At 44.2% G+C, this 144,179-nt stretch overlaps 1 protein-coding gene across 1 annotated transcript; it reads right to left on the bottom strand.

Annotated features, from left to right (window-relative positions):
• Nucleotides 1–20,635: 20,635 nt before the first annotated feature.
• On the bottom strand, nucleotides 20,636–21,908 carry LOC145821290 (uncharacterized). The gene is made up of 3 exons (XM_082917791.1): nucleotides 21,590–21,908; nucleotides 21,409–21,507; nucleotides 20,636–21,200 (listed from the first exon to the last, which is right to left on the bottom strand). The coding sequence occupies exons 1-3, from the start codon at nucleotides 21,878–21,880 to the stop codon at nucleotides 20,796–20,798; spliced, it is 795 nt and encodes a 264-aa protein (XP_082773917.1). The 5' UTR covers nucleotides 21,881–21,908; the 3' UTR covers nucleotides 20,636–20,795.
• Between the last annotated feature and the right edge of the window lie 122,271 nt (nucleotides 21,909–144,179).

The following is a 144,179-nucleotide window of genomic DNA, read 5'->3' as shown; positions in this document are numbered from 1 at the left end:
GGTTCGAATATATCTCCGAGTGTTCGAACCCTAATGCATGAGAAATGGCAAGTAATGACCATATTTTCCTATTTGCCATCGTGCATGAGGGTTCGAATAAGTGTCAGAGTGTTCGAACCCTAAGGCATGAGAAATGGTAAGTAAACACCAAAATTACATATTTGCCATCATGCAAGAGGGTTCGAATAAGTGCCCGCGTGTTCGAACCCTAATACTTCAGAAATGGTAAGTAAACACCATAATTACATATTTGCCATCATCCAAGAGGGTCCGAATAAGTGTTCGAGAGTTCAAACCCTAATGCCTGAGAAATAGTTAGTTGAGAAATAGTTAGTAAACACCATAATTACGTATTTCACATCTTGCAAGAGGGTCTAAATATATCTCCAAGTGTTTGAAGCCTAATGCATGAGAAATGGTAAGTAAACACAATAATTACTTATTTGCCATCATGTAAGATGGTTCGAATAAATATCCGAGTGTTCGAACCCTAATGTGCGAGAAATGGTAAGTAAACACCATAATTACATATTTGCCATCATGCAAGAGGGTCCGAATAAGTGTCCGTGCGTTCGAACCGTAATGCATAAGAAATGGTATGTAAACACCATAATTACATATTTGACATCATGCAAGAGGGTCCAACTAAGTGTCCGAGTGTTCGAACGCTAATACATGAGAAATGGTAGGAAAACACCGTAATTACATATTTGCCATCATGCAAGAGGGTCCGAATAAGTGTTCGAGGGTTTGAACCCTAATGCCTGAGAAGTGGTTAGTGAACGCCATAATTACGTATTTGACATCTTGCAAGTGGGTCCGAATATACCACCAAGTCTTTAAACCCTAATGAATGCGAAATGGTAAGTAAACACCATAATTACTTATTTGCCATCATGCAAGAGGGTTCGAATAAGTGTCAGAGTGTTCAAACCCTAAGGCATGAGAAATGGTAAGTAAACACTATAATTACCTATTTACCATCTTGCAAGAGGGTTTGAATATATCTCCGAGTGTTCGAACCCTAATGCATGAGAAATGGCAAGTAATGACCATATTTTCCTATTTGCCATCGTGCATGAGGGTTCGAATAAGTGTCAGAGTGTTCGAACCCTAAGGCATGAGAAATGGTAAGTAAACACCAAAATTACATATTTGCCATCATGCAAGAGGGTTCGAATAAGTGCCCGCGTGTTCGAACCCTAATACTTCAGAAATGGTAAGTAAACACCATAATTACATATTTGCCATCATCCAAGAGGGTCCGAATAAGTGTTCGAGTGTTCAAACCCTAATGGCTGAGAAATAGTTAGTTGAGAAATAGTTAGTAAACACCATAATTACGTATTTCACATCTTGCAAGAGGGTCTAAATATATCTCCAAGTGTTTGAAGCCTAATGCATGAGAAATGGTAAGTAAACACAATAATTACTTATTTGCCATCATGTAAGATGGTTCGAATAAATATCCGAGTGTTCGAACCCTAATGTGCGAGAAATGGTAAGTAAACACCATAATTACATATTTGCCATCATGCAAGAGGGTCCGAATAAGTGTCCGTGCGTTCGAACCGTAATGCATAAGAAATGGTATGTAAACACCATAATTACATATTTGACATCATGCAAGAGGGTCCAACTAAGTGTCCGAGTGTTCGAACGCTAATACATGAGAAATGGTAGGAAAACACCATAATTACATATTTGCCATCATGCAAGAGGGTCCGAATAAGTGTTCGAGGGTTTGAACCCTAATGCCTGAGAAGTGGTTAGTGAACGCCATAATTACGTATTTGACATCTTGCAAGTGGGTCCGAATATACCACCAAATCTTCAAACCCTAATGAATGCGAAATGGTAAGTAAACACCATAATTACTTATTTGCCATCATGCAAGAGGGTTCGAATAAGTGTCAGAGTGTTCAAACCCTAAGGCATGAGAAATGGTAAGTAAACACCATAATTACATATTTGCCATCATGCAAGAGGGTTCGAATGAGTGCCCGCGTGTTCGAACCCTAATACTTCAGAAATGGTAAGTAAACACCACGATTACTATATTTCCCATCATGCAAGAGGGTTCAAATAATTGTCCGAGTGTTAAAATCATAATGCATGAGAAATGGTAAGTAAACACCATATACGCATATTTGTCATCACGCAAGAGGGTTTGAATAAGTGTCCGAGTGTTTGAACCCTAATGCATGAGAAATGGTAAGTAAACACTATAATTACATATTTGCTATCATGCAAGAGGGTCCAAATAAGTATCCGAGTGTTCGAACACTTTTCCATGTGGAATGGTAAGTAAACACCATAATTACATATTTGTCATCATGCAAGAGGGTCCGAATAAGTGTTCGAGTGTTCGAACCCTAATGCCTGAGAAATGGTTAGTAAACACCATATTTACGTATTTGCCATCTTACAAGAGGGTCCCAACATACCTCCAAGTGTTCGAACCCTAATGCATGGCAAATGTTAAGTAAACACCATAATTACCTATTTGCCATCATCCAAGATGGTCTGAATAATTGTTCAAGTGTTCGAACCGTAATGCCAGAGAAATAGATAGTAAACACCATAATTACGTATTTTTCATCTTGCAAGAGGGATGAAATATATCTCCAAGTGTTCGAACCCTAATGCATGAGAAATGGTAAGTAAAGACCATAATTACCTATTTGCCATTGTGTATGCCATTGTGTATGCCTCTAGGATTGGGTCATTTAGATGCCATCTAAGTGGTTCTTGAGGCTTACTTTTGCATGATTTGGGACTGTTTTGATTCAATTTGGTCATTTGCTTTATGAGTCATATGGTCATGTTTTGGGTCCTTGGGTTTGGTTGCATGCATAGCTTGCATTGGTAGGTTAATTTGGCATCATTTCCTACATGTTTTCAAGGCTTATAATACATGTCATATGTCCTTGATTACCCCCTTTTAAGTGTGCTTAAAAGTAGTCCTTTGATGCTTTAGCGTTTAGGCCTTAACATGTGCATGTGTGTATGTGTGTTTGGTTCCATTTTCTTAAACTTTTGGCCACTGTTTTGGGCCTAATTAGAGCTGTCCAAATCATGTTTAAGTCCATCTCTTTGCTTGTTGCATGTACTCCTTGTATGTTGTAGCATATTGGTGAGTTGTCGCATAATTGAACTTGCATGATTGAATGAAGTCACATGTTGGTTTATATGCTTAAACACCCACATTGTGCCTTGCATACTTGTTGGTTGCATTATCTCATGCCTTGCGTGTTTGTTTGCTTGTTTGCATAGTTTGTATACCTAGTGTACATCACTTGCTTGTATGCTTATGTTGCACACTAGCTCACATGAGTAGGATTGCATTGCATTGGCATGCATGCTCTACCTCTTGACCAAGTCATGATGGAGGTAGAAGCCTCTTGGTTTGATGGTTTGCATTGCACTTAACATCAAAATGTGCATACTTGGTCACTTGGGCCATCACGAATGGAAATGCGCGATTGATGGTCCGAGAACCAAGGAGCATGTCCCTTTGAGTCACTAACAGGATAAGGGACATGATTGGTGCATATATGGCTTGAATTGCATTGCCATGCTCTGCCTTGCCCTCTGTTGCCGTCAATTGCAGATTCTGCAGGAACTTTCTACCGACCGGTAGTGCTAGATGCTGACCGGCAATCTTTCCATGGCCGATGGATGCATTCACAGCCGGTGATCACATGCCACTACCGGTGGCCATTCTATTCAGCCAGTGGTGTCTGCCAATGTCCAGGGAAGCAATCCTGAGACTTTGGCAGTCTTCAGAGGAGTATAGCAGGGAAAACAGAGGCAACCAATGCATGGCAGTGCACTTCCGAGCGAGACCTGAGTACGCGTGCATTGAGCTCCTTTCCCAAGGCGGTTTACTATTTTTCCTAGCTTAGTTGGTTTGTTAACTAATTAGGTAATTTGTAATAATTAATTAGCTAGGTTAGTTAATTCGTTATTCAAATTTTATTATTTATTTGGTCCCTCCGAGTGAGGGTGAACCTGTAATAAGTGTGGGTGCGTGTGTGTGCATGTCTTCCAATCCCCACTTCTTTCTTCCCTTTTACTTACCTGCTTTGATGGTTAGTAATAGGTCATGTTTAATTTAGCATACCTCATGCTATACATGCGTGCATTCATACATTTGTCTTGCATGCACCGGGCTCGGTACATCATGCTAACTGCATTTGTACTTCAATTCCAAATTGAATACGTGCATCAATTGATTGCATTTCACATGCCATGTTTAGGTTAGCCGAGCCTACTCTAATTGCATCCTGTATGTGTTGCATTAGACACTTAAAAATGAACTAGGATCACGCATGTTTGCTAACTAGTTTATTGTTTTGGCTTGGAGTACGATGTAAGTATTTCATGCTTTAGCATACCGCATGCGTGTGAGTGTTGCCATAACAGCATGATTACTATGTGGCTAGATGCTTATGTGATAAACTGTTCGAATGTCTGTGGGTGAAGGTTGGATTGTCTGAGTTGGAAACACTCGTTGAAATCCGTGTTTTAGCCTACTTGCGAGTAGCAAATTCCAAAACATTTTTCCAAGACAAACGGATATGCAATGCTTATTTCCAAATTAGGCAATCTAGTCTATACTTGTTTGTTGTGCGCATAACATAGTAATTCTAGGCTAACAATTGGTTTAAGAACACATAATGTTTTCAAAAACAGATATCACGGTTAGTAGAGGCCAATCTTCGGATCGGGCGAGAGGGGGTGCGCATAGCTGACCTTCCCCAATCGTACCCAAGCTCCCGAGCCAAGGCAACTTTGGTGATGACGGACACGTGGCCTTTGGCACCGAGTCAGGGTTTTCTAAATTTCCCATTTTAAAATATTTAGGTGGCGACTCTGTATCTGGCAAAACAGTCCATGTTTGGCACTTCTTTTCAGAAAATCTGTTTCTCAAAACAATTTGCCAGATTTGGACTCTATGGTTCAGACTTAGAACCGTGACACAAATCGAGTCCGAACTGTAGCAACGAGGGTGTAGACACCTCATTTTTGACCGACCTTAAGACTCAGACGTCACCGATTGAGCACTTGGTGATATTGCATAATGTGCTCATTCAGAAGTTTCAGAGTCGCGGCCGTGAGCCCTGCCTCCGGACTTCCGAACCCTCTTCTGTGCCTTGTCTCGGTTTGCGAACCAGACTCGGTTTTCTCTGTTTCTTTTCCTGAGGGGAGGGAGAGGTCCCGTAGACCATCTCTCAATGTCCGTAGGCTACATTTGGTGGCCGTAGGCCATTTTGCCCATTTCGGAGTCCGGTTCCCGGTTTTCGGGACCGTTGGCCGTGTGCCTCGGTTCGGGACCGCTTAACCATCTCCTTTTGCTCCGGTTTTTGGCATACATCTTATTTAATCCCTTTTGAGGGACACTGGGGTCTGAGAAACCCACTTCGTGGCCGAACACCACTTTCGGTGTTTAACAGCCCATTTTCGGGACCCCGAACTGCGTGTTTTGGTCCCCGAGCATTCGTTTTGCAACGGTTTTCGTTCATATTTGGCAGGTACCTCTGTTTTATCACCGGGGAGGTCACTGAAGGGTGGGAGGCCAGCAATTGTTGCAGCAGCCAGTTATACATCCTCCGACGCCCTCCGGCGCCCATTTTTTCGCACTTCCAGGCTAATGTTGAACACCTTGGGCCCATTTTCTTGAACTTTGAACCACATATTTGTGATGTACACACATGAGAGGACCCTAAAAGTTCATGGCCGGCCATTAATTCAACTTGACCCTTCTGACCCCCTCCTTCCGGGCTATTGTTGAACCCCTTGGACCCTTTTTCTTGAACTTTGAACCACATATTTGTGATGTACACACATGAGAGGACCCTAAAAGTTCATGGCCGGCCAGTAATTCAAATTGACCCTTTTGAACCCCTCTTTCCGAGCTAATGTTGAACCCCTTGGACCCACTTTCTTGGACTTTTAACCACATGGTTGTGTTGTACACACGTAAGAGTACCTCACCTGTTGTTGGCCGGCCAGAAAATATGATTGAACCTTTTGACCCCTAGCCGGCTGACTATGGGGTGTGGCCGGCCGGCCACCTGGAGCAAAAGCAATAGGCCGGCTGTGTTCCTTACACTGTGCACTTTACAGCTGTGGGGCAATATCCCCCAGAAAAGATCTTTACCCGGGGGATATTTTGTGGGGGAATTTTGCTCTCCTTTTCCCCCACCTTTACACCGCCTTTTGAACCCTTATAACCAGCTGGTGGCTTCACTTACAAGGGTTAGAAAAATTGTTCTTCAAGCCTATATACACAACTCCATCTCCATCCTTCTCAATTCTTTGAAAAACCCTAAGTCCCTAAGCACCATTCCTTCTACACCACCAAGCTCTACCACCACTACCTCATTTCCAGCAACAAGGAAGGTTTCTCAAAGGCCAAAGAAGCTGCAAATTGGTCGAAGAAGCAACAAAAGTTTGAGTCTTCAAGGGTAAGTAATGCTTTTACTCTTTTGACCCTTTTTCTTGATCTATTTGTAAGCCCCACTTGCTTTTTGTTTCAAGCTCCGGCCCTAACTGAAAAGGGCCCTCTTTTGAGCTTATCTTCACTTTTCATTAAGGGCTCAACCCTGTTTGAGCCCTCCATAATACACTTGCTTCATTGATCCTCTTATATGTCACAATCTTGCATGCTATTTTTGTCCCATGAGAAATTTGTTTTCGAGCATGTTGTAAACTGATATTAGGCTTATTTTGAGTCCCTCTTCAACATTGCAGAAGGGCTCAACATTGTTTGGTGTCTCCATGTGTCACTTGTAGTTATATCCCTTATTTGGCCCCATTTTTGCATAAATTGGAAGCCCCCTTTGCTTCTGTTTTTGGACCTTTGTCCGAACTGAAAGTGGCCTTATTTTGGCCTATACTTCATGTTTCATTAACACTTTTTTTCTGTTTGATGATTATTTTGTATACTTCATGTTATAGCCATTTTTGAGCCTTATTTTGCATCACATTTCTATCATATTTTTATACTGATTTTGAGGCTGCCATATACTGTAAATATTCATTTTTTTGGTCCCTCTTCAATGTTGTAGAAGGAAATGTTTCAGTTTGGGTTTTGCTTGTATCACTTGCTTCATTACCCCTCTTTTGGCCCCTATTCTTGCATGCTATTTTTGCCATACCTATGCTTGCTGTTTGGCCATGTTTATAACTGTGAAAGTGCATTTTTTGGGACTGTCTAGCTTCTGTATTTGCATTGCATGTCCATATTGTGCATGTTTGGCATAGCTATAGGCCATTTCGGGTGCCTAAATTCACATTTCGGGATAATTCCGTGCATTTCATGTCATTTCGCCTCATTTCGGGACTGTTTTCCCCCATATTTTACTGCTGAAATTCCATTAGAATGATTGCATGCGTTTCCATGTCATTTCATCATATTTTATCATCGCCTTGGTTTGCGTGCCCGCGTGCACGTATTTCGAGACACATATCATCGCCTCGGTTTGCGTGCCCGCGTGCACGCATTTCGAGACACATATCATTGCCTCGGTTCGCGTACCCGCGTGCACGCATTTCGAGACATGTCATTTTCTCGGTTTGCGTGCCCGTGTGCACGCATTTCGAGGCATCTCATTTTCATTGCATTTACCATTGCCTCGGTTTGCGTGCCCATGTGCACGCATTTCGAGGCATCTCATTTTCATAGCATTTTATTTCCATAGCATTGTATATGTTAGGATTGTATCTTAGTTGCATTTCATGCATATCATGCATATTGCGTCATGTCCGGAATAAGAGTTAGCCCGGGCATGGGAAACGAGGTACATTTCGTACTCCGAGTGACGGAATGTGTCTCAATTCCCCAGTCACCGACACTCCGGATTATCCATGATGGGGTTAGGTTTTAGCTGTAATTTCATGTGCATTCATTCTATATTGAGTTGTGCATTTCGATTCCTCGGCCATCATGCCTCGGTATGCGTGATTGGTGGCACGAGGATCGAGACATGCATATATCTGTGCAAATACATTGCTATGCCCCTTTCCTGCTCTCTGTTGCAGCAAAACGAAGAATCAGCAACTTTTCGAGATTTGGCACGCATTTCAAGAACAGGTGTAAACAGAGGCTAATTGGGGCATTCCGGTGGATTTCCGCGCAAGACAATCCGGACATGCATCATCCATCAGAAGCAAGGCAGTCCCTGGCTTGCACGCCAGTTTTATTTGCTTTCTTAGTTAATTCTTTAATTCATTAGGATTTTGTAATATTTCGGACTGTAATATTCTTTTATTCGGGACTGTAATATTTGGACTGTATATTTATTCGGACCCTCTCTGCGAGGGCACAACTGTAATAAGTGTGGGTGAGTGTGATGTATGTCTTCCAACCCCACGTCTTTCTCCCTTTTATTTATCCGCTTTTGATGGTTAGATTAGGACATGTTTAAATTAGCATACAGTATGACAGCATGTTTGCATCATTCATCTGTTTTGCATGCACCGGGCTCGGCGCACCATACTAACTGCATCGTACTTTCAATTCCAAATTGAATACATGATAGTTGTAACATTCCATATGCCATCTTAGGATAGCCGAGCCTGCTATAGTTGCATTTTGCATGTGTTGCATTAGGCATTTCTGTATACTTAGGATTCATGCATGACTTCTAATAAGTGTCTATTTTGGCTTGGAGTACTCGGTAAGTTTTTATGCTTTAGCATCCTTGCATGCGTGTGAGTGACTGTCATGAATAGCATGCTTACCATGAGGCTATGTGCTTATCTGATATAACTGCCTGAATGCCTGTGGGTGAAGGTTGGGTTACTTAAATTGGAATAAATCATCAAATGTTTTAAAACCTACCTGCGGGTAGCAAACCATTTTCAAAAACAAACATGAAATGTTTCGTTCCAATTCAAGCGACCCGGTCTATACTTGTATGCTGTGAGCATCACATAGTAACCTAGGCTAATAACCGGAATAAGAACTCACAATGTTTTCAAAAATTGATATCATGGTTAGTAGAGGCCGGTCTATGACCGGGCGAGCGGGGGTGCTCACGAAGTGACCTTCCCCAATCGTACCCAAGTTCCCGAGCCGAGGCAACTTTGGTGATGACGGACACGTGGCCTTTTAGCACCGAGTCAGGGTTTCCTAAATTTCCCAAAATAAAATATTTAGGTGGCGACTCTGTATCTGGCAAAGCAGTCCATGTTTGGCACTTTTTCAAAAATCAGTTTCTCAAAACAATTTTCCGGATTTGGACTCTTTGGTTCAGATTAGGAACCATGACATTTCAAGAGTCCGAGCTGTAGTGACCCCAAATGAACAGAACGGGAGCTAACCCTCCCGGGGCGTTCGGGGGACGTCTACAGTTTCTGGCGACTCTGCTGGGGAGTTAGAGAACTTGACTCGAACTCATGATATCTGTTTTTGACTACACTTGTGTGTTTCTTTGCATTGCATTTGCATTGGTGCGCCTAGGACACCGTGTTTGCCATCTGCTATTCCTGAACGGTTTGCCGGAGGCTTGTCTTGTCAAGGCATGACCATAAGGCTGACCGGTTGTGGGCTCTGCCAGTATGGGAACACAAACCCCAGTTTTACCGGGGCACCCTCTTTGACCATTCGACCTAGTGCATATTCGGATCCATAGTGACCATTCCAAATTAGGACAGGTTGCTTACCCGTTTATAGGTTGTTTGAAACCGCTGCATGCGTAATAAAACCCTAGCTCCTGACACAATAGGACAGGGAAACCCTACCCCAACATAGGGGTGTTTTGGCTCTCATTTATCTGCTATGTGCTTTAGAGTGCGTCTCTACAGGAATGCATGTATCAGTATATGAGTTTGAATATCAAGCCTGCGGGCATCAGTTCAGGATCGTCAGTATTAAGCCTGCGGGCATCAGTTCGGTATTGTCAGCATCAGGCCTGCGGGCATCCGTTCAGTATTATGGGTATCAGGCCTGCGGGCATCAGCCAGTATTTGAGAATCAGCTATCTGCGGGTATCAGATTCTATTTTAGGGGACAGTGATACAGGGATAATAATCAGTGTTTGAGGACAGTGTGTATTCAGCTTATTGACTGTGTGTTGATTATGCCCGACTGTGTGTCTTGCATTTTATTTTAAGCCGTTATGCTGTCCGTTTATCTGTTTATTTATTTCCTTTTCGCTTTATTTATCTTTTGCTAGGTCAGTTTTAGCACGATTGCTTCCAACCCAGCAGGCATTCCCCAAGCACTTTGGACACGAGGTCGTCGACTCCATCGATCTGAGGATCTAATCGACGGACAGCCAGTGTTCCATTCTCTACCCCCTGTTACAAGAAGGAAGCAGAAAAAGCGCAGTGTATCTGAACAAAGAGCACCAGAACAGTGGTATCCCCCATCAGTGGACAGTTGGATTGAGATCCCCATTGAGACAGATCTGCCAGTAGTTCAGACAAATCAAAACAGTATGACGACACCAACAGGAGTTGAGGAAATGATGCGCCAAATGCAGGAAACCATGCGGGCCATGCAACAGGATGCCGTTCGTCGGGATGAACTCGCTAAGCAACAAGCTGAGATTATGACCCAGCAAGCTGAGCTGATTACTAGACTGCAACAACAGAGTACAGCATCTGGTTCACACCAAATTCCTCCTCCGGCAGGAGCCCCATTACCTGAGCAGGCACCTGCTGTTCAGAACGCTCCTCCAAACACCCAGAATACTGCGCCGACTATCCAAAATCTGCAAGAAGACACAAATCTTCCAACGGGGCCAGCTCCGCCCCCGCTTCCACCACAACTGTCCAAGGTCCATACACCCAATCACCCGGACTCTCCATTCGAGGTCGAGGTTGATCATACAGCTCTGAAATTGAGCAAACTGGAGAAGCTCTTCAAGAAATCCCAAGGGGTCAAGGCTATGCCGGATATCGAAGATGGATATACCGAGGAGGCCGTAACACTCCCCGATAGGTTCAAAATGCCACAAATCGACCGCTTTGACGGGACCGGCGACCCCATGGTCCATATCCGACTGTTTGCAGACGTCTTGCGGCCAATGGGCCTAACACGACCACAGAAGCTCTCACTATTCGGCCGAACCCTGTCGGGTGTGGCCTCCCATTGGTACGCAAGATTACAAGATGAAGTGAAAAAGAATTGGGATGAAATGGCTGAGGCCTTTGTCACGCAATATTCGTACAACACTCAGATCGAGATCACAACCCGTGATCTTGAAACGACAAGGCAAGAGCCCAAGGAATCTTTCTCGGACTTTGTGATCCGATGGAGGGCGAAGGCGTCAATGATGACTTTAAGGCCCACGGACAAAGATCAAATCCGGATGATTGTGCGCAATCTCCACCCGAGGTTGATGCAGAGAATGATTGTAGTCCCCTTCCCTACTTTCGCAGATTTACATGATATGGGGGTGCAAATCGAAGACGCAATGAGACAAGGTCTGTTTGACCACGACAGAGAACAACCGAGGAGGACGTTTAACCGTAACAACAATGCGGGCCCGAGTGGTGCTGCAAATACAAGAGCCTCGGAAGTTAGTATGGTCACCACCACTCCCCCTCCCCCTCCAAGGCCCATGACTGCCACACCCTTCTCCGGCGCGTCCGGAAGCAACACACAAGCCACCAACAGATTCCAACCGCGAGGCCAAAGAACCTTTACCCCACTATATATGCCTCTGACCAAGGTTCTGGGAATATTGATCAGAAAAAATCATTTAAAACCCCTGGAGCCAAAGCCATTACCGAATCCACTCCCCCCCTCATATGACCCGTCAAAGTACTGCGCATATCACCAACAACACGGTCATGACACCGACCATTGTTACAGATTGCGTCATGAGATCCAAGATCTTATTGACAAACAGGTGATCGCACCTCCTGATAAACCCAATGTCACCACCAACCCTCTCCCACCACATAACCAAGCTCCTCCTCCCAAAAGAATTAATTTTATCCAGACTGGGGTCGCATCTTATGATCCTAGCATCTATATTACTCCCACCCACCTACCCAAGCCAGAGGTGCTCCTCCCCGATTGCACTGATTTCTTGTGCATGGTGGACATCTCCAAAACCCAACTAGTACCGATGGTGGTGACCGTCGAAGACAGGGCAGGGCAGATTTTGGGAGAGAATGAGATTGTTGAATCTGGGACTGGACAGAATTTTGCTGGGGGAGCCTATGATCCAAGCAAGTACATCCTATCAACGAGCCGAATTGGGCTAGGTATAGAATTGCCAGAGACAGGAGAGCTATGCATGATCCGGGGGGATGGATCTGGGCTATGGGCAGATGATCTGACAGCCGCAGGGGAGGACTTTGCCAACCTGCAATTTCTCGACGACCAGGAACTAGGGGAGGCATCGATTAACTGGTACGATTATGAGGGATCAGAGGAGGCCACTGGATGGCTCGAGGATCAACCAGATGCAGTGGGGGAAGCCCAACCAGAACAGAACCCGGCAGGGGCAGAAATATCAGTTGTGGCCGGAATGGCCGAAAGTCAAGTTGTATCGCCGGAGAGCGCCGGTGTTAAGAATTCCGCTCAAGACATGGGCATCATAGATATGGGAACTGTTGAACAAACAGCTATACTGACGCAGCTGGAACAAGAAAAGTTTGAGGCTACTGAGAGAGCCAGGAAGGCAAAAGGCCCTGAGGGGACCGAAAGTGCTGTGTGAACGAAGACAGACAATGCTGCGAGCATATGGACATAGAGCACTGAGAGTGCGAGTGGACCGGAGCCAGACAGGTGTCTGTTGGCTGCCAGCGGAATGTGGTGGGAAGATGACGACTTGTGTCTTGCCCACACCGATGAAGACTGGGGAAGTGGCCAGCCGGATGATACTTGGTATCTTGATGAAGTGGACCATATGACAAGAAGTGGGCGGTACTTCAAGCCCCCACATTTGGACCAACCCGAGGCATCCGGGAAGGATAGAGAAGCGGAGAGACAGAAGGAGAAGCAGATTGAGGATGAAGCTGTGCTGAAACAGTTAAAAAAGATACAAGCAGACATCTCCATCTGGGGACTGCTAATGGCATCACGAGTACACAGAGAAGCTGTCCTATCTGCTATGGACAAGTCCAAACTCTCCATAGACACCACGCCTGAACAGCTGGTTGGGCTGGTTTTTCCGGGAGGAGGTTCCCCGGCATTAACCTTTTTGGACAAGGAGCTACCGCCTGAGGGCACAGGTCATAACAAACCCCTCTATATTTCTGTGGAATGTAGAGATAAGTGGATACCGGTGGTGCTTGTTGATACCGGGTCTGCGATTAACGTCTGCCCGACCAGAATGGCATATGCAATCGGGTTGAAGCCCGTGGACTTCGTCCCAACTACCCAAGTGATCAGAGCATACGACAATACCAGCAGAGAAGTGATGGGGACTGTTAAAATTCAAACCAAGGTTGGTCCAGGACAACACAGCATCGAATTTCATATCTTGGACGTTCCCGCAACCTTTAACCTACTTTTGGGGCGACCGTGGTTGCACCAGGTCAAAGCAGTCTCTTCCACTCTACATCAAATGCTAAAGTACCCTCACGGGAAAGGGGTAGCGATCGTTTTTGGGAATTCATCAATCCATCCGCCGCCGGAAGTGTCCACACCCGTCTTGGAGATCGAGCACGGCACGGAGGATGTGTTTTTGTCGGGGTTCACTTTGGCCGAGGCTCAAGTGGTGCAGAATGTCATGGCTGCGAATGAGGGCATGTATGTTAGTGCACAATCCATATACCTCATGAACAAGATAAAGCATACCCCTGGGATGGGATTAGGGAGAAGCGGCCGGAAGGGCGTCTCAGTATTGGCCGAAGTGCCACACAACCCTCACGCCTTTGGACTGGGTTATCTGCCCACCAAAGAGGATTGGGTGAGGAAAGGAAAAGAAATGGCCGGAAGGGCCAGAGCAAAGAAGGCCGGGAAGCCATTTGAGTTAATGCACAGGCCCATCTGGGGAACCCTAAATGGACGCTTCGTCCGGGAGGGGGAAGATTTTCCATTCTGCGGCTTCCCGGAGCCATGGCAAAATGCGGAGGGGAAGCGCGTGCCTGGTTTTGAAATCTTCTTCGACATACAATTATCTGGGGATGACGTTGCCGAAGCGCAGACAGACCCACCAACTGAGGCTAAGCAGTGTGAAGCAGTGGATTCCGAGAGCACAGAGCTTGAAATGGGGGTAGCACTGGCGAGTCTACTATCAGATCCTCCGGTCGGCCAAGAGTGCTTGGGGGATAACTCTTCGGTTTCTGTGATTGGAGATGAAATAGCTGCGGGCTTTCCAGCGCCGATCTTGGATGCATCTATCGCACCTTCTCTCATCTGGCAATATGAAGAAGGCTTTTTATCTAGCAATTCCGGGTCAGGTAGTGAGCCGGAGTCTGATTCTACCGAATCTTGTGCGTCAGAATCAGATTCCAGCTCGACTGAGTCTGAGTCCGGTATTCCTAGGAGTGATAACCCGGATGCCACAGTCCTGTCTAGGTCGTCTTTTTCATTTTCTTTTGAGTCTGTTGTAACAGAGGAATCTGACGGCTTGGAAGTATTTAATGAGAATGATGTGGATGTGGTTTCCGAGTATTTTTCTGTGCCTTTTATTTATTGCTTAAATCAGGATTTTCAAAATTTTGATGAAAACAACGAGGGAGAAATTCCCCCAGTTTTGCAACAGTTAATTGATCAAGAGCAGGAAAGATTTGTTAAACCTTTAATGGATGAAATCACTACTGTGAATGTTGGTACTGAGAAGGACCCGCGGCTGGTCCAGATCGGGTCCACGTTGTCTTCAGAGGAGCGCGAGCGCTTAGTCGCTTTATTAAAAGATTTCAAAGATGTTTTTGCGTGGTCCTACGAAGACATGCCTGGAATCGATCCTGAGATTGTACAGCACTGGATCCCTCTTGACCCCGAGGCCCGACCTGTCAAACAGAAACTCAGAAGGATTCGCCCGGACTGGGCTCTCAAAATTAAGGAAGAGGTCACCAAGCAAATTGACGCAGGGTTCCTGCTGGTATCTGAATATCCAACTTGGGTGGCCAACATTGTTCCGGTGCCAAAGAAGGACGGCAGAATTCGGGTCTGTGTAGACTTCAGAGATTTGAACAGGGCCAGTCCGAAGGACGACTTCCCCTTGCCGCACATCGATGAATTGGTGGATTTCACGGCAGGACACGCCTTGCTTTCGTTTATGGATGGTTTCTCAGGCTATAACCAGATAGTAATGGCACCCGAAGACCGGGAGAAGACTGCGTTCACTACCCCGTGGGGTACATATTGTTATAGAGTGATGCCATTCGGGTTGAAAAATGCTGGAGCTACGTATCAACGGGCAGCAACTACAATATTGCATGATATGATCCATAAGGAGGTCGAGGTGTATGTGGACGACATGATTGTCAAGTCCAAAGATAGAGAGGGCCACTACACCGCCTTACAAAAATTCTTTCAAAGGATCAAAGAGTTTCGGCTGCGACTGAATCCCCAGAAATGCACGTTTGGTGTTACAGCAGGGAAGATGCTAGGGTTTCTGATCACACAAAGGGGCATCGAGGTCGACCCTTCCAAAATCAAGGCCATCTTAGAAATGCCACCACCAAGGACTGAAAAGGAGGTGCGAGGCTTTCTGGGTAAAGTGCAATTCATAAGACGGTTTATTTCTAAATTAACCTTGACTTGTGAACCACTTTTTGGTCTCCTGAAGAAAGAAAAGAAATTCCAATGGGACGGCCGATGTCAAGCAGCTTTTGAGCAGATCAAAGAGTATCTACAGAACCCACCCGTGTTGTCACCGCCAGAGCCGGGGAGACCGTTGATATTGTACCTTTCGGTAACTGAGACTACCATGGGCTGCATGCTCGCGCAGGAGTCAGAAGACAAAGTGGAAAGGGCCATATACTATCTGAGCAAAAAGATGCTGGATTACGAGACCCGCTATACACCGCTGGAGAAGGCTTGTTTGGCCCTGGTATGGGCAACCAGGAAGCTGCGGCACTACCTGTTAGCCCACTCTGTAATGTTGGTTTCGCGTTTGGATCCCATCAAATATCTCTTCGAGAAACCAGCACTTACGGGTAGGCTAGCTCGATGGCTGCTGTTGCTCTCCGAATTTGATTTGAAGTATGTAACGCGCAAGTTAGTAAAAGGCAGAGCGGTAGCGGAGTTCCTTGCCGACCACCCGGTTGAGGGGGATGAAGCGATTGAGTATCTATTCCCAGATGAAGCCATTCTGCACGTCAAAGATGAAACTTGGACAATGTACTTTGACGGAGCGTCAAACCAGTATGGGTATGGGATAGGGGTGTTGCTGATAGCGCCTGATGATTCCCGTATCCCTTTAGCATTCAAGCTCCAGTTCAAAGTTTCCAACAATGAAGCAGAGTATGAGGCATGTATTGCTGGCCTGGAAGCAGCCCTAGAACTAGGGGCGAGACGGTTGGACGTCATTGGGGACTCGAACCTTGTTGAGTCTCAAGCAAAAGGAGATTGGAAAGTCAAGGAGGAAAGGATGATAATCTACCACCAAACCTTGGATTTGTTAATTTCTCGGTTTGAGAAGTTAAATTTCACCCACCTCGTAAGAGAGAACAACAGGTTTGCAGATTCATTAGCAACTCTATCTTCTATGATAGACATTCCATCCGGAGTCCGGATGCGTCCAGTCATTATTGATCAGAAGTTCGTGCCAGCATACGAGTCGATCTCCGCCATAGATGAGGTTCAAGACGGCAACCCCTGGTATTACGACATCTGGAACTTCTTGGAAAAGGAGACATATCCACTAGGGGCAAATGCCAAGGATAAGAGGGCCATCAGAAGAATGGCTGCTCAGTTTATTATCTGCGGGGGAAAGCTGTACAAAAGGGGTCATCTGGGAATGCATAAGCTCTGTGTAGAAGCTGAAGAGTCAAAACGCCTGATGGAAGCCATCCATGGGGGAGAGTGCGGTGCACACATGAATGGAGTAATGCTGGCCAGAAAGATCCTCAGGCAGGGCTACTACTGGTCAACCATGGAAGAGGATTGTATTAGTTTTGTCCGGCGATGCCACAAGTGTCAAATCCATGCAAACCGCATGAACATCCCGCCGTCAAAGCTGTACAACATGACTTCGCCATGGCCTTTTTCAGTCTGGGGAATTGATGTGATCGGAGCTGTTACCCCGAAGGGGTCAAACGGGCATGAGTTTATCCTAGTAGCGATAGATTATTTCACAAAGTGGGTCGAGGCCCAATCATACGCGGTGTTGAAGGCGTCGCATGTCGCAAAGTTCATCAGAAACAACATCATCTGTCGCTACGGGGTGCCAAATGAAATAATTTTGGATAATGGTTCCCATTTCAAGAAAGAAGTAATAGACTTGTTGGAGAAATACAATGTGGCTTTTCATAAGTCATCTACATATCGGCCGCAGACCAACGGAGCGGTTGAGGCCGCCAACAAGAATATCAAGCATATACTGCAGAAGATGGTGGGAACCTATCGGGATTGGCCAGACAAGCTGCCATTTGCTCTGTGGGGCTACAGGACTTCAATCAGAACTTCTACTGGAGCAACTCCATATTCATTGGTCTATGGAATGGTGGCTGTTCTACCCATTGAGATTGAGGTTCCGTCGTTACGAGTGTTGGCTGAATGCCAGATAGCCGAAGCAGATTGGCAGCAAAGTAGATTCGAAGAACTCATGCTCTTTGATGAAAGAAGACTGAAAGCACTGTACCACATCCAAGGCTATCAACGCAGAATTGCCCGGGCTTTCAACAAGAAGGTTAAGTCCAGGAATCTGAAAGAAGGAGATTTGGTGCTCAAAGACAACCGAGCTCCCATCCACGACCCAAGGGGCAAGTTCAAACCCAATTGGACTGGTCCTTACATTATCAAAGCTATCTGGTCAGGTGGAGCTGTGGTTCTGATGGATCTAGATGGCTTGGAGTTCTCACAACCGATCAATATGGACAAGTTGAAGAAATACTATCCTTGAGAGGCTCGCTAGGCCGAAAACCCGAAAGGGCGACCTAGGCAAAAGTCAGAGCACAAAAAAATTAGAAAATATAAAAACTGAGCTCGCAAGGTTGAAAACCCGCAAAGGGCGGCCTTGGCAAAAGTTAGAGCGCAAAAGGAGAGTGAAAATACTCGAGTGAACCTTAGCCTGAACTACGTAAGGCTTGATTCCCATCTTTGGGATACGTAGGCAACTTCATCTTGAAGTTCAGCCATAAACTTTTCCCCGATCAACTTTGTCCATCTTGATCATCTCAGTCACCTTTATCTATCAGCATTTATTGTGATCTCCAGTACAGTGCTGTTCAAACTAGGGGCAACTTTCCGTTGCCGCGACAGTGCAAAGTTACTCAGACTAGGGGCAACTTTCCAGTTGCAGGGATCTGGGGTTGTGCATCTCAGTGACAGATTTTCGGCGTGTCCAGTTCTGATCCACATCAGAAAATAGTTTTGAAAAGTTTTAATAAAAGTTGACTTTGTTCAAATCAATCTTTTTACGACTAAGACCATTTTTGGACCAAAAACGGAAAATTTTTAGTACCATAACTTTCAATTTCATTGATTTCAAAACTGAGTTCTCCTGCTCTTGCATTACAATCGATGTTGCTTTTTAGTACATTCATAAAGAAAACTTGAAAATGCTAAATAAGCGATAAATTTGGGGCACAGTTGAATCAAGTATCTCTGCGTCCCCTCCCAGAGCTGGACGAAGCATCTGATGCCAAGCTAGGCCCGACCTGTGCCTCCTCATTGAGCCAATCCAAGCACTCATCGGACAAAGTGCAACTGAAAGTTGAAGCAGGGGCCAAGAGCTCTCTGGTCCTCCATGCTGTGGCATATCGGGCAAGCTGTGCGCCCCGGATTGGGAAAGCGGCTGGGTACTCAATCCCCTCCGGTGGGCAGGTCTGATCATGACCAAACTAACGCAGGAACCGGAACGGAAAATAGAATACGCAGTGGGTTAGACCAATCAATTGGATCCCAATCAGCCGAGACATACTATAGCTCATTGCCGGGAGGTTGAGCCAAGGACAACGCCAAGCAATGCCGTCTGCGGACAAATTGCACATCCAATCGAACCACCACCTTTCGTCAAGAGCATTGACTAGGCGCTGCCGAAAGAAGTAGCCTCGAGCTGAATAAGCTGGGCAAGAGTCCACAACCTGCAACTTGTCTATTAACCATACCTAGGGGAGGGATGGAAAATGAGAGAATAAAGAACAGAGAGATGTACGATGAGAGAAAAGTGAGACAAGGGTTTTGTGAGGAAAACCGAGCCTGAGGGTCGAGTGATGTGAGCAAATATATATGTGAGGTCGGGTGGGAAACATTACCTGCAGTAGCAGTGGACTCCCAGCAAACCTGGTCGCCTCTCGGCGATAGACAGAATCTAAGCCCATCAGTGTCTCGGCCAAGGTCATGGCAATACAGCTCTTTCCTTCCCTCAAACCTTGGGCGACTTCAATCAAGTGAATGCTAGCCCCGCCGAAGCCCGAGGAAAGCAGAAAGTGGGACAACAAACATAGGCAGAGGGCGTGTTGCCGGAAACCCTGCCAATAATGGTTGCTGCGGTCACCAGCGTCGGAAAAACGACGGATCAAGCCGAGGATGTCCAGTTCCCCACTGCAGATCAGAGATCGAGCGTCAAGCGCCGTGAGCCCACACATCCGCCCCAAAGCCTGGGCGTGACCAAAACGGAGCTGCGGCAAGATTACTTCAGAGCATTCGGATTCCATCAAAACCTGAAAATCTTCGAAAGTGGGACACATCTCTTGGCCGCCAAAACTGAAAACATGCATCACTGGATTCCAGAACCTTGCTGCGGCATGGAGAAAAGGAAGCTGTAGTGGAGTACGGCTCAGCGTGAATAGTACATTCAGGCCGAAACCCCGAAAATTCAGCTTTTCCGAGCCATCTAGAGAAGAGATCCAAGATATGAGATTTTCTGCGAGAAACGCCTCCATCTTTGTCTAAAACTAAGATGAAATGAATGTTCCCGAAGTTGAGGCTTTTATAGAAGGAAAAACACTATTCACGGGGACACGTGTCAAAAATCTGGTGGCTGCAGGACTGAATGGCCGGCCAACCACCTTTTCTGGCTGGCCAGCCATTTACTTTTTGCAGAAATGGCCGGCCAGCTGTCTCTCTCTACGAAAAATGGCCGGCCGGCTCCCAAGGATGGCCAGCAATGCTCCAGTGTATCCCCTTGGCCCTGTTTTACTCTTCGAGGGAAAGTTCCAAGCATTTCCATGCAACGGGAAAGTCAAAGGCCTTTATCTCCCTCCGTTTCGGATGCGTTCCGATGCCCAGATCGTCAGAAGTACACTTTGTTGTTGTTGAGTTTTGTTTATCGAGTTGTTGTTTTGCTTATCGAGTTGTTTGTCGAGCGGACGTGTTTTGTGTTTTTGAGTCTTTGCTCTCTGTTTAAGCAATTTTTGTTAAAGTCTTGTTTATTTGCGTTGTTGCATTTTGCTTATCGAGTTGTAAACTTCCTAAGGTTCTGTTATATCTTAGTAAGTTGAGTTGCTTAGTTTGTTGCGTCGGTTCACTACCTGACTTGGTGATTACACAATGCGCATTTCCATTCAATTCCATCTTTGTGCAAAATAAATTGATGCGATACGATGCTAAAAGTTTAAAATACGAACACCTTTTCAAAAGCTATTTCATTTCATCATGCTTTACAACAAACAAAGGTACAAGTTTTACAAAAAATAAAACTGCCTAACAATGTGCAAAGTGCTACAAACTACTAGCAAAAAGAAAAATAAAGCAGGAAATAGCAACATCAAAGTCCTCGGGAGCGGGAACAAGAAGCACGCCTCATCCTCTTCTGTGGGACAATCTCCACACCATCATCTGAGTCAGAGCTGTCATCCTCAGGATTCCCCTCAGCCTCGCCTCTATTCCCCGAGCCAAAACCGGAGGCCCCCTCCTCAGCAGATGTCTCTGACTGACGGTCGGTAGCCTCCTCCTCCTCCTCAACATCCTCCTCCTCCTCATCAGGCTCCACCTCCACAACGTGAGCCCTGCGTCTGCGGACAGGCCCCCCTCGAGCTCCTCGAAAAGGCCTAGATGGCCCGGCTCCTCGGGAAGGCCGAGATGGCCCCGCCCCCTGAAAAGGCCCAGATGGCCCAGCTCCCCAATGAGGCCCAAGTGGCCTGGTCTGCGGCTGACCGGACCATGAAGGCATCTGAAAACAAAGAGTTCAATTCAAATACATCAGTCCAAATATATACATCAGATGCAGAAACAAGCAAAGGATACGTAAAGTGGGTGCATGTTAATACAGTGTACAAGTGGGGTGTGTGTCAGATGTGCTCTACACAAATAGTCTATCGATGCAGTAGAAATCAGCATGTCATCAGAAGTATGATAAATGCCAGAAAACTGAAGGGTACCTGAATGCCCGCGATAGACAACTGTGCCTCCCTACGCAGGACCATGCCCTCGAGTGTGGCCACCAGTCCAACCACCTCCTCCATGTACCCTCGCGATGGCTGCAAAAATGAGCTCATAATCATCAGTGAACAGAAGAATGTCTAAACATCTGAATGATGAATGAAAAGAAGTGGAGCATACCGGCGGTGAGTCCGGATCAATGGCGTATCGATCACTGGGCATCGGAGGCTCTAGTGGAATCGGAGTCGGAGAGCTAGCCCCATATTGCCACGCCATCAACTCAGTAGGCATATCTGGCCATCCGGGATGAGGATGAACCGACGGAGCCGGAGGAACCGGTCTACTCCCACCTCTAGATGTACCAGCCCTGCTAGTAGAAGGGGCGTCTGTAGCCCGAGCCCGAGCCTGGTCCGAGGATGACATACCGGCAGGCCTCATCATCGGGATACGAGCTTCCGTCAATGGAGGCATCAAATATATGTGACGGTAAGTGGCGTAGTCCCCCTCCTCAATGTATAGTAAATCATCACTGCTCAGCATGGCGCCGACTACCTCTGAGTAAGAGAGCCTGTCAGCAGTCCGCATACTGGCTGGGGGTACTGCCGGAATATCCTGAGAAAGATACCCCCATACCTGGCGCAGAAAGCGCTCCCCCAGGAACCATACCCTGCCAACCGGCCCTTCGAGCAGGACCCTATACTGGGAAATGCCCGACGCTCCGGTATACTGAAGTCGGAGGCCGTCACCCAGGGACACCCAGGGCTGCCATGTAATCTGCGGATGATAAATGCATAAACCAATCAGAAATCGAGAATATACAGAGCAAATCAAAGATGAGAATGAAAGGAATTGAAAGTTCTGAGGTACCTCTGAATGTCGCACAGTGTCAAAGTACTGTCGCAGGCGAAGGAGGTTCTCTCGAGGCCTCGGCCGGTGTGGGCCCTCGAACACCAATGAATATGGGGTCATGGGAATCCCTACCACCTCCAGCTCTGGGGCTAATGATGCGAAGTATACATAGACCCATAGCTGAGAAAAGCAGTGCAGAATGTAAGTACGAAATGCTGAGAGCAAAATACAGACTGTAAAAGTGCGCTGTGTGTGCAATGTACAAGTAATGAAAAGCAGAAATGTAAATCAAGGAGACAGAAAAGTACCTCCCAGGCTCTCCAGTAGCCGCCAAGTAAGTCGCCCCGCCCGCGGGAGGTCGCGCTCATATAAAAGTAAAGGGTAACCAGGCCGGCGCCACCCCAGTCATATCGATGGACCTGTGATAGGTCGACTAGAGCGCTCAGCAGGTATAGCCCAACGGTGTTCCCTCTGTCGGCGAACAGGGTAGTCCCGAAGAGGAACATCAGGAAACCACGGGCATACTGCTCTGTCTCCTCGGGAGTCTCAGGCACCATCTCCGCCCGCCGGAAATGGGAAGAGAACCAAGTGTATCGGACTCTCGCAGAGACCCTGTCAACAGGTGGGTGAGCCCCCAATAGATACATCCAGGCGGCCTCCCACTCGCCCATATCCTCATCGTAGGGGATGGACCAACCTCCGACGTCTAAGCCGGTCAATACAGCAAAGTCAAAAGGGGTCATGGTCATATCCCCGGTAGCAGAGAAATGAAAGGAATTGGTGGTGTCCCACCATCTCTCTACCAGGGCCGCCATCAGTGTCCTCCTGGCAGGACAACGTGACAACCCGACGCAGAAGGGCCCGAATCCTGCCAAATCAACCAAATCTCGGACGGCCTCCGGGAGCTCGGCGTACCAGTCCCGCGCGATGGTGGAACCATACCCCCGCACACTCCGGGAACCAACCTGCATTCAGAATGAATACATGTGTCAATAATGAAATGAAATGGGTTGTGTGCTAATGAAATGAAATGGGCTGTGTGCCAATGAGATGAAATGGGCTGTGTGCCAATGAAATGAAATGGGCTGTGTGCCGATGAAGTGAAATAAGCTACATGCAAAATCTACCTGGGCTGCGTGTTCAGAAAATTTGAAGTTTGGGCTGCGTGTTCAACTTTCAGTTAAATTGTGGGCTGCGTGTTCACTATCTATCTGGGCTGTGTGTTCAACTTTCAGTTAAATTGTGGGTTGCGTGTTCACTATCTATCTGGGCTGCGTGTTCAACTTTCAGTTACAATGTGGGCTGCGTGTTCACTATCTATCTGGGCTGCGTGTTCAGAAAATTTGCAATTTGGGCTGCGTGTTCAACTTTCAGTTAAATTGTGGGCTGCGTGTTCACTATCTACCTGGGCTGCGTGTTCAGAAAATTTGAAGTTTGGGCTGCGTGTTCAACTTTCAGTTAAATTGTGGGCTGCGTGTTCACTATCTATCTGGGCTGCGTGTTCAAAAAATTTGAAGTTTGGGCTGCGTGTTCAACTTTCAGTTAAATTGTGGGCTGCGTGTTCACTATCTACCTGGGCTGCGTGTTCAGAAAATTTGAAATTTGGGCTGCGTGTTCAACTTTCAGTTAAATTGTGGGCTGCGTGTTCACTATCTATCTGGGCTGCGTGTTCAGAAAATTTGAAATTTGGGCTGCGTGTTCAACTTTCAGTTAAATTGTGGGCTGCGTGTTCACTATCTATCTGGGCTGCGTGTTCAGAAAATTTGAAATTTGGGCTGCGTGTTCAACTTTCAGTTAAATTGTAGGCTGCGTGTTCACTATCTATCTGGGCTGCGTGTTCAGAAAATTTGAAGTTTGGGCTGCGTGTTCAACTTTCAGTTAAAATGTGGGCTGCGTGTTCACTATCTATCTGGGCTGCGTGTTCAGAAAATTTGAAGTTTGGGCTGCGTGTTCAACTTTCAGTTAAAATGTGGGCTGCGTGTTCACTATCTATCTGGGCTGCGTGTTCAGAAAATTTGAAGTTTGGGCTGCGTGTTCAACTTTCAGTTAAATTGTGGGCTGCGTGTTCACTATTAATCTGGGCTGCGTGTTTAGAGAATTTGAAGTTTGGGCTGCGTGTTCAAAATTTCAACTAGTGTGGGCTGCGTGTTCACTATCTAATCTGGGCTGCGTGTTCAGAAAATTTGAAGTGTGGGCTGTGTGTTCACTTTCAAATCCGGGCTGTGTGTTCGACAAATCAGTGTTTGAGCCGTGTGTTCTAATGTGGGCTGCGTGTTCACTATTAATCTGGGCTGCGTGTTCAGAGAATTTGAAGTATGGCTGCGTGTTCAACTTTCAGTTAAATTGTGGGCTGCGTGTTCACTATTAATCTGGGCTGCGTGTTCAGAGAATTTGAAGTTTGGGCTGCGTGTTCAAAATTTCAACTAGTGTGGGCTGCGTGTTCACTATCTAATCTGGGCTGCGTGTTCAGAAAATTTGAAGTGTGGGCTGTGTGTTCACTTTCAAATCTGGGCTGTGTGTTCGACAAATCAGTGTTTGAGCCGTGTGTTCTAATGTGGGCTGTGTGTTCGCAATTAATTAATGAGCCGAGTGTCCAGAAATTCGAATGTTGAAATTACATGTTCAAGATGCAAGCAAAGTACTATGTCATAAGCTAAACTGCATGTTCAAGCATGGCAAAGGTACGAAATGCAGGAAGAATACAGAAGATGAGGTAAATACCTCTCGGGCCTCATGAGAGAGATGCTGCTCCGGCTCTCTGAGAAGCAGATCCCCGGGTGCTCGCTCGTCAAAACTGGTAAAGTGACGGAAGACAGCGCGCGGAAGAACGTGTGCTGGCGGACGGTACCTCCCGGGAATGAAAGGTCGGGTCCTCGGGGGTAGAGTCATGGGATCGAAATCATCTCCGGCACCTGGAAAACCTCCGCCGTGGGGAGAATTGCCCGCCATTTTCAAAGAATCTGTAAAAGGGAGCAGAAATGAGCAAAATGGGCCAAAATTGGAAAAAGTCAACAAAAGTCAACTCCCGAGAAAATATTCCAAATATTGAGACAAACTTACCTCAAGTGGCGAAAATGCAAAAAGAAGCTCCGAAGCCGGAATTTAATCGCTTCAAAGTGTTTGAAACTGAGTGTTTTTGCGGAAACAATTTGCGCGGGGCGTTGGAAAACGCGCGTGAAACTCAGATCTGGAGAGGAAAGTGTTGTAGAAGGCAAGAAAAGGGAGGAGCCTCAGCTGCCTTTTATAGGCCTCAAGTCTTGGTTGAAGAAGCATGAAGGAAGGGGTTGAAAAAGACCAAAATACCCCCGGATAAAGCACATGGCCGGCCGGCCCCTATTTCTAGCCGGCCAGCTATCTGCTTTTTACAGAAATGGCCGGCCAGCCTTTAGCTTTATTGGAAACCGGTTGGCCACCTCCCCTTGGGAAGATAAACGGCCGGCCATGTTCCTCACATGCCCACCTAGCTCTCTGCAAATTTTGAGGAAGATCGGAGTTCCCGGGACCTGAAAAAGTTCAAGAAAAGTACACTTCCGGTCGCGAAAATGATCCGCCGGAACTTCGGCTTCAAGTTCTGACATGTGTATCATCATCATTCATCGAAATCAAAGTGTATCCTTTTTGAATGAGTTGTAACCTTTCAGGGAAGCGGATCGGAGGCCGTAATTGGGTTGCCTTCGCCGAAACACGCATTTCCGTACTCGTTGTTTCATGACAAGTGAACACCCTAATTCATCCTCGTTTCGCGCTATCATGCACATAACTTGCGTTCTCATGAGCATACTTGCCTTGTCATGTACATTTCTTGATATTGGCATACCTCCATGTTTGAGCATGCTTTGTCACGCATGTTCCATTCTTGCATTGCGATGCATTCACTCACCGGCACTGCGTGTGTCGAACTTTCGAAATCACATTAAATATATGTTGGTAGCATGTTGTATTTGTTGCAATTTCTCTCTTTTACAGGCACGATATTGTATGTACAGTTCAATTGAAGCTGGTGCGACCAGACGAATCGCGCAGGTATCGTATCTTCTCCGTGTGAGACGTGGCGGGGATTGAATAATCCTCCGCATTCTTAACTGCATGAAATGTAGTTGTTGCTTTGCATTCTCGCTTAAAACTGTTGCATCTATTTGCGAATACTTGCTTCATTACAGCTTGCTGCATTTGCACGATCATTGGGTTACCTTCGGCTTCTTGCATATCATTTGCATTTTGCCCCCTGCCTGCGAGCATGCCTGCGGGCACATCTCTGTTTATCTTGTATGTTTGTCTAAGTCTTCAGCCTTGTCAAAAATGGGTCGTCTCTGGGCTTTGACATTCACTCCCGTCACTTGTGACTTCCGAGTTCTGTCAAAGAGGGGCAACTGTAGACACCCCATTTTTGACCGACCTTAAGACTCAGACGTCACCGATTGAGCACTTGGTGATATTGCATAATGTGCTCGTTCAGAAGTTTCAGAGTCGCGGCCGTGAGCCCTGCCTCCGGACTTCCGAACCCTCTTCTGTGCCTTGTCTCGGTTTGCGAACTAGACTCGGTTTTCTCTGTTTCTTTTCCTGAGGGGAGGGAGAGGTCCCGTAGACCATCTCTCAATGTCCGTAGGCTACATTTGGTGGCCGTAGGCCATTTTGCCCATTTCGGAGTCCGGTTCTCGGTTTTCGGGACCGTTGGCCGTGTGCCTCGGTTCGGGACCGCTTAACCATCTCCTTTTGCTCCGGTTTTTGGCATACATCTTATTTAATCCCTTTTGAGGGACACTGGGGTCTGAGAAACCCACTTCGTGGCCGAACACCACTTTCGGTGTTTAACAGCCCATTTTCGGGACCCCGAACTGCGTGTTTTGGTCCCCGAGCATTCGTTTTGCAACGGTTTTCGTTCATTTTTGGCAGGTACCTCTGTTTTATCACCGGGGAGGTCACTGAAGGGTGGAAGGCCAGCAATTGTTGCAGCAGCCAGTTATACATCCTCCGACGCCCTCCGGCGCCCGTTTTTTCGCACTTCCGGGCTAATGTTGAACACCTTGGGCCCATTTTCTTGAACTTTGAACCACATATTTGTGATGTACACACATGAGAGGACCCTAAAAGTTCATGGCCAGCCATTAATTCAACTTGACCCTTTTGACCCCCTCCTTCCGGGCTAATGTTGAACCCCTTGGACCCTTTTTCTTGAACTTTGAACCACATATTTGTGATGTACACACATGAGAGGACCCTAAAAGTTCATGGCCGGCCAGTAATTCAAATTGACCCTTTTGAACCCCTCTTTCCGAGCTAATGTTGAACCCCTTGGACCCACTTTCTTGGACTTTTAACCACATGGTTGTGTTGTACACACGTAAGAGTACCTCACCAGTTGCTGGCCGGCCAGAAAATATGATTGAACCTTTTGACCCCTAGCCGGCCGGCTAGGGGGTGTGGCCGGCCGGCCACCTGGAGCAAAAGCAATAGGCCGTCCGTGTTCCTTACACTGTGCACTTTACAGCTGTGGGGCAATATCCCCCAGAAAAGATCTTTACCCGGGGGATATTTTGTGGGGGAATTTTGCTCTCCTTTTCCCCCACCTTTACACCCCCTTTTGAACCCTTATAACCAGCTGGTGGCTTCACTTACAAGGGTTAGAAAAATTGTTCTTCAAGCCTATATACACAACTCCATCTCCATCCTTCTCAATTCTTTGAAAAACCCTAAGTCCCTAAGCACCATTCCTTCTACACCACCAAGCTCTACCACCACTACCTCATTTCCAGCAACAAGGAAGGTTTCTCAAAGGCCAAAGAAGCTGCAAATTGGTCCAAGAAGCAACAAAAGTTTGAGTCTTCAAGGGTAAGTAATGCTTTTACCCTTTTGACCCTTTTTCTTGATCTATTTGTAATCCCCACTTTCTTTTTGTTTCAAGCTCCGGCCCTAACTGAAAAGGGCCATATTTTGAGATCATCTTCACTTTTCATTAAGGGCTCAACCCTGTTTGAGCACTCCATAATACACTTGCTTCATTGATCCTCTTATATGTCACAATCTTGCATGCTATTTTTGGCCCATGAGCAATTTGTTTTCGAGCATGTTGTAAACTGATATTAGGCTTATTTTGAGTCCCTATTCAACATTTAAGAAGGGTTCAACATTTTTTGGTGTCTCCATGTGTCACTTGTAGTTATATCCCTTATTTGGCCCCATTTTTGCATAAATTGGCAGCCCCCTTTGCTTCTGTTTTTGGACCTTGGTCCGAACTGAAAGTCGCCTTATTTTGGCCTATACTTCATGTTTCATTAACACTTTTTTTCTTTTTGATGATTATTTTGTATACTTCATGTTATAGCCATTTTTGAGCCTTATTTTGCATCACATTTCTATCATATTTGTATACTGATTTTGAGGCTTCCATATACTGTAAATATTCATTTTTTTGGTCCCTCTTCAATGTTGTAGAAGGAAATTTTTCAGTTTGGGTTTTTCTTGTATCACTTGCTTCATTACCCCTCTTTTGGCCCCTATTCTTGCATGCTATTTTTGCCATACCTATGCTTGCTGTTTGGCCATGTTTATAACTGTGAAAGTGCATTTTTTGGGACTGTCTAGCTTCTGTATTTGCATTGCATATCCATATTGTGCATGTTTGGCATAGCTATAGGCCATTTCGGGTGCCTAAATTCACATTTCGGGATAATTCCGTGCATTTCATGTCATTTCGCCTCATTTCGGGACTGTTTTCCCCCATATTTTACTGCTGAAATTCCATTAGAATGATTGCATGCGTTTCCATGTCATTTCATCATATTTTATCATCGCCTCGGTTTGCGTGCCCGCGTGCACGTATTTCGAGACACATATCATCGCCTCGGTTTGCGTGCCTGCGTGCACGCATTTCGAGACACATATCATTGCCTCGGTTCACGTGCCCGCATGCACGCATTTTGAGACATGTCATTTTCTCAGTTTGCGTGCCCGCGTGTACGCATTTCGAGGCATCTCATTTTCATTGCATTTACCATTGCCTCGGTTTGCGTGCCCGTGTGCACGCATTTCGAGGCATCTCATTTTCATAGCATTTTATTTCCATAGAATTGTATATGTTAGGATTGTATCTTAGTTGCATTTCATGCATATCATGCATATTGCGTCATGTCCGGAATAAGAGTTAGCCCGGGCACGGGAAACGAGGTACATTTCGTACTCCGAGTGACGGAATGTGTCTCAATTCCCCAGTCACCGACACTCCGGATTATCCATGATGGAGTTAGGTTTTAGCTGTAATTTCATGTGCATTCATTCTATATTGAGTTGTGCATTTCGATTCCTCGGCCATCATGCCTCGGTATGCGTGATTGGTGGCACGAGGATCGAGACATGCATATATCTGTGCAAATACATTGCTATGCCCCTTTCCTGCTCTCTGTTGCAACAAAACGAAGAATCAGCAACTTTTCGGGATTTGGCACGCATTTCAAGAACAGGTGTAAACAGAGGCTAATTGGGGCATTCCGGTGGATTTCCGCGCAAGACAATCCGGACATGCATCATCCATCAGAAGCAAGGCAGTCCCTGGCTTGCACGCCAGTTTTATTTGCTTTCTTAGTTAATTCTTTAATTAATTAGGATTTTGTAATATTTCGGACTGTAATATTCTTTTATTCGGGACTGTAATATTTGGACTGTATATTTATTCGGACCCTCTCTGCGAGGGCACAACTGTAATAAGTGTGGGTGAGTGTGATGTATGTCTTCCAACCCCACGTCTTTCTCCCTTTTATTTATCCGCTTTTGATGGTTAGATTAGGACATGTTTAAATTAGCATACAGTATGACAGCATGTTTGCATCATTCATCTGTTTTGCATGCACCGGGCTCGGCGCACCATACTAACTGCATCGTACTTTCAATTCCAAATTGAATACATGATAGTTGTAACATTCCATATGCCATCTTAGGATAGCCGAGCCTGCTATAGTTGCATTTTGCATGTGTTGCATTAGGCATTTCTGTATACTTAGGATTCGTGCATGACTTCTAATAAGTGTCTATTTTGGCTTGGAGTACTCGGTAAGTTTTTATGCTTTAGCATCCTTGCATGCGTGTGAGTGACTGTCATGAATAGCATGCTTACCATGAGGCTATGTGCTTATCTGATATAACTGCCTGAATGCCTGTGGGTGAAAGTTGGGTTACTTAAATTGGAATAAATCACCAAATGTTTTAAAACCTACCTGCGGGTAGCAAACCATTTTCAAAAACAAACATGAAATGTTTCGTTCCAATTCAAGCGACCCGGTCTATACTTGTATGCTGTGAGCATCACATAGTAACCTAGGCTAATAACCGGAATAAGAACTCACAATGTTTTCAAAAATTGATATCATGGTTAGTAGAGGCCGGTCTATGACCGGGCGAGCGGGGGTGCTCACGAAGTGACCTTCCCCAATCGTACCCAAGTTCCCGAGCCGAGGCAACTTTGGTGATGACGGACACGTGGCCTTTTGGCACCGAGTCAGGGTTTCCTAAATTTCCCAAAATAAAATATTTAGGTGGCGACTCTGTATCTGGCAAAGCAGTCCATGTTTGGCACTTTTTCAAAAATCATTTTCTCAAAACAATTTTCCGGATTTGGACTCTTTGGTTCAGATTAGGAACCATGACATTTCAAGAGTCCGAGTTGTAGTGACCCCAAATGAACAGAACCCTCCCGGGGCATTCGGGGGACGTCTACAGAGGGCCCCCCACGCGGGCGCGTCTACAGTTAGCAAACACCATAATTACTTATTTACCGTCATGCATGAGGGTTCGAATAAGTGTTAGAGTGTTCGAACCCTAAGGCATGAGAAATGGTAAGTAAACACCATAATTACATATTTGCCATCATGCAAGAGGGTTCGAATAAGTGCCCGCGTGTTCGAACCCTAATGCATGAGAAATGGTAAGTAAACACCACGATTACTATATTTCCCATCATGCAAGAGGGTTCAAATAATTGTCCGAGTGTTAAACTCATAATGCATGAGAAATGGTAAGTAAACACCATATACGCATATTTGTCATCACGCAAGAGGGTCTGAATAAGTGTTCGAGTGTTCAAACCCTAATGCTTGAGAAATGGTTAGTAAATACCATATTTACGTATTTGCCATCTTACAAGAGAGTCCCAATATACCTCCAAGTGTTCGAACCCTAATGCATGGGAAATGTTTGGTAAACACCATAATTACCTATTTGTCATCATGCAAGACGGTCCGAATAATTGTTCAAGTGTTCGAACCGTAATGCCAGAGAAATAGTTAGTAAACACCATAATTACGTATTTTCCATCTTGCAAGAGGGATCGAATATATCTCCAAGTGTTCGTGTCATGACCCGAACCCGCCCCTATGGGTTAAGGACATAACCGGCCAGTAATCTTGAGATTACCTACGGCCTTATATTCAGAACAGACATAACTAGTCAGAGTAAAGGGGCCAAACGGAAGCAAAAATTAAAACTTTGTCCATAGAGTCGTGCTTATATGCACATCAAAAAGACCATATTCAGTTACGTTAATAACCCACATCAAAAGTACAGTTTCACAAAATTCATTACAGACAGGATCATCCAACACGAGTCAACCTATGACAGGCTATTTACAGATATACACTAGGCCCTTGCCAACAAGACAAAACATAAGTACATAGCAAAAGGCAAGGTAGGTCTCAAGAGTGAGACACAAGGCTGACTTCCTCAGAACTCGGATTTCTCCTAGCAGACTTCACTGGGGCTGGGTTTGGACTTCCCTTGGCTCACCTACAAACACATGAATGAGCGTGAGCGATAGCCCAGTGAATAATATCAAACATGCCAATTACATAACAATATGCAGAACAACATGCTCCGAACGGCCTTGGGCCCAATTCATATTTCTATTTAACAAAGATATGTGACTATACGAAATGCAAATCAAGTAACTGCAGTTCCAAACATTCATGGAAAAACGGCCTTCGGCCCATTCACTTATGTCGAAACGGCCTTTGGCCCATTCATTTCTATCAAAATGGCCTTCGGCCCATTCCTTTATGTCAAAACGGCCTTTGGCCCGCTCGTTCATGTCAAAACGGCCTTCGGCCCACTCACATGTGTCAAAACGACCTTTGGTCCATTCATTTATATCAGAACGATCTTTGGTCCATTCGTTCACATCAAAACGACCTTCGGTCCATTCATTCACATCAAAACGACCTTCGGTCCATTCATTTATTTCAAAACGACCTTCGGTCCATTCATTCACATCAAAACGACCTTCGGTCCATTCATTTATTTCAAAACGACCTTCGGTCCATTCATTTATATTAAAACGACCTTCGGTCCATTCATTCATTCCTGTCAGACTTTTGTCCACAATCCAAATTAACAACTTATAAAGTTTATAAGGGAATAAACAATTGGACATTGACAAGCTTTCGAATATTGACATTACTCACAGTGATCGGCTTGTGGATTCGCCCTGGAGCTTAACCCTACACATTCCATGCACACAAAAGGGTCATTAACAATTCAATCCGTCCCTTAATTCACATATTCCTCTTTAGGCTTTATTCTTATCTCATTAACTCATTTATAATGTTTGACACACGCCTAAGAGTGATTACAAGTGAAAGAGAACGGAAAACGAAACACAGAACGCATGAACAAAATTCCAGAAATTAGGGTCCCTGCTCGAGCGTGTACTTACCCGCTCGAGCGGACCCTTAAGGCCTGCAAAAGTACTGGTTGCCTGAAAAATGCGCTCGAGCGTGTAATAGAGCGCTCGAGCTGAAGGCCTGTCTACAAAACTCCACGCTCGAGCGTGAGGTGTCCCGCTCGAGCGGACATCCAACTCTGCAAAAGTGCTGGGAGCACGATTTTCCCGCTCGAGCGGACATCAAAATTCTGGGTTTCCCAGATTGTGTTCTTGAGCTCCAAATCGGTTTTCCAGCTACAATACTTGCATGCAATGGCTCAAGTTACACATTTACACATGCTAACATGCTACTAATACAAGATTACAACACCAGGAAGCTCAATTTCATGATTTATCTACATGCATGTCCCAAAATATCTCAAACCCATCAACAACATACTCAAATTCAAACATTCAAGACTTATACTCCCATGATTTGTACATGCAGGTGGGAGATGCTCATCATTCTCAACTTAGATGGTACAAATGGCGATTACAACATGAGTTTCAACCAAAACTCTACATGAATCATGTGTTTCAAGCTCAAACATGCAGATTCGAAGTAATTTCTTACATGCATGACTTCCAAGACTTCAAACTCAACAAAAATCAACTTATTACATGCTCTTTAACACTCTATCAACTTTGAACTTACAAATTACAAACAAGAGTCCATGAATTCACTTACTTAAGAGCTTCAACCCTCAAGCTCTAGCCAAATCTTGAGCTAGATCTTCAAATTCCCAAGTCTTGAGCCCAAATTACACAAGTCTCTCCCTTTCTCTCTCTACAACCGGCCCTCTCTTCTCTTCCTTGAGTTTAATATCAGTCAAAATGAGGCTAGGGAGGGAGAGATTGAGTGTTTAAAGCTTGACAACAAAATCCACTAAAGGCAAGATTATAATAATAAAGTAGTTGGGCTCTAATTCATCAATTTAATCGGTTTAATCTAACCCCAATCAATTTTCAATTAAATTTCATCGTAGGCTCTAAAAATTATGCCAATCACGACGGCGTAATCAATTTCGGGTTCTGTGGCCGATAAGGCCTCCAATTTAATTTCCGAAGCGGTGAAATCAAACAGATATTCCTACGGTGAACAGATAAAAATTCAAAACCACATATTTTCACATAATGGCATACAAAACCATGCTAAACACATAACCATAAACAACTTAAGGACCAATTAGCATAATACAGAACAAGGATGTCACAGTTCGAACCCTAATGCATGAGAAATGGTAAGTAAAGACCATAATTACCTATTTGCCATCATGCAAGAGGGTCCGAATAAGTGTTCAGGTGTTCGAACCGTAATGCCAGAGAAATTGTTAGTAAACACCATAATTCCGTATTTGCCATCTTGCAAGAGGATCTGAATATATCTCTGCGTGGTCGAAGCCTAATGCATGAGAAATGGTAAGTAAACACCATAATTACATATTTGCCATCATGCAAGAGGGTCCGAATATGTGTACCAGTGTTCAAACCCTAATGCCTGAGAAATAGTTAGTAAACACCATAGTTACGTATTTGCCACCTAGGAAGAGGGTTTGAATATATCTCCTAGTGTTCGAACCCTAATGCATGAGAAATGGTAAGTAAACACGATAATTACCTATTTGCCATTATGCAAGAGGGTTCGAATAAACATCTGAGTGTTCGAACCCTAATGCATGAGAAATGGTAAATAAACACCATAATTACATATATGCCATCATGTAAGAGGGTCCGAATAAGTGTCTGCGTGTTCGAAACCAAATACATGAGAAATGGCAAGTAAACGCCGTAATTACATATTTGACATAATGCAAGTGGGTCCAAACAAGTATCCGCGTATTCGAACCATAATGCCCTAATGCCTGAGAAATAGTTAGTAAAGAACATAATTACGTATTTGACATCTTGCAAGAGGGTCTGAATATATCCTCAATTATTCGAACCCTAATGCATCAGAAATGGTAAGTAAACACGATAATTACCTATTTGCCATCATGCAAGAGGGCTCAAATAAATGTCCGATTGTTCGAACCGTAATGCATGAGAAATGGTAAGTAAACACCATAATTACATATTTGCCATCGTGCAAGAGGGTCCGAATAAGTGTTCAAGTGTTTGAACCCTAATGCCTGAGAAATGCTTAGTGAATGCCGTAATTACGTATTTTCCAACTCGCAAAAGGCTCCGAATATACCTCCAAGTGTTCAAACCCTAATGCATGAGAAATGATATGTAAACACCATAATTACATATTTGACATCATGTAAGATGGTCTAAATAAGTGTCGAAGTGTTCGACCCCTTATCCATGAGAAATGGTAAGAAAACACCATAATTTCATATTTGCCATCATGTAAGAGGGTCCGAATAAGTGTCCGAGTGTTCGAACCCTAATGCATGAGAAATGGAAAGTAGACACCATAATTGCATATTTTCCATGAGGAAAGAGGGTCAGAATAAGTGTCTGAGTGTTCAAACCACAATCTATGAGAAATGGTAAGCTCACACCATAATCACGTAATTGCCATCATGCAAGAGGGTTCAAATAAGTGTCCGAGTGTTCGAACCCTCATCCATGAGAAATGGTAAGTAAACATGATAGTTCCATATTTCCATGATGCAATAGGGTCCAAATAACTATCCGAGTGTTCGAACCCTTATCCATCAGAAATGGTAAGCAAATACCATGATTACATATTTGCCATCATTCAAGAGGGTCCGAATAAGTGTTCAAGCGTTCGAACCGTAATGCCAGAGAAATGGTTAGTAAACACCATAATTATATATTTGCCATCTTGTAAGAGGGTCAAAATATATCTACAAGTGTTCAAACCGTAATGCATGAGAAATGGTAAGTAAACACCACAATTACCTATTTGCCATCATGTAAGAGCGTCCGAATAAGTGTTATAGTATTCGAACCCAGATGCCTGAGAAATTGTTCGTAAACAGCATAATTATGTATTTTCCATCCATCAAGAGGGTCAGAACATATCTCCGAGTGTTCGAACCCTAATGCACGAGAAATGGTAAGTGAAAATCATAATTACCTATTTGTCATCATGCAAGAGGGTACGAATAAGTGTTCAAGTGTTCGAACCGTAATGCCGGAGAAATCGTTAGTAAACACCATAATTACGTATTTCCCATCATGTAAGAGGGTCTGAATATATTTACGAGTGTTCGAACCCTAATGCGTGAGAAATGGTAAGTAAAAACCATAATTCCCTATTTGCCATCATGCAAGAGGGTCCGAATATGTGTTCAAGTGTTCAAATCCTAATGCCTGAGAAATATTTAGTAAACACCATAATTACGTATTTGCCCCCTAGGAAGAGGGTTTGAATATATCTCCGAGTGTTCGAACCCTAATGCATGAGAAATGGTAAGTAAACACGATAATTACCTATTTGCCATCATGCAAGAGGGTTCGAATAAACGTTTAAGTGTTCGAACCCTAATGCATGAGAAATGGTAAATAAACATCATAATTACATGTTTGCCATCATGCAAGAGGTTCCAAATAAGTGTCCGCGTGTTCGAATCCTAATACATGAGAAATGGTAAGTAAACGCCATAATTACATATTTGACATCATGCAAGAGGGTCCAAACAAGTATTCGCGTGTTCGAACCATAATGCTTGAGAAATGGTAAGAAAACACCATAATTACATATTTGCCATCATGCGAGAGGGTCCAAATAAGAGTTCAAGTTATCAAACCCTAATGCTTGAGAAATAGTTAGTAAAGACAATAATTACGTACTTGACATCTTGCAAGAGGGTCTGAATATATCCCCAATTATTCGAACCCTAATGTATCAGAAATGGTAAGTAAACACGATAATTACCTATTTGCGATCATGCAAGAGGGTTCAAATAGATGTCCAAGTGTTCGAACCCTAATGCGTGAGAAATGGTAAGTAAACACCATAATTACATATTTGCCATCATGCAAGAGGATCCGAATAAGTGTTTGAGGGTTTGAACCCTAATGCTCGAGAAATGCTTAGTGAATGTCGTACTTACGTATTTTCCAACTCGTAAAAGGGTCCGAATATACCTCCAAGTCTTCAAACCCTAATGCATGAGAAATGGTAAGTAAACACCATAATTGCATATTTTCAATCATGTAAGAGGGTCCAAATAAGTGTCGAAGTGTTCGACCCTTTATCCATGAGAAATGGTAAGAAAACACCATAATTACATATTTGCCATCATGCAAGAGGGTCCGAATAAGTGTCCGAGTGTTCGAACCCTAATACATGAGAAATGGAAAGTAAACACCATAATTATATATTTTCCATGAGGCAAGAGGGTCAGAATAAGTGTCTGAGTGTTCGACCCATAATCTATGAGAAATGGTAAGTTAACACCGTAATCACATAATTGCCATCATGCAATAGGGTTCGAATATGTGTCTGAGTGTTCGAACCCTCATGGATGAGGAATGGTAAGTAAACAAGATAATTCCATATTTTCGTGATGCAATAGGGTCCAAATAACTATCCGAGTGTTCGAACCCGTATCCGTAAAAAATGGCAAGTAAATACCATGATTACATATTTGCTATCGTTCAAGAGGGTCAGAATAAGTGTTCAAGCGTTCGAACCGTAAGGCTGGAGAAATAGTTAGTAAACACCATAATTATGTATTTGCCATCCTGTAAGAGGGTCTAAATATATCTACAAGTGTTCGAACCGTAATACATGAGAAATGGTAAGTAAACACCATAATTCCCTATTTGCTATCATGCAAGAGGGTCTGAATAAATGTTCGACTGTTCGAGCCCGAATGCCTCAGAAATTGCTAGTAAACACCATAATTACGTATTTCCCATCATGCAAGAGGGTCTGAATATATCTCCGAGTGTTCGAACCCTAATGCATGAGAAATGGTTCGTAAACACCATAATTACCTATTTGCCATCTTGCAAGAGGGTTCAGATATATCTCCGAGTGTTCGAACCCTAATGCATGAGAAATGGTAAGTAAAGACCATATTTTCCGATTTGACATCGTGCAAGATGGTCTGAAGAAGTGTTCAAGTGTTCGAACCGTAATGCCTGAGAAATAGTTAGTAAACACCATAATTTCGTATTTTCCATCTTGCAAGAGGATCTGAATATATCTCTGCGTGTTCGAAGCCTAATGCATGAGAAATGTTAAGTAAACACCATAATTACATATTTGCTATCATGCAAGAGGGTCTGAATTAGTGTTCAAGTGTTCAAACCCTAATACTTGAGAAATAGTTAGTAAACACCATAATTACATAATTCACATAATTCACATCTTGCAAGAGGGTCTGAATATATCTCCATGTGTTCGAAGCCTAATGCATGAGAAATGGTAAGTAAACACGATAATTACTGATTTACCATCATGTAAGAGGCTTCGAATAAATGTCCGAGTGTTCGAATCCTAATGCGCAAGAAATGGTAAGTAAACACCATAATTACATATTTGCCATCATGCAAGAGGGTCCGAATAAGTTTCCGTGTGGGTGACCCCTTATCCACGAGAAATGGTAAGAAAACACCATAATTACATATTTTCCATCATGCAAGAGGGTCCGAATAAGTGTCTGAGTGTTCGAACCCTAATGCATGAGAAATGAAAAGTAAACACCATAATTACATATTTTACATGAGGCAAGACGGTTAGAATAAGTGTCTGAGTGTTCGAACCATAATCTATGAGAAATGGTAAGTTAACACCATAATTACGTAATTGCCATCATGCAAGAGGGTTCGAGTAAGTGTCTGAGTGTTCGAACCCTCATTCATGAGAAATGGTAAGTAAACAAGATAATTCCATATTTCCATGATGCAATATGGTCCAAATAAACTATCCGAGTGTTCGAACCCGTATGCATAAAAAATGGTAAGTAAATACCATGATTACATATTTGCCATCATTCAAGAGGGTCCAAATAAGTGTTCAAGCGTTTGAACCGTAATGCCAGAGAAATAGTTAGTAAACACCATAATTATGTATTTGCCGTCTTGAAAGAGGGTCAAAATAAATCTACAAGTTTTCGAACTGTAATGCATGAGAAATGGTAAGTAAACACCACAATTACCTATTTGCCATCACGCAAGAGCGTCTGAATAAGTGTTCTAGTATTCGAACCCAAATGCCTGAGAAATAGTTAGTAAACAGCATAGTTACATATTTGCCATCTAGCAAGAGGGTCAAAACATATCTCTGAGTGTTCGAACCCTAATGCATGAGAAATGGTAAGTAAAAACCATAATTTCCTATTTGCCATCATGCAAGAGGGTCTGAATATGTGTTCAAGTGTTCGAACCGTAATGCCGGAGAAATTGTTAGTAAACACCATAATTATGTATTTCCTATCATGCAAGAGGGACTGAATATATCTATGAGTGTTCGAACCCTAATGCGTGAGAAATGGTAAGTAAACACCATAATTCCCTATTTGACATCATGGAAGAGGATCTGAATAAGTGTTCGACTGTTCGAGCCCGAATGCTTGAGAAATTGTTAGTAAACACCATAAATACGTATTTGCCATCCTGCAAGAGGGTCTAAATATATCTCCGAGTGTTCAAACCCTAGTGCATGAGAAATGGTAAGTAAACACTATAATTACCTATTTGCCATCTTGCAAGAGCGTTTGGATATATCTCCGAGTGCTCGAACCCTAATGCATGAGAAATGGTAAGTAAAGACCATATTTTCCTATTTGCCATCGTGCAAGAGGCTCCGAATAAGTGTTCAAGTGTTCGAACCGTAATGCTTGAGAAATAGTTAGTAAACACCATAATTCTGTATTTTCCATCTTGCAAGAGGATCTGAACATATCTCCGCGAGTTCGAAGCCTAATGCATGAGAAATGGTAAATAAATACCATAATTACATATTTGCCATCATGCAAGAGGGTCTGAATAAGTGTTCAAGTGTTCAAACCCTAATGCTTAAGAAATAGTTAGTAAACACCATAATTACGTATTTCACATCTTCCAAGAGGGTCTGAATATATCTCCAAGTGTTCGAAGCCTAATGCATGGGAAATGGTAAGTAAACACGATCATTAATTATTTGCCATCATGCAAGAGGGTTCGAATAAATGTCCGAGTGTTCGAACCCTAATGCGCGAGAAATGGTAAGTAAACACCATAATTACATATTTGCCATCATGCAAGAGGGTCTGAATAAGTGTCCGTGTTTTCGAACCCTAATGCATGAGAAATGGTAAGTAAACACCATAATTAAATATTTGACATCATGCAAGAGGGTCCAAATAAGTGTCCGAGTGTTCGAACCCTAATGCATGAGAAATGGTACGAAAACACCATAATTACATATTTGCCATCATACAAGAGGGTCCGTATAAGTGTTCGAGGGTTTGAACCCCAATGCCTGAGAAGTGGTTAGTGAACACCATAATTATGTATTTGCCATCTTGCAAGTGGGTCCGAATATACCTCCAAGTCTTCAAACCCAAATGAATGAGAAATGATAAGTAAACACCATAATTACATAGTTGACATCATGTAAGAGGGTCCAAATAAGTGTCGAAGTGTGTGAACCCTTATCCATGAGAAATGGTAAGAAAACACCATAATTACATATTTGCCATCATGCACGAGGGTCTGAACAAGTGTTCGAGTGTTCGAACCCTAAGGCCTAAGAAATGGTTAGTAAACACCCCAATTACTTATTTGCCATCACGCAAGAGGGTCTGAATAAGTGTCTGAGTGTTCGAACCCTAATGCATGAGAAATGGTAAGTAAACGCTATAATTACATATTTGCCATCATGCATGAGGCTCCAAATAAGTATCCAAGTGTTCGAACACTTATCCATGAGGAATGGTAAGTAAACACCATAATTACATATTTGCCGTCCTGCAGGAGGGTCCGAATAAGTGTTCGAGTGTTCGAACCCTAATGCTTGAGAAATGGTTAGTAAATACCATATTTACATATTTGCCATCTTACAAGAGGGTCCCAATATACCTCCAAGTGTTCGAATCCCAATACATGGGAAATGTTAAGTAAACACCATAATTACCTATTTGCTATCATGCAAGACGGTCCGAATAATTGTTCAAGTGTTCGAATCGTAATGCCGGAGAAATAGTTAGTAAACCCCATAATTATGTATTTGCCATCTTGTAAGAGGGATCGAATATATCTCCGAGTGTTCGAACCCTAATGCAAGAGAAATGGTAAGTAAAGACCATACTTATTTATTTGTCGTCGTGCAAGAGGGTCCGAATAAGTGTTCAGGTGTTCGAACCGTAATGCCTGAGAAATATTTAGTAAACACCATAATTCCATATTTGCCATCTTGCAAGAGGATCTGAATATATCTCTGCGTGGTCGAAGCCTAACGCGTGAGAAATGGTAAGTAAACACCATATTTACATATTTGCCATCATGCAAGAGGGCCCAAATATGTGTTCTAGTGTTCAAACCCTAATGCCTGAGAAATAGTTAGTAAACACCATAATTACGCATTTGCCATCTAGCAAGAGGGTTTGAATATATCTCCCAGTGTTCGAACCCTAATACATGAGAAATGGTTAGTAAACACGATAATTACCTGTTTGCCATCATGCAAGAGGGTTTGAATAAACGTTTGAATGTTCGAACCCTAATGCATGAGAAATGGTAAATAAACACCATAATTATATATTTGCCATCATGCAAGAGGGTCCGAATAAGTGTCTGCGTGTTCGAACCCTAATGCATGAGAAATGGTAAGTAAACACCATAATTACATATTTGACATCATGCAAGAGGGTCCAAACAAGTATTCGCGTGTTCGAACAATAATGCATGAGAAATGGTAGGAAAACACCATAATTACATATTTGCCATCATGCAAGAGGGTCAAAATTAGTGTTCAAGTGTTCAAACACTAATGCCTGAGAAATAGTTAGTAAAGACCATAATTACGTATTTGACATCTTTCAAGAGGATCTGAATATATCTCTGCGTGGTCGAAGCCTAACGCATGAGAAATGGTAAGTAAACACCATAATTACATATTTGCCATCATGAAAGAGGGTCCAAATATGTGTTCTAGTGTTCAAACCCTAATGCCTGAGAAATAGTTAGTAAACACCATAATTACGCATTTGCCATCTAGCAAGAGGGTTTGAATATATCTCCAGTTTTCGAACCCTAATGCATGAGAAATGGTTAGTAAACACGATAATTACCTGTTTGCCATCATGTAAGAGGGTTTGAATAAACGTTTGAATGTTCGAACCCTAATGCATGAGAAATGGTAAATAAACACCATAATTATATATTTGTCATCATGCAAGAGGGTCCGAATAAGTGTCTGCATGTTCGAACCCTAATGCATGAGAAATGGTAAGTAAACACCATAATTACATATTTGACATCATGCAAGAGGGTCCAAACAAGTATCCGCGTGTTCGAACAATAATACATGAGAAATGGTAGGAAAACACCATAATTACATATTTGCCATCATGCAAGAGGGTGAAAATAAGTGTTCAAGTGTTCAAACACTAATGCCTGAGAAATAGTTAGTAAAGACCATAATTACGTATTTGACATCTTGCAAGAGGATCTGAATATATCTCCAATTTTTCGAACCCTAATGCATGGGAAATGGTAAGTAACACGATAATTACCTATTTGCCATCATCCAAGAGGGTTCAAATAAATGTCCGAGTGTTCGAACCCCAATGCATGAGAAATGGTAAGTAAACACCATAATTACATATTTGCCATCATGCAAGAGGGTCCGAATTAGTGTTCGAGGGTTTGAACCGTAATGCCTGAGAAATGCTTAGTGAATGCCGTAATTACATATTTTCCAACTCGCAAAAGGGTCCGAATATACCTCCAAGTCTTCAAACCCTAATGCTTGAAAAATGATAAGTAAACACCGTAATTACATATTTCACATCATGTAAGAGGGTTCAAATAAGTGTCGAAGTGTTCAACCCCTTATCCTTGAGAAATGGTAAGAAAACACCATAATTACATATTTGCCATCATGCAAAAGGTTGCGAATAAGTGTTCGAGTGTTCGAACCCTAATGCCCGAGAAATGGTTTGCAAACACCATAGTTACTTAATTGCCATCATGCAAGAGGGTTCGAATAAGTGTCAGAGTGTTCGAATCCTTATGCATGAGAAATAGTTAGTAAACACCATAATTACATATTTGCCATCATGCAAGAGCGTTTGAATATGTTTACGCGTGTTCGAACCCTAATGCGTGAGAAATGGTAAGTAAACACCACGATTACTTATTCCCCATCATGTAAGAGGGTCCGAATAAATGTCCGAGTGTTAAAACCATAACGCATGAGAAATGGTAAGTAAACACCAGATACACATATTTGCCATCACGCAAGAGGGTCTGAATAAGTGTCCGAGTGTTCGAACCCTAATGCATGTGAAATGGTAAAAAAACATTATAATTACATATTTGCCATCATGCAAGAAGCTCCAAATAAGTATCCGAGTGTTCGAACCCTTATCCATGAAGATTGGTAAGTAAACACCATAATTACATATTTGTCATCATGCAAGAGGGTCCGAATAAGTGTTCGAGTGTTCGAACCCAAATGCCTAAGAAATGGTTAGTAAATACCATATTAAAGTATTTGCATTCGTACAAGAGGATCTGAATATACCTCCAAGTGTTAGAACCCTAATGCGTGGGAAATGTTCTGTAAACACCATAATTACGTAATTGCCATCATGCAAGAGGGTCCGAATAAGTGTTCAAGTGTTCAAACCGTAATGCTGGAGAAATAGTTAGTAAACACCATAATTACATATTTGCCATCTTGCATGAGGGTCTGAATATATCTCCGAGTGTTCGAACCCTAATGCATTAGAAATGGTAAGTAAAGACCACAATTACCTATTTGCCATCATGCACGAGGGTCCGAATAAGTGTTCAAGTTTTCGAACCGTAATGCCAGAGAAATAGTTAGTAAACACCATAATTCCGTATTTGCCATCTTGTAAGAGGATCCGAATAAATCTCCGCGTGTTCGAAGCCTAACGCATGAGAAATGGAAAGTAAACACGATAATTACATATTTGCCATCATGCAAAAGGGTCAGAGTATGTGTTATAGTGTTCAAACCCTAATGCCTGAGAAATAGTTAGTAAACACCATAATTACGTATTTGCCATCTTGCAAGTGGGTCTGAATATATCTCCTATTGTTCGAACCCTAATGCATGAGAAATGGTAAGTAAACACGATAATTACCGATTTGCCATCATGCAAGTGGGTTCGAATAAATGTCCGAGTGTTCGAACCCTAATGCATGAGAAATGGTAAGTAAACACCATAATTACATATTTGCCATCATGCAGGAGGGTCCGAATAATTGTTCGCGTGTTCGAACCCTAAAGCATGACAAATATTAAGTAAACACCATAATTACATTTTTGACATCATGCAAGAGGGTCCAAATAAGTGTCCGTGTGTTCGAACCCTAATGCATAAAAAATGGTAGGAAAACACCATAATTACATATTTGCCATCGTGTAAGAGGGTGAAAATAAGTGTTCGAGGGTTTTAACCCTAATGCCTAAGAAATGGTTAGTGAACACCATAATTACGTATTTGCCATCCTTCAAGAGGGTCCGAATATAGCTCCAAGGCTTCGAACCATAATGTATGAGAAATGGTAAGTAAAAACACCATAATTACATATTTGACATCTTGTAAGAGGGTCCAAATAAGTGTCCAAGTGTCTGAACCCTTATCCATGAGAAATGGTAGGAAAACACCATAATTACATATTTGCCATCATGCAAGAAGGTCCGTATAAGTGTTCGAGTGCTCGAACCCTAATGCCTGAGAAATGGCTAGTATACACCATAATTACTTATTTGCCATCTGTAGACACCCTATTTTTGACCGTCCTCAAGACTTGGGCATCACCGTTTGAACACTCGGTGATCATCCTTGTTTGTGTTTGTCTTGAGTTTCCAGAGGTCTCGGCTACGCGCCTTGCCTCGGGATCTCTCAACTCGACTATTTTGTGTTTGGTTTTGCACCAAACACTTGTGTTTTGCCTTGAAGCGGGCAGGGAATGGCTTATTGGCCATCCCCACACATCACCGGCCATGGCTTGGGGCCACCGGCCATTGTTTTGTTGCCACCGGCCAAATGTTTGGCCGGTCGACACTTTTTGTGGGCGGCCGATCATCTATTTTGGCCAAATTGCATTTTTTGCCGACCGACCACTATTCACCTGCTTTTGCAGATATTTTTGTGCCAGCTGTGATAGCTGGCAGCCACCTTTGCTCCCCTCCATACACGTGTATGGAGGGATTTCAACCTTGTTAGCTTGCCTTGGAAGCTTTACAAGGTTGAATCTTCTATAAGAGGAGGCCTCTTCTCCCTCTTTTAGGTTAGACAAAATTTTTCAGAGGGCTCTGGTTTTAGGGTTCGAGTTGTGTATCTATCCTATATTTATATCTCTCTCTCTCTTGTGTTTTGTGTGTGTTTTGTCTTACTTTTGTGCACAAACACCCACCATTACACCTTCCTTTAGCTACTGAGGTACTAAGAGGCTGTTCTTGAAGTTTTGGAGCTGGTTTGAGCCAAAGAAGCTGCTAGTCCATCATTCTTGAAGAGGGTCAACATGGGTAAGAACTTATCCCTTTTATTCCCCATTTTTGCATAGCTCTTTAGTCTGTCTTGCAACTATTTTTAGACTTGGTGTATAACATATAAAAGTTTTGTTTTTGCCTACTCTAAATAGTTGGTCAAGAGTGTTTTGAGCTTTAAGGTTGTTTGACCCCTCTTAAGCCTTGTTAGGCTCCATTTTTGTGCATTTTTTGTGAGCTCCGGGACCATTGCATTTGGGCCTCCTCACCATTGAAATCTTGAGGGATTTCAGTGGTGAGGATGGTGCCTTGAGGTCCTAAGAAGGAGAGGACCATCCCCTCTCCTTGTTGTCCTTGAAAAGGGCCATTTTAGCCTCTTGAGGGAGCATCTAGTTTAGGTCCATGTTGATCATGGCTTAACTGATTTTTGTACTTATTATGTCATAATATAGCTCTATTTTTAGTTGGTTTAGGTACACCATGCTTGTTTAGCATACATGCCTTGTAATGCCATGTTTTGGCCTTAACATGCTTTAAGCATTGACCCTTGTTCTAGCATGGTTTTGGCCAAGCTTTGTGAAGCTTTTGTGTATGTTTTAGTGTGATTTAGCTTTATTTTTAGTTTCTTTAGTCATGATTAACATATTTTGTATAGTCTCTTTGCATTCTAGCTTGTAGGCCTTGAATGTGTGATGTCATGAGCATGCTTTGCCTGCTTTAATTGGTTAGTTTGGCACTTCCTTTTTATGCAATTTCAGAGTTTGGTATGTTTGCCATATGTCCATGATCATCTCTTTTAAGTGTGCTTAAAAGTTGCCTTTTGATGCTTAGGAATTGGATCATGTATGCATGCATGCTTGTATGTGCATTTGGCCCCATCTCCATAGTTTATGGGCACTGTTTTAGGCTTGTTTGAGGGCTACCTAAATTAGTTAAGTCCATTCTTCATCTGTTATAGCATGCTTGCCTTGTGCATTGTTGCATACTTGGCCTATTACATGTTATTGCTTGCTTGAAATCATGATGCATTTGGCATGTATTTCATTGGTTAAGTTGCTTTGCATTGTTCCTATGCTTAGTCCACCTTACATGTTGTTACATGTTTGCCACTAGCATAGTTGTCATATGCCTTGCATGCTCATTTTGCATCTTTAGCCTCCATATCTAGGTTGCATTCCATGTGCATGCATGCTTCACCTCTTGAGTTGAGTATGATAGAGGTAGAGCCCCTTTGTTTGATTATGTGCATTGCATTCCATATCAAAACGCATACTTGGTTTCTTGGGCCATTACGCATTGAAATGCGCGATTGGTGGCCCGAGAGTTGAGACCCATCCTCCTTTGAGTTATGAATATGATAAGGAGTGTGGTTGGTGCATACATCGCTTGAAATGCATTGACATGCTATATTTTGCCCTCTGCTGCTGTCAAAAACAGATTTTGCAGGAAGCTTTGGCCGGCCGGCCATCTCCAGTGCCGACCGGCCATCCATCAATAGCCGATAGCTTAATTAGTGGCCGGTGACCATTCCCCTTGACCGGTGGCCATTCCTCTTAGCCGGTGGTGTTCCACAGCACTCAGAGAAGCAACCTTGGGACTTGTGCCGTCTTCAGAGGAGGATAACAGTCAAAGCAGAGGCAACTTGTGCATGGCAGTGGCTTTCCGAGCAGAGTTGAACACGCATTGCATTGGGCCCTCTTCCCGAGGCTGTTTACTACTTTCTTAGATTAGTTAATTTGCTTAACTAGTTTAACTAGTTTAATTTGTCTATAATAATTAATTAGATTGTAGGTTAGTTAATTGTATTATTCTTTTGGTCCCTCCGAGCGAAGGCAAATTTGTAATAAGTGTGGGTGCGTGTGTGCATGTCTTCCAACCCCCACTTCTTTCTCCCTTTTACTTACTTGCTTTGATGGTTAGTATTAGGGCATATTTAATTTAGCATACCTCATGCTATGCATGCGTGCATCATTCATCAGTATTGCATGCACCGGGCTCGGTGCATCATGTTGATTGCATAATTATTTCAAATCCAACTTGAATACATGCTATTTGTGCATTCCACATGCCATCCTAGGATTAGCCGAGCCTATCCTAATTGCATTCTGTGTGCGTCGTATTAGGCACTTAACATGGACTTGGATCATACATTGATTGCTAACGAGTTCTTTGTTTTGGCTTGGAGTACACTGTAAGTGTTTTGTGCTTTAGCATCTTGCATGAGTGTGAATGTTAAACATGACAGCATACTTACCATGAGGCTAGCTGCTTATGTGATATAACTGCCTGAGTGCCTGTGGATGGAGGTTGAATTACCTAAATTGGAATAATGCACTAAATCTGTGAGTTTTAAGCCCATTGGATAGTGGCAAAACTATCTTTTCTAAAGCCCACTTGAGGGTGGCAAAACCTGCATTTTAGCCTACTTGCGAGTGCAAACCATTTTCAAAACAAACATGCAATGTTTTGTTCCAATTTAGGCGATTTGGTCTATACTTGTTTGTTGTGCGCATAACATAGTAATTCTAGGCTAATAATTGGAATAGGAACACATAATGCTTTCAAAACAAGATATCACGGTTAGTAGAGGCCGATCTTTGATCGGGCGAGAGGGGGTACTCAAAGCTGACCTTCCCCAATCGTACCCAAGTTCCCGAGGAGAGGCAACTTTGGTGATGACAGACACGTGGCCTTTGGCACCTAGTCAAGGTTTCCTAAATTTTCCAAAATAAAATATTTAGGTGGTGACTCTATATCTGGCAAAGCATTCCATGTTTGGCACTTCTTTTCTAAAAATATGTTTTTCAAAACAATTTGCCAGATTTGGACTCTCTGGTTCAGATTAAGAACCATGACAATTTGAGAGTCCTAAACTGTAGTGAGCCCAATACGAACAAAACGGGACTCATCCTCCCGGGGAGTTCGGGGACGTCTACAGTTTCTGGCGACTCCGCTGGGGAGTTTAGAGAACTTGACTCAAACTCATGATATCTTGTTTTGACTACACTTATGTGTTTCTTTGCATTACATGTGCATTGGTGCGCCTAGGACACCGTGTTGGCCATCTGCTCTTCCTGAGCGGTTTGCCGGAGGCTTGTCTTATTAAGACACGACCATAAGGCTGACCGGTTGCGGGCTCTGCTAGTATGGGAACACAGACCCCGATTTTTACCGGGGCACCCTTTTGACCATTCGACCTAGTGCATATTCGGAATCCATAGTGACCATTCCAAGCTAGGACAGGTTGCTTACCCGATATGGGTTGTTTGAAACCACTACGTGCATAGTGAAACCCTAGTTCCTGACAAAATAGGACAGGAAAACCCTACCCCCAACATAGGGGTGTTTTGGCTCTCACTTATCTGCTATGTGCTTTAGAGTGTGTCTCTACAGGAATGCGTGTATCTGTTTGCAAGATTGGGCACCAAGCCTGAGGGCATCAGTATCAGTGTTTTGGGGAACCAGTTATATCTGCGGGTATCAGATTCAGTTTTTTGGGACAGTGATTTTGGGGAATAGTGATCAGTAGTAGAGTACAGTTATTCAGCTATACTTGTGTCTGTTCTGATTGGGCCAAAATGCTGCGTGTTTTCTCTTTCAGCTCAGAGATTTAGTACAGAATAGCCAGTGTTCTCCATTGCAGAGGCAAGACAGATATCTGATCCGTCAGTCACCGTTCAATTCAACGGACTTATGATGACACAGAGTTCAGAGGAAATTGTGGTTATGGCAGCCGTGTTAGACAAAGGGAAATTGTGGTTATGTACCGCATCCGCCCAGGTCGCCTGCTGCGCGCCCGATCTGGGAACCTTAGATGTTTCAAGTTCGTGAACCTACCACATTTGAGTTAATGGGAATGATCGGCGATCTCTAGAGATCCATGGCCGATCTGGCCTATGGAATGCCAGCTTCGCCACCAGCTGCACCGTATGCCGGGAATTTCATACCACAGGAGCCCCTGCTACTGGGGCGAATTGTGATCGAGCTCAGCCAACCAGAGGTTGCCTCCAGCTACAGCAACGACGTGTCAGCAACAATCGGGCTTCGCTCTAACATAGTAACCCAAACCCCCGATCAGGCTGAGGCTAGAGGTAAGAACAAAGTGGGAACAGATACTGATCCCGTCGAACAACTGTTGTGGGCAGCCGAGGCTTTGAAAGCCGGGGGGATGAATAATTAACCAGTATTCGCAGTCATGACTAAAGCTGTGGATGATGCTTTCCCCACTCTAACCAAAGGCAGTTCAAGCTGGGTGAAAAATCGGGATGGGCCCCGTCATGCCAAGACAGTTCCTGTCATTCCTAATCCTATACCAGGAAAAAATCAGAAAGCCAAGGCAGTGCCTGCCGACCCTTTCGCTAGTGCATCTAGCCAGAACCCTCAGACTTCAAAGTACCTGCCTCGAGGGCGCAGAGTCTTTCATGCCCTCTACATGCCTTTGTCTAGGGCATTTCAAATTTTGGCTAAAAGGGGGCATCTTAAACCCCTCGAGTCTCGGCCCCTCCCGACGAATCTCCCTCTCTCGCATGATGCTACCTTGTACTGCGCGTACCACCAACAGTCCTGTCACAGTACCGATGGTTGTTTCAGCCTTCATCATGAAGTACAAGATTTGATTGACAATGAGGTCATCCTCCCACCTACCTCAGCAAAGTCTGTTACCACTGAGCTATTGGACTTTGAAGGTACTGCAAGTATGTGATCAGGGTTTGGACCACCTGCGGGCGGCGCTCGGTGCATTTTGGATGTGGCGTCTGGCAGGCACTTTTGAGCATCTGCAAATGCCAATTTTTGTGGTTTCTGACTTAGATGTTGAGTCAGTTCAGTGGTCTTGTTTTGAGTCTGTCTCGTTGTCTTGAGTCAGTCTTTTTGCTTAAGGGTTTGTCTTGTCGTGTCGAGTCGGTCCCATTGTATAGAATGTCGGGTGATTTCGGGGTTGTTGCCTTGAACACCCTTTTGTTTTGTAATTACCCTTTTGCTTTCTTTTAAGTCTATCTCTGCCGTGGAGCCAGTTGCAACCAAGGAATCTGAATGAAACAGCTGCGGCTATCATGCTTCCGTGCTTATTGCTATTTTGAGCTAGTTATGCCAGAGGATTTGAATGGAACAGCAGTACATTCCACCTGCTCTCTTGTGCCCTGAAAATCATTGCATTGACCTAAGTTTTTCAAAACCTTTTTGAACACTGCGATGAAAACAAAGGAGAAGGAATTCCTCGAGATTTGCAAAACTTTGATCAAATTGAGAGAAAGAGAGGCATGCTAAACCCTTAATGATTGAAATCATGCTTGTCAGCGTGAGTACTGAGAAGGACCCTGGCTTGATCCAGACTGGTTCCACCTATCTTCAGCGCGAGCGATTTGTCGCTTCTTTAAAAACTTTCAAAACCAAAATGTTTTGTGCGGTCTTGCGAAGACCTGTGTGGAATCGCTCTTGAGATTGTGTAGCCTAGGATCTCTCTCAGCCTCAAGACTCGACCCCTCATTGTTAAACCTTGGACTTAAATTCAGAATGTTCAATGGTTAGCTACAACGTGAGGCCTGTGTGGCCAGATTCGAAGCAGCCCGTGAATCAATGGCAAGAAAAGTCAGATCTAGAAGATCAGATGTCATCAAAAGATGCTTGCAAAGCTAGATCAGAAGCACCCCTGGAACTAGGGCCAAAGAATTTCAAATGTGCTCGAAGAGTCGAAGATGGATCATTCCACAAATCCAAGAAGGTCGGCAAGAATGCCAAATCCCAGAGGGAGGAAGAAGAAAGTATTGCTGAAGAAAAACTGAGTTCCGATCCACAACACTATGGGCAAATTCAGCCCCCCATTCGATGGACTCCTGCATCGTCAGCGAACAGCAGCCATTCTCCTGGATTTAGATGACTTCAGGATCTCAAAATCATTTGACATGGACTTGTTACACTTTTACCCTTTGAGAGGCTCGCTTGGCCGAAAACCCGGAAGGGCGACCCAGGAAAAAGTTAGAGCAAGAGAAAAATACAAAAAAGGAGAATGCAAAAAAAAAGAAGACAAAAAAAATGAAGAAAATAAAAAGAAAAGATGAAAAAGAGAAAGAAAATACAAAAGAATTGAAAAGAAAAGAAGAATAAAGCTCACAAGGTCGAAAACCTGCAACGGGCGCCTTGGCAAAAGTTAGAGCCTAAAAAGTGAAGTTTAATACCTGAGTGTACCTTAACTGGAACTACGTAAGGCTTGATTCCCATGTTTGGGATACGTAGGCAACTTCATCCTGAAGTCCAGCCCCCAACGCTTTCATAGCGACTAAGTCCATGCAATGGTTTTTAATCATCCTTGATTCCCATGTTTGGAATATGTAGGCAGCTTCGTCCTGAAGTCCAGCCCCACGCACTTTCGAAGTGATTGTGTCCATATATTAGTTTTGACCATCTTCGCCTTCTTCATATCCGAGAGTTTGGTCGTGATCATCACTAATGAGGACTGTTTACAATGCAGCGGCGTTATCCAAACAAGGGGCAACTTTCCGTTGCCATGAGTCGCCATTCGAACCAGGGGCAACTTTCCATTGCCATGCAGTGTCCTTCAAACAAGGGGCAATTTTTCATTGCCTCCGATCCGAGGTTGCGCATCTCGAAAGTAAGTTCTGCGCTCGTTGAGCGGCGGCAGTTTGCGAAAATAGTTTTTGAAAATTTTTACTGAGGTTGACTATTTTCTCGAAAACTATTTCATTTTTCCAAAATTGGACCATTTCTTGGACCCAAAAAGGAAAATTTTCAGTGCTCATAGCCCAACTTGCGTGATTTTAAATCAGAAAATTAAACAAGTATGTTAATCTGACTCTCATTTTGGTCAAAATTGTTTCAGTAGAGAACTAAAACAAAAAATGGTCAAAATGATAAACTAGGGGAACCGCTGAGTCAGGCTTCCTGTCTTTCCCCAATTGCCAACATACTTGCCAAGAAGGGCACAACTGAAGCTGTCATTAAAGGGTTGAAAGCTCTCTCAACCTCCAAGCAACGAGGTATCAAACCAAGTGCGAAGCACGAATCTGAAGGGATCAAGGTACTCTATTCCCTTACCTGAGGCATCGACCAAACGCCACCCGAAGAAACAACCGTGAGCTAATCATGTCGGGCGTGAACCCACAACTTCCTATTCATCCATTAAACACCCCGGGGAGGGATTAAAATGAGAGAATAAAGAATAGAGAGGTGTAAGTTGAGAGAAAAAGCGAGCCAAAGGGTCTTGAGAGAAAAACCAAGCCTGAGGGCAGAATGATGTGAGAACCACAAATAATAAAGGGTGGGAAACAATACCCAGAGAAACTGGCTCCTCGTGATCTGAGGTCCACCGTCTTCGTTAACGCGTCTGTATGTCGTGTCTTTTGTTTTGTTTACTTCAACCTTTATTTTGAGTCTTTTTCGAGTGTGTCTCGTTGTGTTTAGGTTGTTTACCTTTTTGTCTCCGCTGTTGAGTCATTCTCGCTATGTCCAGTTGTAGGCTCACTACCCCGGTTTAAAAAAAACCTTCTTCAATTTCAAAAATTAATCATTTTGTGCTCAGAATGCTATGTCATTCTCCACATTTGTGCGAAAACATGATTTGGTTCTGTCATACAACTACAGGGTCCACCCCCGATAAGTGTGAATAGAAAAACCTGGGCCTCTCTGAAGCTTTTGGGTTTCGGATCGCATCTGAGTGTGCTTCAACTTCAGCAGATTCAACCTTCATGGTCCGTCTTGTCAGATTCGGGCTGTTTGTTCAGGATTCGCTATGTGCAAAATGAACCAAGCGCTGTGTTATGGGCTGTATGCAGATTAATCCCCAGTAGAGTTTGGGCCGAGTGTTCGGACTGAGTAGTGGTTTGTATGGGTTATTTCGCTGTTGGCTGGTTCGTTATCCGATTATTACAATACGAGTGTTCAATTTTTCAGACAAAAGATCAATCTCATTTACATTGAGGTGTAATATGATGCAATGCGATGCAATGTATGAAATGTACAAATATAACACTTTTTCAGATAAAAATTTTTGTTTCATTTCATCATCTTTTTCAAGTACAAAGTTTTGAAGAAAACAAAAGAAAACCTGCCTACGGCAGTACAAGGTACTCTAGCTACCAGCAAAAAGTACAAAACAAAAAGAAAAAGAAAAACAGCAAAAATCTGGATCAATGTCAAAAGGCCGCGGGTCTAGGGGTCTGTCCTCGTCCTCTTCCTGGACGGAGGTCCAGGAGCATCGTCATCAGCATCGTCATCTGAGTCTGAGCCCAAGCTGTCTCCGGTCTCTTCCTCGGACGACTCAGCCTCAGCCTCAGCCTCAGCCTCAGACTCATCATCATCATCAGGGACGGGTGCCCGGGAGCTACTCCCAACATGGGTGCACCCCACCTTGGTGTGGGGATATACTCTGCCATCTCCTCCGGTAAGAACAGAAGGTCCAGCTGGAGCACCTCCTATAGAAGGGATCTAGAAGGGAGGCTGAAAAGTATGAAAGGCAAATGCATCAGTATACTGTGAGCAGTTTATCAGTCCAGAATGCAATGTATGGGTATAGTGTGTGTGAATACTGTAGGCAGTATGTCAGTGTAGGATGCAAGGTATGAGTACAGTGTGTGAATGCTGCGAGTAGTGCTGTGAACAGTCTGTGGGCTACGGTATGTCAGATGCTGTGAGGGCAGTGTATCCAGTGTGGTGTTGTGCATCAGATATGTGAAACAGTTTATGTATGGTTTGAGACCGCGGTCAGAGAAACATACCAGAATGCTGTAAATCGCCAAAAGGTCGAGGCTCTGCTGGAGCATCCCCATCACCGAAGCAGTCAGCTCCAGGGGACTGGCGAGTGTACTCAGAAGAGGCCTGCAAAAGTGTTAGAAGCATTAGTATTCTGCGAAATATCAAACGAAATGAAATGAAATGACTATGCAAGATGCAAAATGCAGTAGCACATACCAGAGGCAAGCCATAAAACCCGACTAGCTCGTGGTCTGCCGGAGGGGAAGCAATGGGAATCTGGTAAGTCGCCTCACCCCTCCCTCGGCATGTCATCGTCACGGGCAGTGCTAGCCAACTAGCCCGCTGTCCCCTCCGAGCTCCACTCCTGCCACGGCCCCGAGCCACCCTCGACACTCCTGCTCTCACTCCTGCTCCTGCTCCAGCTATCGGCACTGCAGGTACCCCTCTCTCAGCTCGGCGGCCACTGCTCAAAGATTGCATGATATATATCCTCACATACTCTGAGTAGTCGCCTATGCCTCTGAAGCGGGTCGCGTCCCAGCCAATTGTATAGTCGGCCATCTGCTCGGGAGTGAACCTCTCAATCTCCCTCATATGGTCAGGAGGGTGAACCGGGACTATCTGCCCCGGCAAACCCAGGGTCTGACGCAAGAAGCGCTCACCCAGGTACCAGGCCCGACAGACCGGGCCCTCCAATAGAAGTTTGAAACGGGCAGTCTCCTCCACACCGGCGAATCGTTCCCGTATCTCGGCTGGCAATGGAGCCCAAGGCTGCCAGGTGATCTAAAAATGAAATGCAATTTGTTATCTACTGTTATGAAAAATATAGTATAAAGCCAAGCCAAATAAAACTCTAAAAGTTGAACATACCTCTGCGGGGGTGATGGTGTCAAAGTTGTGGCGGAAAAAGATGAACGTCTCTCGGGGCCTCCGTACGCACCTCACGTCAAAGCGACGCGAGAACGGAACGACAAGAGGGGTCTCCACGTCCGGCATTGGGGCGAGTCTCGAAAAGTAGGCGTAGACCCACAACTGCAGAGCAAATACCAACAGAATTATCAGATAAAGCAGAATACAGAATAAAGCAGAAATTACAGAACCGTGTATTGTGCAGTGTACAGTGTGTGCAGTGTACAGTCAGTGTAAAGTAGAGTATATGTGTGTCATGTGTGCAGTGTACATTCAGTGTGAAGCAGACCGCAGTGTGTGCAGTGTACAGAGTACAGAAAATGAAAGACAGATATGTAAAACAGAGAAAGAGGTGTACCTCCCTAGCTCGCCAGTAACCCCCGAGTAACTGCCCGTTGCAACGGGAGGCTGAGCTCATGTATCCATATAGAGTGGCTAGAGCAGCGCCACCCCAGTCGAAGCGCAAAATCCGTGAGACGTCCACCAGTGCGCTCAACAAGCAGAGGGGCACGGTGTTCGCCCAGTCGGCGAAGATAGTAGTCCCCAGCAGAAACATGAGGAAGCCGCGCGCGTACCGCTCCACCCCCTCCTGAGTCATTGGAGCCTCCTCGGTCAAGGCTGGCTGAACCCTGAACTGGACCTCGAACCATGAATATCTGACGAAGCCGGGACGCGCGAGAGGCGGCACCCCGCCGAGCAGGTAAATCTGAGCGGCCTCCCACTCGTCCATGTCGGTGTCGAAGGGGATCGGATCACCCTCTACCCCGATGCCTGTGAGCATTGAGAAATCATAGGGAGTCATCGTCATGTCTCCCGTGGCAGAGAAATGGAATGAGTCGGTGGTGTCCCACCACCTCTCCACCAGAGCGGCGAGAAGAGGCCTGTTCGAGGTGAGTCGGGAAAGTCCTCTACAGAAGGCACCGAAGTCGGCCTGATCGATAATGTGACGGACTGCGTTCGGCAGGTCCAGATACCAGTCTCGAGCGGCGGCATTCCCATACCCCAGGCAGGTATGGGAATCTCCCTATATTCAAAAACAACAGTTGCGAAGCAATATTCAATGTACAGTTTTGAAGAGCATTCAGGATTGGTGACAATACAGCGTGTGTGCACGTTGTAGCACGCCCGCGTGAGGCCCTCGCTACAATTCGGACTTGATTTTGTTACGGTTCTTAATCTGAACCAAAGAGTCCAAATCCGGCAAATCGTTTTGAGAAACAAATTTTTTGAAAAGAAGTGCCAAACATGGACTGCTTTGCCAGATATAGAGTCGCCACCTAAATATTTTAAAATGGGGGAATTTAGGAAACCCTGACTCGGTGCCAAAGGCCACGTGTCTGTCATCACCAAAGTTGCCTTGGCTCGGGAGCTTGGGTACGATTGGGGAAGGTCAGCTATGAGCACCCCCTCTCGCCTGATCTGAAGATCGGCCTCTACTAACTGTGATATTCGTTTTTGAAAACGTTATGTGTTCTTATTCTAGTTATTAGCCTAGAATTACTATGTTATGCGCACAGCAAACAAGTATGGGCTAGATTGCCTAATTTGGAAATAAGCATTGCATATCCGTTTGTCTTGAAAAACACTTTGGAATTTGCTACTCGCAAGTAGGCTAAAATACGAATTTCAACAAGTTTTTCCAACTCAGACAATCCAACCTTCACCCACAGGCATTTCAAACAATTTATCACATAAGCATCTAGCCACATGGTAAGCATGCTGTTATGATAGCATTCACATGCATGCGATATGCTAAAGCATGAAAATACTTACATCGTACTCAATGCCAAAACAATAAACATGTTAGTAAACAATGCATGATCCAAGTCCATGTTTAAATGTCTAATGCAACACATACAGGATGCAATTAGAGTAGGCTCGGCTAACCTAAACATGGGATGTGAAATGCAATCAATTGATGCACGTATTCAATTTGGAATTGAAATACAAATGCAGTTAGCATGATGTACCGAGCCTGGTGCATGCAAGACAAATGTATGGATGCACGCATGCGTTGCATAAGGTATGCTAAATTAAACATGTCCTATTACTAACCATCAAAGCAGGTAAGTAAAAAGGAAGAAAGAAGTGGGGATTGGAAGACACGCACACACACGCACCCACACTTATTACAGATTCGCCCTCGCTCGGAGGGACCAAATAAATATTACAGATAATTAACCTACAAGATAATTAATCATTACAAATCACCTAATTAATTAACAAATTAACTAAGCATAAGAAAAGCAATAACAGGGGTCTTGGGAAGAGGGTTTGATGCGCGCGTGCTCGGGTCTTGCTCGGAAGTGCACTGCCATGCATAGACTGCCTCTGTTTTCCCTGCTCTGCCTCTTTGAAGACTGCCAAAGTCTTAGAATTGCTTCCCTGGACATTGGGAGACACCACCGGCTGAGTAGAATGGCCACCGGCAGTGGTGTGTGATCACCGGCTGTTGGTGAAGCTATCGGCCCAGGAAAGATTGCCGGTCGGCACTGGATACTGCTGGTCGGCAGAAAGTTCCTGCAGAATCTGCAATTGACAGCAGCAGAAGGCAAGGCACGGCATGGCAATGCAATTCAAGCAATGTATGCACCAATCCTATCCCTTATCATGTTAGTGACTCAAAGGGATACGCTCCTTGGTTCTCGGACCATCAATCACGCATTTCCATGCGTGATGGCCCAAGGGACCAAGTGTGCACATTTCGATGTCAAATGCAATGCAAACCAACAAACCAAAGCCCAATTCCTATCACTAGATCAAGGAACAAGACATGCATGCTAGATGCAATGCAACCTAGGCATGCAAGCTAAGGGTGCAACATGGGAATGCAAGATGTACATGCAAGCATGCAAACAAACATGCAAGGTAAGCATGCAACCAAGCAAATGATGGACTTAAGCATGATTTAGGCAGCTCTAATTAAGCCCAAAACAGTGGCCATAAGTGCTATGAAATGAGGACTAAACACACATACACACATGCACATGTTAAAGGGCTAACACTCAAGCGCAAAAGGGCAACTCTCAAGCACACTCGAAAGAGGCATAACATGGACTAATGGCATGCAAGGTAAGCATTGAAAATCATGTTACAAAAGGTGCTAAGCTAATTAAACAAGATAAACAAGGCATGCAAACAAAGCCAAAAACCCAAGACAAGCCAAGAGGCTCAAACCAAGACTAAGTCAACCAAGCCTCACAAGGCTAAGAGGACTTAAAATAGGTCTAATGCAAACCTAAACAACACCCAAGGGACACTTAGATGGCATCTAAGTGGCTCAAATTCAAAAGCATGTACAATGACCAAAACATGGAGCATGCAAGACAAGCTTTCAAAGCTTCAAAGAGGCATCCAAGGCAAGCATGCAAGCATGTTAAATGGACTGAAATAATATGGCAAATGGTCCCAACCCACTGAATTAAGGCAAGGATGCATGCTATACATTTACACACTTAAGGCCAACAAACCAAAAATGCAAAGGGGCTACACTAAGCATGCCTTGGTCGACCCAAACAACTAAGGACAGACCTCTAGCATGGCAAAATAAGCACAAAAGCTTCACAAAGCTAGACCTAAAACATACTAGAACAATGGTTTACAACCTAAGGCATGCTAAAGCCTAAACATGGAATTACAAGGTAGGTATGCTAAGCATGCATGGTGTACCAAAACCAATTAAAAATAGAAGCATATTATGACATAATAAGCAAGAAAATCAGCTAAGGCATGGTAAACATGAAGCTTAGCTTGGTGCTCCCTCAAGAGGCCAAAAAATGGTCCATTTCAAGGACAACAAGGAGAAGGGGTGGCCCTCTCCTTCTTGGGACTTCAAGGCACCATCCTTACCACTGAAATCCCTCAAGATTTCAGTGGTGAGGAGGCCCAAACACCAAAGTCCTGGAGCTCACTCAAAATGGCACAAAATGGGGCCTCTCAAGGCCTAAGAGGGGTCAAACACCTCCAAACCACAAAACACTCTAAACAAACTACTTAGAGGGCCCAAAAACAGAACTTTTTTATATTATACACAAAGCCCAAAAACAGTTCCAAGATAGGCAAAAATACAATGTAAAAATGGAGAATAAAAGGGCAAGATTGTTACCCTTGAAGACCCTCTTCACAAATGAAGCTCCAGCAACTTCTTTGAGCTCAAAACAGCTCCAAAGCTTCAAGAACAAACCTCTGGCCCTTCAAGAACCAAGAAAAGGTGTAACACTATGTGTTTGTGTGCAATAGTAAGACACAAACACACTTATACACACACAAAGGCCAAATGAGAGAGAGGTATAGAGATAGAATATGTATGGAACCCTAAACCTAAAACCAGAGCCCTCACACAACTTTTCTCTCTAAAATGTCTAACCCTAAGGCCAAGAGAGGAGGGCTTCTCTTATAGAGGAGCCAATCTTGTAAAGCTTACAAGGTAAGCTAACAAGGTAGCCATCCCTCCATACACGTGTATGGAGGGGAACAAAATGCCATATAGCTGTATTAAAATATCTACAAAAGCAGATGAACAGTAGTCGGCTGCTCAACATTGCCATTTTGACAAAATGGACTGCCGACCGGCAACAAAGAATGCCGACCGGCAATATACATTGCCGATGGCAACAAAACACCAGCCGGTGGCCTCTGGCCATGGCCGGTGATGTGTGGGGATGCCTCACAAGGCATTCCCTACCCCTCCAAGGCAAAACACAAGTATTTGGTGCAAAACCAGACACTAAACAGTCGAGTTCGGAGATCCTGAGGCAAGGTGCGCAAGCCGAGACTTCCGGGAACTCCAAACGAACACAAACATGGATGATCACCGGGTGTTCAAACGGTGACGTCCAAGTCTTGAGGACAGTCAAAAATGGGGTGTCTACAGTTGCCCCTCTTTGACAGAACTCGAAAGTCATAACAATGACGGGAGTGAATGTCAAAGCCCAGAGACGACCCATTTTTGACAAGGCCGAAGACTTAGACAAACATGCAAGACAAACAAGGTATGCGCCCGAAGGCAGGGGCAAAATGCAGGACAATGCACAGAGCCGGACATAACTTATGATCATGCAAAGAAAGCTGTAACGAAGCATACGTGCGACAGTTTTAAGCTAGCATACACCAAACTACACTACAATGCAGAAAAGATGTAAGAGAATTATGCAATTCTCAATACGTCTCACTCGGAGGATACAATACCTGTGCGGCTCGTCTGGTTGCACCAGCCTCAAATGAACCGTATATACAATATCGTGCCTGCAAAGAAAACAAACTTAACAGGTATAATATTATTAGCAACATGCATGACAATGCAAAATGATATGCAACATATACAAAACAATGTATAAACAATGCAAATAAAAATGCAATGCAATTGAAACAATGCAAATTATACGCAAAGCAATTGAATCATGATCCAATCATGAGCGGTTCGAAACCACACCTATGTCAACTAGATTGATGGAGGTAACAAGTCCGTCTACCATAGAACGGTCTACTGAACTATGAGTAATGTAGACGGACACAAGAACAAGTATTGGGGGGATTGACACAAGTGGGGAAACGACCCGCTGGGGAAAGGACTACGATCCTAATGCCAGATGCAAAAATTACACTATAATGTAATATATAATGAAAATGCTGGGGAAATGGCAATGGATATGGCATGCGGGCCAAACCAAATCTTGCCTAGGCAAGGCATGTACGCATACAAGCCATGTTTAACATAGAACGGTCTACTGAACTATGCTTCGACACGAGAAGTATGGGCACATACCAGACCAAGCTCAACATGGAAAGGCGTAAGCCATAGGCGGAGGTGATGCAATGAATGCATGCAGACTACAATGCAATAGATATGGCACACGGGCCAAACCAAATCTTGCCTAGGAAAGGCATGTACACAAACAAGCCGCGGCTAACATAGAACGGTCCACTGAACTATGCTTTGACACGAGAAGTGTGGGCACATACCAAACCAAGCTCAACAGGGAAAGGCGCAAGCCATAGATGGAAGGTGATGTAATGAATGCATGCAAGCTACAAATGCAATATCTACAAATATGCAACGGAATGGAAATGCAATATAATTGATATGGCCTACGGGCCAAACCAAATCTTGCCTAGCAAAAGCATGTACACATACAAGCCGCGTCTAACATAGAACGGTCCACTGAACCATGTTTCGACGTGAAAAGTATGGGCACATACCAGACCAAGCTCAATCATGGAAAGGAGCAAGCCATAAATGGAAGTGATGCAGTGAATGCATGCAAATAACAATGCAATATACACTATGTTCTAATGATGCATGACAATGCAACTATTTACGATGATGCATGACAATGCATGTTTTTTTTTTGTTGTTTTTTTTTGAAATGCAAATGATGTATGAAATGCATGTTGCATAGAATGCGCGACAACACGCGGCTTTTGAGATGCACGTGAACTTGAATATGCGACGACGCGAGTCGCTTGAAATGCATGTACAATGCAACTTATCAAAAGCCGTTCGGGCACGACAAACACCGAAGGACTTGCACCTTTAGAGGATTTAAGGTCTTCTAGACCGGGGCGAATCTCGATATGGCTCACTCGGAGTATATCATACCTATCTGGTTCGTCTGGTTGCACCAACCTTAAATGAACCGTACATACAATATCGTGCCTGCAAAGAAAACAAACTTAACAGGTACAATGTGATTAACAACATGCACATTAATGTACTTAGAAATGTGTGACAACGCAAAGCAAGTGGGAAGCATAACAATGCGGTGAAGGCACAAACATGTAAGTGGAGCACGCGGTCTACGCAGGCAACGAAATTGATCATAAGCATGCGGTCTACGCAAGTAATGAATTTTGAACATAGGAATGCGGTCTACGCAAGCGGAACATGCGGTCTACGCAGGTAATGAATTTGAACACAGGAATGCGGTCCGCGCAAGCGGAGCATGCGGTCTACGCAGGTAATAAATTCGAACACAGGAATGCGGTCCACGCAAACGGAACATGCAGTCTACGCAAGTAAAGAAATTGAACAAACATGCGGTCTACGCAAGCAAAACATGCGGTCTATGCAAGTAATGAATTTGAACAAAGATGCGGTCTACGCAAGCAAAACATGCGGTCTACGCAAGTAATGAAATTGGACAAATATGCGGTCTACGCAAGCAAAACATGCGGTCTACGCAAGTAATGAAATTGAACAAACATACGGTCTACGCAAGCAAAACATGCGGTCTACGCAAGTAATGAAATTGAACAAACATGCGGTCTACGCAAGTAATGAAATTGAATGCAAACATGCGGTCTACGCAAGCAAAACATGCGGTCTACGCAAGTAATGAAATTGAACAAACATGCGGTCTACGCAAGCAAAACATGCGGTCTACGCAAGTAATGAAATTGAACAAACATGCGGTCTACGCAAGCAAAACATGCGGTCTACGCAAGTAATGAAATTGAACAAACATGCGGTCTACGCAAGCAAAACATGCGGTCTATGCAAGTAATGAAATTGATTGCAAACATGCGGTCTACGCAAGCAAAACATGCGGTCTACGCAAGTAATGAAATTTGAACAAACATGCGGTCTACGCAAGCAAAATATGCGGTCTACGCAAGTAATGAAATTGATTGCAAACATGCGGTCTACGCAAGCAAAACATGCGGTCTACGCAGGTAATGAATTTGAATGCACGAATGCAAAATGCAATGAGACGCGCAAAACCGCGCGATGCGTTTTAGACAACGCGAGCGCACAAGACAGTGCGATTGATGTGCGATACGCATGGGGCAACCTTTGACTTTTGTAAAAGCCAAAAGGATACGAAAAGGATACACCTTGCACGAATTCGAGTGCCACGCAGAGAAGACACGACCCGAGGTCAAAACGGAGGCCAGTTGAGCGTCGGGAATGCACTATTTTGCACTGTTTTGAGCAACGAAGGCCCTGAACCACAGATATAACCCAAACAAGGATGTAGGAGGATCAAAAACCATTGTAGGAGACCATTGGATGCCCACCGTCCATCGGCCTTCATAAAATTCCATCGGCACAATATATTGCCGACCGGCAAAAACTCCCTATATCGGGGCAGTTCTGTCATTTCGCTACGGGTCTTTTAAAATAGGGCTTCTAGCCCTATTTTGTTCACTTCCTTTTAGTCAAAAATCCTCTCCCTCTCTCTCTAGAGTGTTCTCCTCCTTCGATTCTTCCTTTTTCTTGCGTTCTAGCTCCCATTTCGTTGTTCGATTCGCGATCTCCTTCGCGTTTCGGACATTTTCAACCGAACGAAACTTCGTTTCGGTGTTTATTTTTTAATTTCCGCCACTTGGGGCTTGTTTCCCTCGAGTTTTCCTCAATACTCGTACCTTTTCCATACTCCAGCTTTTCCGGCCTTTTCCGACCCTCTCGGGGTTTGACTTTTTGTTGACTTTTCGCCTTCTTGCCCGGTTTTTCGTCTTCCGGCCATTTTCACATTCTCTTCGAGATGGCGGATGACCTTGCACAGGGCGGGATCCCTCAAGAGCACGAGATGGACCCTGAGGCCGAGCCCTTGCCACTCCGCGTCCGGCCGTTCGATCCGGAGACCTACAGGCCCGCGGTTCACGTGATGCTTCCTGACGGACTACGCCAGTTCAGGAGCATTGATAGGCACGTGCCACTCGAGCTACTACTGCGTGAGCCTACCTCCCACCTGTCCTTCGGTGCTGCCGAGGTAACTTTCCTTCTCTGCTTTACTTTCTGCAATGTAGGATACAAAACTGCCGTAGCTGGTTATGCTCTTTAACTGCTTAATTCTGATATACTGTATACTGTAGTTGATTGTAAACATACGTGCAACTGATATTTGTTTGAGACTGACACATGCACATGCACTGCACTGGCTTTGAATCACCCAAACACACGGCGCACACTGTATTTCACTGCATACACACTGGTACCCGGTATTGGCTTGAGTCTCAAAACATGCACGCATGCTACGTTTGCACTGAACCATTCGAACACACTGACGCATCACACGTTGTAGTTCACTGTAAGCACACTGGCACCCGGTATTTGTTTGAATCTGTTAAAACTTGCACGCATGCTACATCTACCCTGAACCACCCAAACATGCTGACACATCACACGTTGTAGTTCACTGTATGCTTCTTAGAACTGCATTTTGAATATTGCCTTGCAATTGTTGTTTTTGATTACAGAGGGATTCCCATACCATCCGCGGGTATGGGAACATCGTTGCTCGGGACTGGTACCTAGAGTTGCTAGACGCGGTTCGTGACATCGTCGACGAGGCCGGTTTTGGCATCTTCTGCAGGGGGCTCTCTCGACTGACTACTTGCATACCCTTGCTTGCTGCTCTAGTGGAGAGGTGGTGGGATACCACCAACTCTTTCCACTTCTCCGTCGTAGGGGACATGATGATGACCCCTTACGACTTCTCGATGCTTGCTGGCATTGGGGTAGGGGGTGATCCGATCCCCTTCGACACGGATATGGATGAGTGGGACGCTGCCTAGCTATACCTGCTCGGCACGCTGCCTCCCCTCGCTCGAGCGGGGTTCGCCAGGTATTCCTGGTTCGAGAGCCACTTTCGGGTCCAGCCAGCCTTGGCAGAGGAGGCGCAGATGTCCCCAGAGGAGGTGGACCAGTATGCGCGGGGCTTCATCATGTTCCTCTTCGGGACGACTCTCTTCGCCGATCGGGCGAACACCATGCCCTTATGCTTGTTGAGCGCGCTGGTGGACGTCAGGCAGATCCGCCATTATGACTGGGGTGGCGCCGCTCTGGCCACTTTGTATGGTTACATGAGCTCTTCTTCCCGCCTCAGCGGACAGCTTCTCGGTGGCTACTGGCGAGCCTGGGAGGTACGTCCTCTTCCCTTTTTACATTTCTGCTTCCTGCTTTCTGTATTCTGCACACTGTACATATACTGTACACTGCTCCACACTGACTGTACACTGCACACCCGGCACACATATACTCTGCTTTACACTGACTGCACACTGCACACACTGCACATTCTGCACAATACACTGCACAACACACGGTTCTGCTATTTCTGCTTTATTCTGTATTCTGCTTTATCTGATAGTCATGCTGATATCTATTCTGCAGTTGTGGGTGTATGCCTACTTTCCTAGGCTTGCCCAAGTACCCGATGAGGAGATCCCACTCGGCGTCCCCTTCTCTCATCGCTTCGATGTGCGATGCGTGCAGAGACCACAGGAGTCTCTTACTTTCTTCCGCCGATACTTCGACACCATCACCGCCGCGGAGGTATGTTCAATCTTTAGAGTTTATTTTTTTGCTTTGCTTCGTTTAGCACTGTATGTTTTCAATAACGGTAGATAATAAACTGCATTTCATTTTCAGATCACCTGGCAGCCCTGGGCTCCACTACCGGCCGTGGTGAGGGATCACTTTGAGGGCGCAGAGGAGACTGCCCGTTGTCGGATTTTGTTGGAGGGCCCGGTCTGTCGAGCTTGGTACCTGGGTGAGCGTTTCTTGCGTCAGACCCTGGGTTTACCGGAGCAGATAGTGCCGGGTCCACCTCCTGCCCACATGAGAGATACAGAGAGGTTCGCTGCCCAGGAGATGAGGGACTACTGTCGGCTGGGGAGCAGAGCATCACAGAGGCGAGGGTGACTACGTAGAGTACGTCCGGACCTACATTATGCGACCCTTGAGCGGTGGTCGCCGAGCTAAGGGGGAGAGGCCAGCAGCGCCAGCAGCTGGAGCGAGAGCTGGGGCTGGAGCAGGCACATCGAGGAGGGCTCGAGTGCATGGCAGGAGCAGAGCTCGGGGGGGACGGGGGACTGGCTGGCCCGCCCTGCCCACTATACTGTCATATAGAGGGCGACCTACCAGATCCCCTTTGCTCCTCCCCCGGCAGATCATGAGTTAGCCGGTATCCCCGACTTGCCTCCGGTATGTATTACTTCATTTTGCATCTTGCATTTGGCATTTCAATTCAGTTTATTTGATATTCTGCAGAATACTGATGTATCTTATACTCTTGCAGGTGTCCTCCGAGTACACCCGGCAGTCCGTGGAGTTGAATGCCTCCATGATGGGGATGCTACAGCGGACCTTTGACCTCCTGGCCCTCTATAGTATTCCGGTATGCCCTTCTGACGACAGTCTCAAACCATTCATAAGCTGATTCACGTAATCTGATGCACGACACAACACCTGATACACTGATCCCATAGCATTCACACTGTACTCGTATACTGCATTCTACACTGATAAACTGCTCACGGCATTCACACTGTACCCATACACTGCATTCCGCACTGATACACTGCTCACATTATTCTGATGTATTTGCCCTTTGTGACTTTCAGCCTCCCTTCCAGATCCCTCTGGTGGGTGGTGCTCCGACTGGGCCTTCTATTCCTGCTCGAGGAGGGCGTGGAGACACTGCACGTCCCCACCAGGGGAGGGCGTACTCATGTCGGGAGTAGTTCTCGGGCACTGACCCCTGACGATGACGATGATGATGATGACGAGTCCGAGGCAGAGGCAGAGGGCGGGTCATCTGAGGAGGCTGGAGATGACTCAGACTCAGGCTCAGATGGCGACGCTGATGACGATGCCCCTGGACCTTCGTTCAGGGAGAGGGTGAGGACAAATCCCCGGGCCCGAGACTACTGATGATGATCCAGATTGCTGCTTTTCTTCCTTTTGTACTTTTTTTTTCTCTCTTTTTTCTTTTCTTTGCTGGTAGTTAGATTACCTTGTACTACCGCAGGCAGATTTTGTTTTCAAAGCTATGTACTTGAAAAAAATAATGAAATGAACAAACTTTTCGCTTAAAAAGTGTTACATTTACATATCTCATGTATTGCATCGCATCACATCATGTTACACCTCAATGTAAATGGAATTGACCTATTGTCTCAAAAATTGAACACTTGCATTGTAATAATCAGATAACCAAACGGCCTCATAGCAAAACAGCCCAGGCAACACACTGCTCAAACTGAACGCACAACCCATACTCTGTTGGGGATTAGTCCACATACAGCCCCTAATACTACACTTGGTTTATTCTGCACACACAGCAAATCTTGAACAAACGGCCCAATCCGACAAGACGGAACACAAAGATGGAACCAGTTGAAGTTGAAACACGCTCAGATGCCCCAAATTTTTTTTCTTCTTTTGCTTCGCACAGATGTAGAGAATGGCACATCACTCTGAACATAAACGATTTTTGGAATAAAAAAGGATTTTCAACTGGGGTATCGAGCCTATAACTGAGCGCAGCATACTGTGACTCAAAAGGTACACGACCTAAACACATCGAGTAACACCCGGAAAAGACTCAAAACAAAGGTTGAGGTAAACAAAACAAAAGACACGACATACAAATGCATTAACGAAGACGGGGGACCTCGGGTCACGAGGAGCCAGTTTCTCTGGGTATTGTTTCCCACCCTTTCTGATTTGTGATTCTCACATCACTCGGCCCTCAGGCTCGGTTTTTTTTTTTTCTCCAAAACCCTTTTTCTTACTTTTCTCTCAACTTACACCTCTCTATTCTTTAGTCTCTCATTTTTCGTCCCTCCCCAAGGTGATTGATGAATGAATAGGAAGTTGCGGGTTCATACCCGATGCCGTTAGCTCACAGCTATTTCTTCTGGTGGGTAGAGTGCCCTCCTGGCAAGTATGTTGACGACGGGGGAAAGACAGAACGCCTGACTCAACTGTGCCCCTAGCTCATCATTTTGACCATTTTTTTGTTTTGGTTTTCTACTAAAACAGTTTTGAACAAGATGAGAGTCGGATTAACGTACTCGTTCGATTTTTGATTTGAAAATCACGCTAGTCAGGCTGTAAGCACTGAAAATTTTCCTTTTTGGGTCCAAGAAAATGGCCCAGTTTTGGAAAATGAAATAATTTTTGAGGAAATGGTCAACCTCAGTAAAAATTCTCAAAAACTATATTGCAGACAGTCAATGCTCAACGAGCATGGAACTTACTCTTTGAGATGCGGTACCTTGGATCGGAGGCAATGGAAAATTGCCCCTGGCTTGAAAGGGGTGGATGGCAACGGAAAGTTGCCCCTGGTTTGAACGGCGACATCATGGCAACGGAAAGTTGCCCCTTGTTTGGATGATGCCGCAGCAGTCCGCAAATAGTCTTCATTGGTGGTGGTCGAACTCTTGGACACGGAGATGACGAAGACGGTCGTAATCAATATATGGACACAGTCACTTTGAAAATGTTGGTGACTGGACTTTGGGATGAAATCGAAACTATTGTATGGACTGAGATGCTATGAAAGCGTTGGGGGCTGGACTTCATGATGAAGTTGCCTACGTATCCCAAACATGGGAATCAAGCCTTACGTAGTTTCGGTTAAGGTACACTCGGGTATTTTAACCTTCAATTTTCAGGCTCTAACTTTTGCCAAGGTGCCCGATGCGGGTTTTCGACCTTGCGAGCCTCTTTTCATTTCTTCTTTTTTTTTTTCTTGATTTTTTTTGTATCTTTTTGTATCTTTTCATTCTTTTTTTTTTTTTTTTTTTTTTTTACTTCTTCTTCTCTTTTTTGCATTTTTTGTATTTTTCTCTTGCTCTAACTTTTGCCTGGGTCGCCCTTCCGGGTTTTCGGCCCAGCGAGCCTCTCAAAAGGTAAAAGTGTAACAAGTCCATGCCAGATGATTTTTGAAGTTGTAGCCTCTCTGTGTCTAGGACAACGGCTGTTGCAATGATTTGCCGAAGAATCCATCGTGGCTGCTCCACGAGCTTCTTTTGGTGAGATCTAATCATTTTGATTCAACTTTGGTGCCTCTTGTTCGAGGGCTGCTTCAAAACTGGCCACACGGGCCTCCTCCGACAGTTGACCGGTGAATGTTCCGAATGAGTTCGAGGTTCAAGACAAACAACTCGAATCTTGAGGCTGAGAGCGATCCTAGGCTGCACAATCTCAAGAGCGATCCCACACAGGTCTTCACAGGGCCGCGTAAAACATTTGTTTTTGAAAGTTTTTAAGAAAGCGACAAATTGCTCACACCAAAGATAGTGTGGAACCAATCTGGATCAAGCCAGGGTCCTTCTCAGTACTTACGCTAACAAGCATGGTTTCATTCATTAAGGGCTTAGCATGCCTCTCTTTCTCTCAATTGATCAAATTTTTGCAAAACTGGAGGAATTCCTTCCTCTTCGTTTTTTTTTATCATAATGTTAAAGAGGTTTTGAAAAACATAGGTCCATGCAATGATTTTCAGGGCACAAGAGAACAGGTGGAATGCACGGCCGTTTGATTCAAATCCTCTGGCACAACTAGCCCAAAACAAACAATAAGCACGGAAACATGATAGCCGCAGCTGTTTCATTCAGGTTTCTCAGATGTAACTGGCTCCACGGCAGAGACAGATTCAAAAAGAAAGCAAAAAAGGTTAACTATAGAAACGGTGTTCGAGGCAACAGCCCCGGAATCACTCGTTATCCTATACAACGGGACCGACTCGGTACCACAAGACGGACCCAAAAACAAAAGGACTGGCTCAAAGCAAAGAGGCAGACTCAAAAGCAAAACAGAGAACTGACTCAAAACCCAGGCCAGAAGCTACAAAATTACATTTACAAATGCTCAAAAAGTGCGTGCCAGATGCCACATCTGAAATACACCGAGCGCCGCCCGCAGGTGGTCCAACCCCTGATCACATACTCGCAGTATCCTCAAAGTCCAACAGCTCGGTGGTAACAGACTTCGCTGAGGTAGGTGGAAGAATGACCTCATTATCGATCAGATCCTGCACTTCATGGCGAAGGCGGAAACAGTTGTCGGTGGCGTGACCGGTCTGTTAGTGGTACGCGCAGTACAAAGCAGCATCGTGTGTGAGAGGGAGATTCTTCGGGAGAGGCCGAGGTTCAAGGGGTTTGAGGTGCCCCCTTTCGGCAAGAATCTAAAGTGCCTTAGACAGAGGCATGTAGAGAGCATGAAAGGTCCTGCGCTCTCGGGGCAGGTATTTTGAAGTCTGAGCATTCTTACTAGACGCACTAGCAAAAGGGTCGGCAGGCACTGCCTTAGCTTTCTGATCTTTCCCAAGTGCAGGGTTGGGAATAGGAGGAACTGTTCTGGCATGACGGGGCCTATCCCGATTTTCTGACTGACTTGAACTACCCTCAGGTGGAGTGGGGAAAGCATCCCCGACAGTTTTTTCCACAACTGCGGATATCTGTTGCTTGTTCATCCCCCCGGCTTTCAAAGCCTCGACTGCCCACAGCAGTTGTTCAATGGGATCGGCATCTGCCTTCATTTTGTTCTTGCCTCTGGCCTCGGCCTGGACAAGGGTTTGGGTTGTTACTTCAGGGCGAAGCCCGGTTGTTGCTGACACGTCGTTGCTGTAGTTGGAGGCAACCTCTGGTTGACTGAGCTCTATCACAATCCGCCCCAGTAGCGGGGGCTCCTGTGGCATGAAATTCCCGGCATACGGTACCGCTGGCGGCGAAGCCGATATTCCATAGGCCAGATTGGCCACGGATCTCTGGAGGTCACCAATCATTCCCATCAGCTCGAATGGGGTGGGCTCGCGAGCCTGATATAACTGGGGAGTCCAGATCGGGTGCGCGACAGGAGACCTGGGCGGATGCGATACATCAACATTGGTTTCATCCTGCAGGGTGATCCCTTGATCTAGCTTAGCCGTCATAATCACAATCTCTTCTGAATTCTACGTCATCATAAGTCCGCTGTACTAAACGATGACTGACGGATCAGATATCTGTCTTACCTCAGCAAGGGGGAACACTAGCTACTCTGTATCAACTCTCTGAACCTCTGAACCTTGAAAGGAAAAACAAATAGCATTTCAGCCCAAACAGATCAAACACAGGTGTAGCCAAACAACTGCACTCTACTACTGATCACTGTTCCCCAGAACCACTGTTCCCAAAACTGAACTTGATACCCGCAGATAACTGATTTCTCAACAATACTGATACTGGTGCCCTCGGGCCTAATACTCAATCTTGCAAACTGGTATGTACGTTCCTGTAGAGATCCACTCTAAAGCACATAGCAGATAAGTGAGAGCCAAAACACCCCTATGTTGGGGTAGGGTTTCCCTGTCCTATTTTGTCAGGAGCTAGGGTTTCACTATGCACGCAGCAGTTTCAAACAACCTATAATCGGGTAAGCAACCTGTCCTAATTTGGAATGGTCACTATGGATCGGAACAAGCACTAGGTCGAATGGTCAAAAAGGGGTGCCCCGGTAAAACGGGGGTTTGTGTTCCCATACTGTCAAAGCCCACAACCGGTCAGCCTTATGGCATGCTTTGACAAGGTCCAGCCTCGGGCAAACCGTTCAGGAATGACAGATGGCAAACATGGTGTCCTAGGCGCACCAATGCACATGCAATGCAAAGAAACACATAAATGAAATCAAAACAGGATATCACGAGTTTGAGTCAAGTTCTCTAAACTCCCCAGCAGAGTCGCCAGAAACTGTAGACACGCGCCTGCGAGGGACCCCGCGCTACAGTTCGGACTCAATTTACGTCACGGTTCTTAATCCGAACCAAAGAGTCCAAATCTGACAAATCATTTTGAGAAACAGATTTTTGAAAAGAAGTGCCAAACATGGACTGCTTTGCTAGATACAGAGTCGCCACCTAAATATTTTATTTTGGGGAATTTAGGAAACCCTGACTCGGTGCCAAAGGCCACGTGTCCGTCATCACCAAAGTTGCCTCGGCTCGGGAACTTGGGTACGATTGGGGAAGGTCAGCTATGAGCACCCCCTCTCGCCCGATCCGAAGATCGACCTCTACTAACCATGATATCCGTTTTTGAAAACGTTATGTGTTCTTAATCCGGTTATTAGCCTAGAATTACTATGTTATGCGCACAGCACAAAAGTATAGACTAGATTGCCTAATTTAGGAATAAGCATTGCATATCCGTTTGTTTTGGAAAAAAAACACTTTGGAATTTGCTACTCGCAAGTAGGCTAAAATACAGATTTCAACGAGTTTTTTCAACTCAAACAATCCAACCTTCACCCACGGGCATTCAAACAGTTTATCACGTAAGCTTCTAGCCACATGGTAAGCATGCTGTCATGATAGCATTCACACACATGCGATATGCTAAAGCAAGAAAATACTTACATCGTACTTCGTGCCAAAACAATAAACTAGTTAGCCAACATGCATGGTCCTAGTTCATGTTAAATTGACTAATGCAACACATACAGGATGCAATTAGAGTAGGCTCGGCTAACCTAAACATGGCATGTGAAATGCAATCAATTGATGCACGTATTCAATTTGGAATTGAAGTACAAATATAATTAGCATGATGTTCCGATCTCGGTGCATGCAAGACAAATGTATGGATGCACGCATGCATAGCATAAGGTATGCTAATTTAAACAAGCCCTAATCTACCTTCATAAGCAGGTAAATAAAAGGGAAGAAAGAAGTGGGGATTGGAAGACATGCACCCACACGCATCCACACTTATTACAGATTCGCCCTCGCCCGGAGGGACGAAATAAATATTACAGATGATTAACCTACAAGCTAATTAAATATTACAGAACATCTAATTAGCTAAGCAAATTAACTAATCTGGGGAAAACAGATAAACTGCCTCGGGAAGAGAGCCCAATGCAATGCATGCTCGATCCTGCTCGGATGTACACTGCCATGTGCAAGTTGCCTATGTTTTCCCTGCTATACTCCTCTGAAGACTGCCAAAGTCTCAGGATGTTCTTACTGGATGTTGAAGAGTGCCACCGACTGGAGGGAATCATCACCGGCTGTGATTTGGTGTCCATCGGCACACAATGAATCCATCGGCCACCGATTTATTGCCGGTTGGCACTCTATGCAGTCGATCGGCAAGAAGTTCCTGCAGAACCTGTTTGACAGCAGCAGAGGACAGAACCTTGCATGGAAATGCAATTCAAGCCATATGTGCACCAATCATGTCCCTTATCATGTGAGTGAGTCAAAGGGACATGCTCCTTGGTTCTCGGACCATCAATCGCGCATTTCCATGCGTGATGGCCCAAGGGACCAAGTGTGCACATTTTGATGTCAAATGCAATGCAAACCAACAAACCAAAGCCCAATTCCTATCACTAGATCAAGGAACAAGACATGCATGCTAGATGCAATGCAACCTAGGCATGCAAGCTAAGGATGCAACATGGGAATGCAAGATGTACATGCAAGCATGCAAACAAACATGCAAGGTAATTATGCAAACAAGCATAGGATGGATTTAAACATGATTTAGGCAGCTCTAATTAGGCCCAAAACAGTGGCCATAAGTGCTATGAAATGAGGACTAAACACACATACACACATGCACATGTTAAAGGGCTAACACTCAAGCACAAAAGGGCAACTCTCAAGCACACTTGAAAGAGGCATAACATGGACTAATGGCATGCAAGGTGAGCATTGAAAATCATGCTACAAAAGGTGCTAAGCCAATTAAACAAGATAAACAAGGTATGCAAACAAAGCCAAAAAAACCAAGACAAGCCATGAGGCTTAAACCAAGACTAAGTCAACCAAGCCTCACAAGGCTAAGAGGACTTAAAATAGGTCTAATGCGAACCTAAACAACACCCAAGGGACACCTAGATGGCATCTAAGTGGCTCAAATTCAAAAGCATGCATAATGACCAAAACATGGAGCATGCAAGACAAGCTTTCAAAGCTTCAAAGGGGCATCCAAGGCAAGCATACAAGCATGTTGAAGGGACTGAAATAACATGGCAAATGGTCCCAACCCACTAAATTAAGGCAAGGATGCATGCTATACATTCACACACCTAAGGCCAACAAACCAAAAATGCAAAGGGGCTATACTAAGCATGCCAAAGTCGACCCAAACAACTAAGGACAGACCTCAAACATAGCAAAATAAGCACAAAAGCTTCACAAAGCCAAGCCTAAAACATGCTAGAACAATGGTTTACAACCTAAGGCATGTCAAGACAATAAAGTGGCATCACAAGGCATGTATGCTAAGCAAGCATGGTGTACCAAAACCAACATACAACAATGCTATTTCATGGCAAAATAAGCATAAATAACAGCCAAGGCATGGTCAACATGAGGCTTAGCTAGGTGCTCATTAAAGAGGCAAAAATGGTCCTTTTCAAGGACAACAAGGAGAGGGGGTGGCCCTCTCCTTCTTGGGACCTCAAGGCACCATCCTCACCTCTGAAATTCCTCAAGATTTCAGTGGTGAGGAGGCCCAAACACCAAGGTCTCGAAGCTCACACAAAATGGCACAAAATGGAGCCTTACAAGGCTTAAGAGGGGTCAACCAACCTCAAACCACAAAACACTCTAAACAAACTATTTAGAGAGCCTAAAAATAGAACTGTTTTATGTTATATACTAAACACAAAAACAATTGCAAGGTAGGTAAAAATACAATGGAAGAATGGGAAATAAAGGGACAAACTTCTTACCCTTGAAGACCTTCTTCACAAATGGTGGACCAGCTGCTTCCTTGAGCTTAAACCAGTCCCAAAACTCCAAGAACAAACCTCTGGTCCTTCAGAACCAAGAAAAGGTGTAACACTATGTGTTTGTGTGCAATAGTGAGCCTAAACACACACACTAAACACAAGAGGAATGGAGATATAGAGCTAGGATATAAACAAACCCTAACCCTAGAACTCAAACCCTAAAATGGCTGTCTAAAATGTCTAACCCCCTCAACAAGAGAGAAGACCTCTCTTTATAGAGCTTTTTGTCTTGTAAAGCTTACAAGACAAGCTTCTAAAGAGAGAGATCCCTCCATATCTACAAATGCAAGACAGCTGTATGAAAATATCTACAAAAGCAGATGAACAGTAGTCAGCTGCTTAAAATTTCCATTTTGACAAAATGGACTGCCGACCGGCAACAAAGAATGCCGACCAGCAATATACATTGCCGATGGCAACAAAACACCAGCCGGTGGCCTCTGGCCATGGCCGGTGATGTGTGGGGATGCCTCACGAGGCATTCCCTGCCCCTCCAAGGCAAAACACAAGTGTTTGCTGCAAAACCAGACACTAAACAGTCGAATTCAGAGATTCTGAGGCAAGGCACGTAGCCGAGACCTCCGGGAACTCCAAAGGAACACAAACATGAATGATCGCCGGGTGTTCAAATGGTGACGTCCAAGTCTTGAGGACGGTCAAAAATGGGGTGTCTACAGAACCCTAATGCATGAGAAATGGTAAGTAAACACGATAATTACCTATTTGTCATCATGCAAGAGGGTTCGAATAAATGTCCAAGTGTTCGAATCCTAATGCATGAGAAATGGTAAGTAAACACCATAATTACATATTTGCCATTATCCAAGAGGGTCCGAATAAGTGTTCGCGTGTTCGAACCCTAATGCATAAGAAATGGTAAGTAAACACCAGAATTACATATTTGACATCATGCAAGAGTGTCCAAATAAGTGTCTGAGTGTTCGAACCCTTATCCGTGAGAAATGGTAAGAAAACACCATAATTACGTATTTGCCATCATGTAAGGGGGTCCGAACAAGTGTTCGAGTGTTCGAACCCTAATGCCTAAGAAATGGTTAGTAAACACCATAATTACGTATTTGCCATCTTACAAGAGGGTCCGAATATACCTCCAAGTGCTCAAACCCTAATGCATGAGAAATGGTAAGTAACACCATCATTACCTATTTGCCATCACGTAAGAGGGTTCGAATAAGTGTCCGAGTGTTCGAACCCTAATGAATGAGAAATGGTAAGTAAGTACCATAATTACATATTTGCCATCCGGAAAGAGGTTCTGAATAAGTGACCGCGTATTCGAATCCTAATGCATGAGAAATGGTAATAAACATCACGATTAGTTACTTTTCATCATGCAAGAGGGTCCGAATAAGTGTCCGGGTAGTCAAACCATAATACATGAGAAATGATAAGTAAGCACTATAATCACGCATTTACCATCATGCATAAGGGTCCGAATAAGTGTCCGAGTGCTCGAACCGTAATGCATGAAAAATTGTAAGTAAACACCATAATTAGATATTTGCCATCATGCAAGAGGTTCAAAAAAAGTATCAGTGTGTTCGAACCCTTATCCATAAGAAAGGGCAAGTAAACACCATAATTACATATTTGTCATCATGCAAGAGGGTCCAAATAAGTGTTCGGGTATTCGCATCCTAATGCTAGAGAAATAGTTACTAAACACCATAATTACTGATTTGCCATCTTGCAAGAGGGTCTGAAAATACCACAAAGTGTTCGAACCCTAATGCATGAGAAATGGTAGGTAACACCATCATTACCTATTTGCCATCATGCAAGAGGGTTTGAATAAGTGTCCGATTGTTCGAACCCTGATGCATGAGAAATGGTAAGTAAACACCATAATTACATATATGCCATCATGCAAGAGGGTCAGAATAAGTGTCCGCGTGGTCGAACCCTAATGCATGAGAAATGGTAACTAAACACGATGATTAATTATTTCCCATCATTCAAGACAGTCCGAATAAGTGTCCGAGTGGTCAATTCCTAATGCATGACAAATGGTAAGTAAACAACGTAATTACATATATGCGATCCTGCACGCGGGTCCGAATATGTGTCCTAGTGTTCTAACCGTAACGCATGAGAAATGATAAGTAAACACCATAATTACATATTTCCCATCATGCAAGAGGGTCCGAAAAAGTGTCCGAGTGTTTGAATCATAATCTATGAGAAATGGTATGTAAACACCATAATCACGTATTTGCCATCATGCAAGAGGGTCCAAATAACTGTCCAAGTGTTCGAACCCGAATACATGGGAAATGGTAAGTAAACACCATAATCACATATTTGCCATGATGCAAAAGTGTCCGAATAAGTGTCCGAGTGTTCGGACCATAATCTATGAGAAATGGTAAGTAAACACCATAATCACATATTTGCCATCACGCAAGAGGGTCCGAATAAGTGTCCGAGTGTTCGAACCTTTATCCATGAGAAGTGGTAACAAACACCATAATTACATATTTGCAGTTATGCAAGAGGGTCCGAATAAGTGTTCAAGTGTTCGAACCGTAATGCCTGAGAAATAGTTAGTAAACACCATAATTATGTATTTGCCATCTTGCAAAAGGGTCTGAATATATCTCCGAGTGTTCGAACCCTAATTTATGAGAAATTGTAAGTCAACACCTTAAATATATATTTGCCATCATGCAAGAGGGTCCGAATAAGTATCCGAGTGTTCGAACCCATATCCATGAGAAGTGGCAAGTAAACACCATGATTACATATTTGCCATTATGCAAGAGGGTCCGAATAACTGTTCAAGTGTTCGAACCGTAATGCCTGAGAAATAGTTAGTAAACACCCTAATTACGTATTTGCCATCTTGCAAGAGGGTCTGAATAAGTGTTCGAGTGTTCGAACCTTATCCATGAGAAGTGGTAAGTAAACACCATAATTACATATTTGCCGTTATGCAAGAGGGTCCGAATAAGTGCTCAAGTGTTTGAACCGTAATGCCTGAGAAATAGTTAGTAGACACCATAATTACGTATTTGCCATTTTGCAAGTGGGTCTCAATATATCTCCGATTGTTCGAATCCTAATGCATGAGAAATGGTAAGTGAACACCGTAATTACATATTTGCCATCATCCAAGAGGTTCTAAATAAGTATCCGAGTGTTCGAACCCTTATCCATGAGAAGTGGTAAGTAAACACCATCATTACATATTTGCCTTTATACAAGAGGGTCCGAATAAGTGTTCAAGTGTTCGAATCATAATGCCTGAGAAATAGTTAGTAAGCACCATAATTACGTATTTGCCATCATACAAGAGGGTCTTAATATATCTCCGAGTGTTCGAACCCTAACGCATGAGAAATGGTAAGTAAACACCATAATTACCTATTTTCCATCTTGAAAGAGGCTTCTAATATATCTCCGTGTGTTCGAACCCTATTGCATTAGAAATGGTAAGTAAACACGATAATTACCTATTTGCCATCATGCGAGAGGGTCCGAATAAGTGTTCAAGTGTTCGAACAGTAATGCCTGAGAAATAGTTAGTAAACACCATAATTACGTATTTGTCGTCTTGCAAGAGGGTCTAAATATATCTCCGAGTATTCGAACCCTAACGCATGAGAAATGGTAAGCAAACACGATAATTACCTATTTGCCATCATGCAAGAGGGTTCGAATAAATGTCTAAGTGTTCGAACCCTAATGCGTGAGAAATGGTAAGTAAACACCATAATTACATATTTGCCATTATCCAAGAGGGTCCGAATAAGTGTCTGCGTGTTCGAACCCTAATGCATGAGAAATGGTAAGTAAACACCAGAATTACATATTTGACATCATGCAAGAGTGTCCAAACAAGTGTTTGAGTGTTCGAACCCTTATCCGTGGGCAATGGTAAGAAAACACCATAATTACGTATTTGCCATCATGTAAGGGGGTCCAAACAAGTGTTCGAGTGTTCGAACCCTAATGCCTAAGAAATGGTTAGTGAACACCATAATTACGTATTTGCCATCTTACAAGAGGGTCCGAATATACCTCCAAGTGCTCAAACCCTAATGCATGAGAAATTGTAAGTAACACCATCATTACCTATTTGCCATCACGCAAGAGGGTTCGAATAAGTATCCGAGTGTTCAAACCCTAATGAATGAGAAATAGTAAGTAAATACCATAATTACATATTTGCCATCTGGCAAGAGGGTCTGAATAAGTGACCGCGTATTCGAACCCTAATGCATGAGAAATGGTAAGTAAACATCACGATTAGTTACTTTTCATCATGAAAGAGGGTCCGAATAAGTGTCCGAGTAGTCAAACCATAATACATGAGAAATGATAAGTAAGCACCATAATCACGTATTTACCATCATGCATGAGGGTCCGAATAAGTGTCCGAGTGCTCGAACCGTAATGCATGAAAAATGGTAAGTAAACACCATAATTACATATTTGCCATCATGCAAGAGGTTCAAAAAAAGTATCCGTGTGTTCGAACCCTTATCCATAAGAAATGGTAAGTAAACACCATAATTACATATTTGCCATCATGCAAGTGGGTCCGAATAAGTGTTCGGTTGTCCGCACCCTAATGCTAGAGAAATGGTTAGTAAACACCATAATTACTGATTTGCCATCTTGCAAGAGGGTCTGGAAATACCACCATGTGTTCGAACCCTAATGCATGAAAAATGGTAGGTAACACCATCATTACCTATTTGCCATCATACAAGAGGGTTCGAATAAGTGTCCGACTGTTCGAACCCTGATGCATGAGAAATGGTAAGTAAATACCATAATTACATATATACCATCATCCAAGAGGATCTGAATAAGTGTCTGCGTGTTCGAACCCTAATGCATGAGAAATGGTAACTAAACGCGACGATTACTTATTTCCTATCATGCAAGACAGTTCGAATAAGTGTCTGAGTGGTCAATTCCTAATGCATGACAAATGGTAAGTAAACAACGTAATTACATATACGCGATCATGCACACGAGTCCGAATATGTGTCCGAGTGTTCTAACCGTAATGCAGAAGAAATGATAATTAAACACCATAATTACATATTTCCCATCATGCAAGAGGGTCCGAAAAAGTGTCTGAGTGTTCGAACCATAATCTATGAGAAATGGTATGTAAACACCATAATCACGTATTTGCCATCATGCAAGAGGGTCCAAATAAGTGTCCGAGTGTTCGAACCCGAATGCATGGAAAATGGTAAGTAAACACCATAATTACATATTTGCTATGATGCAAGAGGGTCCGAATAAGTGTCCGACTGTTCAGACCATAATCTATGAGAAATGGTAAGTAAACACATAATCACAAATTTGTCATCATGCAAGAGGGTCCGAATAAGTGTCCGAGTGTTCGAACCCTTATCCATGAGAAGTGGCAAGCAAACACCATAATCACATATTTGCCGTTATGCAAGAGGGTCCGAATAAATGTTCAAGTGTTCGAATCGTAATGCCTGAGAAATAGTTAGTAAACACCATAATTACGTATTTGCCATCTTGCAAAAGGGTCTGAATATATCTCCGAGTGTTCAAACCGTAATGCATGAGAAATGGTAAGTCAACACCGTAAATATATATTTGCCATCATGCAAGAGGGTCCGAATAAGTATCCGAGTGTTCGAACCCTTATCCATGAGAAGTGGCAAGTAAACACCATGATTACATATTTGCCATTATGCAAGAGGGTCCGAATAACTGTTCAAGTGTTCGAACCGTAATGCCTGAGAAATAGTTAGTAAACACCCTAATTACATATTTGCCATCTTGCAAGAGGATCCGAATAAGTGTCCGAGTGTTCGAACCCTTATCCATGAGAAGTGGTAAGTAAACACCATAATTACATATTTGCCGTTATGCAAGAGGGTCCGAATAAGTGTTCAAGTGTTCAAACCGTAATGCCTGAGAAATAGTTAGTAAACACCCTAATTACGTATTTTCCATCTTGCAAGAGGGTCTTAATATATCTCCGAGTGTTCGAACCGTAATGCATGAGAAATGGTAAGTGAACACCGTAATTACATAGTTGCCATCATGCAAGAGGTTCTGAATAAGTATCCGACTGTTCGAACCCTTATCCATGAGAAGTGGTAAGTAAACACCATAATTACATATTTACCCTTATGCAAGAGGGTCCGAATAAGTGTTCAAGTGTTCGAATCGTAATGCATGAGAAATAGTTAGTAAACACCATAATTACGTATTTGCCATCATGCAAGAGGGCCTTAATATATCTCCGAGTGTTCGAACCCTAATGCATGAGAAATGGTAAGTAAACACCATAATTACCTATTTGCCATCTTGAAAGAGGCTTCCAATATATCTCCGTGTGTTCGAACCCTATTGCATTAGAAATGGTAAGTAAACACCATAATTACCTATTTGCCATCATGCGAGAGGGTCCGAATATGTGTTCAAGTGTTCGAACCGTAATGCCTTAGAAATAGTTAGTAAACACCATAATTACGTATCTGCCGTCTTGCAAGAGGGTCCGAATATATATCTGCGTGTTTGAACCCTAACGCATGAGAAATGGTAAGTAAACACCTTAATTACATATTTTCCATCATGCAAAAGGGTCCGAATAAATTTTCAAGACTTCAAACCCTAATGCCTGAGAAATGGTGAGGAAACACCATAATTACGTATTTGCCATCTTGCAAGAGGGTCTGAATATATCTCTGAGTGTTCGAACCCCAATGCATGAGAAATGGTAAGCAAAATCATAATTACCTATTTGCCATCATGCAAGAGGATTCGAATAAATTTCCAAGTGTTCGAACCCAAATGCATGAGAAATGGTAAGTAAACACCGTCATTACATATTTGCCATCATGCAAGAGGGTCCGAATAAGTGTCTCCTGTTCGAACCCTAATGCAAGAGAAATGGTAAGTAAACACCATAATTACATATTTTCCATCATGCAAGAGGGTCCAAATAGGTGTCCGTGTGTTCAAACCATATCCACGAGAAACGGTAAGTAAACACCATAATTACATATTGGCCATCATGCTAGAGGGTCCGAATAAGTGTTCCTGTGTTCGAACCCTAACGCCTGAGAGATGGTTAGTAAACACAATAATTACGTATTTGCCAGCTTGCAAGGGGATCTCAATATATCTCCGAGTGTTCAAACCCTAACGCATGAGATATGGTAAGTAAACACCATAATTAGCTATTTGCCATCATGCCAGAGCGTTCGAATAAATGTCCGACTCTTCGAACCCGAATGCATGAGAAATGGTAAGTAAACACCATAATTACATATTTGTCGTCATGCAAGTGGGTCCGAATAAGTGTCCACGTGTTCTAACCCTAATGCATGAGAAATGGTAAGTAAACAACAGAATTACATATTTGATATCATGCAAGAGTGTCCAAATAAGTGTCTGAGTGTTCGAACCCTTATCCGTGAGAAATGGTAAGCAAACACCATAATTACGTACTTGCCATCATGTGAGGGGGGGTCCAAACAACTGTTCGAGTGTTTGAACCCTAACACCTAAGAAATGGTTAGTGAACACCATAATTACGTATTTGCCATCTTGCAAGAGGATCCAAATAGGTGACCAATTGTTCGAACCCTTATCCCTGTGAAATGGTAAGTATATACCATAATTACATATTTTTCATCATGCAAGAGGGTCCGAATAAGTGTTTGAGTGTTCAAACCATAATGCCTGAGAAATGGTTAGTAAACACCATAATTACATATTTTCCATCATGCAAACGGGTCTTAATATATCTCCGAGTGTTCGAACCCTAATGCATGAGAAATGGTAAGTAAACACCATAATTACCTATTTTCCATCTTGAAAGAGGCTTCTAATATATCTTCGTGTGTTCGAACCCTATTGCATTAGAAATGGTAGGTAAACACCATAATTACCTATTTGCCATCATGCGAGAGGGTTCGAATAAGTGTTCAAGCGCTCGAACCGTAATGCCTAAGAAATAGTTAGTAAACAACATAATTACGTATCTGCCGTCTTGCAAGAGGGTCTGAGTATATATCCGCGTGTTAGAATCCTAATGCATGAGAAATGGTAAGTAAAAACCTTAATTACATATTTTCGATCACGCAAAAGGGTCCGAATAAATTTTCAAGACTTCAAACCCTAATGCCTGAGAAATGGTGAGGAAACACCATAATTACGTATTTGCCATCTTGCAAGAGGGTCTGAATATATCTCTGAGTGTTCGAACCCCAATGCATGAGAAATGGTAAGCAAAACCATAATTACCTATTTGCCATCATGCAAGAGGGTTCGAATAAATTTCCAAATGTTCGAACCCAAATGCATGAGAAATGGTAAGTAAACACCATCATTACATATTTGCCATCATGCAAGAGGGTCCGAATAAGTGTCTCCTGTTCGAACCCTAATGCAAGAGAAATGGTAAGTAAACACCATAATTACATATTTGCCATCATGCAAGAGGGTCCAAATAAGTGTCCGAGTGTTCAAACCTTATCCACGAGAAACGGTAAGTAAACACCATAATTACATATTGGCCATCATGCTAGAGGTCCGAATAAGTGTTCCTGTGTTCGAACCCTAACGCCTGAGAGATGGTTAGTAAACACAATAATTACGTATTTGCCAGCTTGCAAGGGGATCTCAATATATCTCCGAGTGTTCAAACCCTAACGCATGAGATATGGTAAGTAAACACCATAATTAGCTATTTGCCATCATGCTAGATCGTTTGAATAAATGTTCGACTCTTCAAACCCGAATGCATGAGAAATGGTAAGTAAACACCATAATTACATATTTGTCGTCTTGCAAGTGGGTCCGAATAAGTGTCCACGTGTTCTAACCCTAATGCATGAGAAATGGTAAGTAAACACCAGAATTACATATTTGACATCATGCAAGAGTGTCCAAATAAGTGTCCGAGTGTTCGAACCCTTATCCGTGAGAAATGGTAAGCAAACACCATAATTACGTACTTGCCATCATGTAAGGGGGGGTCCAAACAACTGTTCGAGTGTTTGAACCCTAACACCTAAGAAATGGTTAGTGAACACCATAATTACGTATTTGCCATCTTGCAAGAGGATCCAAATAGGTGACCAATTGTTCGAACCCTTATCCCTGTGAAATGGTAAGTATACACCATAATTACATATTTTTCATCATGCAAGAGGGTCCGAATAAGTGTTCGAGTGTTCAAACCATAATGCCTGAGAAATGGTTAGTAAACACCATAATTACGTATTTGCCATCTTGCAAAAGGGTCTGAATATACCTCCAAGTGTTCGAACCCTAATGCATGAGAAATGGTAACTAACACCATAATTTGCCATCATGCAAGAGAGTTCAAATAAGTGTCCTAGTGTTTGAACCCTAATGCATGAGAAATGGTAAGTAAACAACATAATTACATATTTTCTATAATGCAAGAGGGTCCGAGTAAGTGTTCGCGTGTTCGAACGCTAATGCATGAGAAATGGTAACTAAATACCATAATTATGTATTTGCCATCATGTAAGAGGGTCCGAATAAGTGTCCGATTGTTCGAACCCTAATGCGTGAGAAATGGTAAGCAGACATCATAATTACGTATTTGCCATCATGCAAGAGGGTCAGAATATGTGTCCGAGTGTTCAAACCTAAATCAGGAGAAATGGTAAGTAAACACCATAATTACATATTTGCTATAATGCAAGAGGGTCTGAATAAGTGTCCGAGTGTTCAAACCCTGATGCATGAGAAATGGTAAGTAAACACCGTAATTACATATTTGTCATCATGCAAGAGGGTTCGAATAAGTGTCTGAATGTTCAAACCCTGATGCATGAGAGATGGTAAGTATACACCAGAATTACATATTTGCCATCATCTAAGAGGGTCCGAAGAAGTGTCCTAGTGTTCAAACCCTTATCCATGAGAAATGGTAAGTAAACACAATAATTACGTATTTGCCATCATGCAAGAGGGTCCGAGTAAGTGTCCGAGTGTTCGAACCCTAATGCATAGGAAATGGTGAGTAAACACCATAATTACATATTTGCCATAATGCCAGAGTGTCCGAATAAGTGTCCAAGTGTTCGAACCCTAATGCATAGGAAATGGTGAGTAAACACCATAATTACGTATTTTCCATAATGCCAGAGTGTCCGAATGAGTGTCCTTGTGTTCGAACTCTAATGCATGAGAAATGGTATTAGTGTCCTTGAGAAATGGTAAGTAAACACCATAATTACCTATTTGCCATCATGAAGAGGGTCCAAATAAGTGTCCGAGTGTTCAAACCCTTATCCATGTGAAATGGTAAGTAAACATAATAATTACGTATTTGCCATCATGCAAGAGGGTCCGAATAAGTGTCCGAGTGTTCGAACCCTAATGCATGAGAAATGGTAAGTAAACACTGTAATTACGTATTTGCTACCATGCGAGTGGGTCCGAATAAGTGTCCGTGTGTTAGAACCTTAATGCACAAGGAATGGTAAGTAAACACCATAATTACGTGTGAGGAAGTGGTTTGGAAATACTCTTAGGATCCTGGGAGACGCTAGTGATCCTCAGCTAGTCACCTGAAAAGATACAAGCACTCCAGTCGGGGGTGCCGGAATTAGCACTCCAACGAACAAGTTAGTTCAGACACTCAGGATAGCTTACTTTCTAAGTCTTTGTGAAGTGATTCTTACATACCTTTCTATAACCGTTGTTCCTGTATTTATACCTGTTCTTTTTGATCCTCGGGGCCAAGGCCTACTTTTTTATCATTGCCCTTTCTTTCATTCGGAGCTACTGATCTCCATCTATTCGACTTTACTTACGTATTCGGCGCCCTGGTCACGCAATATGAAGCCGGATAGTATCTAATTTCTGGAGCGCGCATCCTGCGACTCTTCTATTTATTTGGCTCCCACAATTGCCCCCCAAGCATTTCACCGACGACAGTTGGCTGGAGTGCTTGGTTTTGAATTCCTAAAAGTCGGAGCCAAAATTCGGTCGGTTGACCTCATCCTCCTGCGGACATCTAAGCGCACCCCTTTCGATTGTCGTGTCGACTACCCGCCCCCTCGTATGTGTCTATTTATTGCGATTTAAAATTTTGAGGTCCTTTCCAGTATATATTTTATGATGCTCATCGCTGGATTGCCTTCTGGATCGTCCCTGAAACTCTCCTCCAATATCCTCTTCGTCCTTTGTAAGTTCTCTCCTCCCTTGCTTGGAGGACTCTTTCTGATTTATTCCTTCCTCGGCATATTCTCATAGACTAGGATATGGCGAAACATTTAAAAGACCTCCTCTCGTCAGATCGTATTGCTGGCTTTAAACGCCATTTCTCCATTCCTGATGATGTCCGTTTGTCGCTTGTGGCAGATGGCACTCTTGATATGGAGAGGGAGGATGAAACCACGATTGTCTTTCCTATTTTGTCAATTGCAGAGGGTGGAGTCCGTTTCCCCCTTCACCCGTTTCTTAGGGCTGTGTTTCGCCATTAGGGTTTAATCCCTTCCCAACCTAATGTGAATTTCTTTAGAGTCATAATGGGGGTTATAGCGCTCAACCGTCGCCTAAGAATTAACCTTGGCATTCCAGCCATCCGGCATTGTTATGCCTTGGCTAAGTCTTCTGGTCGGCACGGGCGTTTCTTCATTAGGGCCAAGGATGTCGACCGTCAGCTGATAACTATGCTTTCCAGTTCTGGAAAACGAGTTGATGATGTTATGGTCATTGTCCAGGGTAACTGGGAATTTGGCGAAGGGGAGGATCACGCCGATCCTATTCCTAGATGGAGGGGCGAGCCAGGTGGCTGATTGCTTTCTCGCTTTTATTATTTGTTCGTTTTTGTTGTAAAGCCTCTTTTTTGAAATGTTACGGCTTGGCTTGTGTAGGGAGAAATTTCAAGAAAGTTCTGTCTTCAACTGACGGCGCCATTCTTTCAGATATCGAAGTCGCGCTCAAATATTTCGGCCGTCGAAGTCTTCAGAAACAAGGCAGGGCGGCCCACATTCTGCTTCGTTACGAGCCGACATATACGACCTTCTCGGCGGCGGAAAGTATCCCGATTCCGGAGGGTGAAGATTCTCTCATCGCTCTCATTTTGTCCGACTTCAAAAACTTAAGGCATGTTGGCTTTTGAGGGTTGGATTCGGAGTGGGGTGTAGCTAATGTTACTGAATCAGATCAGTCCGAAACCGAATCTGACGCGGTATTGAATTCGGCGGATCCCCCATCTGCTTCGGGCTGAGGGGATCTTTCGCTTGACAGCGTTTTTCACGGTTTAGAGGATATTCCCGCTGCAAACCCCGAAGACATGACCGGGTTAAGCCTGACAAACTTGCCAGGAAGGCGAATGCGGAAAGGTTGGCCGCGCGGCGAAGAGCGGAGGCCCTTCCGTTTGAAGCACCACCCGCCACCACATCTCAATTTTCCCTGCCTGCTAGCGAATCAGAGTCCTTCTGCGTTATTGAGGTGGAGAGGGAGGAAAATCGGGATGCCGAATCTACCTTGATCATGCAGGCTGGCCAAGAAATCAAGGAAGAGAAACGCTCTATCGAGTTTGAAGCCGGCGTAGAAGAGCATGGCAAACGTCCTCGATTAGAGGGATCGGATGTGATCGTTCCTTTTGTCATTCAGCCGATGATAAAAACCGTGCCGGTTTCTTCTTATGCTTCGGCGCTTAAAGATCCAGAAGTCGCATTCAGCTTGGCTACGTCCGTGTCTTTGCCGTCTGACAAGGAGGCTTTCCGACTGGAAACGAATCTAGATGCGACAGCACTGGCCGCCCAATCGGCACTTTTGGTACATATTCGAACTTAGCTTCACTTAATCCAAATACTGTTGAAGTTATGGTTCTAAATTCTTGTTTTACAGACCTCGGATGGATAGCCGATATGGGCCGTCGCCATCGTGATGCCGTCAAACAAATTGGTCATTTACGCGAGGAAGTTAAAGGCCAGAGGAGAAGGGCCGAGGTCGAAGCGTTGAGGGCGGACAAGGAAGCCTCAAGGGCCAACGCTGAGATGGAGAAGGCTCGTTGCGCAGATCAATTGAGGTCGGATGCCGAGAGGAAGGCAGACGTGAGCGAAGATGCACTCAAGTTGGCCTAGGAAGCGATCTCCAAACTGGAGGCTGAGTTGGCTGAAATGAAGACGGCGAAGGAATAAGCCGAATCGGAGTCTTCCAAAGTATTCGAGGCCGGGAAAGATGCTGGGCTCGCCGAGTACGTGAACCAAGTCCCCAAGTTTGAAAATCAGGGATTCAAACATGGCTGGCACAAAGCCCTTGCTGCTGCTAACGCTTCATTGATTGTGTCAATACCATATGAGCAAGTGGATGTTGAGCCATTGGAGTCTAATTCTGATGGCTAATCCAGCCGACTGACAGTTTTTAGGATGTCGCACGTATTTTTACGGTTTTAATTTAGTATTTTTCATCTTTTGTAACAGTCAGTGTTTGTTTTTTGAATGTATTTTTACGGTTTTACTTTAGTATTTTTCATCTTGTAGCTTTCTGTTTGGTAACTTGAGTATATAAAATTTCCAGAGTTGTGCTCAACTGGCTAAGGAAGATGTTGTTGATGAATGCTATTGCTTTCAGTTATGGTTAGATCGGCTGCTTAGCTTAGGTATTTGACCGATTAGATCTGCCCTTGCCCTAGCCAGGGCGCGAGTTTGGGAAGCCGAATGGCGTAACTCGTGGGCTGGCTGAGGCACACATTGATCGGCACTTGTGCTTGAAAACATGGCCAACCAGATTAGTGAATCTGCCGTTGCCTTAGCCAGGGCGCGAGCTTGAGAAGCCGAATGGCGTAAATCGTGGGCTGGCTAAGGCACACATTGATCGGCGCTTGCGCTTGAAAACATGGCCGACCAGATTAGTGAATCTGCCCTCGCCTTAGCCAGGACGCGAGCTTGAGAAGCCGAATGGCGGAACTCGGGGGCTGGCTGAGGCACACATTGATCGGTGCTTGCGCTTGAAAACATGGTAGACCAGATTAGTAAATCTGCCCTTGCCTTAGCCCGGGCGCGAGCTTTTGGAGTTGGGAAGCCGAATGCCAGAACTCAGGGGCTAGCTGAGGCACACATTGATCGGCGCTTGCGCTTGAAAACATGGCGGACCAGATTAGTAAATCTGCCCTTGCCTTAGCCAAGGCGCGAGCTTGAGAAGCCGAATGGCGTAACTCGTGGGCTGGCTGAGGCACACATTGATCGGCACGCGCTTGAAAACATGGCCGACCAAATTAATAAATCTTCCCTTGCCTTAGCTAGGGAGCGAGCTTGAGAAACCGAATGGCGTAACTTGTGGGCTGGCTGAGGCACACAATGATCGGTGCTTGCGCTTGAAAACATGGCCGACCAGATTAGTGAATCTGCCCTCGCCTTAGCCCGGGCGCAAGCTTTTCGAGTTGGGAAGCCGAATGGCGGAACTCGTGGGCTGGACAATTGTCATCCGACTTTTGACGTTTGGTATTACTGACGTTGCCTCGGGAGAGCTGCATACATTGAAGGATAAGTGGCGCGGGTGCACGCCAGGGACCCTACTTATTTCCATTCAAGCAACTTGGGAGAGACGAAGATTGGCTAAATTAGACGCCGCAATGAGTCGCAGTAACGAGCCTATGCATACGGGACGAAGAACGTCCAAGGATCGGGAAACATAGTAGCCCCTTAGTCATCGAAGCATATCGCCCCGAAAGGACAGGCAACAACGGGGAAATTCTCAGCGCCCGCAACCGAGAATCGAGCCTGATACGACGCCACGACCGTTGAGTTTTGCAGTTTTTGTGAGGAATAGACCAATGACGGAGGCGGATTCTATCATTAAAGACCCAGGTGTACCAGTCGAGTTCGCTCGACAGGTTTTCCCGCCGGAAGTCCAACAATCGATGGTCGGACGTCAAGATTTTGAAGTATTTCGAGACGGCATACATGGGGCCGTGAAAGGACTATATACTGCTCATGAAGTCAGCATGCGTCTGAGGGAAGCACAACGTGAGAGTGAGAAAAGGGATGAAAGGAATCGCAGTCTGGAGATTCGCGCGGAAAAGGCTGAGCGTGAGCTTCGAGAGCTGAAGAATGTTCAAACAAGCGCGTCGGTGGTAGTCAGCCAATCTAAATTGGACGTTGAGAGAGTAACCCAACGGACCTCGGGTTATGAAAAGGGGTTTCCGGATGGCCTGAAGGTCGGGATAGAGAAGACCAAACGAGACCTTGCCGAGGAGGTCTGCCGATGTGAAAATCATGGATTCAAGCACGGCTGGATCAAGGCCCTTCAAACCGAGGAAGCTCTCGAAGCCGTGGGCATTGATTTGGCCTTGCCCCTGTATCATCGCCACTACTTTCCTTATTCCGATTTTGAAATTGAGAAGAGCGACGATGACGGCGCTGAATGAATAGACTTCGCGCTGAATAAATAGAATTTCTTTTATTTTCAGCGTTTGTATTCGGTCTTGAAATGTTGTGTTTAATTAATCGTATTATTTCAACTTTCTACCAGGGTTTGTGTTGCATGGCATAAATATTTAACCATGTATTGACCGGCTTGAATTAAGAATGATTCTATGAATATGTATTCGGCCCTAAGGTGTCATGCACCGAAAGGGGCTTCGGATCCGGAGACTTTAATTTGGCCCATCGTGATATCCACGAAGGGCGCTCCGAATCCGGAGACTTTAATCGGCCCTAAGGTGTCATGCACCGAAAGGGGCTCCGAATCCGGACACTTAATCGGCCCTAAGGTGTCAGGCACCGAAAGGGGCTCCGAATCCGGAGACTTTAATTTGGCCAATCGTGATATCCACGAAGGGTGCTCCGAATCCGGAGACTTAGTCGGCCCTATGGTGTCATGCACTGAAAGGGGCTCTAAATCTGGAGACTTAATCGGCCCTAAGGTGTCATGCACCGAAAAGGGCTCCGGATCCTGAGACTTTAATTTGGCCAATCGTGATATCAACGACGGGCGCTCCGAATCCGGAGACTTAGTCGGCCCTAAGGTGTCATGCACCGAAAGGGGCTCCGAATCTGGAGACTTTAATTTGGCCAATCGTGATATCCATGAAGGGCGCTCAGAATTCGGAGACTTTAATCGGCCCTAAGGTGTCATGCACCCGAAGGGGCTCCGAATTCAGAGACTTGAATTTGGTCAATCGTGATGTCCATGAAGGGCGCTCAGAATCCGGAGACTTTAATCAGCCGTAAGGTGTCATGCACCCGAAGGGGCTCCTAATCCGGAGACTTGAATTTGGCCAATCGTGATGTCCACGAAGGGCGCTCCGAATCTAGAGACTTTAATCGGCCCTAAGTGTAGACACCCCATTTTTGACCGTCCTTAAGACTTGGACGTCATCGTTTGAATACTCGGTGATCATCCTTGTTCGTGTTCGTCTTGAGTTCCCGGAGGTCTCGGCTACGCGCCCTACCTCAGGATCTCTCGACTCGACTGTTTTGTGTCTGATTTTGCACCAAACACTTGTTGTTTTGCTTCTAAGGGTGGGAAGTAGCTTGTAGGCCATCCCCACACCTCGCCGGCCATGGCTTGAGGCCACCAGCCTTGTTTCCTTGCCACTGGCCATTGGTGATGGCCGGTCGGCACTATTGATGGTCGGTCGGCATTGTGTTTGGTCGGCCGGCCACTGTTTTTGATCAATCGGCCACTTGTCCTGACCGAGACCTTTTCTTGAGGGAGCTTGACCCTTTTGAACCTTTTTTTAGCTTCTCCAAGAAGCTTGACCCTTTTTTAGCTTCTCCAAGAAGCTTGAACCTTTTGACCCTTTTTTTAGCTTCTCCAAGAAGCTTGACCTTTTTTAGCTTCTCCAAGAAGCTTGACCCCTTTTTTTAAGCTTCTTGAAGAAGCTTGAACCTTTTGACCCTTTTTAGCTTCTCCAAGAAGCTTGACCCCTTTTTTAAAGCTTCTTGAAGAAGCTTGAACCTCTTGACTCATTTGCCTAGCTTCTCTAAGAAGCTTGGCCTTTTTTATCCAAGCTTCTAAGAGAAGCTTGGCTTTTTTGCTCAAAGCTTCCAAGAGAAGCTTTGCCCCCTTGGTTTCTCTATATAAGGAGAGCCTCTCATTCCATTTTAGGGGTTAGAAAAATCAGATATATATGATATATATATCACTCCCTCTTTATATCTCCCTCTCTCTCTGCATTTGTGTGGATTAGAGGGTCCAAAAGGGGCTTGTTCTTGGCCTATTGCACACCACTTCATAGCCACACACTTCAATCATCACTTGGAGGTTCTTGGAGCTTGTTTTCAGAGGTTGAGGACTGGTTTTTTAGAGCTAAAGGCTGCTGGTTCTTGCTGGTCTTCAAAGGTAACTTCTTATCCTCTTTATTGCCCGTTTTTGCACACCCTTTTAGCCGGTCTTTCTTGTGGATTTGGGCTTTGTGTATAACATAAAAAATCTCTGTTTTTTTGTGTTTAAGATACTTCATTAAGACCACTTTTGTGTTTGGGGTCGTTTACCCCCTCTTAGGCCTTGTTTGGCCCCTTTTTTGTGTGATTTTGGTGAGCTCCGGGACCACCTTGTTTGGGCCTCCTCACCACTGAAATCTTGAGGGATTTCAGTGGTGAGGATGGTGGTTTGAGGTCCTAAGAAGGTGAGGGGCGACCCTCTCCCTTGTTGCCTTGTTTGTTGACCTTTTTGGCCTTCCAAAGGGGCTCCTATTTCCATGCTTCCAAGCCTTGTTTCAAGCATTTTTCAGTGGGTTTTAGGACCCCCATAAGCCATTTCCAGAGTTGGTTTGGTCTTGTTGAATGTCCTTAATGCATGTGTAGAGTAACCCTCTTGTTGGCCTTTCAAAGGAACGCCCAATTCTAGCATGTGTGGACCTTGTTTCCATGGGTTTTTGGGGCTTATTTGACATACCATGTTACTGTTTTTGCTTGGTTTAATGGTCCCTTGCATGTACCTTACACTTGCCTTGCATTCCTTTATTTTGCCTAGAAAGGCATCTTGCATTTGGACCACCATGCTTGCATGTTTTGGCTTAGCTTTGTGAAGTTTTTAGTCATGTTTTAACATGTTTAAGTTCTGTTTGGTGTCGTTTTGGTCATGCTTGCCATGCTTTGTATAGCCTCTTTGCATTGTAGCTTGTTAGCCTTGGGTGTGTGTGTCACTAGCATGCTTTACTTGGCTTGTCCTCATGATTTGGCATCATTGGAGACCATATTTCAGTCCATGTTCCATGCTTTCATACTTGCATTTTCCATCCCTTTTCATGCTTTGGAGAGTTGATAGCTTATGCTCCATGTTTAGGCCTTTGTGCATGCATGCTTGTGTGTGAGTTTTCATGCCTTTGTTACATCATTTTGGCCACTGATTTTGGCATGCTTGAGAGCTACCTATATTAGTTTAAGTCCATCTTTGCATGATGTTGCATGCTTGTCTTGCATATTGTCACATCCTTGTTCCATTTTGCATGATTGTTGCATGCTATATATATTCACATGTTCATGTTGCATACTTAGCTTCCATGCCTAGGTTGCATAGTATTTTGCATGCATGCCTTGCCTCTTGAATCACCATGATAGAGGTTGGGCTTTATGTGTTTATTTGGTTTGCATGTCATTTGAAATCAAAATGCACAACTTGGCTTTTTGGGCCATCACGCATTGAAGTGCGCGATTGGTGGTCCGAGAATCGAGTACCACCCCCCTTTGAGTCATAAACATGATAAGGGGTGTGGTTGTGCACACATTTGCTTGAAATGCATTGCCATGCCATGTTTTGTCCTCTGCTGCTGTTAAACCAGTTTCTGCAGGAAGATTTGGCAAGCCGGCCACCTTCAGTGCCGACCGGCAAATAGTGTTGGCCGATGGATCAATTTTGTGGCCGGTGATCATTTCCCTTGACCGGTGGCCATTCCCCTCAGCCGGTGGTGTTCCACAGTGTGCAGAGAGCATATCCTGGGACTTGTACAATTTTCAGAGGAGCAGAGCAGGGAAAATAGAGGCAACTTGTGCATGGTGGCGGATTTCCGAGCAGAACCGAGCACGCATTGCATTGGACCCTCTTCCCGAGGCTGATTTTATTGCTTAATTAGCTTAGTTAATTTGCTTAGCTAGTGAATTGTCTGTAATAATTAATTAGCTTGATAGTTAGTTAATTGTATTATTCTTTTGGTCCCTCCGAGCGAGTGCTAATTTGTAATAAGTGTGGGTGCGTGTGTGCATGTCTTCCAACCCCCACTTCTTTCTCCCTTTTACTTACCCGCTTTGATGGTTAGTATTAGGACACGTTTAATTTAGCATACCTTATGCAATGCATGCGTGCATCATTCATCAGTATTGCATGCACCGGGCTCGGCGCATCATGCTAACTGCATAAGTATTTCAAATCTAACTTGAATACATGCTACTTGTGCATTTTCACATATCATTTATAGACTAGCCGAGCCTACTCTAGTGACATTCCGTATGTGTTGCATTAGGCATTTAAACATGGACTTGGATCATGCATGTTTGCTAACATGTTCTTGTTTTGGCACGGAGTACTAGGTAAGCTTTTATGCTTTAGTATCTTGCATGAGTGTGAGTGTTTGCTATGACAGCATGCTTACCATGTGGCTAGATGCTTATGTGATATAAACTGTTTGAATTCCTGTGGATGGAGGTTGAATTACCTAAATTGGAATAATGCATTAAAACTGTGAGTTTTAAGCCCACTAGATAGTGGCAAAAACCATCTTTTCTAAAGCCCACTTGAGGGTGGCAAAACCTGCATTTTAGCCTACTTGCGAGTAGCAAACCATTTTCAAAACAAACATGTAATGTTTTGTTCCAATTTAGGCGATTTGGTCTATACTTGTTTGCTGTGCGCATAACATAGTAATTCTAGGCTAATAACCGGAATAAGAACACATAACATTTTCAAAATTGGATATCATGGTTAGTAGAGGCCGATCTTCGGATTGGGCGAGAGGGGGTGCTCATAGCTGACCTTCCCCAATCGTACCCAAGCTCCCGAGCCGAGGCAACTTTGGTGATGACGGATACGTGGCCTTTGGCACCGAGTCAGGGTTTCCTAAATTCTCCAAAATAAAAATATTTAGGTGGCGACTCTGTATCTGGAAAAGCAGTCCATGTTTGGCACTTCTTTTTCTAAAAATCTGTTTTCCCAAAAACGATTTGCCAGATTTGGACTCTTTGGTTCAGATTAAGAACCGTAACACAAATCGAGTCCGAACTGTAGCGAGGCCCGCGGGCGCGTTTACACCAAGGTGTCATGCACCGAAAGAGGCTCCGAATCTGGAGACTTTAATCGGCCCTAAGGTGTCATGCACCAGAAGGGACTCCGAATCCAGAGACTTAATCGGCCCTAAGGTGTCATGCACCGAAAGGGGCTCCAAATCCGGAGACTTTAATTTGGCCAATCGTGATATCCACGAAGGGCGCTCCGAATTCAGAGACTTTAATCGGCCCGAAGGTGTCATGCACCCAAAGGGGCTCTGAATCCGCAGACTTGAATTTGGCCAATCGTGATGTCCGCGAAGGGCTCTCCGAATCCAGAGGCTTTAATCGGCCCTAAGGTGTTATGCACCGAAAGGGGCTCCGAATCCGGAGACTTAATCGGCCCTAAGGTGTCATGCACTGAAAGGGGCTCCGAATCTGGAGACTTTAATTTGGCCAATCATGATATCCACGAAGGGCGCTCCGAATCTGGAGACTTTAATCGGCCCTAAGGTGTCATGCATCTGAAGGGGCTCCGAATCCGTAGACTTGAATTTGGCAAATCGTGATGTCCACGACGGGTGCTCTGAATCCGGAGACTTTAATCGGCCCTAAAGTGTCATGCACCGAAAGGGGCTTCGAATCCGGAGACTTAATCGGCGCTAAGGTGTTATGCACCGAAAGGGGCTCCGAATCTGGAGAACTTAATTTGGCCAATCGTGATATCCACGAAGGGCGCTCCGAATCTGGAGACTTTAATCGGCCCTAAGGTGTCATGCACCAGAAGGGGTTCCGAATCCGAAGACTTGAATTTGGCCAATCATGATGTCCACGAAGGGCGCTCCGAATCCGGAGACTTTAATCGGCCCTAAGGTGTCATGCACCGAAAGGGGCTCCGAATCCGAAGACTTAATTGGCCTTAATAGGCTTGGTCGGCCCTATGGCCCAAATTAATCAAGGCTTGGGAGCGGTCTGGCGAAAGCAAGAAACTTTGTATTGCGAAGGTGGAACATGTACAAGTATCAAGCCCACAAGTCGGGTCAATGATAGAGTTTACGTAAATGTGTTGAATTCTAAGGCCGTGGCAGGCTTCTTCCTGACATGTCTGAGAGCCGATATGCCCCTATTCCTGCGATGGATTCTATCTGATAGGGGCCATCCCAGTTTGGACCCAGTTTTCCATCGGCCGGTCTCCAGTCGGCTGGAAGTACCTTCTTCAAGACAAGCTCTCCTGCCGTGTATCGGCGCAACTGAACTCGCTAATTATACGACTTGGCGAGCTGCTGCCGGTACCGTGACATGGATGCCAGGGCGCGGTCCCTTCGTTCCTCAATGAGGATCAGATCCAGGGCAAGCATCATGTCGTTTCGGTCCATGTCAAAAACTTGCGATTTCAGAGTTGGGAGGCCGATTTCTAGGGGTAAGATTGCCTAGGTTCCGAAGCATAGAGCAAACGACATTTCTCCAGTGGATCTCATCGGCATAGTACGATGAGCCCACAATACACTCGGCAATTCTTCCATTTGACCGTTGCTTTGGGGGTAGGCCGGTGTCGAGAAGTAAGGCCGAATGCCATATTTGCTGCATAGCTCTCGATATACGCCACAATCGAACTGGGTGCCATTGTCTGAGATGAGAGCTCTCGGAATGCCGAATCGTGTTATGATGTTTCTCCATACAAAGCGTTTAATGTCGGCATCTCGTATATGTGTCAAAGCCTTCGCTTCAACCCATTTTGTGAAGTAGTCTGTCGCGACAATTAAGAATCGCTTGTTCCCTGGGGCCCTGGCAATGGTCCTATGATATAAAGTCCCTACTGAGCAAACGGCCAAGGGCTGGTGATAGAATTCAACTCTTCGGTAGGCAGATGGGTTAATGGGGAGAACTTTTGGCCCTGTTTTTTTACATAACTCTCTGCATCGGCTCTCATCGTCGGCCAATAGTATCCCTGCGTTATAGCTTGATGGGCCAGGGAGCGTTCGCCAGAATGGGCACCACAACTGCCCTCATGTATCTCTGTCAGAAGTCCCTCCACTTTGTCGGAGTGCACACATTCCAAATATGGACCAGAGAGGGACTTTTTGTAAAGCCCTCCTTGTGGATCCAGATAGTATCGCAGAGCTTTATTTCACAGCTTGTGTGCTTTTTTTTGTCCTCTGGGAGTTGTTCAGAAGAGAGGAATGCAACAATGGGGTCCATCCAGCTTGGTGCGGATTCTATAACATTGACATGGATTTCATTCGGAGGGCCAATGCTCGGCTCCGAGATGAAACCTACTTTGATGGTCCGCTTGATCTCAGAATTGATGGCGGAGGCTAGGCACGCCAATGCATCTGCGTGTGTGTTCTGGTCGCGTGTTATTTGGTTCAGTTCGTGATGGTCGAATTTTGCCAGCAAGGAATTGGCCGTTTTCATGTAGGCCGCCATACGGTCGTTTCTTGCCACGTATTCCCCCTTTAGCTGATTGATTACCAATTTTGAATCACAAAACACAAGCAGACGCCGAGTGCCGAGAAGGTGCGCATTCCATAGACCGGCTAGAAGGGCTTCGCATTCGGCTTCGTTATTTGATGCTTCGAAGCCAAGCTTGACGGCCTGCTCAATTACTGCGCCATCTGGAGACATGATTACAACTCTGGCGCCACTGCCCCTTTGGTTAGATGATCTATCACAGTACAATTGCCAAATATCCCCGACATAAATTCTCCAGTTCGGCTTTAGTAAAACTTCAGCCTTTGGTTGGGCTTTATCAGGTTTGAGGTTGGCGAGCTCGCCGGTGAATTCGGCAACAAAGTCGGCTAACACCTGCCCCTTGATTGCAGTTTTAGGTAAAAATTGAATGTCGTATTGGCCGAGTTCAAGAGCCCATTTTGAAACACCTCCTGATGCTTCTGCACTTCGTAGTACTGATCGGAGGGGATAATCTGTTAGCACCCCAATGCTATGTCCTTGGAAGTAATGCATCAGTTTTCTTGCCGCCATGACTAGGGCTAAGATGAGTTTTTCCAGCGGAAGGTAGCGAGTTTCGGCGTCAACCATTGCCTTGCTCACATAATACACTGGCCGTTGCTCCCCCTCCTCTTCTTTTAACAGTACGGCGCTGACGGCCCTATCGGAAACTACCAGATATAGGATGAGCGGGTCACCAGCAGTGGGTGTTGTCAATAGAGGTACTGAGCGGAGGTAGGTCTTGAGTCTGTTGAAAGCTGTTTCGCATTCGACGGACCATTCAAAAGCCTTACCTTGCCGTAGTGTCTGAAAGAATTGTCGGCAGCGATCTATAGACCGGCTGATAAACCTGTTGAGTGCAGTGGCCATCCCCATCAACTTTTGGACTTCTTTTACTAAGCGGAGGGAGCCGAGTTCCAAGATTGCTGTGACTTGCCTTGGGTTGGCTTCAATTCTTCGGTGATTGACGATGTAACCCAGGAATTTGCTAGAGCCGATTCCGAACGCACACTTGGAAGCGTTCAGTTTCATGCTGTATTTACGTAAGATGCCGAATGACTTTTCTAGATCGGCTATATGAATCTGTTCTTCTTTGGACTTGACCACCATATCGTCGATGTATACCTCCATAGTGTGGCCGAGTTGCTCTTCGAACATGGCAGTGACCAATCTTTGGTAGGTTGCCCCTGCATTCTTCAGCCCAAAGGGCATAATTTTGTAGCAATAGGTTCCTCTTAGGGTGAGGAAGGTAGTTTTATCCTTATCATCAGGATGCATGGCGATTTGATGGTAGCCTCTGTAAGCATCGAGGAAGCTCATGCGTTGGTGGCGTGCCGTCGCATCGACGAGCTGGTCGATTTTGGGTAGAGGAAAATAGTCTTTGGGGCAAGCTTTGTTTAGATCCGTGAAGTCGACGTACACTCACCAAGTCCTATTTTTCTTCTTCACTGCCACTGTATTGGAGAGCCACGTAGGGTAAGTGACTTCTCTAATTGCCCCGGCATCAAGCAGTCTGTCTACGTCCTCAACAATGGCGGCAGTGTGCTCCGCGGCTAACCATCGGCCTTTCTGAATGATCGGCTTACATTTCGGATCGACATTCAAATAGTGCTGTGAAACTAACGGATCTAATCCCGGCATTTCATACGGAGTCCACGCAAAGACGTCAAGGTTGTTGTGCAAGAAAGAGATCAGCTGCTACCTGTCAGCCTGATTCAGAGAGGCGCCGATCATGAAGAACTTTTCTGGGCTGCCATCAATGTCAACTCGGTCCAAATCTTCCGTGGCCTTCTCATTTGGATACCGCCCAACATCGTCTAGGATCTCCCGATTCGGCACCTCAATGGAGTTTACTTGCAGTTCCTTTGGCGTTCTGGTGGCAAGGAGATAACATGCTTGTGCCGAGTTTAGGGATCCGTAGATTTGCTCAATGCCGTGTTCTGTTGGGAAACGTAGCAGTTGATGATAGGTGCTTGGGACGGCCTGCAGGGTATGCAACCACGATCACCCCATGATGAGATTGTACGGCGATGGCAGCCTGACGACCAAGAATTCCACGTCCACCATTCTGGAACCTGCTCGAATAGGTAAGCTGATTTTTCCCAATGGGTACTCTGGAGTGGCATTGAAGCCGAATAGTGGATAAGGAGATGGAGTCAGGTCTGACTTGTTGAATCCGAGTTTGGTTAAGGTTTTATAATACATAACCTCCAAGGTACTGCCCTGGTCGATAAGAACGCGTTCGACGGTGAACCGGTTTATACGCAGCTCAACAACTAACGGATCGATGTGGGGGAGTGTTACACCGATCAAGTCAGAATCGTCGAAGGTGATACTTGGCATTTCTCGGGGCCGCTTTGCTGGCGTGAGTTGATGTTAGGGGCCTGGATGTGATTGGATCGTATGCATGGTCAGGTCCCCTGGAAAGCTGTATATCACGTGAACGGTGTCAAGCGAAGATGCATCCTCCGGACGGGCAGGTGTTTCGACCATACTCCTCCGGACGCATTGGTGGAGACGTTCGTCCTTTGCCAACTCCTCGACATGATCTGCCCTCAGGGGTCGCTCAGAAGCCTTGGGCACCGTTTGTTTGGATTTTTCTATTTCCGAGGCTAGATCGCGATGAAGGCGTTCGTTCTCAGCGATGATGTTGGCCAACCTCTGTTAGGTTTGCTTAGCTTGTGCCATGGTCGCTTGTATTGTCGTTTACATTGGGTTTGAAGATGATCAGAGGTCCAAGGCAAGTCTTGCCGCGATGGTTTTTGGTCCAAGCGAGTTTACTGGAATGAGGTCAATTCTCTGTGTGGTCTCGTCAGTGGCTAGCGGAGGATCTTCAGTTACGCCTACCATGGATGTGTTTGAGCATTCCCACAGACGGCGCCAATTGTGAGGAAGTGGTTTGGGAACACTCTTCGGATCCTGGGAGACGCTAGTGATCCTCAGCTAGTCACCTGAAAAGATACAAGCACTCCGGTCGGGGGTGCTGGAATTAGCACTCCGACAGACAAGTTAGTTTAGACACTCAGGATAGCTTACTTTCTAAGTCTTTGTGAAGTGATTCTTACATACCTTTCTATAACCGTTGTTCCTGTATTTATACCTATTCTTTCTGATCCTCGGGGCCAGGGCCTACTTTTTGATCATTGCCCTTTCTTCATTCGGAGCTACTGATCTCCATCTATTCGGCTTTACTTACGTATTCGACGTCCTGGTCACGCAATATGAAGCCGAATAGTATCTAATTTCTGGAGCGTGCATCCTTCGACTCTTCTATTTATTCGGCTCCCACTTTACGTATTTGCCATCATGCAAGAGGGTCCGAATATGTGTCCAAGTGTTCGAACCCTAATCTGTGAGAAATGGTTAGTAAACACCATAATTACGTATTTGCCATCATGCAAGAGGATCCGAATAAGTGAATAAGTGTCTGTAGTTCGACTTTTCTGCTCCCCCTTTCGAAAGCTCGAATTGGTCGTACAGTTTGGACTCCTGTCACGGTTATGAATCTAGTTCTCACAAGTGCAATGTGAAACTGATAAACAATAAAGAGTCCAATCTGGCAAATCATTTTGGAAAATTGATATTAGTTCAAATAATGCCAAAACTGGACTTCTTTCCCAGATTACAGAGTCGCCACCTAAATATTTTGTTTTGGGAAAATTTAGGAAACCCAAACTTGTGCCAAAGGCCACGTGTTCATCGTCACCAATGTTTCCTCCACTTGGTAACTTGGGTACGAGGGGGGAATGTCGTGAAATGAGCACCCCCACTCGCCCGATCAAAGGATCGGCCTCTACTAATCATGATATGTTGTTTTATAAACCTCATGTGTTCTTATTCCAGTTACTTAGCTAACTTTACTATGTGACGCGCTCACAATCAAGTATAGACTAAAATCACGAGAATTGGTACAACTCAACTTATATTTGTTTTCGAAAATGGTTTGAATTTGCCACCCTCAAGTGGGCTAAAATGCAGATTTGCCACCTCAAGTGGTTTTAAAACTTACATTTGTTGAATTGTCCCAATTCAAACAACAAAGCCTCCGTCCACAGGCATTCATGCAGTTTAGCAAATAAGTACAGAGCCTCATGGCAAGCATGCGAATCATGGCAATATGGCAATCGCACTCATGCAAGCATGCTAAAGCATAGAACTTACCGAGTACTCCAATTAAAAACAAAAACTAGTTAGAAAGATGCGTGATTCTAACTATGTTAAGTGTCTAATGCAACACATGTAATAATGCAATTAATAGGCTCGACTACTAATATGACATATGATTTGATTCAATTTGATAACATGCTTTGAAACACGTATTCAAATAAGATATTGAAATTGCTATGCAGTTTGAATGATGCGTCGTGCCTCGGTGCATGCAAAACAAATGAATGGATGCAAACATCAAAGCATAAGGTATGCTAATTGAAAATATCCCTAATCTAACCATTAAAAGCAGATAAATAAAAGGGAGAAAGACGCGGTGTTGGAAGACATGCACACACGCATGCACACTTATTACAACATTACGCCCTCTCGAAGGAGGGTCCAAATAAATAAGCTAACTAACTAGCAACGCTAATTAACCTAACAATTACAAACCAAAACTAATTAACTATTCTAGCTAATTATTACAACACAATTGAAATAAATTAACTAACTATTCTAAGCTAGCTAAATATTACAAACCAAAATTGAAGAATTAGTTACACTAACTAATTAAGTACAACATTCGAGTTAACTAGCTATTTTAAGCTATCTAAAGCTATTGAATGGCCTCGAGGACGAGGGGCGCATGCATGCTTGGTTGCTCCACCCGAAAATGCCATTGTCTTGCCATCGAATGCCTCTGTTTGCACTCGTTTGATCACTGAGAATTTTGCCAACTCCTAGAATGCCTCTGCTCCATTCAGGAGCACACTTGTGCAAAAATTCACTAGTGGCCAGTTGGCTACAAAAAGTGGCTATCGGCTATTTCAACTGGCTGGTTGGCCACCCCTTTCCTGGACTTCTCATTTCGCTGCAACATAGAGCAAACAGAGGCAAAACAATGTAGTTTCAAGGAATGTGTGTACGGTTGTCCTTCTTATCATCACACAAACTCAAAGGAGGGTAACTCTTGGCCTTCGAACCATCAAACAAGCATTTTCAATGCATGATGGCTAGAGAACCAAGCTTGTACAAGGTTAATGAGTGCACAAACAAGACCGAAACAACCACCACCCTATCACACATGACCGAGGGTGACGGTGACTAAGAAAAGTGGCACGTTTTATCACTTTGAGTATGAAACATCCCAATTTTCTCGTGTTCGGATTAACATCCAATCCGAACACATGCAATGCAACACAAAGATGCTTAGTCTTGCCTCTTTTACTTTGTTCATTTTGTTTACACATTTTAACTTACCAATCCATTCTTTAATTGATTAGTCCAAAAGATGAGTGTCCTCTAATGGAAAGAGGGCTTAAACCACAAGTGCCTTGAGCATGAAAGAGTTTGCATGCCGTTGGTTAGTAGAAACCCTCAAAAGAGGATTGAAACCATTAAGCACAAGTGTTTAAATTCCACACTCAAGCCAACAAGGGGTTCAAAGTCACTTTCCAAACAAATGAAAGAGTGAAGAATAGAGGGAGATTGCAGAGATTTCAATGCTGAAAATGGAGTGCAAAATGACACTAAAACATACAAGCAACTCATGCAATTCATGCTTAAAAGCCTAAAACATTAAGCTAGTGAAAGAGATTGCACTACAACCACACAAAACAAGCCTTAAAGGGCCAAACCAGCTCAAAATAGAGCTAAGACCAGTTAAAACAGTGGCAAAAGCATGCTGAGATTAAGGTACAAAATGCTAGAAAAACATGCTCACATGTTAGCTTGCAAACAGGAATCAAGAGCAACTCTAAAAAAGCAAAGAAAGAGTGAAACAAATGAGCATGTGACAGAGCTATATATGCTGAAATTACATGTAAAAAGACATTATAACATGCAACCAACTCAAGCAAATCATCTTTAAAGGCCTAAAACACCAAACTAGTGAAGCCATTTGCACTACAACTATGCAAAACAAGATTCATATGACCAAAGCAGCCCAAAATAGAGGTAAATCATTTCAAATTAGAGGCAAACATATGCTGGAAATAAGCTAAGTTAGGCTACAAAAATATGCTACCATGTGATGCTAACTAGGCATGCAAGTCAAACACAAGGAGGGAAGGCTAACCCCTCCCATCTTGGACTTCAAAAGTTGATTTTTACCACTGAAATAACTCTGAATTTCAGTGGTTTAAAGGCCCAACAAGTTTGATTTAAATATGGTAAAAGATGTTGCCAAAGCTCACACAAAAAAGCAACAAGAAGGGTGGACTACTCCTTAACACAAAATGATCTCTGACCATCATGTTAAGCCTAAACAATTAGAGTTTTTTGTAGTTGAAAACTAGGCCAAAAATAGTACAAAAATGTGGCAAAGCAAGTAATTAAAACAAAGCCTACAAGGTAAGTCCTATACCTCTTGAAGCTCAGCACAAAACAGGCACAAATTCCAACTCAGACCTCCTTCAAGAGCTCAAACTAAACCTCAAAGAACCTCAGCTCCAAGGTGAGAGTGTTTGGTTAAGGGTCCTTGTGCAAAAGTGTAGAGAAATCTAACGATAAGGCACAAAATAATAAGAAAAAGAGAGAGAGAGAATTCTAGAGAGAGAGAGAGAGAGGAAATTTTGATCCAAAATGTCCAACCCCTCCAAATGGGGGGAGAGCATCCCCTATATATAGAAAATCAAGAGTTAGACTTGTGCTCATCCCTCTATACACGTGTATGGAGATGGACTTTAGTGAAGAACAGCTGGCACAGCTGGCAAACAAATATCTAAAAAAGGGGACAAATGGCCGTCAGCCACTTCAAGTGGTCGACAAGAACAAAAAGTGGCCGACAAGGCCCCTCCCCCTTCCAGGAAAGAGGCAACAAGGTTTGGCCCAAAAACAAGCACAAAACAAAAAGGGTTTAGAGGCTCAAAGACAAGGCGGTCCGCCGAGGACTTCGGGCGCTCAAAACAAGCACAATCAAGCACAATCATCGAGTACACAAACGATGACGTCCAAGTCTTGAGGTCGGTCCAAAATGGGGTGTCTACAGTTTCCCTTCTTTGACAGAACTCGGAAGTCATGAAATGACGGGAGTGAATGTCAAAGCCTAGAGACTACCCATTTTTGACAAGGCCGAAGACTCAGACAAACAACCAAACAAAACAAAGAACAGTTGCGCCTGCTAGTTGCCTACTTATCCTTTTGCAAGGAATCAAGCCAGCGTAGTTCTGGGGCAAGATGCAAATGATATGCACGATGCAACAACAAAAGTTATCATCATGCAATGAGAATGTAATGAAACAACTGGTTGCAAGCGTCATGCAAAGAAACGCTACAACAAACTCAAACATGAACGGTTGGAAGTAAACACGCCACACGTGAAAGACACAAGCCAAACTACATTTTAGGTAGAAAGAGTGTAAGAAAATTATGCAGGCTTAACTACGCATAACGCAGGAAAGACAAAGAATAACAAAAACGTCAGGTGCACCGGAGGTACCAAACAAGATTCCAACGCGTTGCACGCAGAAGGAGAAAGAAGGGATGGTGAACATGGGGACATGCCAGAATGTTCCAAACCGAAGTGTCCTAACGCGTCGTACACGAGAGGAGAAAAGATGGTGAGAACATCGGAACATATCCAAATGTCTCAAATGGAAAGCGTCCTAATGCGTCGCACACAAGAGTTGAGAGAATAACGAGAACACTGAAATGCTCTCGCGTATCTGTAAACAAAGCGTCCTAACGCGTCGCACGTGAGAGGAGAAAGGGGGAACGAGAACACCAGGACAAGCCCACGTATCTCTAAACAAAACATCCTAACGCGTCTCACGCGAGAGAAGAAGGGGGTAACGAGAACACCGGGACGCGCCGCATATCTCTAAACAAAGCGTCCTAACGCGTTGCACGTGAGAGGAGAAAAGGAGTGGTGTGAACAGCGGGCGCACCCAAATGTTTCTAACCAACAAGGAGACGGTGTAAACACAGGGGGGAGGGGTATAAACATCAGAGCATGTCCCAATGTTTCTAACCAAAATAGGGTGGTATAAGCATTGAAACACGTTCTAAACGCTTCTAACTGGGGGGTGGTATAAACATTGGGAACACGTCCCAATGTTTCTAACCAAAGCAAGGTGGTATAAGCATCGGAACACATTCCAAACTCTTCTAACAGGGGGGTGGTTTAAACATCGGGAACACGTCCCAATGTTTCTAACCAAAGCAAGGTGGTATAAGCATCAGAACACATTCCAAACGTTTCTAACCGGAGCAAGAAGCGGTGTAAACACAGAGCGTACCCGAATGTTTCTTACCGAAACAAGGTGTTTAAGGGGGGAGGAATGATCTTACCTGGAATCCCTCAGAATGAACTGTACATACAATATCGTCTAGTTGCACCAGCTTTGAATGAATTGTACATACAATATCGTCTGGTTGCACCAGCATTGAATGATCCATACATACAATATCGTGCCTGCATAAGAAAGAAACTTAACAGGTACAATACAATAAGAATGCATATTCGATGCAAGACGAATAACCGTGACACAATGTTAGAGGCATGTTTTATGCACAACACGTAAGAAAAAAAAAAACAGAAGCATATTCTACGCAACGAAAAATAGAGCATGTTCTATGCAACACCAAAATGCATGTTTAATGCAACGATAGCAAACGTATGGTCGATGCAACAGGTACAAACATTTTCTATATGAATGTACAGGCATGTACAATACAATACAACGCAACATGCGTATTCTATGCAAACACAAGAGCATGTGTAATGCAATGCAACGCAACATGCATATTCTATGCACAGTAACAACGATGCATATTCAATGCAACATCAATAGCATGTCGATGCAAAACACCGAATAAATGATACGCACGTCCTATGCAATGATAAAAAAATGTGCCTTAATAGAACCGATTCAGTTGCAACCTCCGATTTACCTTCTCAGAGGAGTTACAATATATTTCAGAAGGATACACCTCGTTCATGCCAGCTGATGATGAGTCATGCATCGAAGACATGGTTCGAAACTTCCGTAGAGACACTTTGAGCGGAAAAGTGAACTTTTCTTGAATTTTCTTGAGAGCCAAGGACACAAAAAAACATAAAAACACAAAGGGAGAACATTAGAAGCCTGTCGGCCACCGTGAAACAGTGTCGGCCGCTTGAGGATTTTGTCGGCCACTTGTGGCAATTCAAGCCATTTTGGTCTTTTTGCATGGAGATCTTTAAGTACACCTTTCGAAACACATTTACTCACATCTACATTGCCAAAATTGCTTCCTCTTCCTCCCTAGACACTTTTTCCTCCTAGATCCGTGCTTTACACGCGTTTTCCAATGCCTCACGCGAAGTTGATTTGCTAAAACCTTTTGAATTCCTCTGTTTTGAACCAATTGAAATTTGTTTTCGGAGCTTTTTCCTCCATTTTCACCACTTGAGGTTTGTTTCCCCCAAGTTTGTCTTGAGTTTGGCGTCTTTTCCTGGGCTTTGATTTTTTCTCCCATTTTTTCTTCCGAGAGTTGACTTTTGTTGACTTTTGGCATTTTCTACCTATTTTGCTCATTTTCGCCAACTTCCTCACCTTCTTGCCACATGGCAGACGACATTCCTCACGATGGAGATTCTACAGGGATAGCGAGAGATCCCGAGTACATACCATTACCGCCTAGAGTCTGACTTTTCGACCCGGAGAGATACCGTCCTGAGGCGCATGTACTACCGCCCGGTACAATCTGTCATTTCAGCAGATTTGCATGAGGCGCACCAGCAGATCTCTTGCTACGAGAGCCAGCGTCTCACCTATCTCATGGCGCCTCTGAGGTATACACTATATTCTTACAATTTCTGCGATGTACTTTACATTTCCTGCATAGCTCACACTTTTGCACTGTATTTCATCCGCTCATTCTGAACACATTCACGCATTGTATTTCTTCTGCTCATTCTAAACACATGTATGCACTGTGTTTCTTCTGCTCATTCTGAACACAGGTAGACTTCTTCTACTCATTTTGAACACAGGTAGACTCTCGTTTTACCTGAGGATATAGGTCCACATCAGTGAGGGAATGGTACATCGACCTCCCCGACGGTGTTCGCCAAATCGTCAATGAGGCGAGGTTTGGTTTGTTCTGCATGGGGTTGTCGCACCTCATTGTGAGCAGGTCCCTCCTGGGCGCGCTGGTAGAGAGATGGTGGGATACCACCAATTTTTTCCATTTCTCTACCGCGGGAGATATGACGATGACCTCGTATGATTTTGCTATGCTGACGGGCATCGTGGTAGGTGGCCGGCCGATCCCATATGATACTGACATGGGCGAGTGGGTGGCCGCCTGGATCTATTTACTGGGGATATACGCACCTATCTTTCGATCAGGGATGGTCCGATACAGGTTGTTCGCAGACCAGTTCAGAGGGATAGCTCCGGAGACTGTATGGGAGATTGAGCAGTACGCCCGAAGCTTCTTGATGTTTCTCTTTGGCACTACCCTATTCGCTGACAGGGCGAACACAGTCGGGCTATACTTTTTGAGCGCATTAGTGGACTTATCTCAAGTCTGGCATTATGATTGGGGCGGCGCTGGCCTCGCTACCCTGTACTGCTATATGAGCTCGACCTCCCGTAGGAGCGGGAACAGAGTTGGCGACATTAGAGAGCCTGGGAGGTATACTTTACTTTTCTTCTTTACATTCTCTGCCATGCTTTCTGCTTTACACTTTCTGTACACTGCACGCACCGCACACTGCACACACATAGTCTAATTTCTGCTCTGCATTTGTACTTTCTATACACTGTACTACACACCTTGCTTTTCGTATTTTCTCTGTATTCTGTGTTCTCTACACTCTGCATTTTCTGGACATTGCACACACACTCTACTTTCTGCATTACCTGTGTATTTTGTATACTCATTGTCACCCCCTTGCTTTCTACAACTATGGGTGTACACCTACTTTCCGAGACTTGCCCCAGAGCCAGAGGTCGAGATGCCTCTTGGGGTGCCATACTCTCACCGGTATGACGGGAGATGTTAGCCGAGTACCCAAGAGACCCTTTCATTTTTTTGCCAGTATTTCGATACAGTGAGGGCAGTAGAGGTAACTTAAAACTCACAATTCTTTCTACTTTCAGCTCCAATTCATATTACATATCTAATGGCAACTAATCAATCTATGTACTTGTTATCTGCAAATCACGTGGCAGCCCTGGGCGATGATGCCAGAGGGTGTCAGATTTGAGTTTGTCGGCACTTGGGGCGCTTCTCACTATCAGCTTGTGCTTGAGGGACCAGTAGGCCGAGCCTAGTTCCTAGGTGAGCGCTTCATACGCCAGACGCTAGGTGTGCCATTATAGTCGGTTCCCATATCACCTCTGCCATCCATGCGAACCACTGAGAGTCTCTCCTTGCAGGAGGTCATTGACTTTACGTGAGGCGTGGATACAGACTTTTTCCTTGAGGAGGGGGACTATACGACTTACAACCAGACACACCTCATTGTAGCTCAACCTCTTCTCGCCCCCCCTCTCGGAGAGCTTGAATTGGTCCTACAGTTCGGACTCCTGTCACAGTTTTGAATCTAATTTCACAAAGTGCAACATGAAACTGATAAACACCAAACAGTCCAATACGGCAAATCATTTTGGAAAATTGATTTTGAATCAAATAATGCCAAAACTAGGCAGCTTTTCCAGATTACAGAGTCGCCACCTAAATATTTTGTTTTTGAAAAATTTAGGAAATCCTAACTCATGCCAAAGGCCACGTGTCCGTCGTCACCAAAGTTGCCTTGGCTCGGGAACTTGGGTACAAGAGGGGAAGGTCCTGAAATGAGCACCCCCGCTCGCCCGATCAAAGATCGGCTTCTACTAATCATGATATGTTGTTTTTATAAACACATGTGTTCTGATTCTGATTATTAGACTAACTTTACTATGTGATGCACCCGCATACAAGTATAGACTAAAATCACAAGAATTGGAACAATTAAACTCATGTTTGCTTTCGAAAATGGTTTGATTTTGCCACCCTCAAGTGGGCTAAAATGCGGATTTGCCATCAAACATGATGGGCTTAAAATATGATTTGCCACTTCACAAAGTGGGCTTAAAACATACATTCGTTGAATTGTTCTAATTCAAGCAACAAAGCCTTCATCCACAGGCATTCATGCAGTCTAGCATATAAGCACATAGCCTCATGGCAAGCATGCTATCATGGCATCATTCGCACTCATGCAAGTATGCTAATGCATAAAACTTACCGAGTACTCCGAGCCAAAACAAAAACTAATTAGAAACAATGCATGATCCCAACTATGTTAAGTGGCTAATGCAACACATGCAATAATGCAATTACTAGGCTCAGCTACTAATATGGCATATGATACAATTTGAAGAACATGCTGTAGACACCCCATTTTTTACCATCCTCAAGACTTGGACGTCATCGTTTGAACACTCGATGATCATCCATGCTCATGATCGTTTTGAGCTCCCGAAGGTCTCAGCTGCGCGCCTTGCCTCAGGATCTCACAACTTGTCTGTTTTGTGCTTGGTTGTGGACCAAGGACTTGTGGTTTTGTTTCTAAGGGAAGAGGGTAGCTTGTTGGCCATCCCTACAACCCATCGACCAAGTCTTGTGCTTATCGGCCTTGTTTTCTTGCTATCAGCCATAAGTGTTGGCCGATCGGCACTCTTTTTAGTCGATCGGCCATATTTTTGGGCCGAGACCTTTTCATATGCTTTCTGTAGATATTTTGTGCCAGCTATGACAGCTGGTGGGCACAATTCTCATCCTCCATACACGTGTATGGAGGGATTGCATTCAAGACCCAAGCTTGTTCAACAAGCTTGAGAATTGAAATTCTATAAGAATGGAGGCCCCTCTCCCTTTCCAGAGGTTCTGAGAATTTGATATACAAGTTCTATATCTCTCTCTATATATATTTCCTCTCTCTCTCTCTATATATATATTTACCCTTGTTTGTGCTCAAAAGTGTAAAATCTTCACACTATTGCACACAAACACCTACTAGAAAACCATCATTTTGTTGCTGAGGTCCTTAGGAGCTGGTGTTAGAGTTTTTGTGCATTTCATTTGATATTGAATTGCACACTTGGCTCCTTTGCCCATTATGCATTGAAATGCGTGATTAGTGGCCTGATACCTTTGAGCCTTAAACATGATAAGGGGTGTAGTTACAAACATTGTCTTGTAAATGCTTTGCCATGTTCTTTTTGTCCTCTGCTGCAGCAAAAGAGCATTTTACAGGAAAAGATGGCCGATCGGCTATCTTTAGTGCCGATCGGCTACAAGTGTTTGGCCGATGGCTTCATATGTGGTCGATGACCCCTATTTCTTGGCCGATGATCATGATTTTTGGCCAATGTCCTCCCACAGTGCCCATGGGGTGAATCAGAAGTGTTTTAGGAATTTTCACACTTTGCAGAGGTACAGAGCAGTGCAAATAGAGGCAACATGAGGCATGGCAACAGATTTCCGAGCGAAGCATGCATTTGTCCCTCTTCTCGAGGCCGCTTTACTATTTTTATAGCTTGATTAATTTGCTTAATTGATTAAGGGTTGTGTAATAATTAATTAGCTTGTTAGTTAGTTAATTAGTTGATTTGTATTATTCTTTCGGTCTCTCCCTCGAGAGGGTGCAATTTTGTAATAAGTCTGCGTGCGTATGTGAATGTCTTCCAACCCCACGTCTTTCTCCCTTTTACTGAACTGCTTACGATGGTTAGTTTTAGGGCACGTTTCATTTAGCATCCTTATGCTTCGCATGCGTGCATCATTCATCTGTCTTGCATGCACCGGACTCGACGCATCATACAAACCGCATTGTATTTCAATACGTTTACTTGAATACGTGTTCAACAGCATATTATCAAGTTACATCTCATATGCCATCTTAGAATAGGCGAGCCTATTTCTAGTTGCATTTTGCATGTGTTGCATTAGCCATCTTAACATGAACTAGGATCATGCATGATTTCTAACTTGTTCTCTGTTTTGGCTCGGAGTACACTGCAAGTGTTTACGTTTTAGCATCTTGCATGAGTGTAGATGTTTCCATATTCAGCATGCTTGCCATGAGGCTAACTGCTTAAGTGTTTAACTGCCTGAATGCTTATGGGTGAAGGTTAGATTGCTTAAATTGGAACAATTCATCAAAATACGAGTTTTTTAAGCCCACTTGGGCGTGGCAAAATCATGTTTTTCTTAAGCCCACTCGAGGGTGGCAAATCCACGTCTTAGCCTACTTGCGAATAGCACCTTCAAACCATTTTCAAACAAACAAACATGAGATGTTTTGTTCCAACTTAGGCGATTTAGTCTATACTTGTGTGTTGTGCGCATCACATAGTAATTCTAGGCTAATAACCGGAATAAGAACGCATGCGTTTTCAAAAACAAGATATCATGCTTAGTACAGGGCGATCTTTGATTGGGCGAGTGAGGGTGCTCAATGCATGACCTTCCCCTCTCGTACCCAAGTCCTCGAGCCGAGGCAACTTTGGTGATGACGGACATGTGGCCTTAGACACAAGTCAGGGTTTCCTAAATTCCCCCAAAATAAATATTTAGGTAGCGACTCTGTATCTGGCAAAGAAGTCCATGTTTGGCACTTCTTTCTTAAAAATCAGTTTTCCGAAACGATTTGCCGGATTTAGACTCTTTGGTTATTTATCGGTCTCGCATTGCACTTTGCGAGATTAGATTTAGAACCGTGACAATTGAGTCCGAACTGTAGTAAGCCCTAATGATCAAAACGGGATTCTCCCGGGACGTTCGGGCCGTCTACAATAGTCCAAATCACTTCTTCGACCTGCAGAATGGCCTCATCTAGGAACAAATACTCTGCTACTTCATCCCCGTCCACTGGGTGATTGGCTAGGAACTCCGCTACCGCTCTCCCCTTCACAGACTTGCGAGCCATATACTTTAAATCAAATTCGAAAAGAAGAAGCAACCAACAGACTAGCCTACCTGTAAGCACTGGTTTCTTGAAGAGATATTTGACGGCATCCAATCTCGAAACCAAAATTACGGAGTGAGCTAACAGGTAGTGCCTCAACTTCCTAGTAGCCCATACCAAGGCCAAGCAAGCCTTCTCAAGCGAAGTGTACCGGGTCTCATATTCCAGCATCTTCATGCTCAGGTGATAGATAGCCTTCTCCACTCTATCCTCAGATTCTTGCGCAAGCATGCAGCCATAGTCGTGTTAGTTACTGACAGGTACAAAATTAACGGCTTCCCCGACTCTGGCGGTGACAACACGGGTGGGTTCTGTAGATATTGCTTGGTTTGCTCAAAAGCAACCTGGCATCGGTCATCCCATTGGAATTTCTTTCCTTTCTTCAGGAGACCAAATAGTGGTTCACAAGTCAAGCTTAATTTTACAATAAATCGTCTTATGAATTACACTTTATCCAGAAAGCCTCGCACCTCCCTTTTAGTCCTTGGTGGTGGTATTTCTAGTATATCCTTGATTTTGGAAGGATTAACTTTGATGTCCCTTTGTGTAATCAAGAACCCCAGCATTTTCCTTGCTGTGACACCATAAGTGCATTTATGAGGATTCAGTCACAACCAATATTCTCTGATCTGTTGGAAAAACTTCTTCAAGGCGGTGTAGTGGCCTTCTCTTTCCTTGGACTTGACAATCATGTCATCCACATACACCTCAACCTTTTTGTGGATCATATCATGCAAGATCATAGTCGCAGCCCGTTAATAAGTAGCCCTAACTTTTTTCAGACCGAACGGCATCACCCTGTAGCAATAGGTTTCCCATGACGTGGTGAAGGCAGTCTTCTCCCTATCCTCGGGTGCCATCAAGATCTGGTTGTACCCGGAAAACCCATCCATAAAGGAGAGCAACACATGGCCTGTAGTAAAGTCCACCAATTCGTCGATGTGAGTTAGAGGAAAGTCGTCCTTCGGACTTGCTTTGTTCAGATCCCTGAAATCTGCACACACCCGAATTCTACCATCTTTCTTTGGCATCGGAACGATGTTGGCCAGCCAAGTAAGATACTCAGATAATAGCAAGAACCCTGCATCTATCTGCTTGATGACCTCTTCCTTGATTTTCAAAGCCCAATCTGGGCATATTCTCTGAAGCTTCTGCTTGACGGGTCGGGCCTCAGGGTTAAAAGGGATCCGGTGCTGTACAATCTCAAGATCAATTCCAAGCATGTCTTCGTAGGACCACGTGAAAATATCTTTGACATCTTTTAATAAAGCGACTAAGCGCTCGCGTTCCTCCGAAGACAACGTGGACCTGATCTGGACCAGGTGTGGATTCTTCTCAGTACCCATATTAATTGAAATGATTTCATCAACCAGAGGTTTTACAAACCTCTCATTCTCTTGATGAATCAAATGCTTTAAAATTAGAGGAATTCCTTCCTCGTCGTTTTTATCAAAATTTTGAAAGTCAAGATCCATGCAATACACAAGTGGCAGAGAAAAGTACTCTGAAATAGTAGTGGTACCATTCTCATTCATAACTTCCAGTTCATCCAATTCCTCGGTTACAACCGACTCAAAAGAAAAGGAAAAAGACGACTTGGACAAAACAATGGCATCTGGTTATCAACCCCAGGAATACCAGACTCTAACTCAGAAGAACTAGAATCTAATTCCAACTCCACAGACTCTGTGAAATCAGATTCCGGTTCACTACTTGATTTAGAACTACTGGACAAAAAGCCCTCCTCGAACTGCCAAACGAGGGAGGGAGCGATAGATGCGTCCAGAATGCCACCAAATGGGCCATGGCCATTTGATCCCCAATCATGGAAACAAAGAGTCATCCCCCAAGCTCTCTGGTGTGATCTAAGGATCTGACAAGAGACAAGCCAGCGCTACTCCCATCTCAGGTTCTGTACCGTCGGACTCATCCTCTATACACTGTTTAGCCTCAGCTGGTAGGTCAATCAGCTTTTTGCGTCTTCATCCCCTTGCAACTGTAGGTCGAAAAAGATCTCAAAGCTAGGCAAACACAGCTTTTCAGAATTCAGCCATGGCTCAGGAAAGCCGCAAAATGGGAAATCTTCCCCCTCCCGGACAAAGCGGCCGTTCAGGGTTCCTTGAATGAGTCTATGCACCAGCTGATAGTGCTTCCCAGTTTGCTTAGCCTTGGCCCTTCCTGCCATTTCTTTTTCCTTTCTTACCCAATCCTCTTTGGTAGGCGTGTAACCTAGACCAAAGGTATGTGGGTTGTGTGGCACTTCGGCCAACGCAGAAACGCCCTTCCGGCCGTTCCTTTCCAATCCCATTCCGGGTACATGTTGTAGTTTATTCATGAGGTAGACGGATTGAGCACTGAGATACAACTCCTCATCAATAGCCAGAATATTTTGCACTACCCACGCCTCAGCCAAGGTGAATCCAGACAAAAAGACATCTTCCTCACCATGTACAATTTCTAGTACTGGTGTAGTGACTTCCGGTGGAGGATGTATTGTAGAGTTCCCAAAAACAATAGCTACCTCCTTCCTATGGGGGTACTTCAGCATCTAATGCAAAGTGGAAGAGACAGTTTTCACTTGGAGCAGCCACGGCCGTCCAAGGAGTAAATTAAAGGTGGCCAAAATATCCAAGACATGGAACTCAATGTCCTGTTGCGCTGGACCAACCTGGGTTCTGATCCGGACTGTCCCCATCACTTGCCGACTTGTATTGTCATAAGCCTGAATCACCTGGGCCATCGGTACAAAGTCTGCTGGCTTCAAACCGATAGCATAGGCCATGCGCAATGGACACACATTAATTGCAGACCTGGTATCAACCAAGACAACTAGTATCCACTTCTCTTTACATTCCACAGAAATGTATAGTGGCTTGTTATGCTCGGAGCCCTCAGGTGGCAATTCCTTATCTGCAAAGCTCAAAGTCGGTGAAGCGCCACCCGGGAAAACTAGTCCCACTAACTGCTCGGGGGTTGTCTCGATAGAGAGCTTAGCCTTATCCATTGCTGACAGGACGGCTTGTCTATACACTCGTGAAGCCATGAGCAATCCCCAAATGGAGATGTCTGCTTGAATCTTTTTTAGCTGCTTCAGTACAGCTTCCTCTTCTAGCAGTTTATCTTTCTGCTTCTCTGCCTCTCTGTCTTTCCCTGGTGTTTCTGGTTGGTCCAGGTGTGGGGGTTTAAAATACCGCCCACTCCAAGTCATATGATCGACTTTCTCGGCATACCATGTATTATCTAGCAGATTTTGTCCCCAATCTTCATCTGTGTGGGCAAGATGCAAATCATCATCTTCCCACCACATTCCTTCGGCAACTGACAAGTAACTGTCTAGTTCCGTTGTAAGCACTCCTGTATCCACAACACAGTCAGTCCCTGCAGAGGTTTTGGCTTTTCTAGCCTTCTAATAATTTTTAATTTTTTCACATTCGAACCGCTTCAGCGCGGCCTCCTTTTCTGTATTAGTTCTACAAATATTACCCAATTCTTGAGCAAAATTCTTAGTACCGGTGCTCTCCGGTAATTCTCTCATGTCATCGACCGTTCTGGCCGTTGCAGAAGTTTCTGTTTCTAATTGTTCCTCATTCGGTTGAGACCCCTCATCAATATTTGGTTCGTCACTAAGCCATCTTGTATTATCCGTTGATCTGCTCATATCAAACCAGCCAATCTGTACATTTCCCAGGTCCTGTTCATCAAATAACTGCAAGTTACTGATGTCCTCCTCAAGCTTAGCTAAATCATCCAGTCCCTGGCTTGGCCCATCCTCTCGGACTACATTAACCTCCATCCCCGCCGGGAATTACACCCCTGGCCTGGCCGGACTTATCGGCACGATATAGTGGCAAGGGTTGTATTTCTCTTTAGCTAAGCTCACAGAGCCCTCAGGCATGCCTCCTTCTACTACAGCCACCACCACAGGTTCGGCCAGGGGTATGGACGCGCTCATCATGCACAAGTCTGTGCTTTCTGGGATGAACAGCATCGACTTAGGCAGGTGAGGGGGGTGATATATATGCTAGGATCGTATGGGACGGCCATTGTTTGGATAAGGTTTACTTGTCTGCGTGGTGGGGGTTGGTTATGTTGTGGGAGAGGATTTGTAGTGACGTTAGGCTTCTCAGGAGGCGCTATCACTTTGTTATCAATGAGATTCTGAATCTCATGACAGAGTCTAAAGCATAGGTGGAAGGCGCAGTACTTGGCCGGGTTATGTGTAGGAGGGTGGGGATTAGGCAATGGGCGCGGCTCCAGGGGCTTCAGATGCCCTTTTCTGATCAAGACCCTCAAGGCCGCAGACAGAGATATGTAGAGTGGGGTGAAAACCCTCTGGCCTTGGGGTTGGTATTTTGCAAGTTGTGTGGTGGTTCCGGATGCATCGGTAAAGGGGGAAGTTGTTTTCAGTGTGGTGGTGACCATACCAACATCAAAAGTCCTTGTAGGTGCAGTACTACTCGTAGCCGTATTTGAACTGCGTGTAAAAGCCCTCTTGGGCTGCTCTTTTTTATGGTCAATCAGACCCTATTTCATCGCATCCTCTATCTGTACCCCTATCTTATGAAGATCAACAAATATAGGTACAGGCAGGACTATCATCTTTTACAATAGCCTCGGTTGCAGATAATGAACGACCATTCTTATCAGGTCGTTTTTAGCTGGTCGGGTGGTCATCATGGAGGCCTTAGCCATCTACCGAGTGACGAAATCGGAGAAGCCTTCCTTCGACTCTTGCAGAGTTGCCTCGAGATCACGAGTTGTGACCTCGATTTGAGTGTTATAGGAATATTGGGCAATAAAGGCCTCAGTCATCTCTTCCCAGCTCCACTTCACGAAATCTTCCAACTTAGCATACCAAATGGCCGCGATACCCGACAGGGTCCGGCCGAAGAGGGATAATTTCTGTAGCCTAGTTAGGCCCATCGGTCGCAAAATATCTAAAAATACCCACAAGTGGACCATGGGATCACCCGAGCCATCGAAGCGGTCTATGTGTGGCATTTTAAACCTATCCGGCAATGTCACCACCGAATCTATATAGTCGTCCTCTATAACTGGGATCGAATTGACACCCTGAGCTCATTTGAAAAGCTTCTCAAGCTTTCTCACTTTCAAAGCAGTAGGGTCAATCTCAAACTCAAATGGTGTCTCCGTTGGATAGACTGGTGCTTTGGAAGTCTGGGGTGGAACTGGCTCTACTGGAATGTCCGCATTCTCCTGGACATTAGCAGTGACCCCGAGTATTGAAACCTTGGCTAGGAGTAGATGCGAAGTAGAAGTTGCTGCTTGTTGTGGAGGCTGTTGCTGTTGGAGCCTAGCGATCAATTCAGCCTGCTAGGCTGCAATCTCCGCTTGGTGGGTGGTAACTTTCACTTGGCGGGCAGCATCCAGCTGCATGGCCTTAATGGTCTGCTGAAGTTCACGCAACATATCTTCCATGTTGTCTACTGGGTGCTGATCTATCAGAATCGATGTATACTCTCTTTCTGAGGTAGAAGTAGATGACTGGGTTCGACTGAGCACAGGTGGAGTAGATAGTGACCATCGAATTGGCGACTGCTGAGCCGGCGGCCTATGCCTGACTGTCCTCTGTCTCATAACCGGGGGTAGCAAAGCAAACACTGGTTGTCCTTCAATAAGATCCTCAGATCGGTAAATCCTCCTTACTCAGGTCCAGAGTGCTTGGGGGGTATCTGCCTCGTCGGAAGCAATCGTGAAATACTACCTTGCAAAAAGAAAAAATAAAGCTAAAAGGAAACAACAGTTAGCAAACGCACAACACATCGGCTTAGACAAGGACAAAACACAGTTAAAATCATAAGCTGGACAATCTGTACTCAAACATTGATTTCTGTCGCAAATTTATGCCTTAAAACTGATATCCTCAAACTGATACCCAGACTTGCAACTGATACATACATTCATGCAGAGACACACTCTAAAAGCACATATCAAGAAAGTGAGAGCCAAAACACCCCTATGATGGTGTAGGGTTACCCTGTCCTAATCTCGTCAGGAACTACGGATTCACTACGTAAGCAAATGGTTTCAAGCAAGCCTACATTCGAGTGAGAAACCTATCCTAGTTTGGAACAGTTTCTATGGCTTCTGATATGCAATTAGGCCGATTGGTCAAAAAGGGTGTCTCAGCAAGGCCACCTAATATACCTCTCGCTCCTAACACCGAGAAGTGAAAGGAGGATCAAACGATACAACGGTAGTCCAGATCCAAGGTTTGTGTTCCCATCGTGGCAGAGCCTGCAACCGGTCAGCTTTTTGGCAAACTTTTCCAAGCAAGCCTCTGGCAAACTGTTCAAGACTAGCAGATGGAAAACACTGTGACTTAGGCGCACCGATGCAAATGCAAATGCAAACAAACACATAAGTGTAGATAAAATAGCATATCATGTGTTCGACTAAAGTTCTCTAAATCCCCAGTAGAATCGCCAGAAACTGTAGCTCGACTTCTTCGCACCCCCCTCTCGGAGAGCTCGAATTAGTCCTACAGTTTGGACTCTTATCACGGTTCTGAATCTAATTTCACAAAGTTCAATGTGAAACTGATAAACACCAAAGAGTCCAATACGGCAAATAATTTTGGAAAATCAATTTTGAATCAAATAATGCCAAAACTGAACTGCTTTGCCAGATTACAGAGTCACCACCTAAATATTTTGTTTTTGGGAAAATTAGGAAACCTTGACTCATGCCAAAGGCCACGTGTCCGTCATCACCAAAGTTGCCTCGGCTCGGGAACTTGTGTACGAGAGGGGAAGGTCCTTAAATGAGCACCCCCGCATGCTCGATCAAAGATCGGCTTCTACTAATCATGATATATTGTTTTTATAAACACATGTGTTCTTATTCTGATTATTAGACAAACTTTACTATGTGATGCGCCCGCATATAAGTATAGACTAAAATCACAAGAATTAGAACAATTCAACTCATGTTTGCTTTCGAAAATGGTTAGAATTTGCCACCCTCAAGTGGGCTAAAACGCGGATTTGGCATCAAGCATGATGGGCTTAAAACATGATTTGCCACATCGAAAAGTGGGCTTAAAACATACATTCGTTGAATTGTTCCAATTCAAGCAACAAAGCCTTCATCCACAGGCATTCATGCAGTTTGGCATATAAACACATAGCCTCATGGCAAGCATGCTATCATGGCATCATTCCCACTTATGCAAGTATGCTAAAGCATAAAACTTACCGAGTACTCTGAGCCAAAACAAAAACTAGTTAGAAACAATGCATGATCCTAACTATGTTAAGTGACTAATGCAACACATGCAATAATGCAATTAATAGGCTCGGCTACTAATATGGCATATGATACAATTTGAATAGCATGCTTTGAACACGTATTCAAAGAAGTGCATTGAAATTATAATGCAGTTTGAATGATGCGCCGATCCTCGGTGTATGCATGACAAATGAATGATGCAAACATGCAAGCATAAGGTATGCTAATCAAAACGTGCCCTAAACTAACTACCGAAAGTGGTTAAGTAAAAAGGAGAAAGACGCGGGGCTGGAAGACATGCACACACACATACATGCTTATTATAACGTTGGGCCCTCGCGAAGGAGGGTTCGAATGAATAATTAACTAAGCTAATCAAACTAATCTAATTAAACTAATTGGACTAATTATTACAAATCAAACAAAATAAAGAAATAGCTAAACTAAGTTACTTAATTATTACAACACTTAACTAATTAGCAACTAGTTAATTAAATTATAAAGCCAAAGTACATTAATTAAACATTTGGAGCACTGAACTACATTGCCTCAACTCTGCTTTAGGAAATGGGGGATGCATGCACTCGGTTTTCGCCCCGAAAAGCCACTCACTTTTGCTCTTCAGAGGCTCTGTTTGCAGGGTTGACCACACTCCAGGATATTTCTGCTCCAACTTACAAATTCAATGCTGAGGATTGTACTAGTGGCCTGCTGGCCATGAATGCTTGCTGCTGGCCAAGAATGAAGCACTGCCGGCCATGGATGAGGCACTACCGACCACTGGTGCTCTGAGTCACTACACTGCAACAGAGCACAAACAGAGGAAAATAGAGGGTTTTCCAAGGATATGTTTGTACTGTGCCCCTCATTGTCATCTCAAAACCTCAAAGGAGTGGCACTCTTGGATCCAAAACCACCAATTAAGCATTTTCAATGCATGATGGCCAAAGATCCAAGTTGTACACTTTCAATAAATGCACAAAAACAAGACTCTAGACCACTACCTTGTCATGGATGATCAAAGGTAGTGGAGACCAAGGAGATTGGCTCATTTCATCACTTTGAGTATGAAAGGCTCCATTCTACCTTGTGTTCAATATAACGTCCGATTGAACACATGCAATGCAACACAACATGCTTAACTTGCTTAAGTTTTACTCGTCATGTTTTATTTACTCATTTTAATTGTCGATCCATTCTTTAACCGGTTAATCCAAGGTGAGTGTCCTCTAATGAGAGAGGGGTCAACCAAAGGATGACTTAAGACATGAGAGAGATCATGCTTTTGGTTAGTAGAAACCCTCAAAAGAGGATTAAAACCATTAAGTACAAATCTCAATTTCAAGCTTAAACACAACCTTAAGGCTAACTAACCCTCAAAGCAAATGAAAAAGTGAAGAAATGAGGGAGGTTGTAGATATTTCAGTACTGAAATGACATGCAAAATGATACTACAACATGTACGCAACTCATGCACAACATGTTTAAAAGCCAAAAGCACCAAACTAGTGAAGATCACTACACTATAGGCATGTAATACAAAGCTGAAAAGGGACCAACAGTCCAAAACAGTCTTAAAATAGCTTAAAAGGAGTCCTAAAAACATGCTTGAAGTACGCTAAAAAAAGACTAGAATGAAAGGCCGACACAAAGCACAAACTAGACTATTAAGCACAATTGCACTACAAGCATACAAAGCAAGCCTCAAGTGACCAAACCAGCTCAAAACAGAGCTTAAACATGCCAAAATAATAGCAAAAACATGCTGAGATCAAGTCACAAAATGCTAGAAAATCATGCTCACGTGTTAAGCTATCTACACATGCAAACAAGACACAAGGAGGGGAGGCTACCCCCTCCTATTTTGGACCTCAAAACATAGTTTTTACCACTAAAAGTCCCCTAGAATTCAGTGGTTAAAAGAGCCAAAAAAGTTGTTTTAAAGAACTTTGAAAGATGGCACAACAACTTAGCAAGCAAGCTATAAGAAGAGTAGACTACCTCTAACTCCAAACAAACCTCAAACCACTATTTTAAACCTTAAAAATAGAGATTTCAAGGGTCAAAACCAGCCTCAAAATAGTATGCAAAGATGGCAAAACAATTGTTCAAAATAAACTTAAAACACAAGTGTTCTACCTCTTGAAGACAAGACACTTTAGGCACCAAAACCAAGCCAAACCAAACCAAAATCCTCTTCTACAGCTCAAATCGGACCTCAAACAACCTCAATACAATGGTGATCAAGTTTGATTAAGGGCTCACATGCAAGAGTGTAGAGACTTTAGGCTTTAAGGCATAAAATATTTAGAGAGAGGATTCTAGAGAGAGAGAGAGAAATTTTTTGTCTTCAAAAATTTTCAACCCTCCGCATGCAAGAGGAAGGCTTCTATAGATAAAAGATACAAAATCCTCTCAAAGAGATCCAGCCATACACGTGCAAGAAGATGGCTTAATCTGTGCAAACAACTGGCACAAAATATCAGAAAATAACTATTGATACATTGGTGGCCAGTCGGCAATCAGTGATGGCCGACAAGGGCTCATTGAAGACCAGCAGGGCACATCAATTACCGGCAATGCATCAAAAATAACATGCTGAAAGAACCTAAACATGGTCCAAAAATGAGATAGAATTGATGCTGGGTTTGGAAAGCTCAACCCTGTGGCGTTCTGTAGACCACCCCGAACTCCGTTCCGCACGCGAGGACGCGAATTGTAGTTCTTAGCTACTACAGTTCGGACTCGTGTCACGGTTCTGAATCTAATCTCACAAAGTGCAATGTGAGACCGATAAATCACCAAAGAGTCCAAATCTGGCAAATCGTTTTGAAAAACTGATTTTTATAAAGGAATGCAAAACATGGACTGCTTTGCCAGATATCGAGTCGCCACCTAAATGTTTTATTTTGGGGAAATTTAGGAAACCCTGACCCATGCCTAAGGCCACGTGTCCGTCATCACCAAAGTTGCCTCGGCTCAGGAACTTGGATACAAGCGGGGAAGGTCATACAATGAGCACCCCTCGCCGGATCAAAGATCAGCCTTTACTAACATGATATGTTGTTTTTGAAAACACATGTGTTCTTATTCCGGTTTATTAGCTAATCTTGCTACGTGATGCGCACAGCACACAAGTATAGACTAGATCGCCTAAATTGGAGCAAAACATCTTATGCTTGTTTCTTTGAAAATGGTTTGGAAATGCTACTCGCAAGTAGGCTAAGACGTGGATTTGCCACCCTCAAGTAGGCTTAGAAAACATGATTTTCCACTCTCAAGTGGGCTTAAAACGCATATTTTGATGAATTGTTCCAATTCAAGCAATCCAACCTTCACCCACAGGCATTCAAACAGTTAATCACTTAAGCAGTTAGTCTCATGAAAAGCATGCTGTCATGGCAACACTTACATGCATGCAAGGATGCTAAAGCGTAAACACTCACAGTGTACTCTGAGCCAAAACAGAAGCTATGCTAGAAAGCAATGCATGCTCCTAATTCATGTTAAGATGGCAAATGCAACTAAGATAGGCTCGACTATTCTAAGATGTCATCTGGATGTAACTTGATAACATGCTGTTGACCACGTATTCAAGTAAATGCATTGAAATACAATGCAGTTTGTATGATGCGCCGAGCCCGGTGCATGCAAAACAGATGAATGGATACACGCATGCGAAACATAAGGATGTTAATTGAAACATGCCCTAAAACTAACCACTGAAAGCGGGTAAGTAAAAGGGAGAAAGAAATGGGGGTTGGAAGACATGCATCACACACATGCACACTTATTACAAAATTTTCCCTCTCGACGGTGGGTCCGAATAAATCAACTAACTAGCTATGCTAAGCTAATTAATTACAAACCAAATTGAAACTAGCTATACGAAGCTAATTAGAATATTACAAAGATGAAATAAATTACCTAAATACATTAACTAATTAATTACAAAATCAACAAATTAACTAGCTAAACAAAGCAGTTAAAATGGCCTCGAGGGAAGGGAGATATGTATGCTCGGTCGGCTTCGCTCAGAAATCCACTACCGTGCCTCATGTTGCCTCCGCTTGCACTCTTTTAGACTTCTGAAAATTGTGCTAACTTTCAAGGTGCTTCTGATCCACCTTAGGAATATGCTGAGGGGTGGTCAGACAAGAGGAATGGCCATCGGCCAAAGTTTATGGATATCGGCCAAATTGATAGCCAATCGGCAGACTTTGATGGCCGGTCGGCAGCCCTGATGGCCGGTCGGCCACTACTTCCTGCAAATTCTCCCTTTGCTGCAACAGAGCACTAACAGAGGCATGGCAATGTATTTTCAAGAAAATGTGTGTACAACCACACTCCTTATCTTGTCTAAGGCTCAAAGGAGTGTAGTGCTCGGCTCTCGAGCCATCAATCACGCATCTCAATGCATGATGGCCAAAGAGTCAAGCTTGCACAAACTCAATAAATGCATGACGAACAATACACTTGGACCATCACCTTATCATGGATAATCAAAGGCAATGGAGACAAACAGGATTGGCCCATTTTCATCACTTCAAGTATGAAATGGACCGATTCACTTTGTGTTCAACATAACGTCTGGTTGAACACAATGCAATGCACACATGCAACATGCTTATCTTGGCATATTTTACTTGATTGATTTTGTTTACACATTTTAACATTACCAATCCATTCATTAATCAACTTGTCCAAATATGAGAGTCCTCTAAGATATGGGAGAGGCCAATGCCTTTGATTAGGAGTAACCCTCAAAAGGGGATTGAAGCCATTTAAGCATAGGCTTCAATCCCAAGCATTAAACACAACCTCAAGACTAACCAATTCTCAAAACAAATCAAAAGTAAAGAAATGAGGAGGATGGTAGATTTTCAGTGCTAAAGTGGCATGAAATGGAAGACTCTACTATGCAAACATCGCATGCACAACATGCTAGAACACTTAAGCATTGAAACTAGTGAAGAGCTTTACACTAGGACCATGCAATACAATGCCCAATGGACTAAACCAACCCCAAATAGACCTCATGCATGCCAAAATAGTGGCTAAAATGGACTGAAATGATAGCATGATAAGCAAGAAAAAACATGCTCAAATGATGGCTATCAAGCAAGGCACAAAGCTCAACTCTCAAATACAATTAAAGAGTGATAAACATGAGAGTATGGCAAAGATATAAGCTCTGAAATATCATGCCAAATGATGCCAAGGCATGCAAACATCACATGTATAGCATGGTAGGGGCCTCAAAACTCAAGACTAGTCAAGGCATTTGTACTATAGCTATACAAAACATGAGTCATATGACGAAGGTAGCCAAAATAGTCCTGAAATAGCCCAAAATTTGAGTAAAATCATGCTGGAGTATAGCCAAAATGAGCTAGAATAATAGGCTAAAGAGACAAGCATACAAGGCTAACTAGCAGGGATTACACTACAAGTGTATAAAGCATGCAAGAGGTGAGTCCACCAATCAAAATAAGAGTTATAACATGTCAAAATAACACTAGAAACATGCTTGAACTAAGCTAATTCAAACCACAAGAGCATGCTACTTTGTAAGGCTAACAAGGCTAGCAAAGAGGATTTACACTACAAGTGTATGAAGCATGCAAGAGGTGACCAAAACAGCCAAAAATAGAGTTATGGCAGGTCTGAAAATTCACAAAAACCAGCCTAAACAAAGCCACAAAGAAGTAAGAACACATGCTCATTTGGTTGGCCATCAACACATGCTAATAAGACAAGAGGGGGAACCACCCCCTCTTATTTTGAGCCTCAAAATAAGTTTTCTACCACTGAAATTCCTCTGAAATTCATTGGTTTTAAGGCCAAAAAGAAGTTGTTTGAAAAGCTTGAAAGATAGGTCAAAAGGCCTTAAAAGCCAAGGAGCAAAAGGGAGGAAACACCCCCTAGCCAAACAAGGCTCAAATCAATACTTTTAGGACTGAAAAACAGAGTTTTCTTCAGTTCAAAACCAAGCCAAAGACAGTTTGAAATTGTGGAAAAACAAGCATGCAAAAGTGGCCAAGATAGTGTACAAAAATGGGCATAAAAGAGAGAGATGTTTACCGAGAGAGAGGGATTTTAGTGAGAGAAGCTCTCAAACTTGCTTAAGAAGTTCTAACCCTTCAAAAATATGAGATGTACGTTCATATATAGCAATTCAAGAGCTTTTGGTGGAAAATATCTGAGTTGGGATAGTTGGAGCTTGCTGGAAATAGCTGGAGATTAAATATCTTCAAAAATTCTGAATTTGTGTCACTCTTGGATGATCGGCCATCTTTAGTGCTGATCTGCTACTTGTGATGGCCGATCTGCTACTTTTTTGACCGACTGCACATATTTGTGGCCGGTAGCAAATTTTGCTCTGCAGGTCCAACTTCAAATGGGCATAACTCCTTCATATGCACTCCTTTTCAGGTCATTCTTGTGTGAAAAATGAAGCCCCAGAAGTCTTGTTTCCAACGGTGGTGGCCTCATGGCTTAAATCAAAGTTCATAGACAGATAGGCTTGATTTAGCAAAGACCACTCGACTCTCTCTTAGCGATTCATAGCCACCTTCTTCTTCAACTTGGTTTCTTCCCTCTCCTCTAATTTTGTTCAACTTCAAACCCCTAAACAAGGTGTTCTGTAAGATTTTTTCAAAGATTTCATCTCTCTTTCATTCATTTCCACTTTGTCCTTGCTCGGTTTATCGAAAAGCGCAACATTTGACAAAATGCGAGCCTGGGAACATCGTAGAAACTTCTTTTCAAAAATATTTTGAAAGAGAGGGTTTTAAGGTCTAAAAACCATTCAAAATAGTTTTAGTCCAAAAATGGGGTGTGAGGTTGAGATTTGACTCTCCTCTTGCCGAAGAAATCGAACTTTTGCTCTGCACATCTTTCACCACCAAGTAAACCATTAGTAGTGTCCAAGTCTGAAGGTCGGTAAAAAATGGAGTGTCTACATGTTCCGCCGCGGATCTCGAGTGCTCGACGAGCAATCAAACTCGTCACTGGATGTACCTGCAAGAATATCCATGTCTTGAGGACGGTCAAAAATGGGGTGTCTACACTCATGCCTCCTTTAACAGGTGTTCGTGCTCATACAAGGAGGGCAGTTGATGCCCCTTCGATTAGCAGGGCCCGAGCACTGAAGGGCAAGGCTAGGGGGATGCCCCCTGCTAGGTAGAGTTTTGGATGGCCAGATCTTCCGATCGAGTTGACAGGTTAGCAGTACTCTAGAGAGCCTTATCAGATTCCGATTGAGCCTTCGTTGCTTGGTCACCAATATGTCAGGACACCTGATTCACCTCCGGTATGTACTACAGCTTTCATTTTTTCCATTCTCGCTTAGATACTCAAACATTAATTCATTCCAGACACTGATCATTCCAACTTGCCTTTGCAGCCCTCCACAGGGTACGTCGAGGGGTTACTCGAGATGTTGGCCTCATTCAAGGGCATGATCTTGAGCAGGGAGGTGATACTCAGCTCCCACAGTATTCAGGTAATTTTTCAATTTTCTTGCATTTCGGTCATCATATTTCTGCTGATATACTAAAATTGACATCCCAACTGAACATTTCCACACACTGCACTGATACACTGTATGTATAGATCACATCTGGCACATTGCATTCGGCCACCATATCTGACTTTTGCATGTACTCATTCCGCACACTATACTTGCATATGATACACATACTGTGGCTAACATATTCAAACTTCCTTTTCAGGTCACACCTCTACCGATAGGGCCGACGGCGACAGAAGCAGGACCATCAGCGCCCTCTCCAACAGCAGGAAGAGAGAGACAGGCTCCGGCACACAACCTAGGAAGACACCAGGAGCCTATCATGCGCGATGACAATGAGACCAGCAAGATTGAGGAGGCGGGAGACTAGCATGATGAGTCATCCGAGAGCGGATATGATGATGCTGACTCAGATTCCGCTAGTGGAGATGAGATTGAGCCAGGTTCTGATGCAGAGGATGACAAGGACTCCAGTTCTAGTTCTGTATCAGGTTCAGACAGTGGTGCGGATAAGGATAGCTCTGCAGAGTCCACACCACTGAGGAAGATGACGAAGAGGGCCTCTAGAGCTTGAGCTAGCCGGCACTAATTCATGTATTTTTTCTTTGTTTCTTTTTGCTAATAGTGTTAGAACATTGTACATCTTTAGGCAGTTTTATTTTCTTAAAAACTTGTACTCTTTTGTAAAAAACAAACCATGATTGGAATGAAAAATCATTTTTTTGATGAAAACGTGTTGCATTTTATATTCTGAGCATCACATTGCACCATTTTACATAAAAATAGGATTTAATGGAAATTGAATATTGTACATTGTATTGGCAACTTCTTAATCTGGTAATGAACCGACCAACACATAAGAAATAAAGTAAAACAACTCAATGAACAACTAATGCAACAACTTGATAAGTTAAAAAACATCAATACAACTTCATAAGGAACAACAAAACAACTCGATAAACAAAAAAAAAACAACATAAAAAAGGCAACTCAACAAAACTCTTAAAATAAGGCGGCAAAATGCACCAAGAGTAGAACAAAGCATAGTTTCTCAGCACTCCCAACACATAAGAAGACCAAAAGAATTCTGTTGGGCACAAACAGGGGTTGTCGGCCACTTAGTGATGACTGTCGGCCACCAAAAGTGGCCGATCAGCTACAAAAGGTGGCCAGTCGGGCACCACAACTGGCCAATCGGCCATTGATGCAGGAAGTCTCCAGATTGCTGCCACCTGTCTTCCACTCAGTGCCTTATCTTCTACAAAAGTTTGAGACTTCATAGTTTCTTCATTCCAGCTCTATTTTTGCCATAAATGGAGCCATTCTTCACCGAAAAACTCTCAATTTGGATTGTAACTCTGGATGGCTTGGAAAAAGTGAATTTTCAGGGTTTCGGGATAAATGCACTATTCACACTAAGTCGTACCCCACTGTGTTTTCCATTCCTTCATGCCGTGGCTAGATGTTGCAACCTGGTTACACATGTTTTCAGCTTTGGGGCACAAGAGATGTGTCCAACAATTGAACAGTTTCAAGTTTTGATGGAATCCCGGCATAAGGAGGAAATCCTGTCCCAGTCTCATTTTAGTCACATCCAGGCTTTAGGACGAATGTGTGGGCTCACTTTATACAATGCTCGATCCTTAGTTCATAACAGAGAACTAGACATTTCCAGTCTCATTCACCGATTTTTTGATGCTGGCGGCCGCAGTGACCGTCTTTGGTAAGGTTTTCGGCAACATGCCCTCTGCTTGTGTATGTTGGCTGATTTCCTGCTTGCCCCCGGCTTTGGGCCACTTCGATCAAGTGGCCCAAGGCTTAAAAGAGGGCAAGAGCTGCCTTGGGTTAGCATTAGCCGAGACTTTGATAGGCTTAGATGCCTTCCACAGGCAGGAGACGACCAAATTTGTAGGAAGTCCACTACTTTTGCAGGTAATGTTTTCTACCCCATTTCACATGTGTTTCTCACATCACTCGGCCCTTAGGTTCAGTTTCTCTCTCAAAACCCTTTCACACTTTTCTCTCCACGTGCACCTTTCTATTCTTTAATCTCTCTTATTTTTCATTCCTCCCCAGATATGGCCCATGGACAGGTTGAAAGTAGTGGACTCTTGCCCTGAATATTCAGCACGAGGCTATTTCTTTCACCAACAGCTACTTGATTTCCTGAACGAGGGGTGGTGGTGCCACTAGATGTGCAACAGGTCCGTTGTTGACATTGCTTGGCGTTGCCCCTGGCTTGATCTACCTGAGATGAGCTACAGTATGGCCCGGCAACCTGGCATTCAGTTGATTGGCTTGACACACTATGTCTTCTGTTTTCCATTCTGGTTTAGGCATCAGTTTGGGCACGATCAGACCTACCCATAATAGGAAATAGACTACCCGACCCCATTTCCAATATGAGGTTCACAACTAGCTCGATATCCCACTACTTGGAGGACAAGAGAACTTCTGGCTCTCACTCCCAATTTCAATTACGCCTTTTCTGGCGAATGCATAGGTTAGCTCGAGGATGAAGTGCAAACCGGGCTTACTTTAGCATCTGAAGCTTCCACAAGCTCTTCGAGGGGACGCAGGAACACCTGACTTATCAATGCCCTAAGTTTATTGCTTTAATCTGTACTTTCAAGTTTTCCTTTTGAATGTAATAAAAAAGCAACTTTCATTTATATCAAGAGGTAGACAACTTTGTATTGAAATCAATGAAATTGAAGGTTGTGGGCACTGAAAATTTTCCTTTTGATCCAAAAATGGTCTAAGTTGTAAAAAGATTAATTTGAACACAATCAACTTTTATTAAAACTTTTCAAAACCATTTTCGATAAGGATCACAACTGGACACACCCGGAATCTACCTTTGAGATGTACAATCCAAAATCCAACAAATGGAAAGTTGCCCCTTGTCTGAATAGCCCTGCGGTATACTGTAACTAGACCACAACCAAACTATTGGATGCGGAAAAGACAAAGATGACTAGAACAATCTCATGGACACAGTCGATTTAGAAGTGTTTATGGTTGGACTTCAGAATGAAGTTGCCTACGTATCCCAAAGATGGTGTAGACGTCCCTGAACGCCCCGGGAGGGTGAGTCCCGTTCTGTTCATTTGTGGGGTCACTACAGCTCGGACTCTCAAATTGTCACGGTTCTTAATCTGAACCAAAGAGTCCAAATCCGGCAAATCGTTTTGAGAAACAGATTTTTGAAAAGTAGTGCCAAACATGGACTGCTTTGCCAGATACAGAGTCGCCACCTAAATATTTTTTAAAATGGGGAAATTTAGGAAACCCTGACTCAGTGCCGAAGGCCACATGTCCGTCATCACCGGAGTTGTCTCGGCTCGGGAGCTTGGGTACGATCGGGGAAGGTCAGCTATGAGCACCCCCTTTCGCCCGGTCCGAAGACCGGCCTCTACTAACCATGATATCCGATTTTGAAAACGTTATGTGTTCTTATTCCAATTATTAGCCTAGAATTACTATGTTATGCGCGCAGCAAACAAGTATAGACTAGATTGCCTAATTTGGAAGGAAACATTGCATATCCGTTTGTTTTGAGAATGCTTTGGAATTTGCTACTCGCAAGTAGGCTAAAACACGGATTTCAATGAGTTTTTCCAACTCAAGCAATCCAACCTTCACCCACAGGCATTCAAACAATTTAATCTCACATAAGCATTTAGGCGCATGGCAAGCATACTGTCATGTTAACATTCACACGCATGCGAGATGCTAAAGCATAAATACTTACATTGTACTCCGTGCCAAAAAGGTAAACTAGTTAGCAAACATGCATGTCCTAGTTCATGTTGAATTGCCCAATGCAACACATACATGATGCAATTAGATAGGCTCGGCTAACCTAAGCATGGCATATGAAATGCGATCAACTATCACATATTCAATTTTTGAATTAAAGTACAAATGCAGTTAGCGTGATGTACCGAGCCTAATGCATGCAATACAAATGCATGGATGCACACATGCGTAGCATAAGGTATGCTAATTTAAACGTGCCCTAATCTACCATCATAAGCAGGTAAATAAAAGGGAAGAAAGACGTGAGGTTGGAAGACATACACACACTCACGCACACTTATTACATATTTGCCCTCACTCGGAGGGACCAAATAAATATTACAAATTAATTAACTACGCAAGCTAATTAAATATTACAAATTAATTAATTTAATTAACAAATTAAATTAAGCTAAGAAAACAGATAAACCGCCTCGAGAAACGCGCCACCATGCATAGGTTGCCTCTGTTTTCCTTCCTTCACTCCTCTAGAGGCTGTCAAAACCTCAGGACTGCGTCCTTGGGCACTGGGGAGTACCACCGGCTGAGTGGAATTACCACCGGCAGTGTTGTGTGGCCATCGGCACAAAATGAAGCTGTCGGCAGAGGAATTATTGCCGGTCGGCACCTTACACTGCCGGTCGGCAGAGTGTTCCTGCAGAATCTGCAAATGACAGCAACAGAGGGCAAGGCAAAGCATGGCGGCACAATTCAAGGCATATATGCACCAACCATGTCCCTTATCATGATAATGACTCAAAGGGGCATGTGCCTCGATTCTCGGACCACCAATCACGCATTTCCATGCATGATGGCCCGAAGAACCAAGTATGCAACTTTGATTTCAAATGCATGCAAACCAATCAAACCAAACAAGGCCTAATTCCTATCATCAAGTCAAGGAACAAGGCATGCATGCAAGATGCAATGCAACCTAAGCATGCAAGCTAAGGCTGCAACATGGCATGGCAACTAACTTATGCAAGCATACAAGCAAACATAGGGGCATGCAAATGGATGCAAAGATGGACTTATGCATGAATTAGGCAGCTCTAAATAGGCCTAAAACAGTAGCCAAAATGCTATAATATGAGGGACCAAATACATGCACACATGCACCTAATTGAAGGACCAACACTTAAGCACAAATTGAACAACCCTCAAACACATTTGAAAGGGGGATCATGGTCTAATTAGCATGCAACATAAGCATTGAAATCATGCTAAAACATGGTGCCAAACCAAGCAATAAATCAAGCCAAGCATGCAACAAATGGCCTAAGTGCTCAAAACAAACCAATGGAGCATTGGACTACACTAAGCAAGACCAAACATGGCATGAACTCATTGACCAAAAAAAAAAGTTTTGGGATATTAATACAAGGCCTAAGGACCACTTAGATGGCATCTAAATGACTCAAAAACAAAGGCATGCATAAACACCAAAACATGGAGCATTGCTACACAAGCTTCCAAAGCATTAAAGAGGCATGCAAGGCAATCAAACAAGCATGGAAATGGGACTGAAATAACATGTGGGGGGACCCCAAATCACCAAATCGATGCAAAGATGTCATGCTACACATGCACATACTCAAGGCCAACAAGCCCAAATACAAAGGAGCTATATCAAGCATGCCAAAATCAACCCAAACAACCTAGGACAGACCTAGAACATGGCAAAACATGCACAAAATCTTCACAAGACTAAGCCTAAAACATGCTCCAACAAAGGCTAACAACCTAAGACATGTTAAGGCATAACAAGGCATTACAAGGCAACTATGCTAAGCATGCATGGAGTACCAAAACCAATTTAAAATCATGTTATATTATGGATATATAAGCATGAAAAACAGCCTAAACATGCTCAACACACACTCAAGCATGATGCTCTCTCAAGAGGCCAAAACATGCCCTTTTCAAGGACAACAAGGAGAGGGGGTGGCCCTCTCCTTCTTGGGACTTCAAGGCATCATCTTCACCACTGAAATCCCTCAAGATTTCAGTGGTGAAGAGACCCCAACACCAAAATCCCGGAGCTAGCACAAAATGGCTCAGAATGAGGCCTTTCAAGGCCTAAGGGGGGTCAACCACCCTCAAACAACAAAACACTCTGAATAAACAATAAAGAGGGCCTAAAAACAGAACTTTTTTGTATTATACAATAAGCACAAAAACCGCTCTAAGATAGGTAGAAAATCAATGCAAAAATGGGGAAAAAGGAGACTAGGTTCTCACCCTTGAAGACCCCTTCACAAATGGTGCTCCAATGGCCTCCTTTAGAACCTCAGTTCCAAGAGGAAGGTGAAACACTAGGTGTTTGTGTGCAATAGTAAGACACAAAACACCTAGTGCACCAAAGAGAGGGAAAGAGATATAGGAAGTGTATCTAACTCAAACCCTAAAACCAGAGCTTAACAATGGCTGTCTAGCTCTCAAAATATCTTCAAAATGTCTCCCCTAAGCCAAGAGACCACCCCTCTCTCTATATGGCACTTCTTGTCTTGTAAAGCTTACAAGACAAGCTTCATAAGAGGGAGATCCCTCCATACACAGGGGAGCAAAAGCAAGACAGCTGTCTTAAAATATCTGCAAAAGTAGATGCACAGTAATCGGCCGGCCAAAAATGCCATCTTGGCCAAAAAGAATGCCGGCCGGCACTAAAAAGTGTTGACTGGCAACAAAAAGTGCCGGCCGGCAATATACATTGCCGGTGGCAGCAAAAACTAGCCGGTGGCCTCTAGCCACTGCCGGTGATGGGTGGGGATGGTCCACAAGCCCTACCCTGCCCTTCCAAGGCAAAACACAAGTGTTTGGTGCAAAACCAGACACTAAACGGTCGAGTTCGGAGATCCTGAGGCAAGGCACGCGAGTTGAGGCCTCCGGGAACTCCAAACGAACACAAACATGGACAATCACCGAGTGTTCCAAGCGGTGACGTCCAAGTCTTGAAGACGGTCAAAAATGGGGTGTGTACAGATGGGAATCAAGCCTTACGTAGTTCGGTTCGGGTTCACTCGGGTATTAACACTCTCCTTTTGCACTCTAACTTTTGCCAAGGCCGTACTTTCTGGGTTTTCAACCTTGCGAGCTCAGTTTTTCTTATTTCAAACTTTTTGTGCTCTAACTTTTGCCTAGGTCGCCCTTTCGGGTTTTCGGCCTACCGAGCCTCTCAAGGGTAGTATTTCTTCAACTTGTCCATGATGATTGGTTGGGAGAATTCGAGCCCATCTAAGTCCATAAGAACGATAGCTCCACCCGATCAAGTTGATTTGATGATGTAAGGACCAGTCCAATTGGGTCTGAACTTGCCCCTAGGGTCGTAGATGGGAGCTCGGTTGTCTTTGAGAACCAAATCCCCTTCTTTCAGATTCCTGGACTTAACTTTCTTTTTGAAAGCCCTGCCGATTCTGCGTTGATAACCTTGGACGTGGTATAGTGCTTTCAGCCTCCCTCGTCGAACAACATTAGTTCCTCGAACCTAGTCTGCTACCAATCCACTTCTGCTATCTGGCGCTCAGTCATAACTCGCAGCGATGGAACCTCAACTGCAATCGGCAAAACAGCTTCCATCCCATAGACCAGAGAATACGGGATTTCCCCAGTAGATGTCCGAATTGATGTCCTATATCCCCAGAGAGCAAATGGAAACTTGTCTGGCCACTCCTTGTAGGTTTCCACCATCTTTTGTAGAATGTGTTTGATGTTCTTGTTGGCGGCCTCAACAGCTCCGTTGGTTTGTGGCTAGTATGTGCATGACTTATGAAAAGCCACGTTGTATTTCTCCAACAAGTCGATCACTTCTTTCTTGAAGTAGGAACCATTATCTAAAATGATCTCATTTAGAACCCCATAACGACAAGTGATATTATTCCTGATGAACTTGGCTGCGTGCGACGCTTTCAGCACTGCATAGGATTGCGCCTCGACCCACTTTGTAAAATAGTCAATTGCCACCAGGATACGCTCATGCCCATTTGACCCTTTCGGAGTAACTGCCGCAATAACATCAATTCCCCAGACTGAAAATGGTGTAGACACCCATTTTTGACCGACCTTAAGACTCAGACGTCACCGATTGAGCGCTTGGTGATGTTGTATATTGTGCTCGTTCGGAAGTTTCAGAATCTCGGCTGCGAGCCTTGCCTTCGGGCTTTCAGACTCTTTCATGCTTTGCCTCGGTTTACGAACCAGGCTTGATTTTCTCTGTTTTCTCTTTGCGAAGGGAGGGAGAGGTCTCGTAGATCATCTCTCAGTGGCCGTAGGCTACGTTTTGTGGTCGTAGGCCATTTTGCCCGTTTGGAGTCCGGTTTCCGGTTTTTCGGAATCGTTGGCCGTGTGCCTCGGTTCGGGACCGCTTAACCACCTCCATTTGCTTCGATTTTTGGCATACTTCTTATTTGCTCCCTTTTGAGGGACGCTGTGGTCTGAGAGACCGACTTCGTGGTCGAACACCACTCCCGGTGCTTAACAGCCCGTTTTCGGGGCCCCGAGCTGCGCGTTTCTGCCCCCGAACCTTCATTCTGCATCGATTTTTGGTTCATTTTTGGCGGGGACCTCTGTTTCATTGGTAAGAAGGCCGTAGAAGGGTGGGAGGCCAGTAATTGTTCTGTCAGCCAACTTTATCCCTTCATCGCCCTCCGTCGCCCGATTTTCCTCACTTCAGAGCCAATGTTGAACACCCTTGGGCCATTTTCTTGAACCCTAAACCCCATATTTGTGATGTACACATCTGGGAGGCCACCAATATTTGGTGGCCGGCCAGTAATCCTTTCTGACCCTTTTGAACCCCTTTGAAAAGTGGGTTGTTCTCTCTCCTGGTTCACTTTTTCTACTGTTGAACCACAGGGTTGTGTTGTGCACACAACAGAGGCCCTCTTTCTGTGGTGGCCAGCCATTAATCACACTTGACCCTTTTGACCCTTGGCCGGCCGGCCATGGGAAGTAGCCGGCCGGCCACCTACAACCTAGATAACTGGCCGGCCAGTTTCCTTACATCATCTACAGTGCAGATATGCATCTGTTTTCCCCCCAGATTCTGTATCCGGGGGGGGCTGCATTTTGGAGGGAAACTTGGTTGGTTTTCCCTCCTTTTTCCCCCATTTTTCCCCCCTTTTTTCCTTTATAACAGAGGCTCCAGCTCTGTCATTAGGGTTGGAAAATTTTGCCTCAAGCCCTTGGCATTATATCTCTCTTCCTCTATACTCCCAAGCTCAAAACCTTCAAGTCCAACACCCTTCTCTACACCACCACCTAGCACCATACCTCCAACCTCCATTGCAGCCACTTGAAGCCGATTTCCAGAGCTAAAGAGGCATCTTTTCTCAAGCCAAGAAGTGTTGAAGTTTGGTCTACAAGGGTGAGCAACACTTCCCCTCTTTTTAAGCTTATTTTTGCATTCTATCTAAGCCATTCTTGCTTGCTGTTTTGGGCTCCGACCCTAACTGGAACTAGGTTTATTTTGAGCCATTCTTCATGTTTGTTTAAGGACCTCACACTGTTTGAGTCCTCCTTGTTGCACTTGCTTCATTATCCCTCTTGTATGCCTATTCCTTGTGTAGTATTTTTGGCCTATGTGTAGACTGTTTTGAGGCATTTCATAAACTGTAAAGTTTCTTATTTTGAGCCCTTCTTCAACATTGTTGAAGGGCTCATCACTGTTTGTGGCCTCCATTTGCTACTTGCCTTTATATCTCTCATTTGGCCATATTTTTGCATGATTTATTAGCCTCTTTTTCTTCTGTTTTTGGACTCTCATCCGAACTGAAAATGACCTTATTTTGACCCCCTCTTCATGTTTCATTGAGGGTCTTTCATGGTTTGAGGCATCCTTTATACACTTTGTGTTATATCTCTCTTTTTGGCCTCATTTTGCATAGTATATTAGGCTTGCATGCATGCTGTTTTGGGTTCGGCCATCAACTGTAAAGTGCAATATTTTTTTCCTCTCTTCAACATTGTTGAAGGCCCCTTTGTGTTTGAGGCCAGAAACCGCCACTTGCTCCTTTGCCCCTCTTTTGGCCCATCTCTTGTATGAGAGCTTAGCCATACCTGTGCTGGTTTTTGTGGTTTTCCATAAACTTTAAAAGGTCATATTTTGGGCCCCTCTTTAACATTGTTGAAGGGCCCTAATCTTTTTGGGGTCAGCAGCTGTGAGTTGCTTCTTTATCTCACATTTAGGGCCATTTTTGCATGCTAGTTTTGCCCTATTTGTGTTTGCTGTTTGGCCTTTATTAAAACTGTAAATGTGCTTATTTTTTGACTGCCTTGAATCTGTCTTCATATTTCATAAGCAAATAGTGTATGTTTTGTATAGCTATAGGCCAATGCATAGGCCTAGTTTTGCATTTCGGTTTCATTTCATGCATCGGGTGTCATTTTGCCATCTTTCGGGGCTGTTTTGCATCACTTATTGCCTCTGAAATTTGTATGCTTGTATGCCATATTTCATGCCTTGCCATGTCTCGATAGAGTGGCATTTTGTGCCTTAGGGTCGGTCCTCGGTTTGCGTGCATGTGTGCACGCATTCCGAGTTGTCTTATTTTCATCTCATGGCCTCTTATGTGAGTGTGGCTGAGGTCCACTCATGTTGGTGTAAGCCCATATTGCATTGTTTATGCCATTTTATTTCATAGTGTTGCGTATGCTAGGCCGTATGTTAGCGCATTGCGTATGCCATATTACCTCGTGCATCGTGTATGCCATTTCATAGCATTGTGTATGCTAGGTTGTATCTTAGTTGCATATCATGCATATCATGCATATTGCATCGTGCTCAGGGTAGGAGTTAGCCCGGGCACGGGAAACGAGGTACGTTTCATACTCCGAGTGACGGAACGTGTCTCAATTCCCAGTCACCGACACTCCGGATTATCCATGATGGAGTTAGGTTTTAGTTGAGTTTTCATGTGCATTCATTCCATATTGAGTTGCACAAATCGACTCCTCGATCATCATGCATCGAGATGCGTGATTGGTGGCACGAGGATCGAGGCATGCATACATTTGTGAAAATACATTGCTATGCCCCTTTTCTGCTCTCTGTTGCAGCAAATCAAGAATTAGCAACCTTTCGGAGCTTGGCGCGCTTTCCAAGAATAATCATAAAACAGAGGCTAATCGAAGCATCCCAGTGGATTTCCGCGCAAGGCAGCCCAGACATGCATCGTTCATCGGAGTCAAGGCAGTCCCTGGCTTGCATGCCAGTTTATTTTTCTTAGTTAATTTGTAAATTAATTAGGAATTTGTATATATTTGGACTGTATTATTTGGACTGTATTATTCGGACTGTACTATTCTTTCGGACCCTCTGTGCAAGGGCATAATTGTAATAAGTGTGCGTGTGTGTGTTGTATGTCTTCCAACCCCACGCCTTTCTCTCTTTTATTTACTCGCTTATGATGGTTAGATTAGGGCATGTTTCAATTAGCATACAATATGATAGCATGTTTGCATTCATTCATCTGTTTTGCATGCACCGGGCTCGGCGCATCATACTAACTGCATTGTATTTTCAATTCCAAATTTAATACATGTTAGCTGTAGCATTTCATATGCCATGTTTAGAATAGCCGAGCCTGCTATAGTTGCACTTTTATTTCTATACAATTAGGGTCATGCATGGATTTCTAATTAGCTTCTATTTTGGCTTGGAGTACTCGGTGAGTTTTTATGCTTTAGCATCCTTGCATGCGTGTTAGTGACTGCCATGTATAGCATGCTTACCATGAGGCTATTTGCTTATGTGATATAACTGCCTGAATGCCTGTGGGTGAAGGTTGGGTTACTTAAATTGGAACAAATCGTCAACTGTGAGTTTTAAGCCCACTAGATAGTGGCAAAACCATCTTTTCTTAAGCCCACCTGAGGGTGGCAAAATCTGCATTTCAAGCCTACTTGCGAGTAGCAAACCATCTTTCAAAAACAAACATGAAATGCTTCGTTCCAATTCAGGCAACCCAGTCTATACTTGTATGCTATGCGCATCACATAGTAATCTAGGCTAATAACCGGAATAAGAACACACAATGTTTTCAAAATTTGATATCATGGTTAGTAGAGGCTGATCTTTGATCGGGCGAGCGGGGGTGCTCACAAAGTGACCTTCCCCAATCGTACCCAAGTTCCCGAGCCGAGGCAACTTTGGTGATGACGGACACGTGGCCTTAGGCAAACGAGTCAGGGTTTCCTAAATTTCCCAAAATAAAATATTTAGGTGGCGACTCTGTATCTGGCAAAGCAGTCCATGTTTGGCACTTCTTCCAAAAAAATCTATTTTCTCAAAACGATTTGCCGGATTTGGACTCTTTGGTTCAGACTTAGAACCGTGACAATTTGAGAGTCCTGAGCTGTAGTGACCCCAAATGTACAGAACGGGACTCACCCTCCCGGGGCGTTCGGGGACGTCTACAGTTTCTGGCAACTCTGCTGGGGATTTAGAGAACTTGACTCGAACTCATGATATCTTGTTTTGATTACACTTATGTGTTTCTTTGCATTGCATTTGCATTGGTGCGCCTAGGACACCGTGTTTGCCATTTGCTATTCCTGAATGGTTTGCCGGAGGCTTGTCTTGTCAAGACATCACCATAAAGCTGACCGGTTGTGGGCTCTGCCAGTATGGGAACACAAACCCCGGTTTTACCGGGGCACCCTTTGGACCATTCGACCTAGTGCATATTCGGAATCCATAGTGACCACTCCAAACTAGGACAGGTTGCTTACCCGATCATAGGTTGTTTGAATCCGCTGCGTGCGTAGTGAAACCCTAGCTCCTGATAAAATAGGACAGGGAAACCCTACCCCAACATAGGGGTGTTTTGGCTCTCACTTATCTGTTATGTGCTTTTAGAGTGCGTCTCCACAGGAATGCATGTATCAGTTTGCAAGTTTGGGCATCAGGCCTGCGGGCACCAGTTCAGTATTTTGGGATTCAGTTTACCTGAGGGTATCAGTTTATGGGCAAAATTCTGTAGAGGCACAATCATTCAACTGTGCTCATATGGGTTATCGTGAAAACAGGCTGTGATGCTCTTTGTTTTCCCTTTTGCTAGGTAGTCCTGGAACCATAGCTTCAGAAGGCTCCGATATCCCCCGGGTACATTGGACTAGTGCTGATAGACTTTGTTAGGTCAGAAGTTTGATTCGAGGGAAACCGGTGTTCTTTCGCTGAGGCAAGGTAAAGAAAAGCCGGTCAGGGCTCATCGGTTCATCTAATCCGTCAGTCGCCAGTCACATCACCTTTGTTCAGACTCGGCAGACCGTGATGGCACAAGTTTCGGAAGAATTTGTGGCCGTGATAGCAGCGCTAAATCAGGGAACTGCCATGCAGGCTGAGACCAGTATTGAAACGCAGCGCCCATCTAGGGCATCTGCCTCACATCTAGCTTTGGGACCCCAGCCGAACTTTGACCCAATTCTGCCAATTGAAGATTTGCAGTATCTGAATCCTCGAGAAAGGTTGACTCAAGCTCAGGTGCTCAGACCCCTGGTGCAGCCTAATGAGAGAACTCAACCCTTTCATGTTGATGAGTTCAATCTGACTACAGTGAAAATTGCAAACCTTGAGAAGCAATTCAAAAAGGCACAGGGCCTTAACTCCATTCCCGACATTGAAGATGGGGACACCGAGGCTGCCATCCGGCTCCCAGACAGATTCAAAATGCCATATATCGACCGTTTCGATGGGTCTGGAGATCCAATGGTACATATCCGACTTTTCTTGGATGTCCTAAAGCCGATGGGTCTGACTAAGCCACAGACACTCTCTCTGTATGGGAGAACCCTGCCGGGTGTAGTAGCCACTTGGTACGCTAAGTTGGAGAATACAGTGAAGCAAAACTGGGAAGAATTGGCTGAGGCCTTTGTTGATCAGTATTCTTACAATACCCAAGTTGAAATGACCATCCAAGAGCTTGAAGCAACCCACCAGAGCCTTTTGTGGAATTCGTTGCGAGGTGGAGAGCAAAGGCAGCACAAATGACAGATCGTCGCCCTTCTGAGAGGGATCAAGTGCAGATGATGGTGCGAAACCTCGAGCATGATATGTTGCAAAAGTTGATAGTCGCTCCACTATTCACTTTCAAAAATCTACATGAACTGGGGGTTCAGGTCGAGAATGCGTTCAACAGTGAGATCATTCCCAGAACATGGAAACCGACAAAGAGGGTGATTTCAGGGAGTACCAACGCTGGAAGTAGAACTATTCCCGAACCCACTGAAGTCAACACAGTCGTCACAGCCAACCCTTTTGCCAAACCAAGCCTACAACCAGCCAGCCCAGTCCAAGCTCAGGGCAGAACTTTCACTCCCCACTATATGAGCCTGACTAGCGCACTAAAACTCCTGATGGAAAAAGGGCATCTCAAACCCCTCGATCCTCAACCTCTACCCGACCCACTCCCAGCCAGACATAACCCCGCCAAGTACTGTATGTACCATCAGCAGCGCGGTCATGGCACCGACCATTGCTATCGCCTTCATCATGAGGTCCAAAATCTCATCGACAACCGGACGATAGCACCACCTTCAGACCCCAATGACCAAACATCTCCTGCCTATCTCAACCTCATCCATACACTACCATCCACCTTCGACCCCAGCATATACATCACCCCAGCCCATCTATCCAAACCTGAGGTGTTCATTCCAGAAAGCATGGACTTATGCATGATGGATGCACCTGGACCCCAATCATCTCAAACCCGTGAACCCACTACTTCTGAGCTGAAGAGAATGATCGAAGATCTTCAGAGAACTGTGACAGATTTGGCCTCCGGGACATCGGCTCCGTCATCAACCACATCACATACCAGGGAGTTCATGTCAAAAGGGTCCCCAGTCTTGGAACGGGCTGTATTTGAGGAATGCCAATCCCTTGGCAAAGTGGAGGCAGACGGAAAGAACAAGGTAGGGACAGGCATTGGTCCCCATGAACATCTTCTGTTGGCTGTTGAGACTTTGAAAGTCGAAGGACTCAACAAACAGCAAGTGCTTGCAATGGTTGCCAAAACTGTGGATGATATTTTTACCACTCAAGTTGGGGGGCAGTTTGAATCAAGGGGTAAGCCGGGATAAGGGTCGTTGTATCAGAAATGTTCCTTTCAGCTATAATCCTGCACTCAGAAGAGATCAACAAACCAGGCCAGCACCTGCCAAGCACTTTGCTGGTGCGTCCAGTAAAAATCCACAAACTTTGATGTACCAACCCCGAGGTCAAACGGTCTTCCATGCCCTCCACATGCCTTTGTCCAAAGCTTTCCAAATCCTTATAAGACGAGGCCATCTCAAACCCCTTGAACCTCGACCTCTCCCGAATCCTCTTCCAGCTACGCATGATGCTGCCCAATACTGTGCCTTCCATCAACAAACCGGTCATGGTACTGACAATTGCTCTCGTCATCACCACGAAGTGCAAGATCTGATTGACAACGGGGTCATTGCCGCGCCAAGCTCTGCAAAGTCTATCGGCACTAGATCGGTGAACTTGGGGGATAATATGACCATGTGATCGGGGGATGAACCACCTGCAGGCGGCGCTCGATTAACTCCAGACGTGGGAATGGCACGCACTGTTCTGAGCAATGTGTAAATACCAGTTTTTGTGCTTTCTGACTTGGGTATTGGGTCAGTTTTGTTGTTTTGTTTTGAGTCTGTCTTTTTGTTTTGAGTCTGTCTCTTTTGTTTTGGGTCTGTCTTGTTGTATCGAGTCAGTCCTGTTGTATAGGAGTTGGGTGATTCCGGGGGGTGTTACCTCGGGCGTCACCATTTTGTTTTATGTTTGTCTTTTCGTTTTGTTTTGAGTCTGTTTCTGCCAGGGAGCCAGTTGTGCCAACAGGTTTTTTTGAATAAAACAGCGGTGATCTTTATGCTCTCGCATTTGCTTCTGCCTTGTGCCAGTTATGTCGGAAGTTCTGAATGAGATGGCAGTATTTGACTAAAGAACTCTGTCTTTTCTGTGCCTTGAAATCATTGTATCGACCTAAGTCTTTCAAAACTTTTTTGAGCACTACGGTGAAAACGAAGAGGAAGGAATTCCTTGGGATTTGCAAAACTTTGATCATTTGAGAGAAAGAGAGGCGTGCTAAGCCCGTCAATGAATGAAATCATGCTTGTTAGCGTGAGTACTGAGAAGGACCCTGGCTTGATCCAGACTGGTTTCACACTATCTTCAGCGCGAGCGATTTGTCACTTTCTTAAAAGTTTTCAAAAAAAAAAATGTTTTGCGCGGTCCTGCGAAGACTTGTGTGGAATCGCTCTTGAGATTGTGCAGCTTAGGATCGCTCTCAGCCTCGAGACTTGAGCCCTTGCTTTCAAACCTTGAACTTGAATTCAGAAGGTTCAACGGTCAACTACGATGTGAGGCTTGTGTGGCCAGATTTGAAACGGCCCTCGAACAAGAGGCACCAAAGTCTGATCAAGAAGATCAGACCTCATCAGAAGAAGCATGCGAAGCTAGAACAGAAACACCCCTCGAACTAGGGGCGAAAATGTCCGATGTGCTTGAAGAGCTGAAGATGGATCCTTCTGCAAATCGATACAACAGCCACTCTCTTGGATACGGATGGCTTCGAGATCCTAAAACCATTTGGCATGGACTTGTTACGCTTTTACCCTTGAGAGGCTCGCTGGGCCGAAAACCTGGAAGGGCGACCCAGGCAAAAGTTAGAGCATGAAAAGAAGAAAAAGAACAAAAAAGAGAAAAGAACAAAAAAATAAAAATAAAATAAAGATGCAAAGAAAAGAACAAAAAAAAGAAAATGAAAAGAAATGAAAAGAAATGAAAAGAACACAAAAATTGGAAAGAAAAGAAAAACAAAGCTCGCAAGGTCAAAAACCCGCAACAGGTGCCTTGGCAAAAGTTAGAGCATAAAAAGAAGAGGTTAAATACCCGAGTGTACCTTAACCCTGAACTATGTAAGGCTTGATTCCCATCTTTGGGATATGTAGGCAACTTCATTCTGAAGTCCAGCCATAAACACCTCCAAATCGACTGTGTCCATGCGATGGTTCTGGTCATCTTTGTCTTCTCTATATCTGAGAGTCTGGTTGTGTTCGTCGCTCTGAGGACTGACTACAATGCGCTGCGGTGCTATCCAAACAAGGGGCAACTTTTTGTTTCCATTCAAAACGCCGCAGTGTCATTTCAAACAAGGGGCAACTTTCCGTTGCCATGCAGTGTCCTTCAGACATGGGGCAATTTTCCATTGCTATGGA

The sequence above is a fragment of the Camellia sinensis genome, chromosome 3, assembly GCF_055761805.1.
Source record: "Camellia sinensis isolate YWXY chromosome 3, ASM5576180v1, whole genome shotgun sequence".
NCBI lineage: Eukaryota > Viridiplantae > Streptophyta > Magnoliopsida > Ericales > Theaceae > Camellia > Camellia sinensis.
The sequence above is the reverse complement of the archived record's forward strand: the minus strand, read 5'-3'. Positions and strand labels throughout refer to the sequence as shown.

Excerpts from the sequence above, each read along its gene's own strand:
- LOC145821290 (XM_082917791.1), bottom strand. The coding sequence starts at position 21,880 with ATGCCTCCATTGACGGAAGCTCGTATCCCGATGATGAGGCCTGCCGGT. Across the intron at positions 21,508-21,589 it reads TTGATCCGGACTCACCGCCG|CCATCGCGAGGGTACATGGA; the intron begins GTATGCTCCACT and ends TCATTTTTGCAG. Across the intron at positions 21,201-21,408 it reads TGTCTATCGCGGGCATTCAG|ATGCCTTCATGGTCCGGTCA; the intron begins GTACCCTTCAGT and ends CTTTGTTTTCAG.